The 111,035-nt window shown below is 46.2% G+C and overlaps 4 protein-coding genes across 11 annotated transcripts; 1 reads left to right on the plus strand and 3 right to left on the minus strand.

Moving 5' to 3' along the window:
* Positions 1-2,804: 2,804 nt before the first annotated feature.
* On the minus strand, positions 2,805-13,856 carry RPUSD1 (RNA pseudouridine synthase domain containing 1). 4 transcript variants are annotated; one of them, XM_050967289.1, is made up of 7 exons: positions 13,764-13,856; positions 11,837-12,078; positions 10,663-10,786; positions 10,140-10,358; positions 7,857-7,959; positions 7,633-7,734; positions 2,805-7,172 (listed from the first exon to the last, which is right to left on the minus strand). In XM_050967289.1, exons 2-7 carry the CDS (start codon positions 12,040-12,042, stop codon positions 6,772-6,774), a joined length of 1,155 nt encoding a protein of 384 aa, XP_050823246.1. In that variant the 5' UTR covers positions 12,043-12,078; positions 13,764-13,856; the 3' UTR covers positions 2,805-6,771. The 4 variants fall into 4 exon arrangements, with proteins under 4 accessions (XP_050823246.1, XP_050823245.1, XP_050823247.1 ...); XM_050967288.1 differs by lacking the exon at positions 13,764-13,856 and adding an exon at positions 13,161-13,671; XM_050967290.1 differs by lacking the exon at positions 13,764-13,856 and adding an exon at positions 13,161-13,644 and having other exon boundaries at positions 10,245-10,358.
* Positions 13,857-13,958: 102 nt separating this feature from the next.
* Positions 13,959-56,521, plus strand: CHTF18 (chromosome transmission fidelity factor 18). Of its 5 annotated transcripts, none has more exons than XM_050967255.1 (23): positions 13,959-14,120; positions 14,798-15,070; positions 15,652-15,805; positions 16,554-16,752; positions 16,893-16,982; positions 18,417-18,469; positions 20,334-20,478; positions 21,206-21,418; positions 23,306-23,403; positions 23,511-23,634; positions 26,808-26,953; positions 28,343-28,436; positions 28,532-28,630; positions 29,043-29,173; positions 29,596-29,764; positions 30,106-30,330; positions 30,754-30,903; positions 34,034-34,164; positions 44,717-44,861; positions 49,179-49,307; positions 49,696-49,745; positions 55,281-55,338; positions 56,229-56,521. In XM_050967255.1, exons 1-23 carry the CDS (start codon positions 14,036-14,038, stop codon positions 56,430-56,432), a joined length of 3,165 nt encoding a protein of 1,054 aa, XP_050823212.1. In that variant the 5' UTR covers positions 13,959-14,035; the 3' UTR covers positions 56,433-56,521. The 5 variants fall into 5 exon arrangements, with proteins under 5 accessions (XP_050823212.1, XP_050823213.1, XP_050823214.1 ...); XM_050967256.1 differs by having other exon boundaries at positions 15,652-15,796; XM_050967257.1 differs by lacking the exon at positions 49,696-49,745.
* Positions 56,522-56,805: 284 nt separating this feature from the next.
* Positions 56,806-68,039, minus strand: GNG13 (G protein subunit gamma 13). Its single transcript, XM_050967327.1, has 3 exons — positions 67,874-68,039; positions 62,317-62,457; positions 56,806-57,156 (listed from the first exon to the last, which is right to left on the minus strand). Exons 2-3 carry the CDS (start codon positions 62,412-62,414, stop codon positions 57,051-57,053), a joined length of 204 nt encoding a protein of 67 aa, XP_050823284.1. The 5' UTR covers positions 62,415-62,457; positions 67,874-68,039; the 3' UTR covers positions 56,806-57,050.
* A 14,251-nt stretch (positions 68,040-82,290) lies between these two features.
* On the minus strand, positions 82,291-110,768 carry LOC127058516 (uncharacterized). Its single transcript, XM_050968643.1, has 21 exons — positions 110,294-110,768; positions 108,843-108,972; positions 108,298-108,391; positions 106,907-107,057; positions 106,616-106,778; positions 105,976-106,101; positions 105,309-105,371; positions 103,569-103,691; positions 102,168-102,323; positions 98,364-98,417; positions 95,893-96,153; positions 95,274-95,326; positions 94,659-94,735; positions 90,631-90,741; positions 89,668-89,754; positions 88,091-88,198; positions 87,752-87,873; positions 86,637-86,759; positions 84,358-84,397; positions 83,331-83,404; positions 82,291-83,119 (listed from the first exon to the last, which is right to left on the minus strand). The coding sequence occupies exons 1-21, from the start codon at positions 110,397-110,399 to the stop codon at positions 83,107-83,109; spliced, it is 2,235 nt and encodes a 744-aa protein (XP_050824600.1). The 5' UTR covers positions 110,400-110,768; the 3' UTR covers positions 82,291-83,106.
* Between the last annotated feature and the right edge of the window lie 267 nt (positions 110,769-111,035).

The following is a 111,035-nucleotide window of genomic DNA, read 5'->3' on the forward strand; positions in this document are numbered from 1 at the left end:
TTTGATAGCTTCACAGAGGCATTGTGAGGCTTAACTCAATAGTGTTATAAAATGCTGTGTACGTGCAAAGTATTCAGAAACATAGGCAGTGGCATCTCTGAGCACAGGACACAGGAGTTCTGGGCTCCCAGGCCTAGGCTCTGAGTCTAGGGAGACAAACACCTCCTCCTCCTGGAATTCACAGTCACATTTCTTGTTAAAATACTGCATCAAAAAGATTCTCATGTTTTTTTGCTTCCCTGTGAAAAATGTCACCAACCCCTCCACTGATAACATATGGTCTATAAGGTAAAGATTCCATGAAACCAACTAGTGGAAAGTTCCACACGTGGCCCTCAAAGGAACTGGTAGCAGGATGTGAGGCCTTTCACGGATAGGTGTCTGGTTCCACCCCCAAACACGGCTCCAAGTTGTTTATAAGAACCTGCTACCAGCCTGTGTGAAACGAGCTGGGGAAGTCTCAGTCCAATTTCCAAGGGACATGTTGCCAGGTTACTAAAAGCCCCATTGTCATTTGTCCCCCATGCTGACAGAATCAGCAAAGAGGCCCAGGCCTGATTAGCTCTGAAGAGTGATCCATTCCCAACCCTTACCCCCACTTCTCAATTTTAAAAAAGAGCCATTTTTTAAAGGCAGCTGCAGATGGGAGATTCGATCATCATCTAGTGACTGGGGGGCATTAATACAGCCCTGTGCACATACAAAATCTGAACCTGAATCCGTCCCCAATCCACAAACATGGTCCACAGAGATCGGCAGATTTGCAGGGCTCTAGGCATTAAGGGTCTGAACGGTATTGTAAGCATGAGGTACAATGCAAATCGGTCCAAGAAACCAAAAATCACAGGTGGCATCTTTGCACCCAGTGCTTCCCATCTGGTGGGGTGGTGGGAAAGCAATGCACTGGAATCTTCTCGTTAAATGCTTAGGGTCATTTTTCACCTTCCTGAGTGCCTTGCCTGGCTTTTTCTCATCGTGATTTGCTAAAAGCTCTTTAACGATGAAGCCCCTTTGTCCACCTTCCGTGCTCCAGTCACTGCTGACCAGGAGAGCCTTCAAAAGCTTAGCACTGGCAGCTGCTATTGGTGGAATTTCCCTTGAGTGAGTGGTCTGAACTAAAGCCTGTGTTTTCATAGCAGGTTTGCCAGGTTGGCGTGAGCAGGTGGGAGAGTCAAGATATTCCAGCCTGGCCAGTATGTGCTCATTCCTCATTCCTCCTTAAAGCCCCTCCTGGCTTGTCTGGACTTCCTTGATACTTCAAACAATTGCTCTGCCTTCCACGGTCACTATGCTGCACACAGCCCTGCAGCCGGTTGCACGGGACTTGCGCCGTGTGTGTGAGAGAGACTCTCCTGTCACTTAGTATTGTAACCCCACTGGCATCAAAGCCAGCTTCTAAACCACTCAAAGGTACCTTGCTTTGAACGTGCTTCGGCTGCTCAGTGTAGAGGGGATCAATGTAGATGGGATCAAACGTCATTTGGAAATTTCAAAGCCAAACCAGTTATAGATTGGTTAAAGCGAATGCAGGCCAAGCTCCAGTGTGGAGAGGGCCAGAGAACTAGGAGGGACCTGCTGTTGCAAGGAGGACGACGAGGTCAGGCTCGGATTGCTGAGGTCACATTTCAGGCATTCTGAGGGTTAGGAGCGGCCTGGGCAATGCAATGCAAAGGGGGTGGTGTGCAGAGAGCGAGAACATTCCTGCTGCCTCCTCACTCTGAGCAAGGGGCTGATGCTCTGCTCTGACGCATGAAAATAACATCCTAGATGCACAGTGACTCATCCAAGCTCGTGTCTGAACAAGGAGACATGAAGTTTGATGAACTAGACTCACCCTCCAGCTCCACCTCCAAAGAAGCCATGAAGCTCAAGAGCAGGTCAGGGAGAGCATGTTCCTTCCCTGCCTGTCGCTGGCCTGAGTCTAGGGGACCGGGTTAGGCAAATCACAAAGACGGTCAAAAGTCTCGCTCTGTGTACATGATATGGAGGTATCTGGTTTCAGCTAGTGTGCGTGTGTGTGTGTGGAGGGGATGTGGGAGGAGGGTCGATCTAGGCCATGAATACAGGTAAAAGAATAACTAGGGAAGGTTATCAAGTATCAGGGGGTAGCCATATTAGTCTGTATCCACAAAAACAATAAGGAGTCCGGTAGCACCTTAAAGATTAACAAATGTATTTGGGCATAAGCTTTTTTTCTTTACCCACGAAAGCTTATGCCCAAATAAATCTGTTAGTCTTTAAGGTGCTACCGGCCTCCTTGTTGTTTTTTTAGGGAAGATTATGGAGACAGTAACTGGGCTGCAATGAACAAAGCACCCCTTTAAACCATGCTTCATTCTTACTTTTCCCTCCAAGATCACTATGGAGGGAATGGTTTATCTCCGAGGCCCTTATCTGACCCTCATCACTGGAGGCCTCCCAATTTTAATGAATGCATCCTCACAGCTCCCCTGTAAGGAAGGGTAGCACTGCTACTATCACTCAGGTGGGCAATTGAGTCACAGAGCGACAACATGACTCGTCCCAAGTTCACACAGGCAACCAGTGGGGGAGCATGGAATTGAACCTACCCACGGGACCCTCCTTGGTGTTCCACAGAGTCTGTTCCTTTAGCAAAGAAAAGGAAACGGGCCTAGTAGCATTTGTAGAATGGAGATAATTCCTCGTCAGGATACCAGGAGGAGCAGTGCAGAAAGCTTTGCCTTTATTTAAGGGGCTAAAGACACCGGCTATTTATTTTTTTTATATGGCAGCATTCTTTCCATGCAACACCCTGTCTGTGTGAATTAAACAGGCCATTGGTATAAACACAATGCACACTTAGTGGTTTATTACAGGAATGTTCACAAATGCATTAACAATAAACAACCAGGATTATTCTGAGGTTTACAACATGTCACAAAACACTCCCACAAAAGCTACCCACACCACATTATAAATATATAAATAGATCAACTTAAGGCTCCTAGCAAATTACCCAAGGGAAGGAACTGTCAAATCTCTACCACACGATAAACACAGCGGAGGATCTAAAGAAGAGCAAACACTGTACAACAGGGTTCCAAGATGGAAGCTGTGTGAAAGTGTTACTGCAAAATATATTTCTCAATCCACAATTCATAAAATTTCAGGAAAAAAAATATTCATCTCTGATTCCTGCAACACTGGATAAAAGTGCAATATATAAAGTCTAAACCCTCTTGGGTATGCAGAGCAGTCAGGGGATGCTGTGGTCTGTGCACCAACATTTGGTCCACAGGGTTTTGGATGGAATGTTTTCAAGACTTTAAACATTTGGGACAAGTTTCGTCCGTCAACCGGCGAACAAACACTAGGCTGCGTTCACCTAACCAGTGAGGTTGCCTGTACAATGGCTTAATTTCCTCTTTGCATGTATGTGTGTGGGTTTGAGTGTGAATGTGAGTGTATGTATGTGTGTGAGTTCTGGGTCATCATAGCGAAGACAAATTGAAATCTTCATGGCCAACAGGCAGCCATGCTCCAATGTGAGCCAAATGGCGATGCTGAGGTGGTAGGATCTATGCTGAACATATCTCAGCTGGAAGACACTTTCTAAATCTCTTACAGGGCACAATTCACCCCAGCGTATGTGCCCTGCACAAGGCCCTGCGTGAAGAGCATAAAGTGTTGCCGAGGACTTTGCGTGTGATCTCTCCACCACAGTGAATTTCACCTTCGCACACTGATCAGAGAAGTCACTTACTCAGTATACTGGTGCTCATCACTGGCTTAGAGTTGAAGGAATCTCATCAGGCTACTTCCCAACAGGCTCCACTCCCTATGTTTCTCCCTTCACTGTGCATGTGTGTGACAAAGGTAGGAGAGACTAGGACCTTTGGTGCAGACATTATTGATAACAGTCTTGGAGGTTTTGTCCACAGAGCTTCTTATCCCTGGTCCTCTACTTCCACAAATATTCTGTCCACCTCCAAATGGGCAGCTAACATTAGCCTGCATAGCAGCAGTGTGTAACCTCCAGCCAGTAATGCTGATAATCAGGACTGCCCTGAGCCAATGCTAATGCTACTCTGTGAATTGCTTCTCAAGATCATGACTCCTATGATCTTGCTTCAGCCAACTGATGCAAGTCATGTCCTTTGACTAACACAATCTCCAGCAGTCTCTGGAGCCAGAGATACGTTCTCTACCAGATGAGACTCTGCCTGCCCGGCAAAATAGCAGCAGCTGAATTAGGATACTCAATGGGGAGGTTCAGATACTAAAGCAAACCAAGCTAGAGTCTTTGCTTCCTGTAGCTACTAAAATTTGCTGAACGTTTTGCTCCTAATGACTGTCCCTCAGGATCAATTCACATTCATCGATCAGCGGATCACTGCTTCAGATATGAGTGGGAATAGTGTCGGGAAGAACTATGAAAAATAATGACCCACCAGGTATTATCTGGCCCTAACTGCCTGCGACACACGCACAAAATATCAAGCAATAAAGTGCCAAAGAGGAAGATTCTCCTAATAATGCATCAAAAGCTCTGATGATGAACTGTTATCTCGAAGACCCATTTCATGGCAATTCCATACAGTTACTGGAAGCTGCAGACACATATGTGCATCCACTGGTGCAATGAGAGGTAATTCTATAATACACAAATCCTCCTCCCGATGGGTGTGTCAGTCTGAGCTACACGTGCTCCAGAAGGGGAACATCTCAGCTACACTGCCGGAAACAAGCAAGCCTGCCTGCATTACATTGGCAGCTGAGACTATACTGAGGATGTATCCAATGGCATTCCATGGAATTAGGCGGCTAGAGCCATTCTGAGGGGCAAAACCCAAGCATGAGCTAAGTGACCCAGCAGAATGTTTATGTTCCCATGTCCCGGGGAGAGCGGCGAAGTTCTTTTCATCTCCCAGTAGATGTATTTGTCATCTGGGGGAACAGACAAGGTGGCTGAGGTAATATCTTCTACTCTGACCTTGAGAAAAGCTCTGTAGCTCAAAAGCTTGTCTCTTTCGGAAGCTGGTCCAATGAAAGATATTCCCTCACCCCCTTTGCCTCGCTAATATCCTAGGATGGGCATGGCTATAACCACACTGGAACAGATGCACAATAGGCTGGGGATTAAGGGATCCTAAAGGCATGCACTGATGTGAAAGCTCAGTGCTTAGATACGAAGGTGACTGGTGCGATATACATAGCTAAGATACACAGGTCACAATAGATTTGAATGGGCTATCGTGGTTTATTGTCCCAACAATCTATGGACTGTCTCACAGAATTCCATGACAGTTTTATTCCAATATTTTAAAACTACCGTTAAAAGGAGAAAATTAAAACACAAAAATGGCAAGCACAGCAGCACTGAAGGTTTGAATGAGATTTTCAAAGAGAGGAAATTCTCGGTTAAGGCTTCTCTTCAACTCTTGACTCTCCCAAAACAGGGCCATTGAGTCCAAGCCTTCCTTGCTATGGTTTGTGTGCACCAGCCCCTTAACATTGCTTTAGTTTTTGTGTTTTTCCTCTAGTCTCACTGCTGAAGTCCTAAAACAATTTAAACAAATGGTCTGTGATACCTGAGACTGCCTTTGGCACGATCTAGTGGTGAAAGCTAGGCAGTGCCCTGTCACAGACATTACGAGAACAAGGTGAGTCTCATGAATTTACTTAGGATTGTGTTCTCCTGCTGAGAACTGCCTGAAAAGCACATTTTCAGTCGTAGATGGAGTGACGTGCATCTCCAGGCAAGAGCAGGCTCTTAGAAAAGGAGCATATAAGTAAAGGGTGTAATAAAATCTCACCATCCCTAGGAAAAAGTTTTGAGGTGCTGGATATTTTTAATTTGCTACTGGTGCCAACGTACTAGACGTGTGATGTCACAAACATCTGAGACCGACAGCATGCAGAACTGCTAAAGGACTGTATTCCGTGTCAAATTTCCTTAGAAAGTTTAAAATTCATTAGTATTCATCAATTAAAAACCTTTTAAAAATACAAATGGTCTAAATGCAGATTTGGGAAAGGTAGTGAGTCCTACGCTTCAATTAGAGGACCCTCCCAGCAACTCTGTTTAACTGGGGTTTACCCACATAGGGATTTATTGGCAAAGCACATGGCTGGTTGGCATGACTCTCATCCTTTCAGTCGGATCAATGAAAAATGCTGCATGATACTTCTTCATGCCCTGCACTGGAAGACAGCAATAGCTAAAAGGACTCAGTGAGTGGACATGATCACTCAGTAGGCGGGAATGGGGAAGTGAAAGCAGATCCAAAGATTCCACCCAGAAAGGCTTAAGGTCCACACCTTCTCTCCTCCATGACTGATTCTCTTTAAATTGATTGTATCTTGGCAATGTTTTACTTCTACAGGTTTGAAAGGAGCTCCACCGTTCTCTGCATGAATGTCATAAATGGATCAGCTCTGCTGATGCCCACCCAGCAGTTTAGCACTAATACAAAGGTGCAGTCCAGCGGGGCTTCTGCCTCATTTCTGACATGGTGCATGACATTCAAATCCCATAGCTGAGTTGCAGAACAAGGAAAAGTGCATCCAGTGGTGGGGTGGAGCTTGACTCATGAAAAACAAAATCCTACTTGATGCTAAAATAAGTCACATTTCAGACCCGGAAAAGGACCCTCGGAGGATTCATTCTAAGATAGCTTGGCATAAAAAAGTGCTGACGTGGAGGTGGCGTTGGGTCCTTGGGGGGTGGGGGAGGGGAGGGGTTTTCTGTCATGTCCCACAGTGAGCAAATGGAATATTGAATTTGAAATGCACTGCAACAGCAGCATCTCATGCCAAAGCCCACTCTGCCAACCACTGCTCACACTTGGCTCGTTCTTCCTCTCTCTTCAGGGTCTTGGTTTTGCTCGGCATCTCCTCTCCTCCACTACTAAACAATGCTTCCTGGTTCCTCTCCTCTTCCTCTGCCCAGATAGTCTTGTCCTTCAGTTCCTGGATCATCTCATCCAGTTGGTGCACAACATGGTGAGAGACCCAGTTGCTATCCAGAGACGTCAGAAAGGGGTCCGGGGCACTCACCTCGATCAGTTCCTTCCTGGTAGGGATCCGCAGGTAGTAGGCATGCAGCATCATTCTGTACGGGTTACTGTCCTTCTTAAAGCTGTACGTGAAGTCTCCCACTATGGGGTGTCCAGCAGCACTGCAGTGAACCCGGAGCTGGTGCGTCCGGCCTAAATGGAACATGGGAATGAAAGCGTAAAGGACACAGAATTCAAATACTGCCACTGAATCCCTGGCTCTTGACACCCGTGCTGTTGGGAGAGAATGCATCATGCTCTTTGACCTTTGGAGACCCGGGCTCAAGACCCAATATAGGTCATGATTGACAATGAGTTTGACTTTCACTTCATCCTAGCCCCTAAATGCTTCTGGTCCACACTGCACAACCAAATCACAACAGTGGAGAAAAGGCCCAGGACTGCAAATGTCAGATGACTAGAGTTTCTCCCTGCAGGATATCCTGCTCCTTCTCTCTAGCTCTCTTATTTTAGCTGATGTGACCCCCCCAGCACCATTGCCAAGGTGAGTCAGCAGAAAAGCTCTGTATCCTACTCAAGGCCCTACGGCCTGGCTTTCCCTAACATAAGAAACAGTGCCATGGTGGGGTTGCCTCAGCCCTCTAGCACTTACCCGTCAGTGGCTGTAGAAGTACTTTAGTTACCGGGTCCCCACTGTATGAACCATGCTCAAGGACGCTTAGCTCTGACTGGCAAGGCTTTGGATTTTCACAGCCTAAAACAAGGTGGGAAATAGGAGTTCAGCCATATCCGTCATAGCTGCCAGTCTCGTGAGACAAACAATCATGATAACAGTGCAAGGAAAGGACACTGGGTCTGATCTATGAGCAGGCTTACCTTCTGTCCCTTCAATACACATCATGTGGGTCATGCCCTCTGTTGTGTTCTTGCCTATGGCATAACAGATTGTCATTCTGCTTTCGCTCACGTGGCCCCTGACCTGCAGCACAGAAGAGTTAGTTAGTTAATGGGACCAACCAACCCCTGAAACTCAGATCAGAACAATTCCAGGTCACTGAAAAACACAAAACCCAGTAATAAATTGCAATTTAACAAACTTGGAACCTCTTCTGGGCCATCGACTCTGGGCACAACTGTTCCCCCAAGAAAACGGAAACTTGACACAAAAATCATGCTCACATAGAAGAAGGCAAAGTCCCAGCCCCAAAGAGCTTATGATCTAAGGTTTCGATCCTGGAACTGACAGTGCGCACGCAGACCACTGCATCTCCGTAGAGCCCATTGGACTCCAATGAAGGTACTGTGTGCTGTCACTTTCAGATTCAGAACCTGAGTACCCGATTCTACATGTCAATGGCTGCAGCATCCGTCTGTTAATACGACACAGAAAATACAGTTCAGACATGATTCACACAAAGAATACCCACTCTGAAAGCAATACTAACATAGCCACGTATATACACACTCACATATATACAGTATATATAAAATCTTGGGTGGGTTATCATAGAGACTGTTGATCCAGTGCTTCCTAACACCAGCAACATTAACAGTGAGTATCAATAATTATCTCCAGAAGCACCAACAGTGCTTCCTAAGATGCCTCTGTGAGGAAATGTTTGACATCCCTCAGTTCTGCTGGACAAATTGATTCGGTCTCAGAAGCAACGCCAAGTGACATTTACTCAACATATGTTCGTTTTCTCCTGCGACACCATCCAAATGTCACTGATAATAAGCCATTTGTCTGCAATTGGCTCTGAATTAAGGACTCAGTCAGATTGCTAGGCAGATAATTCCCCTCAGCTCATAGCTATAAACACAAAACCATATTCACACAACGGTTGTCTTTGAAACATCTGGGGCTAACAACAGTCAACAGTGGGAAAGGATTTTCTTGCTCAGTATGAAAAAGGGACATTGCATATTGGAGCACTGGAGCTGATCCTTGGCATTTCTTTCACTCCTGTCTCCTTAGTGTCTATTTTAAGCATATGGTTAAATCACACAGACTTCAAAGTTAGACATGTGCTTAAATGCTTTGGTGAGTCAGGATGTAAGAACCAATTACCATCTTTTTTCAACTGTGCTCGCTGTTGTTATTAAAAAGCAGAGATTAGAAACATCTCATGAAAACCGAAGTTCAAAAGAGAATAACACACAAGAGCACAGGCAATCACACATGATTATCCTCAGCTACTAAGACGAAGGAATCCTTGTATTTAAGGAATTCAATAATCTTGGCGTATTCCCCCCACTCTAACCCAGCTGCCTTCACTCAAGATTGCTTCAGAATCAAATTGTTCTGATGTCTGCAGCACCACATCTCCTCATGGAAAGCCCTCTTCAGGACCAGCATCATGTGCCTCCACTTATGTAGAAACACACAATATAGAAAAAGAGCACAGCTCATGGTCCATTTTGCTTGCCACCTAGAGAGCTGGTGCCACAGTGCATGCTTGGAAAATTCACACTGGGAGGGTCAACATGAACTTTGTACAACAAGAAATAATGGCCTGCCTGCTGGAAATCGCACCTCAACCAAAAGCCAGCAGGGATTTTATTTGACCAAGCTAGGCATTAGCTCTGCAAAGGACAGAATACTAGGCATTCGACAGCAAGGTCTAGGATCCTCCAGGTATAGAGACTTGGAACACCCAAGAAGGAACCCTAGTGACATGATCAGTGACAGATTAAAAAAAAACCTCTCCCAAATCTAAAGCTCCTGGGCACAATTGGCCTCGGGGTCAGGAGATTAATGCAGACAGGTCACAGGGAAACCATCATGATACACAGCCCAGAGAAAAGCTGAGCGTGGGCAGCCCCGAGCTGCACTGTGGGCCTGTCTTTTTGGCTGAGATTCCTCAGGGCTGATGCCGGTCAGGTTCGGAGAACACTTCCCCTTCGTGTGCGACAGGCATTGCTCTGAGCATGCTCAGGGATGTAAACCTGACGTTGTTAAATGCATAGCCGGATAGCAGGGGTGAAGGCAGGGAGAGGTTTTCCTCTGTGCTAGCCACGGCAGCAGCAGAAATCATCATGTTAAGAGAGATGGAGGGATGATGACAGACCGTGGGCAGAGGATCCATGGCCAAAATCGAAGGAAAGGACAGACCCATTGTAACAACTAGTTCCGTTCTCCAATAAACCCGTGCTGACCTGCACAGCGCAAACAGCTGCAGAGACAAAAAGTTCCATTAACTCAAGACATGAACCATGTAGCCTGGTCAGACTCTGATTGGCAAGTACGGAGCTAGGATCAACCTCTGCACTGGTTTTTGCTTTCTGAGACCCTTCGTCCAGAAATACTGCTCTTGATGGGGCGATTCCACAGCCCCTAGAAGGAAGGGTCAGAGAAACCAGTGTGGGCCCTGAAACCTGGAGCAAATAGGAAGGGGGAGGATTAGAATGTTTAAAAATTAAGTCAGTCCCCGGTCTTACTCTGAGGTGTTAGCCGAGCCTTCTGGTTTAGTTCCAGCACCTCATCACCGGTGCTGCTGCTGAACAGCTGTGAGCCAGATGTGCCTTCAGAATCCCAACCTTCATCAAAAATGGCTGAGGACACAACATCGGTTTATACGCCTCGGAGAGTAACACTGCCATTAAAAGGGCAGGATGCAATGAATGGTGGCCGAGAAGACATGGACCATGACAGAGCCCACGTAGAGGGGGCTATGCTTACCAGAGCGAGGTAGGCCTTGGTCACCATCCGTTCCTTAAAACACTTGTACGCGCTACCGGCAGCTGCTTTATTGAGAGCAACGCAGAGGGCCCCACTGGTGGAAAAGTCTAGCTGGTGGCAAAACCTAGGAGAGACAGATAGTGCAAGGGAGGGTCAGAAATGCCCTCCATGGGATTCTGAAAAGCCACAGCTGGCTCTTTCACCCATACAGCAGGAGTCTGGTGTAACGGTTTAGATGTGGGACATTGAGTTTGGGTGCCTAACTCCCACAGGCTACTTTGAAAATCCCACCATAAAAAGCTAACCTATGGTGCTCAGGTACCTCTAAGTACATGCTGGATCTTGACCCAAGCCCAGGCCCACACCAAGAGCTCTGAAGATGCAATGCCTTATGTAAGTACTCAGCATATTATCAAGACAACCCATTCTTAAAGGGACACTGGCAATTTGAATTTGCTTTTACTGGAATAGTTACAGTTAATCCTCATTGCTGATAGAGCACCAATTCAATGGCATGTCTTGTACTTTATTTATCTATATTAACTGTGAGTGCTTTTAATTCTCAGTTCGTTTTTTCTGTAGTGCCCATTATCTCAGTATCTAGGGCAAGCTGCTCAGAGGATGGAGGCTTTCCCCTGAGATGGAGCCCCGCTAAAGTCAAAGGGATTCCGAATGGCCCAGTAGTCAGCCCACCTGGAGCAGTACTTAGGCCTTCATCCTCAAACGTGCATAACGTCTAATGATTTCAATGGGAGTTAGGCACCTAAATACCATTGAGGATCTGGGCTCCAGTGGATAATTTAGATCCACCAAGCACTGACTGTGCGCGATGGGATTCCGCTCTTTGCCGGTCCCAGGTTTCAGGAGCGGTTCTAGCTTTACCTTCTCCCTCTTTCCCCTTCTCTTTGCTTTCTTGGCTCCTGTTACAGTGGTACACAGTAGTATCTTGGAGCATGTTCTGAAGTTGGCCAGGTTTTGGTTCAGAAGAATCAGCTCTGGTAGCTCATTTCAAAGTCGACTGCCCCGGCCTGTGAACGTTTCATCCCAGGCTCTCTAGGTCCTAGTCTTGCAAGCTGCATGTTCCTGGGACATCACAGCTGTCTCGGAGAGGACGTGTACTGGGATAACATCTCTGCTGAGCTGAGATGAACGGTGCCCTTCTGTGCTCACTTACCTGAAGCCATAATACGTGTCTGGGTCAGCCAGCTCTGGGAAACGGTACTTCAGCTGGCTCTGCAGGGTCAGCTTCTCATACCACATCTTGCTGTCAATGCGAACATCCCAGTGCTTGTTGACCACAATGAAGTCAGAGCTCTGGTAGAGGATAGACAAATTATCAATGCTGCCCGGCTCCATGGCCCTTTGAAGGGAAGTAAGCATTCCACCTCGGGAGTGTGCTCTTTCGTTTATAAAAGCCTTAAAAACAAAACAAAACAAAGCATCAGAATTGATCAAACATACACTGGACTGCTGGGATGCGGTGCAGAAGCACTGCCTCACTCCAGCTGTTGAAAGCTTCACACCTCCCTTCGTCCACCCTCTTCGACTGTTTGTTACACCCACCTGATGTGTCTTCTCATAGAAAGAGAGCAAGCTCCTAGGTGCAGAGACCGTCTTTTATTGTGTTAATACAGCAACAATGACTGATTGGAGCACTATCGCAACACAGGTAATTAATAATAGTGAGTGCACCCACCCGTTGTGGGATGTACAGTGATGTGGTGATGTTAATAGATTCCCCACTTCCAGCTGTGTACAAAGGGCAGTGAACCCTCTCACATTTACTCTCTATGCAACATTTGGGAGTCACAATATGGTTGTACAGCACCTAGCACAATGGGGTCCTTGTCCTTGGCTGGGGCTCCTAGGTGTACCACAATACAAATCATTTATAATAATGAGTGCACGCATCTGACGTGGGATTTACAACTAACACACTCTGGGGGGCAGATACACTGCACTTGCTGAACTTCAGACAGGCTTTTCCACTGGCCATGATTGAAAGGATGCTGTCAACTCAGACTAGACCCAAAATTTAGACGGTGTAAAGCAAAGCTTCTACAAAACCCAACAGAAATGTTACTGTGTCATTAAAAATGTATAATTCATGTGAAAAAGTGATTCAGAAATATATATGTGCCGATCTATTTACATCTCTATATTGGCTGAAACTGAAAAACTGAAGCCCTAAAAACAGAAGTGAAAGTCACTTCATCGATCAATTCAAAATGTAAACAAAAACCATCCCGAGTGAAAGGTTTTAAAATCCTTTCAGTTATTACAACCTAAGGCTACCTCTTTGCACTGCAGAAAAGAACTGCTGGCACCTGATTCAGTGTTGTCAGTAATATAAGCAGAGAATGGTTTGTTTACAACAGATGATTTTAAATTGGACGGTGTGCATTTAACATCAGAAACCAGCGCGATGGGCACACAACACGCGTTGTGCTCCTTCACCTCCGCATCACGTATTGATTTTTAGATAAAAAATAAATCACCTGCTGTTCAGGCTGAATGACTGGAAATGGAAAAGATTCCACCCGCTAACCCATCCATCGCCCGCAGGGCACAACACAAGATTGTCCCCTATACAGTATACTCTCCTGGATAGTTTGAGCGCCTGTCACTAACAAGGCTTGCTTTGGTAGCAGTCAGCATCCAGTGATGTACAGCAGCAGAAGAGAAGGATGCAGGCCCCAGCTGTTGTTGGTACCCACATCCCGTTGTGGCCCACAGGTAACAACCCCCTTCATCCACCGCTGCTTGTCACTGACCCCTCGCAACGGCAGACGCGCCAGCGGGGGGGGGTGGGGTTATTAATTGATGATGAGGCCGATTTAAGGATAACGTGCCAGCGACAGCCCTTAGTTTAGTCCGTGCGTCCTCCTGCCGCGCACAGCTGGACTTCTGAGCAACTTCTTCTTGAGACAGCTGCTCCAGCTGCAAAAACAGCGCAAGCAAAGGGGTGACGGTCCCTGCAGGGGACAGAAGGGAGGGAAATCGTGCAGCCGCCCCCCGCTTTGCGCGGGCCCGGGGGGGTTCCCCAGCAGCGAAAACCTGCTTCCAGCCCCCACCCCCGAAATGCACCGAGCGCCACCGACCTGCCGCTGCTGCCCTGCGCCCGGGGCTGGCGGAAAGGCGCCGCGGCTACATTGTTTCCAGCCGGGAGCGGCACGAGCCAGGGCCGCGGCGCGTGAGGGCCGAGGCAGCCAATCAGCGGCTCGCGAGGCGGCGGGATGGAACGTTACCCGGAAGGGCATGCGCGGCGCGCGCCCGGCTGCCAGCTGCAAGGGCAGCGCGGGCTGGCGGCGGTGCAAGGCTGGTGCGTGGGGTGCAGGGCGCCGGGAGGGGAGCGGAGCTCGCGGCCCGTCTCATGGAGGAGCCGGAGCTGTATGGCATTGAAGATGAGTTCGATCAGCAGTTTGCAGACGAGCTGGAGGTGCTGGCAGAGATGGAAGGTGGGTGGCGCTGTGTGTGTGTGTGTCCAAAAGCAGCGGCTGGTTTGTTTGCAATGTGTTGCAGTCATGCTTGCGCGGGGGGGTGGGAGAGGGACACCCCCCCCTCCGGTCTCTGGCAGAGCTGAGTTCAGGATGTATCAGTCCTGGTGTATCAGGAAATTCAGCCTTGATCCATCAGCCACTTGCCCCAGGAAGGGGTTTCTCATGTTGTGGCGGTTACTTAATGTCCTCGTACAAGGTGTTGGTCCTGGATGTTGACTATGCTCCCTGCAGGCTTTAAACTTGAGGAACAATGAATCTTACCTGAGAGTTTTACATGCTAATAATGTGCGTGGTACATTTCTCCATACAGTCACCAATACTGCGGTTCCATCTCTCTGGGGCAAGCAACCATGTCCAAACGTGCTTGTAGCTGGACTGACCTGGAAGGTGGCTTGCCTTGCAAATGTCGATGGAACCCAGCTGGATTTTAAAAGAAACCTGTTGAAGCTCAGTTGGGCTAAAGGACCAGCTGCTTTAGTTCTATGCCTGCTGGCTGGCCGGTGTTGCTGGCTGGCCGGTGTTGTTGTCTGGTTTGGCATCTCCTCAGCTAAAACAAGGCTTATTCATGGCCACTTCCCCCATGCAGATGGGGATCACATCATCGTATTGTCATTTTTAAAAAATATCTTTTTCAGATGTCCCATCTCAGCCATCAGCCCCCAAAGTCTCCCAGCTCCGAAGCAGAAAACAGACATTTGAAGAAGCTCTCACAGCCGGGGATGTGGTTAAGGACTCTGCTGCTCTAAACTGCGAGCCAGGCCAGGAAAAGGACTCTCAACACCAGACAAATGTCGTGGAGAGCCCTGGAGCTAACTCTAAGAAGCGGCATCTAGAGCGTATTCTGCATGAATCTGAGGAGGAGGAGTGTGCGGAGAGCTTGCCCCCTCACCAACCTCCTGCTGTTCTCAGTATGTGTTGGAAATGCTCGGGTTATGTGTAGGCCAAGGCCCTTTTGTGCCTCCCTTTGACTCCACTTGATGGTGTACCTTAAATGCTCTTCTTAGCTGCTGATCCCCTTTGCAGCTCAGGCTATTGACGTGATGCTGCATTGGCCAGTTTGTCATGTTTGTTCTACTCTAGAGGGTAAAGCAGATGCCTGCCCCCCCCCCCAAGCCCATGTTCCTCTTTGAGGCAACTGACATTCATTTCTCAGGATGTCCCAAAGGTGGGCGCTGAGCAGGCCATTTCACTGAAAAAATTGCTGTATGGAATTTCTCTAATTCAGGAAATATTAGTGTGTGTCCTAGCAGAACGATCTTGAAACTTGGACTTTCAGCTTCTGTTCCTGTCTCTGTTGTTGATTCTTTGGGCAAGTCAGTTTGCCTCACTGTGCCTCACTTGCCTGTCTGCTAAAAGGGGATATGAAGCTCTATTCACTATTGCTTGTAAAGTGCTTTGAGATCCTTGGATGAAAAGAGTTGTATTAGCTCTCAGTAAATACCCTGCTTTGATCGACATTCCCTCCCCCATTTCCCTGTGTGTCAAACAGCTCCTAAGCCAAAGCGACGAAGACTTGAAGCCGTTAAGAAGCTGAACTTTGGTGCGGAGGACAAATTGGCCTCTCCTGATTTCCCCCAGGATAACATTACCCTGCCTCCTTCCCCTGGGGACTGCTCCAGACCGCAGAGTGCCAGGTTAACCGGGTTTGAATCCCTTTCTCATTATTTTGTCATCATTGTGAGGAAGGCCCTTGACAGTCAGTAATTTTAAATCTTGGCGCTAAATTTATGCGTAAACTAAAGGTCTTTGGAAGCTTGGGGTCAGATGTCTGTTTAGGTTACAAGGGAAAACTAATTGGGTGGCTTTATCCTAGTGTCTTTTTGTGTCCGCTTCACAGAACTAACAGCACAGGCAGTTTCTGCTCAGGAGAGACCCGTCGCTGTCTAAACCTTTATACCATACTCATTGCAGTGATATCTGAGTGCCTTACGTGGGCATGTCAGGAGCACGAGGTCAGGTTCAGGGGCTTTGATAGGGAAGGAAGAGAAGGACTGGACTAACAGGAGATGAGGGGAGTCACGGTTGAGGGTCAGCAGAGTGGTGTATGGAGGGGACTGTAATATCAGGACAGAAACTGTGCCGGTGACTAGACTACAAAGTGCTGCAGACCAGCGTGTAGGTACATTGGCAGAGCTGTGTGGAGGGTGCCCAGTACTAGAATAGTTGCCTGGCAGGCTTTGTGTGGATGACAGAGCGTGGTTGGGGGGAAGTTTGCACAGCATTTTCCTGCTTGTATTTATTGCCACTTTCTGGTGACATAGGCCCATGAAATCTGTTTTTGAGCGTATTAGATTATAATGTTTTGGTTTTGAAGTAAGTTTTGGTATGTTGAGTTTAGCCTGCTGGGAATGTGATTTCATGGGCACTTTCTCTTGTGTCCCTGTGTTGAAGGAGTCCAAAGTTCCTGAGCCCAGATAGCCTGGAAGTGAGCGACATGGTTCTGCTACGCATGACACCACCCCTTGAAAAGGACCCGAAACGGGTTCTCAAGCGCCCACCCATCCTGGAGGACTATGTCAATGTGACTTCTACTGATGGCACCAGAGTCTTCATGGTTCTGAAGGAAGATCACTCCAGAATTGGAGTGGAGGTAAGATCTGGCAACTGGAGACTGGGTGGTTCTGTGGCCTCCAGCATAGTGATGGAAGCTGAGTACTCCAGCGTCTCTTGCTAAGGATGAAATGTGAACCTGTGCTTTGTAAATACTAGTGAAGTCTCTGATCTTTACAGCTCCCCAACTCTCTGGGCTGGAACTCACAAAGACCACTTCATTTACTGGGGGTTCCTTTTTCCTACCTAAAGCAGCAAGTGTCTGAAGAGGTATGGTACCCGATTCCTATTTCTAGCTCTTCCTCTCAGCTCGCAATTGATATTTCTAGGGTCAGGCATCAACGATCTGAATTCTCAAGTGTTTGTTAATTCTAGGTGCCTCGATCTTTAGTTTCGATACAGCTTCAGCTCCTGCAGTTCTGACTGTAGTTTGTGAAACGTGTGAAAGAATTAAGCTATCGGTGTGTCAAGTTGGGTACCTAGAATTAGCAGACACGCCTGAAAATCAAGGTTCCAGATGTTCTGAAGTATCGCCAGCAGCTGCATTTTGCTGATCTGCTGCTTGCTTCCCATTTGATAGTAGAAGTTAGAGATGGAAAAAGACTGGGGTAACATTTCCAAAAGAACGTGAGTGACTTAGAGCCAAAGTCCCGTTGGCTTTCAATGAGGATTAGTCTCCTGAATTCCTAAGTCACTTTTCACAATGGAATGTAGTCACTTACATGCTTTTGAAAATGTCACCCCTAGTAAATTTATTCCCGGCACTATGTTCTTAAGTGCTTTGCCCTCTTAACATGAATCAAATAATGTGTGAGATGGCTTCTCCCACTTCCTTTTGAGTCTGTTCTGTTGGACAAACCCTTCTCCCTCCTTTCCCATATGAAATGTTTGGTTTCCAGGCATGGCTCCATATAGATTACCATCAAGAAAGCAGATCTTTAAGGGGTGTGGTCTCTAGGCAGAACGAGCACCATGCAAATCGACCTCTAGCTAGGTTTTTAAGATGGTCTGGCTGGATGTCCAGTCTCTGTCCATCACTGGTGATCCAAGGTTTCATTGGTCACTTTCACCTCAGCGGCAGAAAAGCTCTTGGCCGTTTCAGCTACCAAGACAATTGACCAGATTGTTGCAGGTGCTCCCACTTCAGCGTAAACACTCTCAGGATGTGAACTCGCCAGCCCCAGAGGGACCATATAGATTATATCCAGCAACAAATTTACATGATTCATTTTTCTTACTTGTGTGGATAGAACACTGAGATCAAAATGAGCTAGGAGAGGGTAGCACTCTTTAAATTAGCTTTTTTTGTATATGGTAGATCGAAAAACCTGATTCTTCAGAATTGGCCAGACGGCCTTGAGGAACATGCAGTGTATGAGAGCACAGCCTCATTCATACCTGCACCAAAGGACCCATCAGGTGCACACAGATTGTTTTATTGCAAGCACAGACAGAGACTCGTTGAAAATATAGCCTTAAATATTGTGTCCCTGAACAGCCAGGTCTGGAGAATGCCTACCAGGGGAAGTGACGTATTTTAATATATGGATTTTAATTCTTGGAATAAAGCAAAATAACGTTATCTCAGCATAACCTCCTTGCCCCCCTGCCAGGCAAAGAGCATTAATTATGAAATCCTTGCTAAGTTACCAGCCATGTATTAGAGCAATTCTGAACCCCATCGCACCCCTGTTTGTTTTTAAGCGTCGGAGGCGGGTTTTGGAGGCATCGCAGCAGCTGACCGAAATATTAAACAGGTGGGTCATTTTGGCAATTCTCCTCCTGTCCTTGTAGCATCTACTGCCAGGGTTCTCACACGTCGCTCTCTGGTACCGTTTCCATCACCACAAGGAGGCTTCTGTTGGGATTGAACCACTGACGCTGCCTGCTCATTGGAGCCTGCTCCAGGGTGTTTCTTTAAGTCGAAGAATGGCCTTGTGGTCCAGGGCGTGAACTGGAAGTCTGGAGATCTGGGTACAATTCCCAGCTCTGCCACAGATTTCCTTGGGCAAGTCACTTAATCATGCCATACGTCTGTTCCCCATATGTAACACAATAATCCTTTTTCACCGGTGGTTTGCCTCTCATGTCTATGTAGACTGTGAGCTCTTGGAGGCAGGGACGGTCTCTTACTAAGTATAAGTACAGCAGATAGCGCAGTGGGACCCTGATCTCAGATGAGGCCTCTAGGTGTTACTGTAATAATGTTACCAATGGGATCCAGCAGGATGTATTCTTGGCCCGATGCTATTCAAGATTTTTATTAATGACCTGGAAGGAAACATAAAATCGTCACAGATAACTGCAGATGACACACAAATTGGGAGTGTGGTAAATAATGAAGAAGGTAAGTCATTGATACAAAGCGATCCGGATCGCTTAGTAAGCTGAGCGCATGCAACAATATGCATTTTAGTATTGCTGTATGTAAATGAATCCACCTAGGAACAAAGAACGTAGACAATACCTGCAGGATGGGGGACTGTCTCCAGGGCAGCAGTGACTCTGAAAATAATTTGGGGGCGAGGGTGGATAATCAGCTGAACATGAGCTCCCAGTGCGATGCTGTGACCAAAAGAACTAATGTGATCCTGGGGTGCATCAACAGGGGAATCTCCAGTAAGAGTAGAGAGGTTTTTTACCTCTGTATTTGGCAGTGGTGTACCACTGCTGGAATCCAGTGCTACAAACGTGCCATGCAAATGTTTATTCTCACTTTCTGGTAACGCTGTGAGTAAGAAGAAGGCAGCATTATCCCCTGTAACTGTAAACAAACTTGTTTGTCTTAACAATTGGCTGAACAAGAAGTAGGACTGAGTGGACTTGTAGGCTCTGAAGTTTTACATTGTTTTGTTTTTGAATGCACTTATGTAACAAACAAATCTACATTTGAAAGTTGCACTTTCACGACAAAGCGATTGCACTATAGTACTTGTATGAGGTGAATTGAAAAATATTATTTCCTGTGTTTCTCATTTTTACAGGGCAAATATTTATAATAAAAAATAATATACACTTTGATTTCCTTTACAACACAGAATACAATATATATGAAAAAGTAGACATCCAAAATACTTAATAAATTTTGGTTGGTATTCTATTGTTTTACAGTGTGATTAATCGTAATTAATTTTTTTGAGTTAATTGTGTGAGTTAACTGCGATTAATGGACAGCCCTAAAAAATACCCACAACCCCATTACCTCTATTTATCCAGTGCAGTCTGCGATCTTTTGAAAAACCTCAACACTGGCTAGGCAGCAGTTGCTCAGTGGTCTAGTATGGACCTGCCATGACCTGGGGCAGTAAGAGGAATGTGGTGAAGGGAGAGCTAACTGCTCAGGTGCCTGGATTAAGATATCTGGGTTTAGGATCTCTTCATAGAATCATAGAACCTCAGGGTTGGAAAGGACCTCAGGAGATCATCTAGTCTAACCCTCTGCTCAAAGCAGGACCAATCCCCAATCTTCTGTCCTTTGAGTGTTAGATGATTTGAACCTAGGCTAGTGTTTCTATTTCTATGATAATTATTGCCTGATCTTTCCTTTAACTCTAGTACAGGCTCTCATGGGGTGGGCACTTTGTGCTCTGAGGTTTTTAATCTCTGCCTTGTTTCTTGCAGTCACCTCCATGGAGAGGCTGAAAATGAAACTTCTGAGCCTAACGAGGAAACAGACGGTGCTGATGATGAGGACGAATCTGTGCTGCACTGCCTGTGGGTCGACAGATTTACTCCTAGACACTACACGGAGCTGCTCAGTGATGATGTAAGATCCCTATATAAAGATGGGGTTTTTTGATGATAGTTCTTTAATCCTGGGGGTTTCCGGTGCCAAATTGTGTTATAGCAGCTCCTGGAAACCCCAGCTGAGATCAGGGCTCCATTGTGCTAGATGCCATTCATAGACATAGTGAGAGATGGTCTCTGCCCCAAAGAACCTAGCATTTAAGTGGCCAAGTGAGGCAATGCGGGGGAAGGAAAACAGGCAGAGAGGTGGAAAGGGACACGCCTAGGGTAACCCAGCAGGCCAGTGACAGAGTTGCACATACAACACAGGTCTCCTGATTCCTAATCCAGTGCTGGGCCCACTAGATGGTGCTTGCATCTCCAAACCCAGATGGCATCTTCCGTTCAAGAAGATTACAGTGTCATATGCCTGAGTTAGTTAATTATATCCATGTAGTGGGACACACAGAGAGAGTGTATGTGTATTGGGGGGGTCAAGGTTGGGGAGGGGAGAAATCCCTACGGCCTCCTGAAGGCTCGAGTCTGATCTGCTCAACTCTGGTTGTTTCATGTGCACACAGAAAAGAACCTCCAATGAGATCTGTGCGGTCCATAAACAGTAGCTTTTTAAGCTACGAAGGAGGATGCTTTCAGCTCAGACATGTGCAAGAGAGACTCCCATGTTCAGTTTCTCATTTTCTGCTCAGGCAGATCCTTCAAGCGCCATTGATTATTTATCCTGCCTCCTTTCCCCCTCTGTCGTTCAGTACACAAATCGCTGCCTTCTGAAATGGCTGAAGCTGTGGGACGTGGTGGTTTTCGGGAAGGAAAAACCCGTGAAAAAAGCAAAACCGAGTGCTGACGCCCACCCTCCATTCAAACAGCCCAAGGAGCAGCAGAACAAATGGAGAAGTAAGGCACAATTCACAGAAGAGATTCTGGAAGCTGACCTGGATCAACACAAGAGACCCAAATACAAGGTGCGGGTTGATCCCTCCTCTTCCAGCACAACCCTGAGAAATTTGGATTTACTTTTTAGAATTTAAGTGAATTCTTGGGGTTTTCCTGTCAACTGTTGCTTGCTCTTGCATTTTGCAAGTTTAAAAAGTGGGATCGCAGCTGGTGTGAAAGGAGATTGTTCCAAGCACAGGCAGATTAAATGTGCTAGCTGCAACTCGGCACATACTTGTGCTTGTCCTGTAGTTCATTCTTGTCTTCTGAAAATCACCTTCACTAGAGGGTGACATTATATACACTTAAGGTTGCCACAGGACACTCTAAAAGCAGCAAAGAATCCTGTGGCACTTTATAGACTAACAGCCGTTTTGGAGCATGAGCTTTCGTGGGTGAATACCCACTTCCTCAGATGCATGTAGTGGAAATTTCCCGGGGCAGGTATATATATGCTAGCAAGCAAGCTAGAGATAACGAGGTCAGTTCAATCAGTGAGGATGAGGCCCTGTTCTAGCAGTTGAGGTGTGAAAACCAAGAGAGGAGAAACTGGTTCTGTAATTGGCAAGCCATTCACAGTCTTTGTTCAATCCTGAGCTGATGGTGTCAAATTTGCAGATGAACTGAAGCTCACAGGACACTCTGCTGCTTTTCCAGATCCAGACTAACACAGCTGCCCCTCTGATACTTAAGCAGGCATGATTCCTTCCAGCAGAGGGCAGTGTGGCACAAATGCATCATAGAAGGATGAAATCATACGCTGATTTTATCAGCTTAGCTCTGTCCCGTTAATGGATTTAAAGGGAAAATAAGAATAGATACTCAACAGCAGAATAGCACTGCATGCATCTCCTCTGTTGGATTAAACAGCAAGTTAAGGGATATAAATTAAGGTTATGGCAAAGATTGTTTCAAGTCAGAGGTCAGCAACTTTCAGAAGTGCTGTGCCGATTTTAACGTTTCTAGAAGTTCTCTTTCTATAAGTCTATAATATATAACTAAACTATTGTTGTATGTAAAGTAAATAAGGTTTTTTAAATGTTTAAGAAGCTTCATTTAAAATTAAATTAAAATGCTGAGCTCCCCAGAGTGGTGGCCAGGACCAGTGCTAGTGCCACTGAAAATCAGCTTGGGTGGTGCCTTCAGCACACATGCCATAGGTTGCCTGTTTTAAGTAAATACATTGCTGGGATCTTAACTACTTATGCAGAATGTGTCACCTTGAAGGAATCCCAAAGCACTCTACAAATTTAAATATACCATCATACATATTGCTGGCACTGGTGCCTATAGTTCAGGTTGCCTATGTTTTCCATTAATGGATTCTCCCATCGCTTCAATGAATGAGTGAACTGTTTCCATTTGCTTTTATAACTTGGCCAGACTTGGGTATGTAAAATACATAGATATAGCAATCCATGCGGTCACTTCTAGGGTGGACCGAGGCTGATGTTTAATAGTAGTACCACAGGATCATTTAGGGCAGGAAGTGAAGAAGAATTTCATTGAAATGGCAGGAGTTAAACAGGCAAGGTTACAATGACCCAAACTGAGCTTTGATCAGGCTACTGGGCTAGTGTTGCTGTATAAAGCACCATAGGATCTTAATGCTAAGAAGTTCCCGGAGCCTTGGGAGGTAGAAGATGGAGCAGCTTTAAAGACAGAGCAGTTTTCAAGGTGTGGATCTTTGACCCTTGGAAAATAGACCTTGTTTGATGTTGAGCGACTGTCTCCTGTGCTTAGGGTGACCAGATGTCCCGATTTTATAGGGACAGTCCTGATTTTTGGTCCTTTTTCTTATATAGGCTCCTATTACCCTCCCACCCCGTCTCGATTTTTCACATTTGCTGTCTGGTCACCCTACCGGTGCTGGACACATGGTGTGCATTGCTCTGTATTCCCACTCTCTGCTGCAGGTGGCGCTGCTATGTGGCCCACCAGGTTTGGGGAAGACCACGCTGGCCCACGTGATTGCCAAGCATGCAGGATACAATGCAGTTGAAATGAACGCCAGGTGAGTCGGTTCTCCTGCCTGGCCTTCCGGTCTGTCCTGGCAAGATATCTTCAAGGCACAATAAACGCAAGAGGGATATAAACGGCTCCAAACGGCTTTTGTTTCAGTGACGACCGCAGCCCGGACATATTCAAAACGCGGATTGAAGCTGCTACTCAGATGAAGTCCGTGCTGGGGGCTGGTGAGAAGCCCAACTGCCTGATCATTGATGAGATAGACGGTGCGCCAACTGTAAGCCCTGTGACTTGTGAGGGGGGCCCAACCTTGGGTTTCGTAGCTTGGGAGATCCTACCATTTCCTCGTCACTTGCTCTTCTGTGTTGGGGGAGCAGGGAAGTGACCGAGACACTTAAAGCCAGATTTTGAAAATCCTCCCACTAGACGCTTTAATACCTTTAAAAATCTGGCCCATGGTGGTTTGCTTCAGGCGTGTTTAGTTGTCATCACTCTGGTTTGCAAGTCCAAACTGGTCAGAAACTTTCTGAGAGAGGAGAACTTAGCCTGGCTTCTCCCTTGGCTGGGCCCAATGAGAGATGGCAAAGCCTGATGCCTAGTGGTGGCGACTCATGTCTGCAGTGTGTGCCGCGTGTAATGGGGAAGAGGTCGAGAGGGTTCTAAGCAAGTCGGAAATGGGAGAGAGAGAGTTCAGTTGTAGAATGGAGTGAAGTCTTTAACTGGGCTGTGTGCTTGTGGGCTTCCTTCCAAGAAAAGCATTTGGTACACTTGGACGTTTTGGGGAGAGGATACGTACAGGTCTGTAGAGCTCCATGGGCAGGAGTTGTAGGCCAAACTGGATGAGCAAGCAACTCAGAGAGGGGATTAGACAAAAGCAGAAAGCTTACAGGGAGTGGAAGGAAGGCAGGATCAGTAAGGAAAGCTACCTTGGTGAGATCAGAACATGTAGGGATAAAGTGAGGAAGGCTAAAAGCCACATTGAACTGGAACTTGCAAAGGGAATCAAAACCAATAGTAAAAGGTTCTACAGCCACATAAATAAGAAGAAAACAAAGAAAGAAGAAGTGGGGCCGCTATACACTGAGGATGGTATGGAGGTTAAGGATAACCTAGGCATGGCCCAACATCTAAACAAGTACTTTGCCTCAGTTTTTAATAAGACTAGTGAGGAACCTTGCGATGATGGAGGGATGATAAACGGGAATGTGGATATGGAAGTGGATATTACCGCAACTGAGATAGAGGCCGTACTTGAACAGCTCGATGGGACAAAGTCGGAGGGCCCGGACAATCTCCATCCAAGGATATTAAAGGAACTGGCACGTGAAATTGCGAGCCCGTTAGCGAGAATTTTTAAGCAATCGATAAACTCGGGGGTTGTGCCATATGACTGGAGGATTGCTAATGTAGTTCCTATTTTTAAGAAAGGGAATAAGAGTGATCCGGGTAATTATAGGCCTGTTAGCTTGACATCTGTAGTATGTAAGGTCTTGGAAAAAATTTTAAGGGAGAAAGTAGTTAAGGACATAGAGGTCAGTGGTAATTGTGACGAATTGCAACACGGATTTACTAAAGGTAGATCGTGCCAAACCAATCTGATCTCCTTCTTTGAGAAGGTGACGGATTACTTAGATAAAGGAAATGCGGTAGATATAATTTACCTAGATTTCAGTAAGGCGTTCGACACGGTTCCGCACAGGGAGCTGTTAGTTAAATTGGAAAAGCTGGGAGTGAATATGAAAGTTGTAAGGTGGATAAGGAACTGGTTAAAGGGGAGACTCCAGAGGGTCGTATTGAAAGGTGAACTGTCGGACTGGAAGGAGGTCACCAGTGGAGTCCCTCAAGGATCGGTTTTGGGACTGATCTTATTTAACCTTTTTATTACTGACCTTGGCACAAAGAGCGGGAATGTGCTAATAAAGTTTGCGGATGACACAAAGCTGGGGGGTATTGCTAACACGGAGACGGACAGGGATACTATTCAGGAAGATCTGAACCACCTTGTAAACTGGAGTAATAGAAATAGGATGAAATACAATAGTGAAAAGTGCAAGGTCATGCATTTAGGAATTAATAATAAGAATTTTGGATATACGTTGGGGGCACATCAGTTGGAAACGACGGAGGAGGAGAAGGACCTTGGGGTACTGGTTGATAGCAGGATGACTATGAGTCGCCAATGTGATACGGCTGTTAAAAAAGCAAATGCGATTTTGGGATGCATCAGGCGGGGTATTTCCTGCAAGGATAAGGATGTGTTAGTACCGTTATATAAGGCGTTGGTGAGACCCCATCTGGAATACTGTGTGCAGTTCTGGTGTCCCATGTTCAAGAAGGATGAATTCAAACTGGAACAGGTTCAGAGACGGGCTACGAGGATGATCCGAGGAATGGAAAAACTGCCTTATGAAAGGAGACTCAAAGAGCTTGGCTTGTTTAGCCTGGCCAAAAGAAGGCTGAGGGGGGATATGCTTGCTCTATATAAATATATCAGGGGGGTTAACGTTAGGGAGGGAGAGGAATTATTTAAGTTTAGTACTAATGTAGACACGAGGACAAATGGGTATGAACTGGATATTAGGAAGTTTAGACTTGAAATTAGACGAAAGTTTCTGACCATTAGGGGAGTGAAGTTCTGGAATAGCCTTCCGAGGGAAGTAGTAGGGGCAAAATACTTTCCTGGCTTTAAGACAAAGCTTGATAAGTATATGGAGGGGATGTTATGATAGGATCGTTAATTTGGGCAATTGATCTTGAATTACCACCAGACAGGTCTGCTCAATGGTCTGCGGGGAGATGTTGGATGCGATGGGTACTGAGTTGCTGCAGAGAATTCCTTCTTGGATGCTAGCTGGTGACTCTTGCCCACATGCTCAGGGTTTAGCTGATCGCCATATTTGGGGTCGGGAAGGAATTTTCCTCCAGGGCGGATTGGCAGGTACCCTGGAGGTTTTTCGCCTTCCCCTGCAGCGTGGGGCACGGGTCGCTTGCTGGTGGTTTCTCTGCAGCTTGAGGTCTTCAAACCATTTTTGAGGATTTCAATAACTCGGTCCTGGGATAGGGATTGTTATAAAATTGGATGGGTGGGGTTCTGTGGCCTGCCTTGTGCAGGAGGTCAGACTAGATGATCAGATTGGTCCCTTCTGACCTATGAGTCTATGAGCTCAGAGATTGGATCGCGGCACCCGCCTCCCGGCCAGGCCAGCATAGAGCCCCCCAGTAATGGACAGATCTCGTGCTAACATCAGTTCTGTGCTTGATCTGGGGCAGAAGACCCTGAGGAAGAGAGAGCCAGCTGATGAGTGCCCCACCCAGCGACACTGGAGTCCAGCATCCTGACCCACCCCCCAGCTCTCCCCATAGCGGAGAATTAGCTCAGTCGTATTAAGTCTTTCCTGCATCCCTCAGTAACTGACGTTCACTCTTTTTTCCCCCACCCAATTCTTCAAGGCTTCTATCAACGTGTTGCTAAGCATCATCCACCGTAAGGACACGGAGACTGAGCAGGCAGCTAACCCTGGCGGAGCAGGTGGCAGAAAAAGGAGACGGGAAGGTGGCATCTTATTAAGGCCAATCATCTGCATTTGCAATGACCAGTTAGTATCTTTTTCATTTGAGGCCTTTCACTCTAAGACCTTGGCTACACTGGCGCTTTACAGCGCTGAAACTTTCTCGCTCAGGGGTGTGAAAAAACACCCCCCTGAGCGCAGCAAGATACAGCGCTGTAAAGCGCCAGTGTAAACAGTGCCCCAGCCCTGGGAGCTAATCCTCTCAGGGAGGTGGAGTACCTGCAGCACTGGGAGAGCTCTCTCCTAGCGCTGGCACCGCGACCGCACTCCCGAGGCAGCGCTTTGGAGTTTCGAGCGTAGCCAAGCCCTGGGTCAGGACATTGAAGGTAGGATCAGGCATAAAACCAGAACCAACCAGCAGAGGGTTGCTGGCTGGCTGCTCCGTGAGCTGGGGCTAGAATAAAGAATGGGGCTGTTTCATTTTACTTCTGAATGCTTTGCTTTGCTTCCTTCTGTGCAGACCACACTGAGTACATGGTTTGTGTGATGTGACTGTGAAGACCAGTGGTCCCCATACTTTTGAGGGTCCCCCCTTGTCCACGCACCCCTGCCAGGCCGGGAAGGGGCTGGCTGGAAGGGGCTGGCAGGTGGATGGGGTAAGGGAGCAGAAGCTGGAATTGCAGCTGTGGGTGGGCCGTGGGTGGGAGTGGAGCTGCAGCTGGGCTGTGGTGGGGGCCGGCAGCCGGGCCCGTGGCCAGGTGTGGCTCCACTCCCGGCCTTGCCCCCAGCCTCAGCCCCGAGCCAGGAACGGAGCCACACCAGGGATGGGGATGGCACCAGGCACGAGCTGGGGGGCGCAGCTGGGGGCCGGGAGGGGCTGAGTGGTGCTCCATCCCCTCCCCCATGGGGGCTGGCCCAGGCCCTGCCACGCACCCCAGGATGTTCCTCTATGCCCCCTTTGGGGGATGCACTCCACACTTTGGGACCTATGGTGAAGACACTGTGTGATTCATGATGTGAAAGCAATTCCTCCCGCTTCGCTCTCGCGCTCTCTCTCTCTCTCATCATTCAACTGTTTCTTTCGCCTCCAGCTAAATTACAATTGTAGCACGGGTCGGGAGAGATGCTGGCACATTTCTGGTCCCACCACGTTCTCATGAGCAGCATCTGCCCACCACAGCATTCCCAAGGCAACTTAGTGACTTATCAAACCTCCCCAGAGAAGGCGCCTTTTAAAACTCATTCTTAGTAGCCTTTCTTAAATCACAAAGTCCTCTGTTTGTGTGCTTTACAAACCCTCACCTACCCAGTACGTGTAAATGTGTGCTAGGATCTGCAATAGAGAGCTCCCTATGGACCATACTTTCACAGAAGAAAGGAGTTAGGCCTGGCCTGTAGCTATAGGCTCATTATTTTGGTTGGTTTCCCTCCTCCGTACGGGTTATCCTTAAAGGCCTCTGTGTTCCCCTTTGGCAGGTATGTCCCCTCTCTGAGGCAGCTGAGACAGCAAGCGTTCCTCTTAAATTTTCCTCAGACTGCCCCCTCCCGGCTGGTGCAGAGACTGTACGAGGTTGGTATACACTTAAAGTGCCCTTCTGCCCAGGATTATTTCTCTGTGAGGGCTGTGTCACACGGGAGCTAATGCACTAACTCCCTTTTCTGTAGATTGCCATCAAGCAGGGCATGAAAGCAGATACAGGGGCACTCACGGTGTTGTGCGAGAAGACAGAGAATGACATCCGCTCATGTATAAACACCTTGCAGGTACGGCAGAGCTGGCACTTCCCACAGGCCCGTGGGTGGTATAGACTGTGGCTCTCGATACGGGGCTGGGATCCAGCTGGCAGTTTAGAGGAAAAGCTCTGTACCCCATCACTGGGCCTTTGAAACGTCCATCCAGTCTGCTCCACTTAATTTCTTTAAGCTCTCCTGTTAAGCAGATTTCCCCCTTTCTGGGATCACAACTTAGCATCACCCTGTAGACAGAGTATGTGAAATCAGATTCAGGTGCCATTAACTGCCATTTTTATCAGCATAAGCTTGGAAGGATGAATGATCAAATGCCACTAAAAGCCTCTTTCTGCCTTGCCCCTAATTGCCTTCCTCTTCAGCAGAGACCCTCCCTCACGTTCTTCATGGCATTACCCATAATCAGACTGCTTGGTTGTGTTTCCAGTTCCTCCATGGCCGAGGCAAGAAAGAACTCAGCATGAGGATGGTGCAGACAATGAAGATTGGCTTGAAGGACCAGAACAAGGGGCTCTTCTCCATCTGGCAGGAGATCTTCCAGCTTCCAAAGGTTCAGAGGTAAAGGGAGTGCTGGTTATGTCTCTACCATGGAGAGAGCAGGGTAGCACAGGAAACACTCTCGTTTGTTCAGTACATGGGAGATGGGGGTTTCAGGTACTACTAAGGCTGCAGAAACGGGTAGCTATGTGCATTTGTTTGCAATAGAGAAATCTGAAATCTCCATTACAATGCATAGGTCATAATTCATATCCTGCGGCATGGAGGGCTTCATTTAAGCAGCTCTTGGGTATCTCGTATTCTTGTGTTCTCTTTTGCCATCTCCAGTGTGGGTTGTAACTTGGATGGAGGGCAATGCTAAAGCCATTCTGAACAGCCTGAGAGTGTTCTGCTCATCTCTTTGTCTTTGGACCTCACCACCCTTTCTTCAGTGAGGATTGGGTTTATTATTCACCCACGCTCCCTCCTTTGTCTCTCCCCAGACAGAGGATTGGAATGGACCCTTCCTTGCCAAATCAGATCCTCCTGGGAGGTGATGCTGACCTGTTAAACATATCGGGGGGAAGAGCTGGTCTTAACGCATCCACTCAAAGGTTCCATCACATCCTTCACCTCACCACCTCTTCTGGAGAGCAAGAGAAGCTCACTCAGGTACAGCAGTTTCAGCAGGAAAGCCAGGTGCAGTTGCCTCCACCCGCCCAGGTTATTTTCCACCTAGGTTATGAGGCAGAGATCTGGCTAACACCAGCTACAGCTGGCATCGCACCAGGGAGGTCACGCAGTTTTAGTCTATAGGACGACATCTGTTGCCAGCTAACCACTCTAAAATAAGACCAAGCCAGAGGCTGCAGAATGGAATAGTGCAGGAGGTTGATACGCAGTAATTGAACTACGTATTAGTGGGAAGCTTGAAACCGTGACTCCCAGCTATGAAGGTGACAGGCTGTCTAGTCAGGATCAATGTAACCGTCGCTCTGCTCTGTTCCTTCCAGGGCCTGTACGACAACTTTCTGAACATGAAATTAAAGGATTCCAGTTTCAGCGCGGTGTGTCTGGCTCTGGAGTGGCTGGGCTTCTCCGACATAGTCAGCAGCACCGTGATGCACCACCAGAACTTCCAGCTGATGAGATACCTGCCCTTCCTCCCTGTTGCTTTTCATCTGCTCTTTGCTGCTTCCAGCATCCCCAGACTAGCCTATCCCAACAGCCAGTACGAGGCAAGTACTGAGGACTAACAGGCCCAGCTGGTGCTTTGGAGCCTACGAGGGAGGGTTATTGGCTTCCTGTTTGTAGGTGAGATGGGTACAGCTGTGTTGCTGGAAGGAAGCAGCCGTTGGAGCAGGGGAGCTTGACTTGGACGCCTGGGTTCCTAGGTGATTTGCCTTTGGATGTAGTGGGGGAGGGATAGCTCAGTGGTTTGAGCATCGGCCTGCTAAACCCAGGGTTGTGAATTCAATCCTTGAGGGGGCCATTTAGGGAACTGGGGTAAAAATCTGTCTGGGGATTGGTCCTGCTTTGAGCAAGGGGTTGGACTAGATGACCGTCTGAGGTCCCTTCCAACCCTAATCTTCCATGATTCTACATAAGTGTGTTTGCAAAAACACAGTGGCTCACAGGTTTCCTGCTCTGTCTTAAACCAGGCTCTGACCAAACTGAACCAGATGCAGAATCTCGTGGCGTCCATGATATCGGGGATCGCGCCCAGCTCTCGGAGCCGCGCGGGGCCGCAGTCTCTCATCCTGGAGGCACTCTGTCTGCTCTTAGATATCATCTCCCCAAAGCTCAGGCCGGTGAGTGACCCCTGGCAGGGCAGTGTCTGCACATGTCTCCACACCGGTGGCAAGTGCTCTATGCTTGTCCATGGGGCAGCGGGAAAGTGTCCCTCGTACAAACTGGGTCCCAGAATGCTCTGAATAATTCTGAGCAGCAGACAGGGATGGGATATGAATTGCAGAGACTAGAAATGGTCTGGGCCCGCCGCCCCAGAGCCTAGTGCCCCAAACTTTGGGTTAGCTTTAAAGTAGGGCTGCTGTGATAGGACATCCCAGTCTCAATGCTGGACATTTGGGGTCTGTGGGGTAGTGCTGAGTACCTACTGCTGAAGTCAGAAGAAACTGCAAGAACTTGGCACCTCTGGTAATCAGCCCCTTGGGGAGAGGGGTGTTCACACACACGTCAGTTCTTATGCACTTGGGTGTCAGTTCCCACTTCCATAGGTGGGACATAAGCAGTCCTGGTAAGTCCCTGGTGCCTAAAGAATTAGGGTTTCTGTGGAGTCAGATCAAGGCAATTAGGCCCGCAATGCTGGGAAGGGAGCAGAGGCGTACAGGCAGCTGGCCAGTGAGGGGGAGAGACAGGTAGCCAGAGCTGAAGGAAGAACTCTTGTACCAGCAGAGAGTACAGAGATGGCTGGAGCAGAAGCAGGGTGCAGAGCAAGATTTGGTCTGTGAGTGCAGCCGGAAAACACGCTGTTGTGTTAGGACGGGATCAAAGCACCCCCAGTTGATTCTGGCACACTAGTGTTTTCCTCTCCGATCCCTCTTACAGGCCCTAGTGGCTGCGGAGGCTGGGTCTGACTTGGGTCAGCAAATGCTGCTCTTTTGCACTGGCACCGGAGAGCAAGGGGCTCTGTCCCTACCAGCCAGGGGGAAAGTGACACAACCCTGTTTGGCGTCTCTCACTCCAACCCACATGGACATTGCTCTGGTGCAGGCCTGTACATTGCAGTCGCTGAGGAGTGAAGGCCGCTTTCTCCCTGGATGACGCATCTCTATTCAGCAGCTCTTGTTTTGCACAGGGATTGCTGGTTTCAGTTACCTGGGCACTCAGTTAGATGTCATGGTGGATTTTCCTTTTGGCCTGCTGAGAAGGCTCCCCGTTTCATCAAGTACATTGTGTCCCTAATAGGAAACTCTTCCCCCTCCCCTCTCACTGCTTTAATCCTGCTGGGTATTAACTGTCCTCCTTGTATCAGGGAAAAAATCTACTTCATGTTGTTTTTGTGTTTAAAGGTTTTACAGATTAATTGAGCTCGTCCCTCGGTTAACCTGACCTGTGTTCCAGGTGCATCCCCCATGGTCGAGAAGCTAAGGCTGGGTTGTTCGGTGAAGGTCTTGTAACTGGTATTGCTAGGATGCCGTGCTCTTTGCTTGTATTTCAGCTACGCAGTGACAGAAGGCCCAGTCCTGCGAGGTGGAGGTTGTTCCTTTATGCTCTCTTGTTGAGCAGATCTTCCCCTTTCTGGGGGGCTCCTCACTCCCAGCTACACCAGATTAGGATCATCCTGTGGACAGAGCACCTGAAGTCAAGAGTTAAAAGCTCTCAGGGATGCTCGTTGCGACCCAGAGTTAGCAGCGCTAAGGCTGGGTCCCTGTAAATTGCTGGCACATTCTGTCCTTTGCACGTCTGATGGCTGGCTTCGACCATTCACCCAGAGGAAGAAGGAGGGGACTGGTCTAGTGGATACGGGGTTAGGTTGGCACACTGGAGAGCCAGGTTCAATTCCTGGCTCTGCCACAAACTTCCTATGTGTCCTTGGGCAAATCACTTAGTCTCTCTGGGCCTCGCTTCCCCATCTGTAAAATGGGAATCACAGCCCCGCTCTGCTCAAAGGAGAGGTGTGAGGCTTAATGCAGTAAAGGTGCCGAGGCCACCAGTTACCATTAATGGCGGATGGGGCACCGAAGTACCAAAGGGATGTAGATTGTCCCTTAGTGGCCACAGATGAGTCTGGGGAACAGCCTGCCCGTTCTGCAATGGATGGACTGGGTGTGGCTTCCAATCCCCACGCAAACCTCTCCCAGCCAGGTTTTCCCAGCCTCGTTGTCACTGGGTCGAAGCAAACAGGAGTTTGGTCTCTTCCTCACTCTTCCCCTGACTGCTGCAAAGTGGGCGTGTGTCTTGCTCTTCATCATGCAACAGGCAGCTAATTGCAAAGGGGAAGGCCCTGAATGGGAGCCCTGGTGCCTGGTCCCAGAGAGTCCGGCTGCAGGAACTAGGCGATAGGAGCCACATTCAGTCCTGGTGCAAGCCAGTGCACCTCCGCTGAGTTCAGTGGCGCTGCAGGTGCTTACAGGTAGTGGGCTCAGGTCAGCCTTCCTGTCTTTGCCTAGGGAGCAGTTCTCAGCCAGCAGGGGCAAGCTCAAATTGAGCCCCATTCCTAGAGCTCTGCAGCCCTCGATGGCAAGCGAGACTGGGCCGTGCTCCCTGGTGCTCCTTTAGGAACCTGGGGGAAATGCATGGCCAGAGGGGAGCAGTCGGGCTGGAAGGGGGAGAAGCAGGCTGCTGAAACAGAATCCCAGACCCAGCCGTGGGGCTGGCTTTCTCAAGCCCTCCCGCATGGCTGATCCCTTTGTGCCAGCCGGTGGGGGTGTCCATGGCAAACCCTGGCGTGTTCTGCGTTAGTGATCTGGTGCCGCAGGTTACCTGTGCTGAGTGAGACCCCCCCCGCACCGTCCTTTCACTGTCGCTTCTGTCGCCCTGCTGAAATCCCCCCTGGCTGGGGGTCATGATGGAAGAGGAAGGGGAGGGTCTTTCTTTAGCATGTATAATCTGGCAAACTTCTGCCTAATTGAAGCCTAGATCACAAAAGAATTTGACTGACCTGGAACCCTCTCTGTTGTTCCTCTGTGAAGCTGTGAGAGGTGTTTACATACAGAGCAGGCATGAGTGAGATGGCAGTTGTGAGTGTAGGAGCCCAGGGTTCCAGGCCCTGCTGTTTCACAGACTTCCTGTGTGACCGTGGGTAAGTCACTTAGCCTCTCCCTTCCTCAGTTTCCCCATGTCTTCGGTGAGGATAATGCTGCTCAGAAGATTAGAGGTGCTCAGATACTTTGGTAGTGGGGGCCAGATAGGTACCTTAGAGTGACAGGTAGCTAGGTCTTGTGTGAGGAGGTCTCAGTTTGGGTTATTTCTTTACAGGTGAACACGCAGCTGTACAGTCTCAAGGAAAAGCAACAGCTGGCTGACCTGATCAGTACAATGCTGGCCTATAACCTGACCTACCACCAGCAGCGCACTCCCGAGGGGCAGTATGTCTACAAATTGGAGCCGTGAGTATGCGTTGAGTAATCGCATGCGATAAAAGGCCTTTGTGACACAAACACTTGATTGCGATCGCCCGGGGTCAGTAGGTGAAATGGAAAGGCAGCCGATTCGAAAGGGATAAAAGGAAATAGTTCTTCTCTCACATGCAATTAGCCTGTGGTACTCATTGCCACAAGAGATTGGTGAGGTGAAAGATCTTGGCAGGATTCAACATGGTATTAGACATTTCAGTGGCAATAGAAATACCCAGAGTGAGAACAGCAGCTGTGAAAAGTAAATTCTTGTTTATTTTTCATGTTTGAGGGCATAAGGCAGCCTTCTGACTACTGGAGGTCATGTTTCCGTGGGGGAAGCTTATGCCATAACTGTAAAAGAAACCTTCCTCAGAAGCAGCTGGTGCTAGCCATGGGTGCAGACAAAATACTGACTGGATTCTCTGAGCCAATCTGGCAATTCATTTTTAATAACATTTCAGTTGAATGCATTGTCCTCAGAGTTGGTCCAAAAGATTTCCCTGTTTTAGCACGGAAGCTGCATTAGATCATCCAAAAGTTTAAAAGCTCCCCCAGAAAAATGCAGCTAAACATACTCAAGAGGCTTCACTATTTACAGCTTTGGACATTTCCGCAATCAGCGAGCGCTTGGATCTTTTCTTTGCTGCCTTCCCTCTCTCTGTGTACAATACAAAACATTTCCAGCTTTAAAAATGCTCGGCAATGTCCCCTCAAGATTCAGAACAGAAATTGCAAGAGTCAGAACAGTGACAGAGGACATCCCAGATCTGCTCGGTTATGTAATGAACGCAAGAAAGCTCTAGCACTGGGCGAAGCTCTCACTCCTGGCTGCAGTCTTTGGGAAAAGCAGGTATTTCAGAGGTTAGGAGCAGATGGCAAACTGGCAAAAATATCACATTCATTTCTCTGCCTGTTGACTTTAAACACAACCCTGCCCCCACAATATTCGTGCTCTTCTACCCCCTCACTTCCCTCCCACTTGCTAATCAGACTTTGTTTCATCCTCCTTAACTTTCACCAATCTGTCTTGTCTCTGGCTTTTTTTTTTTTTCATTTCTGTAGAAGGTTCTTCCATGAGTATTTTGGGGTCATGCCCTCTCTGCTTTACAGCAGGCTTCTAAATCTGGCGGCTGATGCTTTGCAGTTAACTCTTTAATAGGCGGGAGAGTGTGAACATCTGCTTGTATCTAATCCCTGTAAACAGAAACCCAACTTTGGTTAGCAGATGATTAATGAGTGTCATCTCACTGTCCAGAGTGGATATTCCATTCTAGTTGTCATTTGTTAGACATCATTGGTTTTTAACTGCAGTAAGAAGGAATTGCTTGCATTATGATGGACAGATCAGAGCAGATGTTGATATAAGCTCATGGGAAGAATATGGTCACTGGGAAAGGTGTGGGTCTGAAAACTTTTAATTCCTTTATCAAGCTGTATAAAAAACCCCGTGCGTAGGCTGGAAAGGATTCGATGGAAACCATTAGTCAGTGGTAAATGTCTTTTCCCCCATCGATGTGTGTGTCAAGTGAAATCGACAACTATTGATGTTAGTCTGTGAGGGCAGCCTCCCCTGCACGAAACATCTGCAGGAATCCGGTACCCCGGCCTTGGCCATGCAGGGAGCCCCCTGCAAACCCACCCACTCACTTCAGGAACTGTCCGGCAGCAGAGCGGTCTCTCCCGCAGCCAGGAGCTCGTCATTCTTGTTGTGGTTCTAGGGCTGCCCGGAGGAGCTCTGCTCTGCTGGGCCAGGACCTCAGCCTTCCCCACACCTTGTGTCAGGTATCTCAGGCCCCTTGGCCATGCAGGGAGCCTCCTGCAGTCCCGCTGTCAACATCTACTGTCTTTAAATAATTGCCTGATTTCCACCATCACCCCTTAATGTCCCACAACTGTGAAGATTCAAATTGATAAAATCCAAAATTTCACATAACTTATAAAAACGAAAATTGATAAAAATGAAAACATGCTTAAAAATACAACCCAATATTATCCATCGAAATTGCAACCAAAGCAAAATCCAATTCTGCCACCCTTGCCCATAAGGCAGTCGTTGTCTTAGCGGCACGTGACCAGGATTCAACACCATAGAATATCAGGGTTGGAAGGGACCTCAGGAGGTATCTACTCCAACCCCCTGCTCAGGGCAGGACCAACCCCAACAAAATCATCCCAGCCAGGGCTTTGTCAAGCTGGGCTTTAAAAACCTTAAGGAAGGAGATTCCACCACCTCCCCAGATAACCCAGTCCAGTGCTTCACCACCCTCCTAGTGAAATGGTGTTTCCTAATATCCAGCCCAGACCTCCCCCACTGCAACTTGAGACCGTTGCTTCTTGTTCTGTCATCTGCCACTGCCAAGTTCCATCATCTTTGGAACCCCCCTTCAGGTAGTTGAAGGCTGCTACCAAATCCCCCCTCACTCTTCTCTTCTGCAGATTAAATAAGCCCAGTTCCCTCAGCCTCTCCTCGAGTCATGTGACCCAGCCCCCTAATCATTTTCATTGCCCTCCGCTGGACTCCCCCAATTTGTCCACATCTTTCCTGTGCTGGGGGACCCAAAACTGGATGTAATACTCCAGATGTGGCCTCACTGGTGCCGAATAGAGGGGAATAATCAATTCCCTAGACCTGCTGGCAATGCTTCTTAATGCAACCCAATACGCCGTTAGCCTTCTTGGCAACAGGGGCACACTGTTGACTGATATCCAGCTTCTCATCCTCTGTAATTTCCAGGTCCTTTTCTGCAGAAGTGCTGCTTAGCCAGTCGGTCCCAGCCTGTAGCAGTGCATGGGATTCTTCCATCCTAAGTGCAGGATTCTACACTTGTCCTTGTTGAACCCCATCAGATTTATTTTGGCCCAATCCTCTAATTGGTCTAGGTCACTCTGGACCCTGTCCCTACCCTCCAGTGTATCTCCCTCTCCTCCCAGCTTAGTGTGATCCGCAAACCTGCTGAGGGTGCAGTCCATCCCGTCATCCAGATCATTAATGAAGGTGTTGAACAAAACAGTACCCAGGACCGACCACTGGGGCACTTCGCTTGATACCGGCTGCCAACTAGACATGGAGCCATTGATCACTACCCGTTGAGCCTGACGTTCTAGACAGCTTTCTGTCCACCTTATAGTCCATTCACCCAGTCCATACTTTTTTTAAATTGCTGGCAAGAATACTGTGGGAGACCGTGTCAAAAGCTTTGCTAAAGTCAAGGTAATGCTTAATGATGAAGAAGTGATAGTCTATTACGAGTCCTGTCTAGTCTCCCAAAAAAACTTGCCATTTCAGAGCAACGGAATGTAAATAAATGGTGGCAAACCTTGGAAGGTTCAGGAGAAGCAAAGGTTCAGGTTAGAACTGGTTGCTAAATGCAAAAGCTTTTTGCAAAAGTTTTTCTTCACTTTTCCCCCCTCTCCCATTGAAAAATTGAATTTTGGAAAACTTTGACAAGTTCTAGTTCATCTGCTCAACCCTACCTTCTAGAGCTTTTCATCCAGGCTACCAACATGTATCCAACTTATATCATATTTCTGCTTCCAGTCGTGGCCGAAAATGGGAAGCACAGCGACTGATTAAGATTAAATACATCTGCTCTCTGAGATGCAGAGTTTGGTACACGCTAGAAATCTCTTAGCCTTTTCTAGAATGCTGGCTGCAGTTTGTAAGCTGCATTTAGCAGAGAAGAACCCTGTTCGTGCTGATGCTTCTTGGCTACGTTCACATTTTTTTTATCAGACTTTACATGGATTCCATTTATAAAACAATTAGTAGATGTTATAAGCATCTAACAGATACGAGTAGCTTTTTATAGCTGGTTATAAGCACATCAATAGAAGGTGTTATATTTCAAACAAGAATTAATTCTGGGAATCCTATGACTTGTGTCATTTAGAGGTCAGACTGGATGATCATAGTGTTGCCTTCTGGTCTTATCTATCCCCAGTTCTGCCACTGACTGATCTGTGGGTGGGATCAAGTCCTTATAGCCAGTTCTGCGTAAAATGGAAGTAACACAAATGCTCTGTAAATCGCTTTCAGATGCTCTGATAAGAAGTACTAAAAAAATCCAATTAACACATTTTTGTTTATATAGTGTGTTAATTAATCCTCACACCCCCAGTGAGGTAGGAAAATGTTATTCCCATTTTACAGGTGGGGAAATTGAGGCACAGCAAGATTAAAAGATTTGCCCACGGTCACAAAGTAGGTCATTGGTGGAACCAGGGATAGACCCTAGGTCCTCTGCTCTGACTCCGAGCTAAAATTCCTTTCATTTGGAATTGTGCAGAACTCCCCTAGGAGCATGGACCAGGATTTCACAGGGAAAGAAAATGGCTCAAGAAGGCTAATTTAAATATTTGAATTAATTATAGAAGTTGGGTGAAATTTACATGCTGATGCGCTTCCTGTGCTGTCAACTTTGATCATTTTAATAATAATAATTTTTAAAAACTGCAAACCATACATAGCAGCAGTACTTGTGATTTACAAATGTGTGGCGGGAATGGCTGAAAGTGAGCAATAAAGATTTTCTGAAGCACCTGATGAATACAGGAGCTGATGGCCCTTGGAAAGGACTTGTACTACTTTATCTCTTATCTCTCGCTTTCATTCAAGAAATCTTTTTGCAGCGCTCCTCCAAGGTTAATTCTGCTGAAATGTCCTGTCGTTCCAAATGTCTTATGTATCTAAGGGGCTTAGTGGTGTGTTTTCAATATAACCCCCCTCTTTTTTGTTGATGGTGGGTCTTACTCTCTTTCTGCATCACTGAGCCATCTCTTTCCAGGAATCTATTAAAGTGTCACAAATCCCCCATTTTCTCCACATGACGTCTCGGTTTTTTCTTCCCTCTTGAGAACAGCAGAAAGGGAGAGTGGGCAACTCTGATGCATTTTTTTTTTCTCCCACCACCTGTCTGAAGTTTGCAAGTTTCCGCTCTCTCCCTGGGAATCCACAGGATCAAATGCTGGAGTGAGATTATTTGCTTTAATCGGATTAAAGGAGGGGAAACAGCTGCCTTTCGGCTTTTAACAGAGAAGCGTGAAGAACCGGCAGAGAGAAAAACCAAAGATGCCCGTGGCTCTTCTTTTGTCCAAGGAACAATAGAATGCGGCACGAACTTCTGCTCCTATGTTCCAGGCTCGCTGCCATGAGACTTGGTTCATCACGGATTGGGGAGTGCCGCTGGTGATTGCGCTGCTCCTTCTCGGGTTGATCTATCTGTTCATTTACCTGCCCGCCACGCTCCAGCAATCCACCAGCGATGAGACCGTGAGCAACTTAACAGAGAAGTATCGTTACAATGGCCTGAACTTCGCCAAACAGTGACTGACTCCTTGCTCTTGCTCCCTGTAGGTGAGTGACTGGTTTGACAAGAGACAGGTCTGCTCCACCTCTTGTTCGCTGAGATGGGATGGAAGCAACTGGTGTGAATGGAGAGAGAGTTTTGATTTATTAGCCATGGAATGATCTGAAAAGGAGAACTCGATACAGCAAACTGCTTGAGAGCGGCTTTCCCAGGACAGGATTTTGTGTACTGTGCTCTGAGATTCTGCGTAGCTCTCTTCGGTCATCTCCAGCTTGCACTGTTCTGAGCAGGAACAATGCAGGATTGTCCGCCCTGAATCGTATTCTGTGCAGTGTGATTTTTAAACCTGGCTTCTCAATAAAAACAAGTTTTGTCCAAAGACAAGTTAATATCATCTTGCCAGCGTGAAGCAAATGGAAGGGGATCCAGCACTTGGAAACATCAACACTGCAAACAGAGAACTCAACCCACGGGCAATGATTGACTTTCAGTGTGAACTTTGTGTCGGGTTAAATGTTGGGGGTGCGTCTGGAAGTTGAGGCTGGTTTTGGTGAGAGAGGGGGGCAGTAGTTTTGAAGATGGTTCTGCTCAAGGCAAAAGGTTTTCTGCTTTGTCAGAGATCCATAGCTTTAAAAACAAGGGATGTAGCTAATAACCTGGAGATTTCTGTCTGCATCAGGGCCATTCCCCATTTAAATTCTTGTCCACAAAATGCAAAACCATAGGAGAATAGCATCATTCCGGTTGCCAGAAACGTGTGTCAAGTTCCATAGGCTAATATGGAATAACTAGGGGTTACAGCAGAGGTCTCCAGAAAAAATGATGTGTAGCTATGACTGGAATTTTTGAACTGTACAGTGTCTTTAGCTTTGCAGCTCGTGTAGGTGGAATTCAATTTATAGATTTCAGTTGCCAGAAACCGAGAGGGTTATTGTTAATATGTGACTGACATCTCTGTTCATGTGCACGCAGGAGATCAGATTCTACCTGATTGCACCAGGAGTAAAGCCAGTCATTTTTTGCACCAAAAATATGCTGCTGATTCACAGCCTTACCTAAGATTTGAGTTCTGTCCACCTTGGTTTGTGTTACTACTTGATGTAACCTCACTGATGTCAGTGGGGTTGCACCAGGAATGAATGGGTCCCCTTGTTTTTATTTGCTGATTATTAGTAATAATGGTATTTGGTTACCAGGCTACAGGCCTAATAATTTTTAAATATTCTGCTTTAAGTATGTATAGTACAGTTCACACATCCAGGGTGTTGGGAATACTTTGCAGCTTAACAACATAAGACTCAGACTATAGCTCAGACTTGTGCTAATGTAGTCTCCCAAGTTAATATATAGAGAGAGAGATCCAGAGTTTTAAGTCATACACTGTATTTAATTATAACGAAACCTTTTTCAAGCGACAACCCAAAAGACTGGAAAAATTTGAATTGGCCTTGTAATAAAGGAGAAGCTTAATGGAGATGGATCTTCTACCAATGGTGGACTAGAATTGTACTTGGCATATGTGAGGATATTTTGTGTGATCTTTTAAGACAGCAGTTGGACGAACATTTTGCAGAGATTTCACTCTGTGCATCTTATTGCTGGCAGTTAGACTATGCGATAGGTATGTAGATTTGTTTGAAGTGATTCCTTCACCTTTCTTGAAGCTGCACATGTAGATTTCACAACATGCATATGGAAACAATGTAGAACTGACTTAATACACTCAGGTTGTAGTGAAATGGTATCCTCTCCCTCATTGTCCCTGGTTTTGGCTTCTAATTGAAAATGTTGCAGTGTGTGGAAACCACATGACATTAAAAGCACCGTTTGGTGCAGGCATGTGCTAGGATGATATATGATCTTAAGTTTTGAGCTGGGCTTTGTTTTCTTTTGCTGGCATTTTCTGCAATGTCCTGTAATAGTTACTGTAACAATCTGAAAATGCATGAAGGTGTGTTATGTCCTGTTTGCACTTTTGGCTGTGTGACAGTGGGTTGCTGAGAAGACAAGACTGACCAATGCAGCTGTTTCTCAAAAGTGCTATAGTGGCCATTCTAATTTCAAATAGTAAAATCTCTCTACATCTCATTTTAAGCCATAGACACTTTTAAATGAGAGGAATAGTTGAAATGACAAGCACAACGTTTTAAAGCAAAGCTCTTTGTTAGACGTCCTTATTTTTCCTACAGTTACCGAGTCACTCAGATGTCTGGCTTACGACTTTGTTGCCTGTTTCTGAAGACAGCAGAGAGGCAATGGGAAGAATGGAAGAAGGATGCTTTTTCAAATAGCAAATTGGGCAGGAAGCTGGTCTCTAAATCACTGAGAATTCTTCTGGTGCATGGGTTTTTTTTGTTCTTTCTCACGAGAAATATTATCAAGTGCAAATAAGACAAAAACTATTTATAATTGTTATACAAGGAGGTTAATCTGGTTTCTAAGAAATTCTGTCTGTGTTCTTGTTTTAACTGCTCTGGAAAAGGCCTTCCCTTCTAGTCCTGCGCTCAAATCCTGTTAGAATAAAACTGCTTTGCTTAGCCAAAATGACTGTTTATAGCCTAGCTTGATAAAATAAACACTGGGAGTTGGTTGTATTCTTTTTCTCTCCTTTGTTGCATTCAGTCCTGGATAGGAAATTGGGGCAGGAGGTTTCCCATGCAGTTGATGTGAAGGATGCATAATTAAACACATTCAAGTGGAGTGGGTAGAGATACTTTGATACAGTAGGCAGGGTGGTTGTTTTTTAATAAAGAAAAAGACGTTCAGTACAACGGGAAATGCTCCGTCAGGTTGCTGTAGCTTGGAATGCTTTATCTTCCGCAGACAGACAGATCATTTGCCAGTGGGCTGATTTATTGGGGAACTCTGTCAGCCAAGATGAAGAAATGGTCTCTCTGAAATTGAATTCTCTTTCATGTTGCAGTGTGACACTGGGGAGTTAATTCTAAATACATCTGTTGTTCAGATCCATTGAAAGTTGTTGGACTTATCTGCGAGTGTGTAGATGTGCTCCTGGGTTTATTAAATCCCGAAACGTTACTTGTGCTACATGTTTTAGGCCTAGGATCCAAAATCCTTTGAAATGGATGGTCAACCTCATTGACCTCCCTGAGCTTTGGATCAGGTACTAAAAGCTCAATGAGGGATCCAAGAGGAAACTCCAGCAAAGACCAAACTTCTCTTCTTGTAGCTGATTCTTACCTTGTCTGGGATTAGATGGCCACCCTTTGTTTTGCAGGATTGGGTAAGAAGTGTAGTAAATAGGCAAATGTCTGACATATTGGTTGTAGAAGTTAGAGTCTTGTGACCAAGTTGCAATATATGCAATAAAATCTGTCTCACATGTTATTACGTTGTCTGTTTCCTTGTCTAGTACATCCCTCCCCCTATATTTCCTTAATCCTTTTAATCCAGGATTTCTCACTGAATAATCTTCAGCAAATATTTTAAACCCAGACGACCTGCTTTATTTTAGCTTCTGCAACTCAGTGGGCAGAGCACTGGAACTAGACAGAACAAAGCTGAGCGAGCTTGTTCTGATGTTGAATAATTGACATTTCTATCAGGGAGACAAGGCACGTGAAGCAAGTATCTTTTAGTGGATCAACTTTTGGTGGTGAAAGAGACAAGCTTTTGAATTACACAGAGCTCTTCTTCAGGTAGCTTTCACCACCAAAAGTTGATGCAATAAAAGATACCCACCCGCTCTTGCCTTTCTAATATCCTGTGATCCACGCGACTACAACAACACTGCAAACAACAATGGAAGATTTCTATCAGAGGCATTTGCTATAGATACTGGCCTTGTGCATCTCAGGTGTCAGAGCCCTTCCAAATTTTGCTCTGTTTGGTACGGCTGTATATGTGGGAGCTTGAGAATGAGAGATAGTGGTAACTGAGGTTGACAGGGGGACTTGATCATTGGAAATAACTTCCACTCATGCAGGCACTTACCAGTTACTAAAGGGCTCTGTAATTAGACAGACGAAAGTCTGATGGCTTGACAAATTCAGACTAGAAATAACAGCGAGGTGATCAACCATTGGATCAGGTCATCACAGGATGTGGTGGATTCTCCATCATTTGACGTCTTCGAATCAGAATCAGCTGGCTTTCGAAAAGATACGTCGTGGATCAACCCCAATTTATCATGCTCAGTACAGGCATTACTGGGTCACTGTTATGTACAGACCAGACCAGAAGAGCGTAATGGCCCCTGCTGACCGTGCATGGCTGGGTATCTGTTTGAAGATAGACCTGCACAGTGGAGATTTGGTGGGTTGGGAGTGGTAACCGAGTGCAGTGCTTTGACTGTCCAGGTCACTGGGCTGCATGCTGCCCAGGGTCAGTGGTCTCTGTGGGTCAGCCTCTTAGACCAGTTCCTACTGGACAATACAGTTGATACTAACTGGCGTCCGTGACGGCACCGGTGGCAAACAGAACGAGGACTGGATTGACCATGGCAACTGCTACCCTGACTAGTAGAGGTCGCTCTTTCTGAGCTGCTGTGGAAGTGTGTTGACAGAACAATGGGCAAAGGGTCCTTTCACTGCTGCTGCTTGTGCAGTGGCTAAGCAAAGCTCCGATAGGGCAGGGCTGTCAGTGTGGCTTCTCGGGCAAGCATTGCATTCGCTGCGTTCACATTAAAACAAATGGGAAGAAGGATGTGACTTGAATGAACTTCTCCCTGGTTTGGAATCCATTGACATGACCCTGCTCTGCACTTCTGGCACGTTTCACCAAGTGGTTTCAAAGTGTTTCTCAGACCTCAGCATGACCGTGGGAGGCTAGTAAGTATTTAAAGTTGGGGAAACTGAGGTACAAGGAGACAGTTACTTACCCAAAGTTTCACACACAGAAAGTTACAATGTTGAGGCTAGAACCCAGGTATCTCGACTTACCCTGTGGCCCACGAAGCAATGCTTCCTCCCAATAAATAAAGGTTTATTCTGAAAGGAAAGATAATAGAAAAGCAAGTACTGAATTTTGAATGAGACTGGGATGATACAAAACCCACTTCCACAAACCTGCAGGTCAGTTTAAATGAACCTTTGACCCTAGATTTCGAGGGTAAGATTTTCAAAGACACAAATGGGAGCTGGCTATCCAGCTGCACTCTGTACCTTTCTAAAAATCTCCCTCTTAACAGCAGCCAAAGGCAGTCAGTCAGTACCAGCCAATATTAACTGGCTGCGTTTCATTTATTCCCCTAAATCTGTTCTTTTAAAACCCCCTAGAAATGTGGAAGACGTATGTAGATTCCCAGACCTACCGGCTCGGAAACCGTTGACGTACCAGGCCAAGCAGCTCATTGCAAGAGAAATTGAACTCGAGAAGATGAGGAGGACGGAAGCAGTGCTACAGGCCCAGAACACCAGCCAGGTAGGAATGGGGCGCTGATAATGGGAGACGGCCCGAAGCTTAAGGGGAGCAAACGTCACAGATTCATCAAGCCCCCTGCGTGGCCCAGGCATAGCTAAAGAGGGACAGAGTGCCATGTTGAGTAGGGGTAGGTTACACAAATTATAGGGGCAGTGTGAGCGTCAGCAGTGTACTCTGTCCTGTGCGCAGAGGCCAAGACTAATGATTCTGGCTGGCTCGTTATACAGGTGTGCAAGCCCTAACGGAGGGAGAGACTCGGAGGGAGAGTGCTCAGCAGTGACTGGAAACCAGCTCCCTTTGTAGTGACTCCACTTGGAAAGTCTTAGCTTCAGTTGCTGCTCTCTTGTGTTATTAAAACTCCAGTTGCCTCTGCTCGGATCCTCAGCTCTGGCCTCTCAGTGGGATTAGCTGTGTCTGCCCCATGGTGGCAGTGGGTAGGGGGAAAGCTTTGCCTGGCAACTTTCCTCTGAAGCCAAGTGCAATGTGAAAACTTTCCTTCTGCAAGTGAAAATCCCAGATTAAAACCTCCCTCCACCATCAATGATGTGTATGTCGTGCTCCAGCAGCTTTAAGGCTGTCCTTGGCTTGCACCATGTAAAATGTGTAACATTAGCATTGGGTCTGACTGAGCCAAACAGCTCATCTTTCTGCAGGGACCCTGGTAATAAATACTGAAATTTAAAGTGCTGAAAAGTGATTCTGCAACAATGGCTGAGGTCATTCTGATTGTATCCCATCTCCTTGCAGTTCGCATGTTTCAGTGAAGCAGCTGCCCATGTAGAGAGATGCTCTGGCATCTACTTGCTGGTAGATAGTCAATTATGTTATTTATTATTGGTCCTGTCTGTTTCACCTTTCTCCCAAAGATCCCAAAGCACGCCAGGATCATGAGGTCATTTCATCTCTCACTGCAACAGCTTCCTCTGCAGCTAGCAATGATCCCCTGGCAGCGCACGTGTGCTTGAGGGCCTGCTGCATCCTGGGCAGTCCTCTCCCCCTTCCTCTCTGAAACCGAGAGCAGCTCCCAACGTCAGCCAGGAGAGGGACCCGGGTTAAATCCACAATTGGGCCTGACACGTTCCACGCAGTAGAGGGCAGCAGTATGTGCGCACACAGACAGATTGTCGCTATTGCTAATGTGTCTTTAGCAAAAGGTCGCATTGATTTGGAGGGGAGGGAGAGAGGTGAAGTGAGGCACAGCTGAGGCGGATATTAAGTGCCAACAGCGCTTTGAGCGCAGCAGAGAACACAGAGGAAGGCATGGTCCTTGCCCCAAGATGCATAAAGCCTAAATAACTGTCGGCCCCAGGAATTGGTTTGCTGCGCTGACTGCTGTTCCCTTCTGTAATGCCAGCGTTCTGCGCAGCACATTGGTTTTCCCTGCCTTGCGAGCGACACAAAGGCTCCAGCTGAGGCCATGGGTGCTGTGCTCTCCTGCCAATGAACAACTGCTCTACCTGTCAATTTCTGCTCTTGCTGCATTCGGGGCCATTAGCGCCACTGCAGAATTCTGACGGGGAGTCGCCGCCTTCGCAAGAGCTGTGGGTCGTGTGTATGGAGCGACGAGGGAGGGAGGGATGGGGAGAGGAGAAGGCTTGGAAATGGCATCATTGGGGCTCATGTGATTCCGATTGCCTCCCTTGGTGCAGCTCGGCGAGATAATTAATCCTTCAGAGCCGGCGACTCGCAGCAGAGGGTGTTTTTCGGGGAATGCAAGTGGGGAAAAGCGATGGTGTAAAAATCTCTGGAGGATTCTTGTTTACATGATGCCATCAGGGAAATGCATGCGCCAGTGATCGAGAGGCCGAGCCAGGCTGAAACGTTCAGAGTTCTTAAAATGATAGCAAATAATTGCCAGGGTACTAGGATGTTGTGGTTTTTTTAAAATTGTCCTTTTTTTTTATTACACATATTTATTACAGCAGTGCCTAAGGGCCAACCATCATGGGGCTGCACCGTGCTAGGAGCTGCCCGGACACAGTTTCAAAGAGCTTACAGTCTAAACAGACAAACCAGAAACTGTGTTCTGAGCTCTTTGAGAGGAAGACAGGGGGTCCCAGGCTAGCTCCACTGAACTTTGATTCCCAGAGAGTGGAGTGAAAAAAGTCTGGCAACCAGCAGAGAAAATGCCACTTGCATGAGCAGGATGGGACTGACCCTAAAGTCCTGCTTTGAGCTATGTCTACACTGCACACTAAACATGGGTTATGACTCTGGTTTGAGCCCAACCCCGCTTTTGTCCACACACACACAACAGTCTGACTGGGGTCAGCAAGCACTCAAGTCCCAGGCCCAAAGACCGTGCTAGGGGTTGGGTCAGAGCCTGGGTCTAGGCCCTGTTGTTTTGCAGTGTGGACGTAGCTCAAGCCACAGACCCGAGCCAGAAGGTCTGGATGTGTTAGCACGGCTGTAAGCCCCAGGTCCAGCAATTGTAAGCAGGGCTCAAGCATGGGCTCGAAAACACGGAGTCCACGAGCCTGTGTCCCAGAGACAGTGCAGTGTAGACGTGCCCTTAAAAGGAAGCTTCCAAAGGCACAAGGGGCTGTTAGACATCCACTGACTTTCAGTGGAAATTGGGCACCTACCTGCCCTTTCTGCTTTTGGAAGACCCCTGGGAACAAATAGGAAGGAGGCAGAATTGGAAATGGTCAACAAGGCTGTGACCCAGACTCCACTGGGCCCTGAAGCGGTTAACGAGCCTGTGTTTTAGGCCGGTTCTGAAGGGGGTGTCACGGTGAGGAGCCGGAATGCCTGTTTTGTCAGCCATGCTTAGCGGGAGGAGAACTGGAGCTTGGAGCGCTGTAACGCAGGTGGGCAAGGGCAGCTGTGGCCATAGGTTTGCCTGCTGCCTTCATAAGGCTGGACTGGATAGCAAAGAGCTATTGGAAAGGGGAAAAAACTGAGGTGTCCTGGCCAGACTGCTCTTAAGGAGGGATATAGCTGTTACGTGCTCAGATGCCACGGTAACAAACACGGAGTCTTGGTGAGAGTTCAAGGTGCCCCCGCTCCTTTGACAGGTCTCCTCTCATTCTAATTCTGTCCTCCAGTCAGGAGAAAAGAGAGAGATGCTTACGGAAAAACGCCAGTGTACCTTGTAGATCTGTAGGTAATTGGAGGCTTATCCTCTGGGGCAATGCGTTCTTCCTCCACTATAGACCCTTGTGTCGTGCTGACAATAGGCCACACTAAAAACAACTGGCCTACCTGAGCCCTGTTTCATGTGAAAACTGCTTGGCAACTTCTCTTATCTCACTTCTCAAGGAAGGATAAACCCATTGAAATCTCTCTCCATGGTGGTTTGTCATCTTCAGTCTGTGACATTTCTTAGGTCCCTGAGCATGTATGTTAGCTCAACAGCCAGACATGAAAAAAAAAAAACTAAAATTAGATCTTTAGAAGCTTGTTGTAACCTCACATATATTGCAAAAGCACCTAAAATTCCCAACTTGGCTCTGGGTCCCATTGTGCTAGGTGCTTGCACGTACTCAGAGTGAGAGACTGTCGAGACCCTAAAGAACTCCCAATCTAAATAGGCAAAACAGGGAAAGGGTAGGCAGGAGAAGACAGGCACAGAAAGATGAAGTAATTGGCCGCAGGTCAACACAACAGAGCAATGCCAGAGCTGGGACTAGAACTAGGGTCTCTTGACAACTAGTTCAGTGCCCCAACCACGAAACTGCACTGACTTCTCATTGTAGTTGCACCTACAGCCCACCCAAGAGCTGCGTCCCCACAGCACAGCTGGTTGGCTGACTTGGGGCCTGTGAAAGGGTGATACTGCGAAGCAATTAGCACTGCAGTGTTCCCAGGCAGAGGCTTCCCAGAGCAAGTCCCCTGTGAAAGGTGATGTGCATTGCTGAGTTAGACCCTTGAGGGAGGGATAGCTCAGTGATTTTAGCATTGGCCTGCTAAACCCAGGGTTAAGGTGTCTTGTGTTGTAATGGAGGGGGGGCAGGGTTGTGAGTTCAATCCTTGAGGGGGCCATTTAGGGATCTGGGCATAAATCTGCCTGGGGATTGGTCCTGCTTTGAGCAGGGGTTGGACTAGATGACCTCCTGAGGTCTCTTCCAACCCTGCGATTCTGTGATTTTAATAACTGGATTTGTAACAGAGGATGTTTCTTAACCTGCTGTTGCACTTCCCAAAGAGTATCCTGGTCATTCCACACTGAATTTTATGAAATGAAGAAGGAAGAGGTTGCTCCTGGAGAGCAACTTTTACCTTGACAGGATCAATGGTTTGTCTCCAAGAGAACAATTGAGAAGGAGGAACTGTAAATACAATGTGGCTTGTCCAAGTAAACCTCTCTCATTGCAGGTGTCTGAAGAAAGCCTCGATAAAAAAGAAGATAAACCAAGTGCAAAGCCGGGGATACCCAAGTCCAACATCCGCAACCATGAGCAGCGTCTGGAGCACATCATAAGAAAAGCCGCTTTTGATGAGAAGGTGAGATGGAAGCCCTTCCGTAGGGGAGATAAATTAAAGAGGGTTGGCTGGCCGAGGGCTTGGGGCAATGACGCAGGTTGCTGCTCCCACGCTGAAGTCAGTGGTTCAAATCTGGCCCAGGTAAAAGTTGTTCTTCTCTGGCAGCTGCTTGTTGGCTGTGATGAAATGAATCGTTGGGTTGCAGTCATCACAGGCTCTGAAGAGGTGCTTGCAATAGCTTTCAAAGGCCTGGTCTACACCTAAAATTTATGTCAACCAAGCTCCGTCACTCAGGCTCTGAAAAATTTCACACCCTGTGAGATGTAGTTCGGTTAACCTAACCCCCAGGGTAGATGGAGCTAGTTTGACAGAAGAACTTTTCCTCTGACCTAACTACTGCCTCTCACAGGGTTGGATTAACTACAGCAACAGAAAAACTCCTTCCATGGCTACCGCAGCGTAAGTGTAGACACCCCCTAACTGGACTGTCGTTTTTCATGGCATTTAAGTGACTGTATTTGCCTCTTATTTGTAAAATTACCAATCTCGGCATGTTCTTTGATATCAAGGCAACCACTTTCCCCACTGTTGCCCACCTGGTGACTTGCTCCTTTCCCCTCGGTAGGACTTTGGCACGGGCTCTGTAGCATAGGCACTGAGTTTCTAATCTGCTGGAGGGTGCTCCCCCCAGCTTTGCCCAGGCCCTTCCCCCAGGCTCCACCCCCACCCTGCTTCTTCCCGCCCCCCACCCCGTCCCTTCCCCAGCCAGTTCTGCCCCCTCCCCTGAGCATGCTGCGCCCTCACTCCCGCCCCCTCCGGCACCTCCTGACACTGCAAAGCAGATGATCCACAGCAGGCAGGAGGCGCTGGGAGGAAGGGGGAGGTGCTGATCAGCAGGGGGAGGTTCTCATAGAAGGGCTGCTGTTGGGTGCTCAGCACCCACCATCTTTTTCCTATGGGTGCTCCAACCCCAGAGCACCCACGGAGTCGGCGCCTATGCTCTGTAGCATAGCTAGAGAGACTTCTAGAGGAAACACTAAACCAAGATCCCGTGCGTGAGCGGGAAATAACCCTCCCACGATATGTGCGCAAGCTATTATGGAGCTCAGAATGGCTCCTGCAGCTTCTTCCTAGCTGATCGTCACTTTGCACCGAGCTTTAGGATGGTAAAATACCACAGAGATGGGGGCCTTAGAGAAGCCTACTGGATCACACTAAATTCGATTCAAATTCTGTTTTGTTTTTCAGCACTGATGGGTAAGATCTTTAGCTGCTATAAATCGGCCTAGCTCAGTTGGCTTTAGTGGAACTAGGCAGATTTACACTAGCTGTGGGTCCGGCTCCTGTATTTATAATGCATATAAATGTTTTTGGTGGAACGAAGACGGCGTGCTCCATGCACAACCCATCTCTCTGTGGTCAGAGCACTGGAGGGTTTATCTCAAGGCGCCGGGTTTCAGAGGAGGTGTAGCTTAGTAACCTTGTGTCTGTTACCTCTGCCAAATATGCTTTGGGATTTTAACGTCCTGGGAGCCAGGGGAAAAAAACATCTTCCAAGAGACCAGGAGGCTGTTGCTACTGCTGTGACCCAACTGAAGCCCCACCTCCCGAGAGGGCAGGCAGCGTTGCTGGAGTGCCAGTGCCTCTGATGCAGGTTGCATAACCACATATTAAACTGCAGCACAGGCTGCTCCACACTCAAACTGCTTTCTCCTCCACTACACTCAGGCTTCTGCAGCAACGAGGGCATTTGGCTTCATACCCTAATGCTGCCGGTATTGGGGAGGAGGGAGGGAATCAACTGCTGCATGTAGTGAATAGACCGTTCACAAAGGCATTGCGGGACAGGGGGAGGTCGATAGTGGATATTTATAAACCTCTCTGCAAAAACAAAGAGATTCAATACCATGCTTCCCTTAAATGCATCAATGATTTTTATAGTGCATAGAGCAGTATAATTAAATATTGATGGCAGAATTAGCCAAATGCTAGGCACAAGCAAAGCAGCAGCTGCACCATTAGCAATGTTTATGAGCCTGCGTCAAAGTCCTCAGGGTCAGATCCTCGCCTGGTGTAAATCATTGAGGCTCCATCGAATGCTAGGGAGTTCTGCCAATTTGGGCCCTAATCTTTCAGGGCAAGGCTAAACGTGGGAAACCCTGCCGCTGGCTTGAGGGGTGTGGGACTTCCAAAAGAGATGGTTGGAGGCTTTGGGAGGCTGGGTGGGTGACCTTGGGAAGCTTACCCTGAAGTGCAGAGTAGCGCAGCTCCCTGCTCAGATCAGCACAGTATCTGATGCTGAGGCTCCCAAGAAGGGGGCCCTGTCAGCATCAGACTCTGTAACGCGAACCCACGTGACATTGTGGGGCTCACCCACAGCCATTAGGGGTTCTCTCTGCCTGTCTTATAACTTCGGGTGCCTTCATGCTGTGCTGCTTGGCTCAGGGCTCTGGCACCAGCAGCCAGCCGACAGGTGTAAGGTTTCACCCTGCCTTCCACCAGCCTAGTGACCCCTTGCAGCATGACCCAACAGCCAGTTCCAGGCCCGAGTCTCCCCAGATCTGTCTCCCTAAGTTCTGAACTCCCAGACGCTTGGACTTCTCCCTTCTGGGCCATCACCTCCGAAAGGATGAAACCTGCCACCAGTTAGTTCACTTTGGGACACCAGGATTGCCAATCCCAAATGTTCAAAACCCATGAGTCAGGCTCACCAAAACAAACCACGAGATTGGCTTTAAAATCATAAGATTGTGTAAAAATAATAGATTTGATGTTCTTTTTATTTGCCTTCTGCTTTGAGCCTTCAGGGTGCACTGGGGTCACATTTTGAAGCTTTCTCCACCTCCATGAGGGCTAGAAACTTACTTTTTCTTTAAGACCGAAGGCTGAAATCATCATGTATCCACTTTACTCCAGGAGCTGGGGCTTTAAGGAAACCAATAATCATCATGAGACTCATGACAAAATCATAACAATTAGCAGCACTAGGACGTAGTCCACCCAGTTTGCACACCACAGACCTGCTGGGGGTAAAAATAAAGAGCAAGTTTATTTGACGGGAAAATCGTAGGTTCAGAGGTGAACTGGTGAGGAAAAGCAACATGCAGGTTACGCAGAAAATCAGCATAAAGATGCAACCTCAGGCTTTACACTCCTGTGTCTGCTAAACTCCCTTTTCTCGTACAAGTTATCTGTTGCTGCTGGACGGCTTCCAGCATGTCCTCTGCCTAGTGGGGATCTATTGTGTCACAGGCAGCAGCACCCTACTTCAATGCTGGCCCTCTGTTTCTGGCTCCCCTGCACTTTAGCCCCTCTTCCCTTTTCACAGGGGTTACTGTTTTCTTTCTCTCTCTGATTATGATAATACCTGATTACCCAGAGGGGGGGAACTCCCTCCTTCCTTGGTTTTTTTGGAGTTTTAATGTCTTTCCATTAACTTTTGTGGTCCACCATTGTCTTTCCCTGGGTTGTACACTGGTCGGTGCCTGGAGTTAGTTTTGTGTAAACAGCTAGTCTGGGAGGTGTCCCTCCTTGCCTGTTGGCTTCGCTCCCTGTTGTGAGGCGATGCTGTAGTTGCACCACGGCTGCAATTACAACTTTCTACGCAAAGATACAGGCATACATGCAGACCTCTAACCTGGATACAGTCTCCTAATGACCACCAAGTTCAGAACATGGCAAGCTTCCATCAAAGACATTGCCTGGTGTGTATTTATACACCATAATCTTGTATACAACCCGTTGATTCACTTGTTTATTCTTTGGGGTTCAGATCCCCTGTTCTTCCATTGGGGTGTCTGGGGGTATGGACACTGCTGCTGAGGCTTCCAGTAAGACAGCCACTTAGCATCAGTCAGCGTAATGTGAACCTCTGTCTGCTAGGCGCTGAGCTGTGACCTCTGCCCCAACTCATTTCACCCAAGTCATCAAACAGCCACTGAGGCTTCCACCTTTTTGTCTTGAGCCAGGTTGGCTTTGAATCGATGGCTATTTAGGAGAGGCTCTATATCCATCTACCAATCTCCTGAGCCATCCAGTTTCCGTCCTGCAGTGCCATTGGGTACGTAACAGGGAGTGCAAAGCTTCCAGTGCAGCAGCAATGCCCAGAATGTGTGGCTGTTACCAACCGGAGAAATGCTTGGAGTTATTTCTAATCCAGTAGATCGTTATACGCCAGTAATCTCATCCAAGGGGAAATCAAGTTAATGGCCGATAGAGCGTATAAGCCATAGGAAAGATACGCTCTGTGGCTTTGAGGATGTGAAATAAAACCAAGAACCAAAGACCACATTTTAAAAATAACAAATAAATACATTCAGAACCATCTTGGTTTGTGGAATCATTTTCCTTTTTAGTCTTCTGACCTTGTAGGCTATTATGGGAGGACCTGGCTAATTCCCACTAAGCACAGGGAGACCTGTCATCAACTGGATCTAGCTAGAAACAGCAAGCCACCAATTTGACGGCTTGCCTAAATGTGGTCAGTCTAATCCAGCAAGTTGTTACCATCCATGATAAAACTGACTTTCCATTTTGGAACGTCCCACTTCCCTTCATCTTCTGCTCAGCCTGACTAACTCATCCCATCCCTGCCTGGCCAGAGTGTGCCCTCTTCTGAAAGCTGGCCTCTGTCCTGCAACATGGCTGAACCGTGAACCTTTTGGGTCCAATCCCAAGGTGTTAGCTCCATCAGCTGTTGAGGGGATGTTGAAGGCACCTCAGCACCTTGCCATGGACTGGGCACCCGCTCCGCCTTTCTGTCCCTCCCGGCAGATGGAAGCAGCTGTAAATAACGCAGTGGCTACCTTCAGCCAGTGAAGCCAAAGGAATTCCTTCCCCTCTCCTGGGGCAGTGGCACTGAAAGAGATGGGAAGGCCGGAGCTGTGTGTGACTCCCTAACACACCACAGGGTCCTTCCCTCTCTTTCCATTCTGCGGAGATATGATAGCGTAAGCTACTGCTTGTAACAAAGCCAGTCGTGCATTCACATACCTGGACTGGAATGACCCCCCCCAATGACCGTGAAGAAGCGAGAACAATAAAACACAGAATGTGTTTCCCGCTGGATCCTAGAACACGTGCTCATGTCTGTTCTTTATTGTGCTGAACTTTGTTAATCTTCATCTGCAAGTAACGGGCGGGCTGTTGAACTGCTGTGTGGGGCATGTGTTAACTGGCATTGGTGGTCCAGCATGCATAAAATATCCGACCGGTGCTCCTCAGCTGCACGTACTATAGTGTGGCCCGTATAAGGTTACATAGGTAAACTAACTTGACTGATGCAATCCGAGATCCATTGAACTCAATAGCAAAATTCCCATTGAGTTCAGTGGAGCCAGGATTTCACCCGATTATATCTGGGTGTTTTATCCTGTCTGCATTTCACAGTGAAATCAGACCAGTCACTTTCACGCTTTGTTTCTAATCATTTGCATTCTAGTTCCCATGCACACTTGGGTTTCTGGACCTGTGCAGGCTATTTGAATGGCTAAAGGGAACTGAAATTTAGAGTGATCTAAGTATACTTAATCTGACCTCAGTTCAAGGAAATGGTCTAGATCAGTGCTTCTCAAAGTGGTGGTCCGTGGACCGGTGCCGGTCTGCAAGCCATCGACTGCAGGTCCATGGCGAGTTTCCTCATAAGAGTATTGAATAGGATAATAATATGGCACGGGTCCCTGGCACGTTGGAAAAAAAAAATTGCCGGTCCCCCACATCAGATAGCTTGAGAAGCACTGGTCTAGATGACCTCTCCAGGTCCCTTCCAGCCCGACATTTCTGTGCTTGTATAACAAAAGGAAACATTTGTACTGATAAATTGTGTAATTTTTTTTCTTAATGAAGTCACGTTTTGGGTTTGTAACTAGATAAAAATCCCATCTGATGTTGAACTAGGCTGGGCTGGCACGATTCTCTTTAAATACTATAACCAATATGTACCCAGAGATCTGCCGAGGAAGAGTGTATTAAAACTGTTTTGATTTCTTTTCACAGCCAGAAATGGACTTCTTTGGGCGCCAGCTTGTTAAGAAACAAATATCTCCATCAGCAGGTATGTGCAGAAAAGGCAAGATATTGGTCAGGAGAGATGGAAGGAAACAAAACATATGTTGTAGTAGAAAGCTTTGCAATATCTTCTGTGGTTCCATAATGCTGAAATCAAACTGACTGTGGTTCATCGAAAGGGTGGATGGAGCTGGGGAGCAATTTCCATAGTGTGTTTTGCAACTGTCTGACAATATTTTTGTATAAGGGTGGATTGGAAAAAAACTTGGGGCATAAAGCCAGTCCAGTCCCCTACATGGAGCAGCTATGGTAGGACATTTCATTATGGAAGCACCCAAAGGCCCAGTTAATAGGTAATAAAGATGGCTGCTGTTCTGCTCCTGCAAATGTTTTAAGCAATAATTATACTTAGGGAATATCTATGCAACAGCTGTGGTGCACTGATAGAGGGACTTTTCCTGCAGCTGTAGTTCATCCATCTGTCAGAGAGACACGAGCTAGGTTGATGGAACAGTTCTTCCGTTCATCTAACTGCGTCTGTGCCAGGGGTTAGGTCAACCGAACTCTTGTGGTCAGGGCGTGACATTTTTCACACCTCTGAGCGACAGAGCCAAGTCGATCTACTTTTGAAATGTAGACCCGACCTTAGCAAAGTTACGCAAGATGCTTATGTGTGTGTAGGATCAGTGGCTTTTGAATGTAAGAACCTAGTTTTGAATGCACTTAATGTGGTGTACTGAATTGACGATGGAACCACTCGTAGTAAGAACTATGCCCAGCAGTAATGTTTGCAGGTGCTGTCCTTTTCAGTGTCTTACTGATACTTGCTTGACAGTCTGATGCCTAAACTTTGACTTTCCCATTTTAAGTCCCTTGATTTAATTGTATTATCGTATCTTCTCTCCCCACCCACCAACCTTCTCTGGTTACCATCAGCTAATCAAACGTCCGAGCACGACTCTGTTGAAAAACAAATCGGAAAGGCCGTTGGAAAGAGCGACGTTTGGTTCCGATTTAATGAAGGGGTTTCGAATGCCGTCAGGCGGAATATTTACATTAAGGATTTGCTCTAGTGATGATTTTAAAGAAATAAAACTGAAGAATACAGAACAGAAAGAAAAATTTGACTCAGCCTTCTAAAGAACACACATGGTTCATGAGAACTTTCCTGCTTTTATTTTCTATTCAGCTGTTTGTAAAATAAAGAAGCAAAATAATTTTTTTTTAAACTTTGTGATGTATTGCTTTGTTTATTTCATTTATAAACCCTTAGTTCTCATATTTCGCTGGCTTTGCTGCAAAACGGTATATTCTACAATATACAAAAGAGTATTGAAACTTTTTTTTATAAAAGTGTTTTTTCTTTTACAAGTTCAAAAAGGCTTTGTAAGAATCACAGAAGCATAGTTAAGCGCAAGCTTAATTGAAAACTACAGGATTAATCAAGAGAACCCTTTGGCCTGTTGTTTGACATTGCTTTTCAAGTCCCCATTCTGATGCTGCTAATCAGCTAGTCTCCAATACATTGCATCTCTTACCAATTTACTCTTTTATGGCCTGTGCTTTGTCAGTATAAAAAAGAATCACTTCTACTAATAAAAATAATAAGACAAGATGAGGATCATGTTTGTACAATTAGTCATATTAGGAAACTAATAAAAAAAATTTACATTCAGAGTTAATGCAAAATTGAATATCTCAGGAGGAAGCCATTTTGTCAGCCACAGCCGCTTGGGAGCAAAGTTGGATTTAGGGGCATTAGAGTACTGTACATTTTCCTCTTTCCACCCAAGGGTTGCTTTTCATCAGCTCTGGATTCAGAAATGGGTCTTCTGGAATGCTATCTTCTATCCACTTCATCAACCTACAGAGAAGAGGGGAGAGGCGGGGTGGTTAAATGGCTCTGGGCGTTTCTCATTTGTCTTATTCTGGCTGAAGTGGAGCTAGAAGATTTCTTTTCATTGTTACACAGTAATGAGATTTAGCGTTTCCATGGCATCGCCCAGCCATCCCATCCTGTCAGGTAGGTAAAATAATAGCATCCTCAAAAGACAAGGGGGCCAAGCAATTGCCCAAGGCTACATGTAGTCAGGAGTGCGACTGAAGAGAACCCAGCAGTCCCACCATCTCTAACGCTAAACCCTCAACGTCCAGACTCTGGGTTTCCCAGTGCTGTGGGGTTGCAGCCATCGGAGTGAGCTACATTGGCTGCAGGGCACAGCATTGTTCAGAGTGGTGACGAAGCCCGATGAGCTGTTCTGTGGTGAGGGGAGCAGGACGACTAGCAGGGGAGCAGTGGCTCCTGCATTTATTTGGCTCTTTAATTTTGTCCGTCCCTCGCACCTAGTCTCAGCAGGCCACCTTTGGGATGGCTGAGTGGGTGAGAAGCCACCGGGTTCAGCCCACTTGCCACTCGCTCTCCTTTCTTTTGTCCAGCCTTCTCACTACTCTTCTCTCACTTTTCGGTGTATTTTCCCTTTCATGTGTCTTGCTGACTATTCCCCATCCCTCTCCTTATTCCCCCCCACTTACTCAAAGCGTGTAGACGGTTGGAGGCAGAGGACAGAGACATGAGCCTGGGCATCTGAGCTGTTTCCAGAGCCAGATCTGAGGGATCACAGGGAGGGAAGGTGGGTGGCTTCCACCCCTTTATTGACAGAAGCAGCAGCGTATCTGCTGTGTGTTTGTGTATGGCTTCCTCCACCCGCAGGGATCAGGCACATGCGTGATGCACACACACTCTGTGCTGATCTGGTGCCTTCATGACTGGAGAAACTGGCATAGCTGCATATGCTACTGGCATAAAAGGTTCTGTTATGCGTTTTACAGGGTTAGCTACCTAGGTACATTATTTGCCTGAGGTCACACATCATCCTGAATGGGCGGCAGGGACAGGCTGTTACAACTGTATATGTTTTTCATGTATAAAGAGCCTTGCATCCCAAAAGATCCTAGAGAGCTTTGCAGCTTTAAACTCGTTGCAGCACCAACATAACTTGCCATACAAATAATAATGCTACCTGATGTATGGCCTATACAAAATCTGAATATTTTTAAAAATCGGCTCCCTCCTCTCAGCTGCTGACTTCATCCTTTTTTTGTCTCTTTAAAAGTTGCTACCTTGAGCAGACTGATTTGGGGAGTCATCTTAAGTTGTGGTGGTGTCCCTGACGTCCTACCAGGAGACCCTGGTCACGGGTAACTGGAGAAGACAAATGAGCAGCTAATTTTTCAGCTACTTTGTTTCCAGATGGAGAGTCCTCAACTACATCACAGCGTGGGTCACATTTTAATAACGTGATTGTCTCTCGGACATCTCATTCCCTTTCATGATTGCGTGGACCTACGTTCCCCTGCCATTCACGATCACCTCACAACTCCAGGCTACAGTGATTATATGGGAAAATAACAGCAGTGAAGCATTTAAGGTCCTCCAAATTTCTGCTAATGTGAATTAGCAGCAGAAAATGAGGAGTCAACATCATGTGGCCTGTCGACCTTCTGCAGACCACAGCTTGAGAACCTCTGTTTTAAAACTCCTTAGCTTTGCACTGTGTCCATTCACACAGGCAATCGGTTACCCATCCAGGAGGTTAATTTTTTTTTAATACGAGCAGGTGTATTCTAAAGCTTGGAAGGTCACTGCCCAGAGTGTGAAACACAAAGGTTAAGCATACAGCACAGATTGGGGCTGAATGTCTTTATCACCAAGATGTGGAGGAGCTTTTAACACCACAATGCATTTTAATGAGCATCTCTCTTATTTCTTTTATCCCGCAGGAAACCGCTGGCCTCTGCTAGATTTGCCATCCTCCTCCCAGAATGCATCATTTGGTGACGCCATTGTTACCAGAACCATCAGTTTCACCTGATATTCATGACCGTCTGGAATGCTGCATTCTGGAGCACAGTTGGAAGGTTTTAGAGACTAATCAAACTACTAATCAGAGTATTTCTGGAATCTGTATTTCTCCCTCCACAGCCTGGTGAGGAAAAGTATTCAGTACACAGGGCTGGGCTCGCTTCAGATTTTGCCACGGCTTTGTAGCTCACGTTTGAAAGCAGCTATTGTTAAACTTGTGAGCACTGTCTCTGCAGCCATTAGGCAGTGATTATCCCATGGCCAGCACCCCCGGCACGGAATGTTGCAGTCAGAACGGGGCCCGGTGTGCGAGTTTGGATTGCAGCCCTTTGTCTTTAAACATGTGCTGGCGATACCAATTTGAGCAGGGCCCGGTAAGCATGCACCGTCCATGAACCCGCTGCTGCATCTCTTCCAGTGCATCTCTCCCTTTTGTTCCAGACCTGCCCCCTGCACAAACATCCAGCAAAGCACCTGAATTCTAACTTCCAGCCCCCACTGTTATTCCAGGCCTGAGACAGACAGTTATGTGCTGTTACAGCCACTTCTGGGGTGGGGATTTGGGGCCTACACCAGCCAACTCGCATTCGGAGGTGAGCGAGTGTTTGACATTAGTACCTCACTCACCATCCCTGTATTCTTGTGGAAACAACACTCTGGGCTCCACGTGCAATAGCCATTCTCAGAAACAAGCACTTTAAAGGGCCCCAAAGTTTCTACGACAAATTTATTCATCCCACAAAGACCAGGCTTCGCTTTTTTCTTTTGCAGATGAGTTTCTAGGGTAGGTTTCACTATATTCTTAAATTGATTGTTAATGTGTATTGTGCTAGTGCTGAGGAGCGCCAGTCCAAGGACCATGTGCTAGGTGCTGTACAAACACAACATAAAAGACGGTCCCTGCCCCAGATAACTTAGTCTAAGACGAGAAAACAGATGGCTGCAGACAGGTGGGGGAGTACGAGGAAACCGTGAGACAATATTGGTCAATGTGATGGGCAGTGAGCGCAAAACACCGGTTGCCTAACGACTGTAACATCCATTGTATGCTTCACAGCAGAGAAGAGTTTTAAGGGGGGAGCTGAAGGACAGTGAGATGGCTTGGTGACTGGAGAACTGGAAGGATTGTGGTGTCAGAAGCACGTAGGAAGTGAGTAACCAGGCAAGATTATGATTGTGTGGACTTTCAAATCCCTGCTAACAATTTAGTCCCCGCCCCCTCTACACTTCAGCTAGAGGTTGCAGTGTTGCCGGCTCTCGATATTTGGTATTCTGTTTTTAAAGCCCCCCAGACTCAGGTGATTATGTGCGAATTACAGCTTTCAATAAACACACAACCCCCATAGTAGTTCAGAAACCTGATGGCAAATAAAAAGAGCCCAGCGTTTATTATTTTTCTCATTTTTTGGGCAGGCTTCATGTTTGAGGACTTGGAGCTGCTGATGTTACAGATGAGAGATTTCTCAGCATCCCTCTGTGGGGAGCAATCTCAAAGCCCGAAGGGGTGGGAGCTTTCTGTGGGGCAGAGGATGAGGCAAAGGCAGCTGCATCTGATGCTATGGGAACATCAATCTGGGAGCAGTCAGGAGAGGGGGATAGGTCAGTGGTTTGAGCATTAGCCTGCTAAACCCAGGATGGTTAGTTCAATCCTTGAGGGGGCCACTTAGGGGTCTGGGGTAAAATCATCAATCCTTGGTCCTGCTAGTAAAGGTAGGGGGCTGGACTCAACTCAATGACCTTTCAGGGTACCTTCCAGTTCTATGAGATAGGTATATCTCCATATATTTATATTTATTTATTACTTCTGTTATCTAGATAGGTCTTGGATTGGATTTTTAGAGCTCCCAGGGATTAAATGAACAGTGCACAGCTCCTTTCTCAAGAGAATTTGCACAACACTACTCCAAAGATTTAAACTTAACAAAGTCATTCAGTCATATGAATTTTTCCAGAAGCCGGGAGAAGTGCCTAGAATAGAATAGGTCCTGCCGCGTGCGCTATGGAGTTGTCCCCAATGCACTCAGTTTGCACCTGAAGGTGCAGATTTTCAAAGGTAGATGCAAGTTCAGTGGCAGCTCCCTCACCCTCGCCTTGCACCAGCAGACGCCTGCCTTTACACACGTATTTGGCACAAGTGTTGCCAAGCGACTCTGTTGTACATGCACTGATCCAGGCTGTGGGTGCGGAGAGGGGAAGTGATGTTACTAGGTGCACCTCCAGCGTGGATCTGCAGCCCCACTGAGTGGTGTGGGGTGCATGACCATCATTAAATATGGACTAAAGCAGGAACCCTGCAAGCTACCACCACCTCAAGGGCAGGTCACCGAAGGGGAAGGGTCCTTTCCTTTCTAACCCGGGAGGAAGAACTGAGAAACAGCTGATCCAACCCAATCATGCCTAAAACAGAGCTAAATTAAAGTTAGGTGCAGACACATGTTCACCTAGTGTTACCCTTATCCTGGGCAAATCTTTCCTGCTGGCCTGGAACCCCAGTGCTTAGGTTTCCTGGAAGACTGGACACACAGCCCACTTCTCTCTATGTATCAGTGCTTAGATCCTATGACAATAAAGGGTGCTGGAGAAAACTGGCCATGCTGAATGCTTTTGGCTCTGCGGTCCTCCCTCAGTATCGGTGGTGCTGCTGGTTGTATAGCCAAGGTTAGGAATTTAAGCCTAGATTCTCTGAGGTAATTAGGTGCTTAACGGCAATTGCTTTCAAAGGTCCTAAGTACTTTGGAGAATCTGGGCCCAAGTATTCTTGATGCTGATTTATTTCTGGCAAAGGGCGCTGGAGACGAGACCCTAGAATCTGCCGTCCTATTCAGGGCCAGCAGCAGGGCCCACGTCTCACAGGGCCTGGCAATGCACCTCACTCCTCCCAATCATGCGAAGCACCTAGAGGGGTTTTCCTGTCTCAATAGCTATCTCATCCTCAGCCTTTCTGCTGAGGCTGCTGACAAAAAAGCAAGATCCCGAGCTGGTGCATATCAGCCTGGCTCCATTGACCTGACCAGTTTATATCCATGTGGTCCAAACTGCCTGTTAGTGGCCTGTTTGAGATGAGGGCGTATAGCCCCTAGGCCTTGGTCTGCGATCCACCACTTCATTCCATGTGGGCTACTGAACAGCCACCAGAAGCGGCCGGGGAAAACATTGACTCACTCAGGTATTGTTTTAGAAGACATTTCCCTCTTGTAAGCCAGTTGGTATTTCAGGCTGTCTACTTCCTTCTTCCACTGTGGGAGGTCCCATTCATCCATGGTGGCAGGTCTTAGCGAACGTCCTTCTTAATATGGAAGCAACCTGGATTGAAAAACAAAGACAAGTTTGCGCTCGTTAACACTCCCAAAGCCCGTTCCTCCTCAGGTGCGTTTGTTGTAGCTCATTCCCTTCCGCTCTAGCCCTTCCTGACTGAACACGTCAGTGTTGGATGGCCTTTGGAAATAAGCTTTCCTGCAGGCGTCTCTCTTCACTGGAAAAGAGTGAAAAGACCCCTGGCATTCGCAGATCAAGTGACTTGTCGAGAACGCGTCAAGGCTCTTGGTGCAGCCCACCCCTTTGCCTGGGGCCTGTTGGGTGTAATGGGCATGACGGTTACCCGGTGATGGTGGCTCCACACGTAGCCCTGCCATAAGAGTTCGAACAAAATGAACTCACAGCCTGGGACTTAGGATCTGCTGATGCAGAATCCCCACTTCTGCATATTCACTGTGCGTGTGCCACGGACTCGGGCTGTCATCACCAGTGGGGGTTGCAAATGGTCAGCAAGGTCATGCCAAGAAGCTGAGCTTTGGCTACCCTTCATCGTGGTCCCTGGCACTGACCCCAAATCTGCTCCTGCCATAGCTGTTAGATGTCCTTTACCAGGGGCTTATTGTTTGCAGTTCCTTCACTGCCACCCACCCCCGCACCAAACGTGGGAGAAGACCGCCTCATAGGCCAGAGTCACACCATAGTTTGATCGCTGTTGCCCTTCGCTCTTCTTTCTGTGATGCAACTGCGTCCTACTAGGGGTCCCTCCTGGGCATCAAGGGTCCTTCCCATGGCTGCTGCTCAGTCTGAGGCTACCGCTAAGGAACTAGGTCTGGCTGGTGTGTTCATCTGAAAGTAGTTCTCCCCTGTGTTGTTCCCCCTCCCCTCTGCAATTTGCATAGTGCATCATACAGCATTATCATTTGACTAACAAATCCTTTTGAGTGCTTCATGGGGCGGGAGAGCCGGCAGCTGTTCCTGAACGATGGAAATGAAGGATTTAGCCTTGATGTAAATATCTGCCTTTGAGGAGGAGTCTAACAGTGGGCTAAGCTCCAAAGTGGGTCGAACCCATGGTACTTGCTAACCACAGCCCTTTTGTTCCAAATCCTGCCTTCCCTGTGTGAAACCAGGCCCAGATCCTGCTGACTGAGAATCTCCTGGCATGGCGTGTCTCAAGGTCAGAGAAGATCCAAGTGTACTTGTCTCAGGCATTAGCACAACACTTACAAGTGGCATGTGAATATAAGCAGCCTGGGATTCAGATGGGGAGAGGCGAAGGGTTCACGAAAAGAGATGCAACAAGTGACTTCTAAGGGAGACAAACCAAACACAATTCTTACTGAATGATCCTGGGGAAGGTTTCTTTTTGAACACCTGAGAGAGACCCACTAATGTTCTGATTTGGACAAGTTGCTGGTGCCACATATGTAGATACCTGTTAAGTCTGGATATGAGAGGGAAGACAACCTTCATGTGAGGGGCTTTCAGACAGCTGGGGAGAGGCCCTGGGTCAGAGGAAAGAATGCTGGCTCAATCTTCAAGCCAAGATTGAGATTCCCTTTGCACAGGGCTTATCTGCCAGTGGACACAGAGGAGGTCCAACCACCAGCGACAGCATAAGCCATTCTAACAGCTGGGTGTTGGCAAACACAGCTGAGCACAGCTTCCTATTGTCTAATCTCTAACCAAGCAGGTAGGCTGGAGGAAGGATAGTCCCATGGATAGGGGGTTAGGCCGGGGCTTATGCCTTGTTCTGCCTCAGAGTTCCTGTGTCACTTTGGCCCAGGCCCTCAAAGGTATTTGAACACGTATCACCCATTAATTTCAATGGGAGTGGGGGCTCTTAAATACCTTCCTGGATCTGGGTCCTTGTCTCTCGGGGGCCTGATTCCAATACGGAGGCGGAACCATCGAGTTTGTTGCTCTAAACCATAGCGGGTGGGTTAGTTTGCTGTCTGCCTCACCTAGAGTTCTCCTGCTGTGTCACAAGCCCTGAGGCCCTTTCGAAGCCTCAGAGGGGAAAAAGCATTGCTTTCCTGCAGCGCACGCAAGGGATAGATAGTTCAGAGCTTCCTCCTGGATCTAACAGGACTTTAAGGGCCAGATTCTGGTATCCTTAGCCTGAACCAAACAGCCTCACTGAAGTCAGTGGGACTTCTGATGGAGTAAGGTGCTATTCAGCACAAGTAAGGATAGTGGAATCTGGCCTGCTGTTGCAAAGAGAGAGAGAGAGAGTGTGTGTGTTCTGATACAAATCAAATCCTTCCAAGCCAATACCAAACAGCCACCAGCTGAGAACAACTTTGTCTAACACTAGCCAAGCCTGAGTCCCAGCCAGTGAACTAAAAGTCCCTTAACAAATACCAATTTCCTGAGTCATCTTGTTCACGCTCCCCCTCACCAGCTCGTTCCAAATCCAGTTCCCATTTCCTCCTTCCACCTCGAAATGAAAGGTTCCAGAAGCTGCTGGGGAATCCAGACTCCGGGATACCTGTAGAGGCACAATTTCGGGGGACTGAGGCCCAGCCTCCCCGTTCACAGGTGCAATCTGTGCCTGCAGCATTGAACGCGCAGGCACTAAATGGAATATTTGCCCTTCTCCCTGCAGTGGGTAGAGGTGCAGACAACCAGAGCTGCTCCTGCAAGTCAATTCTAAATACAACATTGCAGGTACAAAGTGCACCTGCCTGGGAAGACGCTGCCCTTCTCACAATCCGGCCCTTACTGTAAAGAGCGTCTGTCCCACTGCCCGCTGGCTATTGCATTTGTCTCCGCATCGCAATAGCAGCCCCACACCTACCTTTGCACAGGTCCTAATCCACCGAAGTCAGAGCTAAGCAGTGGCATAAATAACACAACAGCTGCTCATTTTATAGTGTGGGCTAGCAGGTTTTGTGCTTTGCATACACTGCCAGAGGCATTAGCTTTCAAATAAGTAACCGGGAGAAGCAGGTCAGCTTTGATTGCGATTTAGATTCTGTGATGCCCTTAGGTGGAGCGTGGCACACAACCACTTGGACACTCTAAACGCAGCATGTTTGAGGGCCGGGGAATACATTATCTGTGCTGAAAGGTTGTCACAAGGGTGAGCAGATGGGACACAGTGCCTGAGACAACGTTTGCCTTCACTAAGAAGTCATTGACCCTTGCACAACATGGGGGCGGGGGAGAGGGGGAGAAGGGCGGAGATCAAGCCAACACCCATGAAGACAATGAATTACTCCTGTTTTACACAGATGTAAGAGAGATCGGAGTCAGGGCTGTGGTTTGGTTTGGGGTTGATATATATTGAGGGTTCCCTGCAGGCTCTTGCAGTTGGGTTCACAGGCTTGACAGGGCCTGGCAGGATTGTCCCCCACTGAGCAGCATAGTGACCTGTCTCAGGGTGATCCCTGCCACCTGAACATCCAGCGCTGGTCAGGTTTCAAACATCTACTGCCCCTTGCCAGCCAACACCAATTGACATGTGCTTAATGGTGGGCAGTGATAGATTGGAGAGGCTAAGCAAATGGGAAGGACGGCGAAGAGGAAGATAATTTAAAGGAGAGGGAGGAAGGGAAACAATCACCGAAAATAGAAACGGGGGGGGGAAGGAAGAAACATCAGAGCTGAAAGCCAAAGGAAATGTACACTGCACTGTCTGGCTCTGCTCGCATGCTGCAGCTGGCACCTCTAGCTCTTTGAGGAAGGAAGTAATATCCTCCCTATTTCACAGCGGGGGAAACCGAGGCACGGAGCATTGACATGGCCTAAGGTTACACAGCAAATCCATAACAGAGTCCAGTTGAGACCCTGGAAGTCCTGGCGCCAAATGCCACAATGAGTCCATGATAAGCAAAGCTGTTTCACGTCTGAGGAAGGGGCCAGAAGACGTGAAAGCTGCTAACTTTTCTTTGGGGAAGGCCCCTCTGTCTAACACCTCAGCCCCAATGGCTGGTTGTCCCTAGAGGGTCCCTGCTGCACTTTGCTGTCAAACCGAGCTGCACTGGTCAAGGGCGGGGGCAGGGTGGTACCCGTCCAGTTCGATCTCCCCTCGTCTTGATGTGTCTTTCTGGGCAGCCTCCAGCAGTGCGTGGAAAGCAGCATGTAATGCAGAACCAGGCAGCACTGCAAGAAACCATTCATGCTGCTAGAGCAGGCGGGCACTTGGGCAGCAAAGCCTCCGACGCCAGTTCCAATAATCCATTTCGGGGGGAATTGCGGAGATCTCACACACACCCTGGGGCTAAGAGAGTGTTGGGATGCAGGCACCTTAAAGGCGAGTGAGCCGCTGGCCTGCGAGGTGGTAGCGGGCAGGAAGGACTTCATCAGAGCGGGGTTTTGGAGGTAGTCAGACCCATCAGCTCCATTCCGCTCCTCCTCTAACCCGAGGCAGCCCTGGTGCCCAGTCATATTTGTGCATCGGCCTCTGGTCTGCTTTGAAACCCAGCCACTTGTATGTGGCACTTGGCCCCAAAGACCTAAAGCAACCTAAAGCACAGAGGCTACCTTCCTTGTCACACTGTTCAGCCCACCCACTGCATTCTCTAGGGGGGCAGCCATGGCCTTTGGGAGTGGGGTCGTCAGTCTTAGTTGGGCTGCATGGATGCAGTGGCATGAGGTGTGCGCTTATCCCGTGTGTGTGAGAGAGAGAGAGAGAGAGAGAGACACACACACACACACGCACACACACTCTTACTTTCTCCCCACATCTATCTGCCAGCTGCCCCTGACCGCTCAACGCCACACACGCTCACCCCGTACAGCCAGAAGGTGAGCGCAGCAATGAACTTAGCCTCAGAGTCTCACTTATAATATTTGACGGCTGTTTTGGCCCTGAGACTGACTTTGATGCACAAGACAAGGTGGGTGAGGTAACCACTTTTATTGGACCAACTTCTGTGGGCAAGCGACACAAGCTTTTGGGCGTACACAGCTCTTCTCGCTGATCACGTTCATCTACCGTGCCAGCAAACGCCAACAGTCCCTTCAAAAACATCCACCAGCCTCAGGGATCCCAGCAGAGCTTCACCAAGAGGCCGCACACAGCTAACTTTAAACACACACCCCCCTCATCCCATCCCCCAAACGAGCTTCCCCGGCTAAATGGCGAGAAGGCCCCTGCTTTTTAAAAAAAAATGGCAATGCAGCGTGACCGAGACTGAGACGCTAGCCCCAGACAGCAGCTGCAAGGGGCCGCTTGTGCGTGGCGATTCCCATCTCCCTAGACATTTTCCTCAAGCTGCAGCCGCAAGCTCCCCTCAGGTGCCAGCGAGCAGGCGATGTGTGTCTCTGCTGTTGTTACAAAGAGATGCAGGCAAATCCATAGCAAGGCGGCTTTGATTTAATCTCTCACCCAGCTTCCCCTGGAGGGAGTGTGTGTGTGTGTGGGGGGGGGGGGGGAATAATTCCTCCCCATCTTCCCTCCCCTGCCAAAGCCTTTGTAGTTTGCTTTTCAAATAAACACATCAAATCAGCCACCTACCTTGTAAGAAAATGCGTAACCAGGAGGGGAAAAAGTACAGGTCCCTCCTGGAGGATGCGTCCTCCGCTGGCTCGGCGAGACTCAGTGGCCTTTTACCAGAACGGATCCAGCTAAAGCTCTCTTCCCTGTTAACAATCGCAAATCCTCAGCATAATCTATTAATGTACAGCCAGGCCAGCTGCCTCAGACACAGCGCCGAGCGGGATAATGAGACTGTCTTTTCCCCACCCCACCCCACCCCAGAGGATTTGGCTGGCTAACGGTTTGGTACTGAGCTAAGCTGAGCGTGAGCAAGTCTGTGTCCCTGGCGCCCGTTCTGATCACTCCAATGCCCTCTGTGCGGGATAACGGGTTCTGCAGAAAGGCCTTGGATGCTGCTGGCTCATTAGTTCTTGACCAGGCTTTTTTCTACTGACAGTAACCGCTAATGGTTGGATACCATAGTTACCTTTGCCTAAAGACTGGTGCCTTAATTGTCTCCCTAAGGGAGCAGAGAACCCAAGAGCTGCTTGAGAGAATAACATGGTGTAATATAGGCGGGACTGTAGCGCTCAGACACAGTGATCATTCCTCAGGCTTTGCTGGAGACGTTGCACAAGATTTCCTGGTTAGTATTTGCTGAGTTATTAAACAAAAAATAATCTAGTCCCACTGCCAGCTTTTCCACGGTGCCCTTCACGCAACTGGTGCAAGAGATGTCGTTCTGGCTCAGCAGCAGGTCTGTGCTTATTGCTGGCACCACCGTGAAGCCGAGTGGGCCACAGTGCCAGCAGAATGAAATGGCTACACTACATGTTTTAAACCTATTAAAATGAGACGCGGATTAAAAATATTAAAAAAATATGCAACCCTCCTCTGAAAATCCCGGTAGCTAAACTGCTAAGAATTAAAGTAACTAACATGGCCACTGTTTTAATTACCGTGAAACAAAAATTGAAATAATCCCATCCAGCTAAATGGAGCAGCACAGTCATGTAAGAAGTGTGAATGTCTGGTATTGATGCGCTAGGCCAGGGGTGGCCAACCTGAGCCGGAGAAGGAGCCAGAATGTACCAATGTACATTGCCGAAGAGCCACAGTGCTAGATCAGCAGCGCCCCCCGCCCATCAGATCCCCCCCTGCCCCCCCGCTCCCAGCGCCTTCCACCCACTGATCAGCTGTTTTGTGGCATGCAGGAGGCCCTGGGGGGAGGGGGAAGACCGAGGGCACAGCAGGCTCAGGGGAGGGGGCAGGAAAGGTGGAGTGGGGGTAGGGCCTGGGGCAGAACCAGGGGTTGAGCAGTGAGCACCACCCGGCATACTGGAAAGTTGGCACCTGTAGCTCCAGCCCCAGAGTTGGTGCCTATACAAGGCAGGGCCGGCTCTAACTTTTTTGCCGCCCCAAGTAAAAAAGAAGAGCGCCACCGTCGTACCCCCCCTGCGAGTGCCACCGAACCCCCCCGTCCCCGAGCACCACAGTGCCTGAAGCCCTGCCCCTGAGTGCTGTGCAAGCCCCCCAGAGCACCACACTGCCCGAAGCCCCACCCGTGAGTGCTGTGCAAGCCCCCCCGAGCACCACACTGCCCGAAGCCCTGCCCCTGAGTGCTGTGCAAGCCCCCCCGAGCACCACACTGCCCGAAGCCCCGCCCCTGAGTGCTGTGCAAGCCCCCCCGAGCACCACACTGCCAGAAGCCCCCCCGAGTGCTGCGCAAGCCCCCACCCCCCCCAAGCGCCGTGCTGCCCGAAGCCCTCACCCCTCTGAGCACCATGCTGCCCAAGCACTGCCCTGCCCAAAGACCCCGCCCCTCCAAACGCCACTCCGTGCAAGCCCCCCCAGCACTGCGCTGCCCGAAGCCCCCACCCCCTACTCCAAGCACATTGCCATGCAAGCCCCCGCTCCCCCAAGCACCATGCTGCCTGAAGCCCCCACCCCCTACTCCAAGCACCGTGCCATGCAAGCCCCCACTCCCCTGAGCACCATGCTGCCTGAAGCCCCCACCCCCTACTCCAAGCACCATACCATGCAAGCCCCCGCTCCCCCAAGCACCATGCTGCCCGAAGCCCCCACCACCTACTCCGAGCACCGTGCCATGCAAGCCCCTGCCCCCCCAAGCACCATGCTGCCCGAAGCCCCCACCACCTACTCCGAGCACCGTGCCATGCAAGCCCCTGCCCCCCCTGAGCACCATGCTGCCCGAAGCCCCCACCACCTACTCCGAGCGCCGTGCCATGCAAGCCCCCGCTCCCCCAAGCACCATGCTGCCCGAAGCCCCCACCCTCTACTTCGAGCGCCGTGCCATGCAAGCCCCCGCTCCCCTGAGCACCGTGCTGCCCGAAACCCCCGCTCCCCCGAGCGCCACGCTGCCCTAAGCCCCTGCCCTCCCTCCAAGTGCCACACTGCCCAAAGCACCACCCCCCTGAGCGCCACGCCGCTGAAACAAAAAAAACCCTCTAGCACTGCCCCAAAGAAGAAAAACCAAAAAACCAAGCGCCGCCCACCCCAAAGGTGCCGCCCCAAGCACATGCTTGGTCGGCTGATGCTTGGAGCTGGCCCTGATACAAGGAGCTGCATATTAACTTCTGAAGAGCCACATGTGGCTCTGGAGCCACCGACTGGCCACCCCTGCACGATGGTCTAGAATAGATGACTGGGATTTGAGCCTTCTGGGTTCGCTGCTGCGTGCTGGAAGAGAGTCCAGGCTAGTAGCTAGCACTAGGGTGTCCTCTTTACCCCAGTGCAGGTCACTTCCCCTCTTCAGGTTCCCAGCTGTAAAGCAGGGCTCTTTACCAACCTCCCAGGGGTGTTACAAGTCATAATTCACTCAGGGGGTTGTTTGTTTGTTTACACGCTTGGAGATTTTTGGGTGTAAGTTGCAGTAGAGCCGATAACATTAATGACATTGAAAGCCTGGGCTGAAAGCTGCTCCACCAGGGCCCCGTATCATATGACGCTAGTGTCGTTCTTTCGCTCCCTTTCCGTGCTATGACAGCGGCCTGAGTTCTCAGGACACCAGCTGAGCTCACGAGTGTGTTTTTGGCTAGACTCAGTAGCGTTTTCACAGTTACCGTCTGGGCCATCTCACCACTGTGGCCAGTGGCCAGGCCCAGGCAGTGAGCAAGCCAGCGGCTAGGAGCAGATTAAAACATTCATTATCATGCAGTTAGCGCACACCTGCTTCATTAGACACACAAACTGCATTCAGCTGCAACATAACAGTGGTCATGAACCAAGCACAAAATACATCCCGGCATGTACACATTCAGTACCCTACTCCTAGCACATAGTACATACGGTAAGTGTATGATTATAGGGAATTACCCCTTGTCTCAGCCATTTGTATTATGGGCCAGGCTGGCAGCTGCTGCTTGTTAGTAAGGTTGCCTGATATGACCTGTTACACCACCATGTTTTCAGTTACTTAAAACGTTGCCAAATTTTACCAGTTTGGGAGGAAATGTTGTCATGCTGGCTGGCCTGGGTTTCTGCCTCAGGCTGAATTGTTTTGCAAAAGTTCAGCCCAAATGGTCCAGATGTTTCCAGGATGGAGGCAAGTGAAAAACACATCGTTTTGCCCCTGTTTAAAAAAAAAAATCCTTTGAAAAGTTCTAGTGCACCCATGCTGTGGCACAAGGACTACTTAGTTGTAACTTAACAGAGCTTCGCAGCTAAACACAGAAGATTCGGTCCGGGGCTGAGCAGGACTTTCCCGGCCTTTGCAGCGCTGGGTGGCTGTGGGCCAAGCCAAGGTTGGGCACCGAACTGGAGAGCAGGGCCTGTGTCGCTGACGTGCACTGGGCTTCCCTCTGCTGACGCCCAGCGTGTTCAGGAGAAAGCTGCCTGATTTGCACACAGAGCCAGTCGGCAAGGGCGACGGGGCGGAATGCGATTGTAACAGGGAGCCTGGGGTGGGCTGCAGGGGAAGACTGCACTCTCATTAATGGCTCTGGACTGTTTTCCAGCAGCCCGTGCTTTCTCGTCAAGGGCGAACCATTTCCAGCTCCAAATCAATATGAGCGCCAGGGTAGCTGCTGCTGGCAGGTACTACATGTCCGTTATTGACAAAGTCCTTTCTGGGCTCCAGCCGCTGCATGGCAAAGCAGAAGGACTTTAGGTGAGTGCCTGAGGAGTTGCTGCTTGTTTGACTAGTGCAGGCTCAGCTGATGGGAACCAAAGTCTGCCTACAAACCGCAGTACAAACTGTGTTTTTATACAGGGCAAAACCGTGGCTCAGCTCTCAGAAAAAACAGGCTACGCGCCTTAGACTGGATCAGTTTGGCATTGACGGTCAATGCACACAACGAAAGGGCGAGCCGAGAGGGGCTAGAAAGCCTGCTGTTGTAAGAACTGAAGCCAGCAGTCCAGCCAGCAGATTTCACGCTATTATATTGCCCTGGCAAGTCAGGCTTGTGCTGCTGCTGTGAGGACTGGGGCTTCTCAGATGGGGCTGGCTGGAAAAGATCCGGGGGGGTTCTTGCTCCGTCATGGGGCTCAGGCTGTGTTATCATCCTGCCTCTCACTACACACACAATTGCTGCTGGGGGGTCTCACTGGTGCTCTTTTCTCTGGCCTAACAGTGACACCTCCTGTGGAAATCTCTGCTTTAGGCCCCGAGGAAGGTTCTCAGTCTGGTGCTCAGCATCCCGAACTTAATTTCCAAGAACATTTTCGCTGGAAAGCCTGACTTTTTTTTAATTGATGTTCAAAATTTCCACAAAAAGTTTGAGCAATGATAACGTTCAGAAACAGCTGGCCTGTGCCTCACTTGGACCGTTCTTTTCATGCCACAGCGGGAAAGGCACCACGTGCACGATCTTTGCTGGGGCAGAGATGGAGTCCAAAAGGGACAATATTGGGCCAATCTGTGCTGTTCATTGGAATTGTTCATTGGATGCTCCTTTCCAGCCATAGCATCTGCCTCTTTGGGCACCATGTCCCCTGGGACTTGAAAAGGACTTGTATGCTGACTAATTCACCTTTTATAAGGCCATCAGGGCTTGCCCACACTGGTTCCAGGACCATCTTCTAGGCACCCCTCCTCTGCTCGTCCCAAGTCCTTTCTTGCTCACGTTTTGATGAGCCACCTATTTTCTAGTGCCAGCCTGGAGCTCCAGTGCTTCTGACAGGGGTGCAATGCTGGGGGGAGAGGGCAAGGGGCCCAAGCTCGCCTGGCCAGCTCTGAGGGAAGACCCAGAAACCTGCATCATCTCTCCTGGTCATGCCCAATGCAGCAGCCCTGCAGCCAGGGACCCACTGCCCACTCAGGAGGTTACAGACTGGAGCTTGGGACTGGGGAAATGTTGGGGCCTCCCCTTCCCAGCCTGCAGCACTGGAGGGGCGCCCCCATATGCAGGGCATGCAGGTGCCCCAGCCTGTTACCTTCTGTGCGAGAGGCCGGCTCGTGCTGCTGTCTCAGGAGTGGCCGGGATGGGAGGCGGTGGCTGCCGGGTCTCTGCTCAGAGCTGGCCAAGGGAGGGGGAACTAGACTCCCCACTTCATTGCTCCTCATCCCCCCACGAGCAGTACCATAGGTCCTTTACGTTTGCACAGGCCTGGCAGGAGGAGAGGGACCCCTTGCTTCTCTGCTTTTGCTGCCCACTAGTGAGTCAACCCAGACTAGAGACCGCAGGGTACCAACGGAAGCACTCCGGAACCTCTTTCTTTGGGGCACCAGTACCAGGCTGCTGCTACCCATCGCCTCACAGCTGAGCACCTGCCAGGTAAAAACAATAGCAACAGCCCTAGTGGAGGCCAAAGTCTCTGGCATATTCTTTGTAGCCAACTCGGAGCTTCCGGTGCTTTTCTCTCTTCAGGGTAAAAACTCTCAGGGAGCAGGGGTGAGTTTCTTTCTTTAGTTAGTTGGTTGATTTGTTTATTTGGGGCGGGGGGAATTGGAGGGGGTCTCACTAGACCAACATAACTAAGCAATGCTTTCTCTTAAAGAGAGTTGATTCATTTTTATTGTGCCATCAACACTGGGTTTTTCTTTCAGACTGTAAATCCATGATGTCGGGTTCCTATTTAGCAGCCTCTTGGGGTTTCTCCCTCTCTATGGTGCGCTGTGTTTTCTAAACACCACCACATGTCGCTTAAAGAGGTCAGCGAGATGGGATTCAGAAATACCAGCTTACTGAGCCGTTGACATCAATCATAAGCTCCTCGTGCCGCCTCTCCAAACAGTTATGGGACGGGATTGGGGGTTTAAGGACAAAATGACGCTGAACGTGGGTTATTGGATTTTCTTGGCTTTTCAGGCATCTGACTGTAGTGATAGCTAAATAGGGCTACGCACCTCTGCAGCAGAGCCCGGGAAGCCCCCCGTAGAGAAGAGCTTTGTTATGGATGACGTCATTCGCTTTGCACTTGCCTGGGGGGCTGGCTTTGTTTAACCTCGCACTTCGAAGGAACTGGGAATCAAGGGTGCTGCAGCACCAGTGGCGCCCATTGCACTGAGCATCCCCTCCGACAGGTCTCCCAGCACGTTCAGTGTGTGACGGGGCTGACAGTGCGGGAAGTTCAGCTCTTCTGTGTAGACTTTCCAGAGAAGCAGCAGGGGCCACTGGCCAGGGACTCAGGAGCCATGAGCCTGGCTCTGACCCAGGCCTGTTTGTTAGCTGACTCTGGGCAAGTCACTTCACGTCTTTGCTCCTCTGTTTCTCCCAGCCATAAAATGAAGATAGTGCTGCCGCCCGCCTCTGCAAAACGCATTGAGCTCAGTGGCTGAAAACAGCCATGCGGCAGCTGAGCATTAATAAATCACAGCATCCGTCGCGCTGTACCTTGAATCAAGACTGGTACGTAGTGGAACTTCCGCTTCCCATCAGACTAAACAGCCCTCCCTTAGGGGACTTTGGAGGAGCATCATGCACAATGGCCATGCACCTGTTGGCCTGGCCCTAGCACACGGATCTGTCCACCTGCTCACTTTGAACTATCAGTTTTAGAGAGGAATGTCCCCAGCTGGGGGGCATCACCCCAGCAAATGCTTCTGGGCCAGGCCAGACAGATTGCAGTCCCAGCTTTATAGATTAGGGAATTATGAACTCCTAAAGTTTTGTAATATTAATGATTGTAGGCCATCTGTTAATCTGGCAGCCAGCAACGAGCTGCTGCTTAGCTGCTTAGTCCAATTGATTAAAAAATAATTGTTGTGGCAGGCAGCTGGAAGGAAGACTCCGATGTGTGCCTCTAGTTCATTGAGCGAGTGTTTAACTAACAACACCCTAACTGTATAAGGATTACAGAGTTGCACACAGAGCCTCCCTGCGATTACAGCCCTTTTGGACGACGTGCCGTACAGAATGAGGCAGGCCCGTCCCTGAAAAGCTCACAGCCTAAACAGAAAAGGCAGAGAGAAATGAGCTATTATCATTTTACACTGGGGGAACTGAGGACCAGACTGAGTGACTTGCCCACAGTTGTTGGACCCAGGTATTCCCTGGCAGAGCTGGGAAATGAACCCAGATCACTTGGGTCCCAGCCTAATGCCTTCATTCACTGTCCAATTTTAAAGCTTCGTTTTTGACATTCCCATGCATTCCAGATTCAGATTCCCTTCTCCACCTCATCTTCTGAACCCAGCCTTGATAACCAGCCATGTAAGGAACTAGCCTCACATTGCACCTGTAGAGGACAGCAGCTCCTGCAGACTGTCACAAATGCACCTGTCCAATGCTTGAATCTGTTCATTCATTAGCCCGGTGAATGGCAGCATGCAATATGAATATGGTGTTCCTTCTACTGGAGAGTTGGGCGCGCCTAACCACACGTTTGGAGGTGAATATATGTACACTTCAACCTAGAGATTGCCAGTGTGTTTAGCAACTCATTACCTAGATGCCATCTCAACACCAGCTACCTGCCCGGAAATTTGATGTGTCATGCTGCAGTAACGCATTGGAGCTACTTAGAACTTTCCAGCCGATCAGCAGTTCTTCCACTGAAGCCATGATGCGGGCTGCAACCACAGGCTCTTGCCTGAAAACTACTGAGTCCTCTGACAGCTCGCTCCACCTGGAAAAAGTAAGTGACCTCCACAAGGCAGGACCTGTGAAAAGTGTTGCATCCAGTGGAAACCAAATTCTCTACCACTGCACTTACATGCCTGTTCGATAGCCACCAAAACACACCCAACCAAAGCCAGAACAAGCTCATTATGCTGCAGCCCTTGGAAGCACTGAAATATGGAGCGTCTAGAAGACGATATCTATTATGCTCCAATCCACCCTACTGCTCTAGCTGCTGATCTACTCACCTTCCTTAATTCCTCATGCAGCATGATGGAGTCATTTTTGTTGGGGCTTTGATCTAATGTCAGATCTGACTCTTTTCTCAGTGAAGACCCGGGTGTTTTTGCCATTAGCATCAGTGGTTGCAGGATCAGGGCTGTAAACTCTAAGGGCCAAATTTCCAAAGACCTCCAGTGTTCGGTGCCTAGAGACACAGGAAGGGACACAGGTGCATGCTGTAGAACACCTCTCACATTGTCATTCGCCGATTTGTGTCTTATTTTGCATTCTTACCGCTATGTTTGGGGGACACGGTGGGGCAGAGAATATCCTTTACTGAGAACTGAGTTGGTTGCACGCAGGCTGCTGGCCTCAGCGTTCTCTGTCTTTGTAAATCCTCTCCTACACTCACTGAGCCAGAGAACCTTGAGGCCAGTAAGGTGAAGTGGCCTGTTCACAACACAGCATGCCATGTGAGGACAATGGCATCCAGGGCCGGCTCTAACTTTCTTGCCGCCCCCCAAGCAAAAAAAAAATATAGGCGCCACCCTGCCGTAACAATCCCCTCCGAGCGCCACCCTGACGAAACAAAAACACATCCCCCGGAGTGCCACTCTGCCAAAACAAAAAAAACCCTGAGCACCGCCCCACCTTGCCTGCCAAAGCAAAAAAAAAACAACCCCAAGTGCTACCCCTCTGAAACATCTCCCCCATCCCACACAGCCCCACCGAAACAGGAAAAAAAACCCTGAGCGCCACCCCGCTGAAACAAAACAAACAAACAAAAAACATTCCACAGCGCCACCCCTTACAAGGTGCCACCCCAAGCACATGCTTGGTCAGCTGGTGCCTGGAGCCGGCCCTGATGGCATCGCAGCAGAAATGAACTCACCCAGCTTCCCACAAAAAAACCATAGAGCAAGCACAGCCTCATTAGACGGAGGTCACCCAAAACATTGATGGTGCCCTCAGAGCAGGCAGCTAATTATGGATCTCTTTTGAATGGTATTTTAGCTAATTTAGCTTTCTGGTGCATGCTCAGAAGTGATAATCTCATTTAGCAGGTTAATTAGTGTCCTCTGTAGAAATAGTTTATCAGTGACTGTCCTATCCTGCTCAGCAGAGATAGTTTAAAGATATAGTATTGAAGGTCTGGACTGCAGGAAAAGTCAGAGACCTTCAGTGTTGACCACATATGGCACCACATCTTGCTCTTATTTCGATTGGGTAGTTGACTGCCCCCGTTGCTTAGGCCCCCATTGTATCAGGTGCTGTACACACACACACAAACCCTGCCTCAAAAGCTCTTGCTCTAACTAGAAACACAAAGCAAAGAGTGAAAGTAATGAACAGTAAGTGAGGCTGGGGAAGTAAGTGGATTATACAAGTGGATGATTTAGAGACGTATAATATCAGAAGGCATTGATCATGCAAGATTAGCAGCAAGGACTGGTGAAATCATTTTCCTAATGGATCTAAAATGAGCTGGAAATAAGCAGACACAAATGTTATGTGAAAAACATGGTATAAAATATATAGCGTACGGCAAATCTTTTAGCCTTCCCCCTTCAAAAGGGCGACAGAGCACCTGCCGTGCTGCTACTGGTGTAGGAGTCCAACTCCTGGTAACCAACATTTCCTCAAGCCAAGGTCATACAGTGCAGGATTAGATATTATTTTATTAGCAACCTTAACTGGAGCCTCACAATGACTCTGCCTCAAAGACAACTGACGAATCTTGTGAAGTAGCTTCCTTTTTAATCTTTCTTTGCAAACTGGCTTGATGCTGCTAAAAAGTCAGGAGCAACATCCTGCTGAGCAGGAGCGAGCAGCCCATTGCTGCAGAAGTCAACAAGACTTGAGACTATTCAGTCCATCAGGCCCAGGTTGCATCTGACCTGAGGGATGGATGCAGCAGCTCTTCTCTTGCACAGACTAGATTGTTTTTGGAGAAGGAGAAGTTACACAGAGTGTTAGTATCTTACATTCTAACTATGGACAAGACCCGATATCAACCCTGGGATAGCTGCAGCTGTGCAAACCCTTAAGGTAGGCAGACAAAGCCGTAATTTCAACTGCCCCATTCCAAGCAGTGGTAAACACTCATGTTGGAAATGGGGCTTGGCATAGCTGTGCTTGTAGTTTGCAGGTGGTTACACCAAGGCTTAGAATTGGGGCTAATTCCAAGTGAAGACAAAGCTTTAGCCTCCTAGCACCCATCTGCAAAGCTGCAAAAAGGATAGAAGAGAGGTCTTACAGTCCAGGGGCCAAGGCACGTGTCTTCTATACCTGCCTTAGACACTGATCTGCTGTGATATCCTGGGCGGACGACTTCCTCTTCTGTGCTTTAGTTCCCTACTCCCGGCTCCTGTGTGTGTCTTGTAATAGCTTTAGGGCAGGGACTGAGTTTTACTAAACTTGCCATGCAGCACTTAGCGCAACAGGGACTCTGCTACTGGAAAAAAGAATCCCTGGCTCTTAATACAGTGCTGCTCCCGTACGGATCTCAAAGCACTTTGTCAGAGGTGGTCGGTAGCATTGTCCCCCTTTTATAGATGCAAATACCACCTCATTCAGTGGAGTTATAAGGATCAATCAGTGCTTGTAAAGTGCTCAAAGATCCTTGGACAAAAGGTGCTGTCTAAATACAAATCAGTATTATCCAAACGGAATTCTGTTTCTTTCACACTCCAGCTCCTACCCCCAGCATCAAACAGCACCAACATCTGTTAGCAGTCTTTAGGATATACACTATATTAGGCAAACTTTGTTCCCCCGCATCCATCTTCAGAATTTTAAAGACAGTCATTACTGTGGCTTATAGCAATCTCCTGTTAGGTTAGGAACGGAACAGTGTATTTTGACGCTTTGGCCATATTTTTGTTCCCACATTATCTCCTCTCCTGGACACCAAGAGGTAGCTGGAAATAACCTTAAATCTGATTTGGCTGAGGTCAAGAAGGTATCCCCTAAGGTTGTCTTCTCATGACCCTTGTAATACCTTAGAACAGTGTACAGCTCATTTCTCTGCTGAGGGCATCATGTGTCAGTATTTCTCTGTCTGAATTAGAATGTAAAATTAAGATTACAATTAGCTTTTAATATAGCTCTGGATGACTTAAGAAAGAACAGGCTTCTTCTGCATACCTCAAAAAAAGCCAAGCTGAGATTTCTTGAACCTGATACAGGAATCTTCCATAATTGGTAATGAAACCTGTCACACGTCATATTAAGATAGGAGTAGGTGAATCTTCAGAAATGTTTTGTTCTTCAACTCCAGCTTCCATTGACTCTTCCTCATACTGGCCATATTTAGGGCAGATTATTTCACAGCATCACATACATAGGTGATCTTAGGAGACAACCCTGCTTAACTTTTGATCTTAAGGTTTTATTTACAGCAAAATATAAGTTGAATATCCCCCCAAAGAGTGACAGGGTACATGCCAAAGACTGCTAATGGTCACTGAACCTGTTTGACAATGGAGTAGTGAATAATGCCTATCAGGGAGTAGGAACAGATGTTCAGATTGTAGAGTTTACTATTCATTCTTCTATCAGGCACTGCACAGGTCAAATTTAAGCTGATTGCAAAAGCTAGGAACATTACTTAAGAATTGACAGGCAGGCCAGCTGTCACGAGAAGAGTACAGACACAAGGTGGGTGAAGCAATATCTTTTACTGGACCAACTTCTGTTGGTGAGACACAAGCTTTCGAGCTCACACAGAGTTCAGCAACAGGTTTGAAAACTTACTCAGGTGGTCCCAACTAAATACAAGGTGAAAGATTGTTTAGCATAAGTGGTTAACACATTTCAAGGGACTAGTCAAGGTGAAGCGGCTTGTTAACACTGCATAATTCCTAAATATTTACATCTAAGGAAGATTACCTCCACCACACTGGATGCTGAGAATTTATCATCACACATTTCTAAAGCCCCCAAACCCTTAGCACCAGAGTGCTTAGTAATAATACTTCCTACTTAGCCGTGCTTTTCATCAGAGGATCAGCTCAATTTTACTCAAATTCAGTAAGTTTATCCTTACTGGCCAGGTAGAGTATGGAAGTACTATCCTGTTACTGATGAAGAAACGGAGGCAAGAGGTGGCTTGTGTGACTTGCCCACGGTAACACCAGAGTCGTGAGGCAAAGGCAGGAACAGAACCCTGGTTTCCGACACTCAGTTTTGTGCTACAGTCACAAGACCATCTTTCGGCCTTGTCACAAACTAGCCCTTTGTTAGTCATTCATTCAGAAGGCCGCGGCAATGGAATTATGAAACATGGTTCTTTAATTGCCAAGGTTACATGACCCCACCGCCATCTCCAGATGTAAATAAGTGGTGCCACTTCCTTGAATCTCTATATTAGAACTGAGCTAATTTTCAGATGAAATTTGACTTCGCATGCAGACATATTTGCATTTTTTGGGCAGTACTGGCTGTATAATGGTGTCTGTTAAAGGAACATCCCAGTTTAGATAATCAGGAAATTTGGATCAGAGAAATACTAGCAAAAAACCTCAACCATTTTTGATCATAAAGAACTTTTTACATCCGAAATGAGACTCTGCTTATCTTGATTATATACGCATTAAACCCGATTGGTTTTCAGCCTGACACCCACCCTGACCACCAGACTTAAGCCTTTGAGGTTATGTTGATGCTAGTCTCACAGGAAGGCTGGGAAGAGATTTTCAACTTCTGTTGATTATCCAAATCTGGATAAACAGCTATAAAGAAACATTGGTCTTCAGAGAAAGCCAGTTCTTTATACACATCAGCTTATACCATTATCTATAACACAATCCTCTCTGTAGAATTTGGCTAATCATCATAATTCATTAAAATGCAAGAGGAGATAAATAATGAATAGGCATGTCATTTACGCATTCAAATTCAAGGATTTCCCTAGTTCTCCTTTTGATGATTTATTCAGCCTCAATGCGTCTCAGGAAACACACACATCCTTGAGCCATCCTGTCAATGCAATTGCACCCACAGTCCAGGCATTATTTTGTTTGAGATGCAGAGCTGGATTGCTTGGTTTCAGGGGTTTCAAGAGTGCTAAGGCACCAACCAGAGGCTATAGGGGTTGGTGGGATAACAGTGCCCTTAGAGAGGCAGCGAGGAAGGCAACCAGAAGAGTAGAGTACTAACTGGTATGATGGGTAAATCCCCCTGGCTTTCCAGGAGCAAAGGCCCTCTCCTTGCTCAAAGACTCCTTCAGTGGTGACTGGCCCAGTGGTCTTACATTTCAGGGGGATTCAGTTTGAGGAAGTTTGGGTAGTGGGGTTTGACAGGGTTCATTTAAATGAGGGAAGTACTTCTGAGCCTCATTTTAAAAAAATCTACAGTTTTGCATTTCTGATGTCAGGATATGATTCACACTGCAGTCACTTTGTTAAGGGGTGAACAGGGAGTGAAATAGTCAAATGCGAAGGCTAAAAACTTTTCTCCGTTTTTCCCCCAACATAAGACAGCCATTCCAAATTCCTCTAGAAAGGAACCAATATATCACAGGCTGAAATAAATGTAATCTATTAAAGATACACTTATCTGATGAGTTGGGAAGTGTTAAATGAGAAAGGACTTGGGGAGGTGTGATGACCTGCCCCCCCCGACACTGGATTTAGTTTACAGCTGAAGTGATGGGTGATGTGAGTTGTAAGAACATAGACTTTATGAGACGCCAAGTCAGCAGTCTCTGCTGCAGGTCAGGACCCATGTGCATTTGGGGGAGAGGAAACTTGAATAGCCTCTGCTTCTAATAATTTGCAATTTGATGCCTATTCACTTAAGTAAACTTGGAAGGATTAGATTGTTACTAGTAAACATCAATTTCATTGCACACACAAACCAATGAAAAATATTTCCATCAATAATTGAAACTGACAGATAAGCAGCATTTCTTGCTTTGCCTGAGAGCTCAGAGCTGGATTCAAGGATACTTAGTTTGTATATTTTGACATGTGACGCTGACAATGTGTGTTTGAGCTGTTTATAAAGCTAACTTGTTGAAATTCAGCATCTGCTCTCATTGTCTGACCCACTCCGCATAATTTCCTACAATTGAAAATTTAAATAAATACAAAAATGTTTAAAGAAAAGATACCCAGTGAAAGAATAAAAAATAAAATTCTGCCCAGCCTACTACTAAGCACCTACCATAATTTTACTTGAACTAAACAGATGCACAGCAGAGGAGAGTACTACAATAGTTACCATTTATTTAACGCTTTATACAAGGGGTTTAGATCCACATTTTCACTTTTTTTTAAAAAAGACAAAACTTCAATAAAAAAGTGGTTTTTGTAAAGAAAATAATTTAGCTGAACTTGGCACAAAGAAGCAGTAAAAAGCCAGTATAAGCCTTAAATGTGCAAAATAAAATACATGGACATGTCAACATTTCTTCCCCTTCACTCCCAACATGGAAAGATGTCAAAGAGATTGTAGTCAGACTGTACTTTCTACTGAATTATATTTCTCTAGTTCTACATCCAGTTTTAAAGTCAATTGTTAAACTACAATTATGAGAGCAATTCAAGTAACTCAGACGCGTTAGCACCCGTCAAATAGCCATCAACTGCAATACATCAAAAACCAGCTGAGTCTGACACACCTGAAAGTTAAAATTTCTCTTTACAAATTAGCTATTAATTTACAGCATTAGAATCATTTCTAGTTTCTGTATGAGCACTTGGTATTGGAGAAATCCAGGAAAATGGAGAGTGGAGGTGCTAATCAAAACAAGTGGTTCACACACATAATTAGATGCCACATACAGGAGGGATCCCAAAGGGCGCACACTATCATCATAAATTTTTGCAGGACCATGAATGAACAGTTACCTTTATCCAGGAGCTGTTTGCTCCCTCAGAAAGTCCTCTGCTGCTGACATCACAGATCAGCATGCCTGTGTCATGGTACAGAACATGTCTGTTGCTTTCTCAGCACTTTCATAAAATAAGCAGCCCTGTAGGTATGTTAAGTTATATTCCATGAAAGCCAGATTGCAGAGAACTGCTAGAGCATGCGCCTGCAAGAAGGAAGAAAGCATTAAGCACATTTCGGCTTAAACACCTCCTCCATTCAACACACAAGTCTAGGGTTGGATGGGATTTTTAAAAATGTTTGTAAATCAGTTCGTAGGCTGAATATTTTTAGTGAGGGGAAATAACAAAAGGCAATCAATTGGAAGGTGTTATACAGCAGGTTAGAGAATTCTTGAGACCCTCTAAGAGCATTACAATTTTTCCAAAACAGCTATGAACTTGGCAACTTCACGATCAGTCTTGGTACCAAGAGGCAGCTTCCGTAATCCCTGCACAGGGAAAAGAGGTGGTTAGAAGTTTTTATTGAAAAGATTTTTTTTTTTTTAAATTCTATAAAAAGAGAGACATCCACTTGCTAAAGCCATCTCCTATGCAGGGGACAGCCAGCCTTACGTCTCCCAAAATACCTCCCTTCCAGAATCCCTGACTACCTGCTGGATTAACTGCTCCCTTTGTGCCCTCCTCTCACTCAAACCTGTGTGCTTTCTTCTACCTGGTCCCATACACATGAATCCCTCCTCTCTCCCTCCACAGCCCACTTTGCCAGTCTATTCTTTCCTCAAGATTACTTCTTCTGAAAGACCTACAAAACTGGAACTCCATGGAGAGATGTGTTCAACTAGATAGGACCAGGACCATCTTTCTCTACAAAAAACAAACCTTTTAGAAATTAAAAAAAAAGAAAGCCCATCATTAACAAGACGGGCACTAAACTTCATAATTCAGTTTGCTTTCTGTTCCTCTCCAGTCTGCTTTGGGGGATTGTCTGTTTAGGCTGTTAGTTTACATACTGCCATCTGTCTAAGGCATGAAGCGCGTTGAGCTTCAAACCCAGCCTGTGTGTGAGAGCACTAGCAACACTATTCGTTTGGCAGAGGGGAAAACAGTCCATCTACCTTGGTGTGTAATGCTATTCTGATCAAGCACTAGGAAATGCGACACATTGCAACCCTGCAGCCCAAGGAAAAGTCACCACCATGGCAATTCCCTCAGCATTAGAACCAACAGCCTTAAATCCAATCTATGGAAAGAAAGATGGACAAGAAACCTCTTAAGGTTTCCAAGATTTATTAAGACCCACTAATTCCTTTGTATTGTTGCTAGCTTCAACCTAACTATTTTATTTCTTCCATTTGCTTACAGAGAATTTAACATGTGATGACAAATTTAACATTTGAGAACCACTGCTGGGGTCAGCAACCTGAGGTGCAAAGACACTTACTGTGTTCAGGAAGTTGCAAAGATGCTTCGCCCATGGACACCTGAAAACAGATTTAGATTCTTAATCCACTTTCCACATATGGACAGCCTTCTTCCTCATTTCAGCAACTTCATAATTAATGGAAACTTACCCTGAGAGCGTGACATTCCCAATATTTTGTTACACTTGCTAGTCAAATGCTCAAACTTTATGTCCCAAAATGTGGGAGAGGTCACCATTGAAGTCACCTTGACATTGGAGTACAACTTTGAACTTGAGCACATGTTGACACATAGTACGTAAGAGCTAAATAAACTGCTCTGCAAGCTTATGGAATTCAATAAATATAGCAAGCTTGACAAAAAAAGGTGTATCCAGACCTCCCTCGTGCACACATCATCTACATCATCAAGCTCATGAAAGCCAGTGATTAGTCACCCCATGTACAGTGGAAAAAAAGCAAACAAGAAGCTCTTTAAGAAGCTGATAACTTAAGTGTCCCTGATTTTCTCTCAGAACAAGATTACAGGAAGTGCAATTGGAACGTTATGCTGCAGTCGTCTGCTACATGTTTTGCCTGTGAATTAAAAATTAAAAATCTGGAGCAGGAAACCTTTGTGTCTTCAGATACACAAACATTTAGCTACATTGTTTCAGGATTATTCAATTCTTAATGCCTAGTATGCCAAGGCGCAAAAAAAAAAAACCAAAAAACAAAAAACCCACATTCTAAAACCTTGAATGCTTTACTGCCAAATCTAGAAATAAAATATTGCAATCATATCAGACAAGGCTTATGCTTACCTGTGAAACCACTTTCTCTCTGTAACACATCTGAAGCATTTATAGCAATAACTTTATTCTCAAAGTACTGTTACTATTTCAGAAACCCTTCCCTCCACACCTAGTCACAGAGCAGATGATTGTCTCCAAATTTTATACACAACTTGAGGCTCCACCTAGTTTGCCTAAAATGGGACAGATCAAGCACTGGTGCACCTTTAGCTCCCACTAGAAGCACCTCTATATTAAGGATGCAAGACTCCACACCCAGTCCAAGTGGATGAGCTATTTGAATGAAGTGAGTCTTGCATGTTGTACTCTCTAGTTTCTGTGAGCCACACTTCCTTAGAAAGGTGCTGGGCCTTACTTCAGCGTTTCATTGAAACATGCAAAAACCCCTGATTGTGCTCCATACTGTTGCAATTGTTGTGACTATTAGTAACCATCACTTTTCATTAAAATGACCAGATGGCCTTCCAGGGTCCATAGCTGCATAGAAACTGCCCCAGGCCAGGGACCCCATGTCTTCTGCACTTCTGGGCCAACTGGCTCCTCAGGCTGCCTGACCCCCATAGCCTGGGAAGCCAACACAGGGAGTCAGCTGGCCCAGGCACCTAGCAGTCCCTGGCCCAGGGGCAATTGCCATGGGGAAACTGTACTGGAGCCACAAAACCTGGAAGCTGCTGACTGAAATCGACATGATTTTTGTCAGTTTCACAGCTGAATAGTAGCTGTGCCTATTTCCTTTCAAAAACACATTTGCATTTCTCATATAAAAAAATTAACCCTCCACCCCCCCCCCAAAAAAAAAAACAAAAAAAAAAAGCCACCACAAACACAGAATTTTCAAGTTTTGGCCATTTTAAAAAAGTTTCCATCTACTGCCCATGAAGTTGGAAAGTGCCTTGGACTTCAGTGTAGTGGTAATGTCTTTGGTCTGAAGACTTTATACAAGCGTGGTACAAAACAGAGCGCTACGCTATTTGGGGGACAGGTTTCCAGCTATGTTTTAAGAAAATTTGCATGTTCTGTTAACTAAACATTTGTGCAGTATTAAGCCTTCTTAGAAACCCAGTGACGTGATTTAATAAGCTTTTCCTAAATGTATTTAGCTAATCAAAAATGGCTTCCACAGAGGATAAGCGGTGTCTACTAGTGGAAGGAACACCCACCTGTTTTCCCAAGACAAACAGAAAACTAGTGAATATTATCCTGGTCATTGGTCATGTTCCCAAAAACAGACTACAGACTTCTTTGACAATAGATGCTAGTGGGAATGCAAAAAAGCCAGAGGGGCCCATCAGGTAACAGGGCTTGCCACTGAAATATTGACATCAGAATAATTTTAAACCCACCAAATTTTTTAACCTCATTAGTAGCTGTAACAGCAAGGATAAAATTGTGCAAAAAATCTATAGCAAGCCTGTGTGAATGCTGCTCGGAATTCCATTAACTCGTCAGTGTAATCTGCATTGCTATAATCAGCCTGGTATTTGACTCCAAATACTCATACTTACCTATACAGGTTCTCGCTAATTAAATGGATGATGAAGATGCCAATGGACTGCATCTTTCTATTTCTGCAAGTCAGGTACAGGCAGAGCAGTTCGCCTACATATTGAGGACCAAGTTTTTTCCACCTGAACAATAAAGAAAATTGGAGTAGCAGGTGATGGCTCTTGTATCTAGTTCTAAAAGCGTTTGTGGCAGCATACATAATTTGGCTCGTTTGTTTTGTAGACGATTTCCTCTCTTCCCACAGAGTCTTGGATCAAAGACCATGGAAAGAGGAGTCTATCGAGTAAAGCAGCTCAACTGCAGAGCCAGTATAACTTACATGGTGTCCTTGCCTGACTCTCATACAGCCACTGGTTGGAATACATTTTTCCCCAGTCTTAAAACTACTTCCCCATGATTGAGAACCACTTTGAAAGTGAAATCTTCACCCCACATGCACTAGAAGAACACGTATCCAGTATAAGTCACTTGGCAATGCTTTAGGAGAGCCCTGTGCAAATACAGACTGTATATCTGCGGATGCGGATATCCGTGGAGTTGCAGGGCTCTAACAACTATGAGCGAGACCAGCAGGGCCATGACCAGCAACCGGGAAGAGGAACCGCAGTAGCAAAAGTAGCAGCATGTCAGGCCACCACTTGGGGAAGGGACACCTGTCTGGGAGTGTGCGAGCTGCTTGCACACACTAGTATGACCAGTGACAGCTGCCGGTGAGTCTTGTGCCCGCCCCAGTGGGTGGGGCAAGGGGCGGTACAGCCATGCTGGAGGAGCTGCCTGGGCTGGGCGCTGGCCCAACATGCTGCTACTTTCACCGCTGCAGTTCCTGGCCTGATTGCTGGCCATGGCCCTGCTGGTCTTGCTCGTTGTTGCGAGAGCCCTGCAACTCCGCAGATATAAATTTTGTATCAGCGCAGGGCTCTACTCTTCAGGGTAGCTTTTAATAAAAAAAGTTTGGTCATGTCTTACTGACAATTAGCTGGTTGTCTATATCCCCCCCCTCCCACCCCACACACACACGTTACATCTCTGGGGGAGGAGGGGGGGAACCCCACAGCCTTGGCATTTAACTTTTTCCACAGATAAATGATCAGACCTCAACAAAACGTTTACTCACAGATGCAACATTGTTGCCTTCTGAAAATTCAGATCTCTCAGAAGCAAGTTAATAGTGCCATGGAGAATGTGTTCTTCACAGGAAAGGCCATTTAATAACAACCTCAGAGCCCAGAAGTTATTCTAGTAGGTAAAGAGAGGAATAAGCTAGTGAAGGAATTCTATGCTACAGTACCTCATTTTAGTGAAAATCCCTCAAAAATAAAACTAGTAAAGTTAAAATATAAAGAAAACAAAATATAAAACTTGACAAAAGGTGCATAAAATTCAATATGCTGTTAATTGCATTTTAAGCATTGTTTGTTTTAATTTACTAGAGTTGGAGATTCCTAGGACTTACCCCGAAAGCCAGTGTTATTTCCAGAAAGGAACTCAAATATGTAAGGTCATTTAGAAGCATCTGCTGCACTGCTTGCACTGTGAGGATAAGATAAGCCTCAAGCTGTAACTGAAGGAATCAGAAAAGATGTTAAGAAATATTTAAGGCCTGATTCTCCATGGCCTTGTACCCTGCGTTGTCATTGATAGCTGCTCACATCAGGTGTAAATTGCTGCCATTCTGATCTAGTAGACTTTGCACAGATGTTAATGACAACATATAGTGCAAGACAGGAGAATCTCAGTTCACATTGGGCACTATCAATACAAGGTGAACTTGCTAAGAGCCTCTGGACAGACTGACTGCAGAATAGATGGTTACAAAAGTCAAAGAAACAGAAGAGATCTAGTGACAGGCAATAAGACTTGCACGTGGGAAGGGAGATCAGAATGCTTTGCACTTCGGTGGCATTCTTTACCAAAGGTTCTCAAACTGCCTTACAAACTCTAAAGCTCACAGCATCACTGTTACGTAGGACAAGTGTTGTTACATGGACCAAGAAAATCCTGACATTTGAGTTATACAATTAGAAAAGTTAAATGTAATTTCCTCTGAGGAAATAAAAGGAGCAGCGTTAACCAGTTTGCTTAGGTAAATGAACATATCCTAATTATTGATAACTTTCATCATGTTCACAATAAAATCAGGTACCATATACAACTCTCTGCTTTCTGATTATTAAATTATGGACAGCCAGGTTTTCAAATTATAATAGATTTTACTTATTACCAATCTATAAGTTGCCATCAAAAAGTTGCCTTATCCAGCAGCAGCCAGTTGAGTGGAAGGCAGGTTTGTGAGGCTACAGTCAGGGACGGAAGCACTGGGACATACCTTCCCTGGCTGCAACCCCGCAAGCCTGAAGCTGGGGCCTTTCTTCCAAAGGAAGGTTCTCAATAAGTGGCATGCCTGTTGCCAATATCTGAATCCTATTAACATTATAATCAGTGGGATTGGATTGGTTCCCAGACAAATGTTGCTATTAACCAGAAGTTAAAAATCAGGGTTGCCATTAAGCTGCAGGCACTGTATCTAACTTTGGATCAGTTAGTTTGAAGATAGTCCATCCTGCTTAAATTCATGGTCAAAATGCACAGAAACCCAGATTTTTTTTTTGACAAAAATTCCTAATGGATCTGAAATAGAAGATGTTGACTTCTGCTGAGGCAAACATCTGCTGATTCTCAGTGTAAAGGGTAGTGTCCACTTTGATTCAAGCCACACTTGCCTCTCTGGTCAACTGATCCGAATACAGAAATTGAAGTCTGTTTATCCCCCATTTGTAGCTGGGGGATATTGGGTGGAGAGAGGAGATAGCTGTCGAAGGTCACAGAGCAGCAGGAATAGATCCTGGGAGTCTCAGCTTCAACCACTAGACTGTGCTAGGAATTCCTATGCCACTTCCTAAAGATTCTCATCCTCTCTCAAAAGCATTTAAATACATTTGAATTGAAAGACAGCAATTTTCAAACCTAATAGTGCAATCAAAATCCACTATTCAAAACAATCACCTCCTTCATTAACCATTACATACTTACAGGACCAGAAAAAACATTTGATGGCAGAGAAACATTGACTTTTGTCTTCAGTTCATTTAGAAGAACGCACGATACAGACACCACCATCTGCAACAGGAAGTTATGACAGTCATAAGCAGAGCAAGAAAGAGCCCAAGTATTCAACAAATGTCAAACAGTGTCCCAGACTAAATTCTTTGGCATAGTGTGTTTTAATGTTTTCAGTCCCATTTCTGCTTGCTAGGAGGTTGGTTATTAGATCTATGAGGAATGCTGCAATTGTATGGTCCATCCTCAGCAGTCCCCATAAATGTGCTTGTGTTACTGGAACTGTGCTTTAGGTTTACTGTGTTTAGAAAATATTCTGTTATACAAATATTGACCTTGTGTTATCCCTAAGGCACCTCCTTGAAGACTAAATCCCTCCCTCCCTCCTGGTTTTATAATTATTCAATGCACTTCACAGCTAAAAGATCTGGAATCAGCACCAAGAAAAGTTAATTCACTATGGCATTTAAGTGCTATAGCCGTGTTGGTCAGGATGTTAGAGAGACAAAGCGGGTGAGGTAATATCTTTTATTGCAGCAACTTCGGTTGGTGAGAAAGTCTTTGAGCTTACACAGAGCTCTTCTTCAGATCTGTGTAAACTCGAAAGCATGTCTCTCTCGCCAACATAAGCTAGTCCAATAAAAGATATTACCTCGACCATCTTGTCTCTCTAATGGGGAACTAACTCACTCCTATGCAATTACCAGATGGGACACAAATAGTGTATCGGACTAAGTCCAAAACACACTGGCATTTCCATATGAAAAGGTTAAGACTTGGCATGCAATGTGTTCTTTTGGCATGTGCCAAATTAAATTGATGGTGTAATATAACGTGGATCCATTCCCAAGACTCCAAAATGAGTTAATCCCCAAACTGAAGAAAATAATTAAACACAAGGCAAAAGCTTCTCCATCACAAAGTGGCATCAGTTACCTCTTGGAAATCATGTGGTGGCTCTTTCAATGAGACAGCATTTAGATGCCCATTTTTCTCCAGAGTAGCGCTACTACCCAAAACCATGATGAGGGAGCTCCAGCATTTTGGCTGAAACAGAGTAAAACCTTTCAATTAACAAAACCATAAACTTTCGTGAAGCTTGCTGAATCAGTCTTTAGATCTAAAGAAAAACTGAACAAGGTAAATATTACATTTTCAAGTAAAGACCAAAATACATAATATTTGGGATAAAAAATGGTTTCCGGCATGGTACACACCACAAAATTGCAAAAAAAACAAACAAACAACAAAAAAAAAACCAAAAACACCCACTCTCTGTTTTACGTACCATAAACCAGAGTGAGACAGACAGAATGGAGAGGTTTCTTCCTGCGTGACTCTAGTGCTGACAGTGAAATGGTAATATCTGGCCTGTTAGCAAGATGTCACTAAGGCAGGAGGAGCACAGATATTTGCAACAGGGTGCCCAAGATACTAGTTTCAGAGTCACTGTGCTGACCAAACTCTGGAGTTATACATTGGAGTATACGGGGGTTTGCTTCAAGTGAGGCACAATGGGAAAAAGACAAGGCCGCCTCCCCCTCCCACACACACACCTATCACACTACAACAAAAGGCTTCAAAGGCAGACCTTCAGCTGATGCAATTGCCAAGGCTTCATTGATCGCAGTGTCATGGATTATACCATGGATTTCTACCCGCTGATGATCTGCCCATCAGAGACTGTTTAGTTTAAAAATTTTCAACCATGGTAAGTTTTATTTGCTTTGTTCTAGGTCAGGACACTGTGGTAAAGGTGGTCAACTTGACTTAGATTGCTTTTCCCTTTTACACAGTGTCAGAGGTGTCTGCAATTCTTCACCACTCCATCCAGCCCACGGCTCAGGTTCAAAGGTCCTGGAGTTCCAGTCTTTTTCTCTTCAAATTTCTCTTAACACAGTCTTCCCATCACATCCTCAGTCTTCCACGTTTTCTCACTGTCCTCTGCCACTCGTGTGTTCTTTGGTGGTCGTCATTCTCCTATTCTTATTACATGTCCAGCCCACCTCAAATGTGCACTCTCCAGTCCAGAGTCCCAAGTTCATCTTCCCCCTAATTTCTTCCATGCACACGGTCCACCCTCCACTGTGCATTGTCTGACAATCTTCTCAGTATATTATTTTCTATGACCTGTATCTTGTTATCTTCTATCTCCATGAGACCCACTGTTTCCAAACCATACATCAGGGAGGGAAAACACACAGCACAGACTTCTCTTTTCAAATTTGTTACTTAACTGCCTGTCCCACAGTACTCCTACCGCCCAAACACTGGGTGGTTCTTTTCAGTTTGAGATCTTTCTTGATGGCACTGAGCATACTTCCCAAGTACACAAGCCTTCTCTTTTGATTCTGTTTCTCTCCTGAAATGTCAGCCAACAGCTCTTCTTCCACCTTCCTTCGTTTTCTGTGTTTACTTTCAAACCATGATCTTCAAACACAGATGCCCACTCCAATACCATATTTGCCAAAAGGGCTGGACTGTCAGCATACATTCATTTCCTCTGTCTCTCCACAGGCTTGGTTCTCCTACTAATTAACTCTAAAATCTAGGATGAGGAGAAGTGGATTCACAGCACAGTGCTTTCCCTCAAGCCCATCGTCACCTCAAAACTCCAATATTGTTACCACTTAACCCTCAATACAGCTCCTCTATCTTCTCCACATCTTGAATTCCCCCTCCCATTCATCTCCATACTCCAAACACCAGCTTCCACTGTATGAAGTCATATGCTTTGTCAAGATCAGTAACTGCTATAACGCCCTCCATTTATCATTCTTTCAAGCGTCTGTCTCATTGCAAATAATGCATTTACAGTGCTCCTTCCCTTTCTAAAGGTACATTATTCCTCCTATGTTTCCCTCCACCTTGCACTTCAACCTTGTCCCCAAAACCCTCTCAAGGCCTTTAAAGGGTTGACGTAACATTGTCACGCCCTGCTCGGTATTTGAATCATTTGCACCATCCTCACCCTTCCAGAGAGGCACAATCAATCCTGTTCTCCAGTCATCTGGTAGCCAAGTTACTCCACTACCTCCAATTGCCTTGATCATATCCACTGTTCTCTCCTTCACCAGCTGCTTTATCATTCTTCATGTTATTCAGAGTTTCTTCTACCTCCTCTACAGAGATGGATACCTTTTTAGAGACTTTCCTACAGTTGTCAGCAGTGCTTGAATTTGCAGTTTTCTTCTCATTTAATGGCCTTCAGAAATATTTTTTCCCATACCTCTACCACTTCTTTAGTGTTAGTCACTACACAGCTCCCATTCATCACACAAAGATTTTTTTCCATATTTTGTTTCTCTTTCCTCAAGCCAAAAGCCAAAATTTCCTGCTACTATCTTTCTGTGCAATTCCTCTTTAGCCTCCATTCTTGCCTTAGCAACTGACTTTTTAAGCTTGTTTGTATGCATTTTAAAAAAGTGTCATTATCACGATTCCTCAAAACTCTGAATATTTTTTTTTTAATTTGTTTGTACAGACTTCCATCATCATCTTATTCTCCTAAAGCACCCCCATCACTTACCACTAATCATGTTACCTCCACTGTCTTAATGAAACATTCTCTAAACTTCCTCCATTCTTCCTTCAATGACTTCATTGCCATTGGCAAAGGATGAAAACAAGCCTTCCTTTACTTTTTGGCAGAATTCTTCCTTACCACCCTGCTTTCTCCTTTACATAACCACCAATACAATTTCATCTTCTTTCATGTCAACTCACTGAAAACTGGACTATAAGGTGTTTTTGTCAAATATCCAACTGATGAGGGTCTAGTTCAACCAACCAACACTTTGCGCCATCTTGCTTTTTACAGCTTCACGGTGATCTCTGCTTTGTCACTGGACCCTGCTGTACCTCCAACAGACTGATCTCAAGGCTAAGAGCCAGGAACCCCCAAGTCTGACATTGATTAGTATGTGGTCTTGGGTAAACTGCAGCTTCTTTGCCTCAGTTTCCCCAACTGTGGAAAGGAGCTAATGCCTGCCGAGGTATTGAAAGGATTATCTTTTTGCAAATGTTTTGAAAATATAAGTACATCATTAAAGTTTGGGGGAAAATCTGGCATAAAGTCAGAAAAAAAAAGGCTGCTTGTCATAAACAGATAGTTAAGGGTTAATGCCTCTTTTACCTGCAAAGGGTTAAGAAGTTTACCTAGCCTAGCTGACACCTGATCAGAGGAACCAATGGGGGAACAAGATGTTTCAAAAGGAAGGAGGGAAGTTTTCATTTGCTGAGAATTTCAGTTTCAGCCAGAGTGAAAAAGATCAAGGAAGGAGCCTCTTATCAGAGTAGTACGTTTTAGAAAGGGATAAATAGGTTTATGTTTAATTTTCTTTGTAACTTGTCTTGGTACCATTAAGGGAATTATCAAAATTGGGTATGTGTGTATTTTTTTTGTGTAACTAAATTTGTGCCCAGGGGAACATCCTCTGTGCTTTAAATCTGTTGTCTGTGAGAGTAGCTGGTATGCTAATCTCTCCGAGAGGGTTTTCTTTTACCTTTCTTTTCTTTAATTAAAAGCCTTTTTCTTAATACCTGATTGATTTTTCCTTGTTTTTAGATCCAAGGGGGTTGATCTGGATCCACCAGGAGTTGGTGGGAGAAAGGAGGGGGGATGGTTAATTTCTCCTTGTTTTAAGATCCAAGGGGTTTGGGTCTGTGTTCACCAGGGACTTGGGGAAGCTTCTCAAGACCACCCTGGGAGGGGAAGGTTTTGGGAGGAAAGGGAGTGTTCTAGATGGAGGATCTGGATGGTGGCAGCGATACTAGATCTAAGCTGATAATTAAGCTTAGAAGTGTCCATGCAGGTCCCCACATCTGTACCCTAAAGTTCAGAGTGGAGAAGAAACCTTGACACTGCTCAATAGTGTATTCTTGTATTAGACAAACAGCGGCTATACAGAACAGAACTGTATAGAAACTTACAGCAGAAGCATAAGATTAATACAAACACTCACATTTCTGTATAATGACAGATTGCAGTAAAGGAGTTTGAGTGCATGCTTAATTAGAACGGAGTTCTTCACAGGAGAACCTAAGGGAGGAAAAAAGTAGACAACTCCTTAAAGCTGATAAAAATGAAGGAAATGAAATGCATATTCAAAAAACCAAGAGGCAGATTTAATTAAGTACAGTAATGTTTTTACACATTTAATGTTAAGTTTTTTGTCACGGTTATTTTTAGTGACAGGTCACAGGCAATAAACAAAAATTCAGAGGAGCCAGTGACCCGTCTGTGACATTACTAAAAATAACCAGGGGGCAGGGCTGGGGGCGGGGGAGGGAGGAGAGAGAGGGGGACAACTGACAGCATGAAGCTGAAGAAGTTACAGAGGTCTGGTAAAGTCACAGAATCGGTGACTGCCGAGACCTCGTATGTGTAAGGATACAATTCAAACACCAGTAAAGCAAAGAGAGGATAGAAACGAGATGTGTCCACACTACTTTACAATATTTCATGCCACAATTCTAGGTTCCAGTTATCAGTTGTAATATGCTCCCCTAAAGTCCTTAAGGATATGTACAAGCAATTAAAGAGACTAAACCATATCACATGGAATAAATCCTCTCACCAGCTACAGAATGTTTACAGGACATGACTATTGTGCTTAAATATCCCATGCTCCTACAAATATCACCAACTAATAGCTACTAAGTGGACTTGTGTGAAATAAGCTTGTGATATCAGACTCATTCCTGTGGGGCAAGTCTGTGTGTACCAAGGTCTATTATCACAATAATCTCAGCAGAAACCCTCTAATAAACCACAATCTATACATTGCCCACATTATCTTGATATATCAGCCTTGACCTTGAGCAAATGCCTTTAGTGAAATGGGTCTCAGTGTCTCCATGGTCTGGTAACTCATTTGCTCAAGGCACACACATCATGACAGTGTGGGTAATATATACTTCTATGAAAGGGTTTAATACTCAGCACTTTTTAAACAAAGCAGCCCTTTAGAAAAAACAAAAAGGATCTGAATAGCTGACAAGGGTTAGCATCTGTGTAAGTTAGAGCATGGTAAAACAACAAAGTAATTTCTGCTCGAGTCTAAAACTTAAATAGCATTGTTCCTCACTAACTTGTGTACCATGCTTTAACCCAGATAATTTATGGCTGAGTTGGAAGTCCTATAAATCTCATGTTAGATTTAATCCAAAACTGACAACCACAGTTAAGTGGGGTACCAAATGGATAGAAGCAAGAAGCATTTCAACGAATAATACTTGCCAATTGAAGTCCACTCTCCAGGGTCATGAAAATTATTTCCACAGGGAACACTCCCAGTTCTGAACATCTTTAGGTAGATCTCAAACTGGAAAGGGGTTATCCGGCAGGCGGTACAGCATGCAAGGTTATTGAAGGGAAGCAACAATGAATGTACAGCACTAACGAAGTCTCCACTTTTGCACAAGTAGAATGGAATTTTATCTCTAAGCTTTCTTAACCTGGATACAAGAAAGGATTGCAGATTTGATTTTTGTGGATGCCATTAACAACATGGAAGCATTACCGGGATTTCCTTTGAGACCTCTTTCCACTTGGCTTCCAAAGAATTCAGTTTGTCTCCAGACTTCGTCACACAGGCATCTTTATTTGGCATACAGCAACGCTCCACTGCGTTGATTAGACTTGAATGAAGGGTGTAGGGTACATCACAGAGCCAAGGTTACAGAGAAACCATCTTCCTTTATGTAGATTTACACATTTCATTACATTTACTATACGCTGCGCTACACATTTTGGGATTGGCTTGGTTACTTTGTAGGAACCAATTCCTTTACAGAATGCCTTGCCTACGCACCATCCATGTCCGATCTACTCTTTACAATCCCAACTTATCTTGTTTGTTGTTATTTTACTCGTTGTAAATGGTTCCCTGGTTGCTCCTGTGACACTCTGCACCCCATATTCACCATAGGGATATCATTATGACAGGATTACAACATGATGCATCTTCTACAAAACGTGTCATGTGATGTGACAATGGAAAAGTTAAGGTTTGCTGAATGATTATCTTCTTGTACGCATGTATCATTTTTACATCTGAAGTTACTAATAATGACTATGCATCTGTATTTCAAACGTATTTGCTCCTGGGTAACACCCACAGAGTAGCTTACATCCAGCACACTGTGAATCAACTATTTAAGGTAATGGCCCATCAACAAAAACGGCCACAGGAAAAGCTTAGTCTCACCTAATAAGCTTCCCTGTAGAAACTTCAGCCAAAATATGGGTAATGGATGCCATGACTCATCGAAGCATGCAAGGGCATATAGCTAAATCATGCGATATTGGGCTCCATTTTGGTGCCTATACTTTTCCACAAACTGTGCTGGGGGCTTGTTTGGGACAATGAAATTTACTCCACATGAAAAAAGCTTTAAAAAGGGGGAAGTGACATCACTTGGCTTTACTCCCTCTACAACAACACAACACCTGAGGAACAAAGACTGAACTGGGGAAGGAGGTCCGAGGTGGGAAAGAAGAAAGCCTGCCTATGTATGGAAACTTGGTGGACTGTTTGTACTATTTAACATGGTACTCTGCTTGATTCAAATCCTGTCTAGTTTGTAAAACTTAGATTACCTAAGAAATAAAACAAAATGCAATCTGCTTTGATCTGTATGTTCACTACTTATAAATCACTTAATCTTTCTGTAGTTAATAAATTTGTTTTATATTTTACACCTAAAACAGTGCATTTTGCTAGAAGTGTTTGGGGGATCTGCTCAGGAACAAAAACTGGTGCATTCTCCTCTCCACACCGAGGAAGGGGCAGACTGGGTAATAAACTTATACTGGCCAGGCTTTTGACCAGGGCAAGATGGCAGAGTCCAGGGGTGCAAAGCTAGAGAGCTGTGAGGAGTTGGCTGCAGCCTCTCTATTGTTGAAAGAACAGGAGTACTTGTGTCACCTTAGAGAGGCTCAAATAAATTTGTTAGTAAGCTTTCATGGGCAACAGCCCACTTCATCGGACACATAGAATGGAACACATAGTGAGTAGATATATATACACATATAGAGAACATGAAAAGATGGGAGGTGCCCAACCAACTTTAAGACACTAGTTAATTAAGATAGTTCATGAGTGGCTGAGGAGAAGCATTCATGTAACTGCGGCTGGGTGTGTCCCTGCCTGTGTAAAGGTTTGCGAGAGTGCATGACCAAAAAGAGCCGTCTGCAACGTGCCACAGTGTTAGAGGAAACCCAAATTGGTATGCAAGAGGGCTCAGCGGTATCCCAGTTCCAGGGTGCACCCCGGGGAAGTCTGTCTCAGTTCCTTCCCCTTATCTTAGCTAGTTCAAACATTCTATTTTAGCTCACTGACCCTTTTACCTATCTTAGTTAGCACAAACATTCTGTTTTCAGCCTGCTGATCTATTTATCTTCCTAATTTGGTTTTCCAAGAAACATGCCTCCCCTATGCTTAATTATTCATGTCAACCTAGGCCTAAAAATGTTATTTAAAAAAAATCAAATCTGGATCATACTATGTTTACCAGCTAATATTTGTTAGCAATGCAAATGTTGCGTTCAGTAACTAAAAAAGTCTGCCAACCAGAATCATTTCTTTTTAAGGTGATTTTACTGAAGATTAGACACACATAGGGAAATCTTTAAAGCAAAGATAAAAACTAAAAAAGCCACTTACCCTAGAATGTCATTGCATTTCACAGCTTTCAAGTAGCGAACTATTTCCTTATAACTGAGGGACAAGAGGAGGCATTAAATTTTGAGCAGATGAATGAGGAATACTGATGACAATTAATGAGACAAAGCAATAGCTCCCACGTAGAAGACATATGTACAGAGAAAACAAAGGCCTGTATAAAACTGCTGGTATCTCATTGTTTTCTGATAAACCCCAAACTACTGAAGTCCCTGGATAAATTTAAAAAAAAGGCAGCACCCACCAATACAGAATTATTCAATATTTAAATCTAGGAAAATGTCACTACTGTGGTACCAGCTGTGGAAACACCAGCTGTGTAATCAGTAGGAATTTGCCTTCTCTCTATACCAGGGGTGGCCAAACTGCGGCTCTTTCATAGTTAAAGTGCAGCTCCCAGAGGGCCCCCCCCCGCATTCTCTGCCTACCAGACTCAGGGGCGGGTAGGGGAGCTTGGGGCTTCTGCCCCATGGCAAAGTGTTGGGGCTAGGGGCTTCTGCCACAGATGACTGGTGCCTGCTGAGGGGGTAGGAGGTGGGCAATTTAAAGGTTCAGCCCCCCCAGTAGCTTGAGTCATACCCCCCAAGCACACACACCCCTTTCCCTCAGTGGCCCCTCGCGTCAGCTCCCAGGTGTTAGCTATGCGTGCAGATGCAGCAGCAAAAGCAGCGGCTCTCCCTGAAGCTCCCAGCTGTTTGTCACTGCCTCTACCTAAGGTACAGCTCTCAGCTTGCCAGCTCCAGCAGCTGCTACCAAGGACGGGGCCTGGCAGCACCATGTGACCAAGTGAGGCCAGCAAATGCTGGCAAAACTTTGGGAGGGCACGTGACCCCATGTGTTCCTCCTCACATCACCTCTGGCTTCAGTGCAGCAGGGAGGAGGGTGTCAGGGCTTCAGCCCAGCGAGGAGGGTGGTCTTGGGGCTGAAGTCCCAAGCCCTGGTAGGTGCATCCCAGCTCTCGAACTTCTGAAAATTGTCGTAAGCAGCTCTGAGGGTCAGTAAGTTTGGCCACCCCTGCACTATACCAAGAAGCGTTGAAGAAACTGAAAGCATTCGAAATTGTATACATCCCCGATCTAACACCCCCTACATGAACCTTCAAACCTGGTCCTGTACTTAAGCTCAATTGCCAAGCTAGCCAAGCTACATGGGGCTAATGTGATTTGGAAACTGCAAAGATTACTCCATATGCAACACCCACTGAAAAACAGGAATTAAGATGATACGTGTGCACGCACATTGTTATAATGGAGAGAGAGACAATTACTAGTTTTAATAGCACCTATGCCAGGGGTGGCCAGCCTGAGCTTGAGAAGGAGCCAGAATTTACCAAAGAGCCACAGTAATATGTCAGCAGCCCTCCCCCCACATTGGTTCCCCCTCTTCCCCACTCCCAGCACCTCCCACCCACTGGCAGCCCCGCTAATCAGCTGTTTTGTGGCATGGAGGAGGCTCGGGGGAGGGGGGAAGAGCGAGGGCATAGCAGGCTCAGGGGAGGGGCGGGAAGGGGTGGAGTGGGGGTAGGGCCTGTGGCAGAGTCAGGGGTTGAACAGTGAGCACCTCCAGGCACACTGGAAAGTTGGCACCTGTAACTCCACCCCGGAGTCGGTGCCTATACAAGGAGCTGCATATTAACTTTTGAAGAGCTGCATGTGGCTCCAGACCCACAGGCTGGCCACTCCTGACCTATGCTATGCTTCCCCAATGGACTTCCCAGTGGGGCAAATTCCAAAGGAAGAAACCACTAACAGAGAAGCCAGACAATGAGGGTTGAAATCTCGGTTCTGGTAGCAAGTGCTGTGGCGGTATATCAAATGAGGGGGTTGACTCACATGATTGGGGCCCCAAACCATTCAGATCTTTAATTGGACCACTAAGATTTGTTTAGACAACCATGAATTGTCCTTAACATTCAAACTGGATATGAATATAAAAAAGAGGAACAGAGTTTTCTTACAAAAATGGTTATAAAGTTTTGAATGAACCCAATTAACATTTAATTGGAAAAAGCTTCCATTCTATCCCCAATGGCAGCTGCTATTACAGGAGCTAACCTTTAGAAAAAGGTATAGTTAGTACAGATAGCAATTTACCCAGCAAGAAAATTTATCTTTATACAGTGTTTGAAAGAGTCATTTGCACAGGTCCCAAATGTATTAATTGTATGTTCATAGACCTATCGAGCTTTTATCCATGTTGTAAGAAGTTTCAGAGACAAAACCAAAGAGATACTGTTAACATTACTACTTATGGCCTTACAGGAAGCAGATCAAGAATCTCTCTAATAATTCACTAACTTTCTACAGTGCCTTTCATCCAGTGATCTCAAAATGCTCCGTAAACATCAATTCAGTCTCACAACACCCTTGGGAGATAGGTATTATCCCCATTTTACAGATGGGTAGAGACAGAGGTCACAATCTGTGAAAGAAACAGGAACAGCTCCCAGAGTCCTAATTTCTAGTTCTTTGCTCTAGCCCAGTGGTCACCAACCTAGAGGATCTCCCACTCCATCTCAATCTCGCATTGGCCCCTTCTGGGTGTGGTGTGGGGCCAGGGTAGGCAGGGAGCCTGCCTTAGCAGCAGCCACGCTGTGCCATGGACCACAAGCAACTGGAGGTCAGTGCTGCCCGGCTGGAGGCCACACCCCAGCCCTCTCCCACAGCCAGCACTCCATACTCCCTCCTGCAACCCAAACCCCAGCCTTGAGCCTCCTCCCAGAGCCAGCAGCCCAAGCCCCAGTCCTGATCCACCTCCCAGAGCCAACCTCCTACCCTCTCCTGCACTCCAACCCCCTGCCCCAGCAGTGACCCCTCTCCTGCACCCAAACTCCCTTCAAGCCCACACCCCAACACTGCCCCAGCACAGGGCTCCCTCCCCACACTGCAAACTCCACAGTCTCAGCCCAGAGCCCGTATCCCCTCCCAAACCCCTACCCCAGCCCAATGGAAGTGAGTGAGAGAGTGGGAGAGAGCAGGCCACGGAGATTGGGTGGGGGGGGAGGGAGAAGGGAGTGAGGAGGGTGGGACTTCGGAGAAGGAGCGGGATAGATGCTGGATTGCCCTTAAATTCAAAAGTGGGCTTGGGCGTAAAAAAAGTTGGAGACCACTGCTCTAGCCAGTAGAGCACAGTGCGCAAGAGAGTCTCATATCACTGTACCCCGATTAGAATGTCACATTCCTACCAACAGTTTTTATCTTAAATGCCAGCATCTCGCTGAGAACCACAGTTGCCAGCTTTCATGCAGTAAATAAGCACCCTGACTTTCACAATAAGCCAAAACTCAAGATAATCCCATTTCAAAACAAGGCCAAAACAAGCCAATCCCTAAGAACCCCAACACTCTGTGACTGGATCCCCCCGGCATGCAGTGCACCCCTAACTCTCACCCCCTTGCCCCTGCTTGCCGATCCAAAAAAAGGAACAAAGCTACAACATGCAAGCTACAAGCCAAACAAGCAACAAGCCAAAAACTAGCCAACAATCAACTCACAAGCCAATTAAGCCAAAAACAAGTCCTATTTCTGCATTTTTCCCCATGGGTTTGGCATGTCTGCTGAGAACTACTGGGTATTAAGGAGACAAAAAAGGAGCGGAGAAAATAAGCAGCAAGCTTCTTTGTGAGTTGTACATTTTAAGACCAATAAGGGTGTGTGTGTGTCTCTCTCTCTCACACACACACACACACACACACACACTGCAATTTTAGGTGTTTGAAAGACATCATGCTCTATAAAGCTGATATGATGCAGAATGCAAGTCCTCAAAAGATGGATAAGAACTTACTGTCCCTGGTTTTCCATTTTTTCTACTCGAGCTTGTATGACAGGAAGTACTTCCCACAGAAATACTTTCTTTCCTTTCTGTGTTCTTTGACCAGTGATGTTCTGGCCTTTTAAGACAGTTGTCAGTAATCCATGATCCCATGGCACCACATTTAGGCTGAAAATTAAAGTTAAAGAATATTTTTCTAAAAACTATTGCAAGGTACTACAAGAATTCACAAAACAGAGAAAAAAGTGAAACCCATATCACTGCAATACCACAACTTTTTTTTTTTTATATTATGTTAAGGTTTGGTGCAACATGGACTGCTATAAAATATTTCTAAAGGTTATGACTCATTTCAGAAAATTAACTTGATGGATCCCACGTTAGTCATGGCAGCAGAATGAAGCTACTAGTACCAACATAAAGTAGTGATGCTACTGGCACTAAGCTAGTTACTGGCAGCAGTCCTTGGTGCAATACATCACTAATATTCAGGACAATTATCTGTTAGAAGAAAATTGTGTTGGAATAGATATTTGTGTGGGTTGCTACAGAGATTGTATTGATCGTGCCAGACTAATCCTTCTCGCTAAGTCATCATAACGCTCACAGTATATTTGACTCAGTAAATCTTGAGTTTGCTAAGCTAAAAACCACCTAAGAACCTAGACCACATAACCATTGCATCTAAAAATGGCTGTTTGCCACCCAAGTGCTGACAGTTCTAATTTAAATGTCCACAAACCACACACGCGTGACACCATGTAGACTTTTCCAAGAAACTTCAATCATTTTGTTTGGAAGTACCAGAATATTAGCCAGACAATATTTTGACAATGTGTGTGTTATGAAGATATGAGATATCATAATGAATGCTTACATAATTATTACAAACAACTTGTGACCATCTTCTGCAGTGACTTCTAAAGGCAAATAAAAGTAAGCCTGATGTAGCCCTACTGTTTAAGCTTCCACTTCCCAGACTGCCAGTGAAAGAAATACACCTCTACTCCGATATAACACAACCCAATATGACATGAATTTGGATATAACGCGGTAAAGCAGCACCCTGGGGGTGGGGGGGGGGGAGAGAGGGGGTTGTGCACTCTGGCTGATCAAAGTAAATTCGATATAACATGGTTTCACCTATAACGCAGTAAGGTTTTTTGGCTCCTGAGAACAGCGTTATATCAGGGCAGAGGTGTATTTAGTAGGAAACTAACTAGTTTCTATTAAACCACATGCCAGGCTTTGCCTCTGGACAGATTTCAAGAGTTCAGGTTGTTGGCCACAGTCTGTTGTAGCAACACATTAGAAACCTCAATGTATTTAAACATGTAAATACTCCCTTTCACACTTGAGTACATTCAAGTCTACCGAGTAATAACATTTAGTCAATAGAAGCAAAGAACATACCTATTTGAGAAGGCATAGCAGTGACAGGGAAGTGAGATAGCCTGGAAAAAACTAATGAATTTTTCATATAAAACTTTTGGAAATTCACACAGCACGAGCATCCTCTGAAGTTGTGTTGTAATCCTGCATTTACAAAAATAAACTAGTTTTAAAAGTCAGCGATGTGAGTAAAATCTTTTGAAGCCAGCTGAATTGTTCACTAGGTCAGTTTCCTTTTCTGATTAGGAACAAGTCTATAGTGTTTTATAAAAAATTTCAAATGGACACTTTTTAGACAAAATCCATATTTTAATCCAAACAATTGTACAAGATTTACTGTGACACTACACCCCGTATTCATCATGGGGATACGATGATGACATAATTATGATGCAATTTGTACAAGATGAGTCATGTGAGGGGTCACTGGAAAAAAGTTAAGATTTGCCTGTGTGAATGCTGGTGGAAGTTAGGACCAGGAGCGGGTCTATTACTTCTCTCAGCAATGTAGTGCTAAGAGGGAGCCCAGACCGGTGAGTCAGAGGGCTCAGTGGTACCCCAGTTCCAGGTGGCACATGTGGGATGGGGCAAACAGCCATCACACTTACACTGGTTGTAAGTTTTCTGTTTTTAAAAGTCAAGTATTTATTGTGTTGTTTTTTTTTTAAATCAAAGATCCTCATGCATTGTTCATGACATAAACCCTACAGCATCATGCCAGTGTATATCAAATTAGATAGATCACTTGTAGTCAAATTTCAAAAACAAAACAGAACAGTAGTGGTTAAAAAAATCAATTCGATTTAAAATTTGAGATTTTTTTTTTTTTACAGTAAAATATTTTAAATGGACACTGTCCTTTTAAATAAGTAACTTCAAATGCCATTACAAAACATTTAATAGGTACGTAGCAGTGAGTAGCAAGTCCATTCTGACATCAACCATTGATATTGCAAGAGTGGTGGTGAAAATACACTTGATTTCACTGTTGCTTACTCAAGTGGGAGTTCCAAAACAAGCCAAGGAAAATTGGGGGGCGAATCCTATTTCATGTTCCTTCAAGATCATGTTTTTATTCTCTTGAAGCCCTAGTCACAGCCAGGGCCCCTGGGGCTACGTGCTATACAAAACACAGAACAAGATTATGGTCCCTGTCACATACAGTATACAATGTGAATGATAAGGCATTACCTTTGTAAAGAATTATTTCTCTAATGTAAAAAGCAGTCATTTAAACTGATGACAAATGTAGGCTGCACCTGGCCATTGTTTAAATTAGGGAAACAGTGGGAGGGAAAGGATTTAAGTCTTCTCAAAAATCAGTTCTTATCTTTGTGGCTGGTGGATTTACTGTTAAAAGTAAACTGAAAAGCTAAAGTAAGAATTGAGTTAAGCAAAGAAATTTGTGTTATATGTCCCCATTCCTCAGGCTTTGGAAGAAATTTAGTAGAGTGGTAAGTTTTAACTAACCTTTTCTACTGATATATCCTGGTTTATATAATATAATATAATTAATTGTGTAACATTATGGATACAGTTAGTATTACTTACTGTTCAAGCTATACAATTCACCTTTAAGGAATTCTAGATGAGAAAATTTAGATTTTGAGCACCAAAGCCATTTTAAACCCTTCAGTAACTGAAGATGGCCTTTGAGGATCTGATGTGTTAATGTACTTTGTAACACAACTGCAGAAACTTTGCAGCCAGCCACCATCCCATTGACATCTGAATCTCACACGATACGAACCGAAGTCTTACCTTTCCATTAGACAAGGTACAGCCATCCTCAAAGATTCAGAGACACCAAGATTTTGCAAGTTCCTAACACAAATGCATTAGTTCAGTGCTTACATATTCTTCCTAGGATTGGTTTTAAAGCAATCAAATTGACAAGAGAAACAAGTGAAAAACAGTTTCCATAAACAGATTGCATTCTGCCCCATTGAACTTTATTAGAAAATATTCCAAAGTATTTGCAGAGTTATAATAAACTCAATGCATTGAGTACTTTCTACAATATCATCTGTATTACCATAGCGCTTAAAGCCCTGACTGAAGTGAGCGCATCTATTGTGCTAGACACTGTACAAATATATAGCAAGAGATAGCTCTTCAAGGCAGGGGTTTACAAGCTCAACACACAAAACAGAGATGGGAAATTATTCCTCATTTTAAAGATGGGGAACTGAAACAGAGAGATAGAGTGACTGGCCCAAGCTCATAAAAGAAGTCCAGATAGCACAAGTTGCAATCTAATTAACTATTAAACCATCCTCCCGCTTTGTTTGGGATTTCCAACTTCTCTCTCATTTTGATTTAAAATTATTTTAAGCTCTGCCATTATTCAGTAATAAATCATCTGGGGCGAATGGCCACAGCTATAGCAAAGGGGCTTGGGGATTAGATGGTGAACTGGAATACTTACTGAGCAGGGTCCTTATGAAGTGCTATTTCTTTGGCTGCTCCCAGGAGCATGACAGCAGCAGCTTTAGGATTCTCTTTTTCTGCCTGATTTAAAAATGTTGTCACCAGTGCAAAAACGCCAGAATATCTAGGAGAATTAAAAGTCCTTACAGTGAAGTATATCTGCACTGAACTGGTCTGTCAGCATGAAAAGCGTTGGCACAAAATACTATAGTTAGCATTTAAATTGACTAGTCATGACACTTCAGATTCTTTCAAGAGAAAGACAAGTCGTTTAAAGTAAAACAGCAACATTTAAAAGGAATGTATTGGGATTGATATTGGACTCTCCACCCCATTAAAAAAAGAATCTAGTCAGGAAGCAGAATTTAAATTTTAAACTTCCACGAATTATAAACAGTGAGGAAAAATTGTTCAATATTTGGTCACACAAGGACAGAAGGTAAAGCTTAGGGGTTCATTTGAATTGGATCCTGGTCTGACCTAACTGGGGAAGGGGGGGAAAAAGTGAGTTTTCTATGCATGGTTTAGTTATTAACCTTAGGTTGTGATGAGTCTAACTGTGCTTTATCTTCTGGAAAGCAAATCCCTGTGAATTAAACAATATTCCTTGGAAATTCACTGAACCCTCTCAGAGTTACCTGTATATAAGCTCCACATGGCGCTGTCTGCAGATATTACATTTCCCAGGTCCCCGCTTTGGGTGACAGAAACATTCATGTGAATTGGGAGACACTCTCTCACCAACCAGATATGTGTTATATTCCACTGAAAGTTCATGAATAAACTTTATCAGAAGGTTTCCTGGGGGATTGAGGAGGAAAGAGTGTTGAAATATATTTTCTTCTAGAAGTGTTATGCTCATAAAAAGTCCTATATATTATATAATAAACCTCGCTGATTTTGAGACAGCGCAAAAGCATAATGCTTACCACCATGTCGAAGGTCTGCATCTATATCTGTGAGCTCCAAGTTGAACATCACGAGAACACCAGCCAAGGCCAAACCACGCTGGTCTCTCCAGAATGCGCTTTTGTTATGTGCATTGCAGTGACAGTGAGAAGGAGCTGTCCAGTTTTGGCACTGTGTTTTAAGAGGGGAAGAGGGGAAAGGAAGAGGAAAAATTGCATTTAAGTTAACCAAAAGAAAAATTAGCTATGATCTCTCGCTCAGCGAGGTCAACATTGCAACCATATTGGTAGGTATCTTTTATACTAAGCTACTGCATATTCATATGCAAATGTTAGCTGATTTTACAAACTGTAAAGTAACATATCTGTGCCTGGAAAGGCATAATCTACACTATAAACCTCCTGGATAAATCTACTATGTCAAAATTACATAGTACTTCTCTCACATCACCAGACCTAGACTAAAGAATATAAAACAGCCACTGTCTCATTGGTTGTGAGCACGGAGATTTTAGTTTTATTTACTCTTTAGGATATTTCTTTCAATTCCCAGTGTGCTCAAATTCCAAATTTAAGATACTGAAGGGTGCATATTTCCAGTTGTTGGTTGATACTATTACAGGAGAGGAATTACATGAAAAGCAGACTGATTTAGAAAGAGTGGGAACTGGATCTTCAAAAGATTAAGCCTTTGTACTTGTGTAACTAACTCACAGGGATGTTGTGAGGCTCAATTATTTAGTATCCATAAAGCGCTGTCATTCCTGGAGGAAAGGTATACAGTTTAAACCCGCTAAGTTTAGTGAATATAGAAAAAAAACCTGACAATATTTTAAGCCACGTTTGAGCTAATGAACCATTTTCTATAGAACACTTGGCTCCATGTTCAAAACTTCCCTAAAATCTGGGTAAAGAGCTGGAATATTTTGATGAATTGCACATTTTTTTTTAAATTTTAGCCTTTTTTTTAACCTGTCTGCAATAAAAAAATGGAGAAATCTGAATATTTTTGATATAAAGCTAATCCGGGGAGGGGGGGGTGGGGGGGGAGAGAGAGAATCAGAGGTTACTTCCACAGAAACCACAATGCAAGCCACCACCATTGCGTCCAAAACAAACAAGAGCTACACCAACTGAGGATCTGGCCCCATAAGTTTACAGAAATTGCTTCTAGTAAGCTGTTTTAGTAGCAATTTGAAGAGACAATTATTTGATGTTTAGGAAACTATGTTAAAATACTCAATGTTATATTATTTATTGTTTTAATTAGATCCTGTATAAGAGGACAGGATACTGGGCTTGATGGACCTTTGGTCTGACCCAGTATGGCCATTCTTATGGTTCCTATTATATAATTCACTTTGGACAACTCAAGTCTGTGTTTCATAACTACACCTCAAGCCCTTCCTTACCTCAGAAGCTAGCTTATCACAAATGTAGCAGTAGCACTGATCACAGATATTGGCATTGTTCTCAAGGGGTGAACGTGTTTCACTCTCTGCTCGCCTGTAAGTTGATAAAGCAGAAAATTATTTATAGAATATACTAAATAACTGTTCTGTTCCTCTTCTACTTCATGACAGTTTTTCTGATTATTAAAACCCTGCCACAATTATTTAACACAATCAGCTAATAAACTTACACCGGTAACACTTAATATATAGCACTAAGGCACACACACACAAAAACAAAAACACCACAATATTTGAGAATAGCATGTGGCCCAGCAGGAAAGTTGAGACATTGATCTGTGCCCTGATTGCAATTATATGATTTAAATTTTCTAGACCAAAAAAAAAAAAAAAAAAAGATGTCACTGATATGGGGCTTTTTCAGACTCTTCTACTGAAATTTAGTACAAATTAAATAAATGTACACAAAATATCAATAAAAAAAATCTGGTATTATTCCCTATAAAAGAGGAAACCCATAGTAGACACTATGCTACTGAACATACTCAAATGGGTGTGTCATACAGTCATATCTTCCATGAGGCATCACTTTCCCTTGTTTACAGAAAGTAACTACTAGTTCACATTCCTCATCCACAATTTCTTCAGCTTTCTTGTCTTCCAGAATAGGTTTTTCTGTAAAAAGGGAAATACATTGTGATTTATTTCAGATTTAGTTAAAACCAAAACTAGCTATTGGCTTTTATTCATTAAGCATGTTGGGGCAAAGATTGTCTTTGTTCAGTGTTTGAACAGAGACAAGCACAATCGGGTCCCAGTCTATGACTGGCACTACCATAACAGAAATTAAAGAGGTTATTCACATTGATACAGGACAGGCACTGGAAATCCTACTGGTACTTTGATACACAAACCAGCCGCATTTAAGGAAACTTGTTAACAACTTAAAACTACTTAGTGCTTTAAAAAAAAAAAAAAGTTAACATTTCTGGAGATCTTAAGTTGAATTTTTTTTAAAAAGATGTGAAATACTGGGAGAACCTTGTGCTTTCTCTCTGTTTTTGAAAAAAATCTCATTTTCTAGCAGCATAAGCACTAATATCACACAGCTCGTCCTTGTATTAGTGACCCTCCTGATTCTCCCCAGTTTGTTCACCTACTACAGTATGATAGTTTCTGCTGCTAAAGCCTGAAGATTTCCTGCATTTCAACTACTTCTCCGCATTTTAAACTTAACAAAATGAAGGATCATTAAATGGCAAAAGATGACTAAAATTTGTTTTATATTTGTCTGGCTTAGCTCACTTTCCACGGGGAGAGGGACCAGATGACCTAACATGCTATTTCCATTTCTAGTTTCATGCAGATAGGATTCACTAAGTTGAGTGGTAAAGGACAGGCAAGTTATTGCTATTTAGGAGACTTCAAAACAAAAAACAAAAAAGCAAAAACCCACCATACGCCAAACAAAAAACCCCAAGAACTACTCAAGGATGTGTTCTCTCTCTCCCCTGAGAGAAAAGGCTCCACTTTTTCTGATGAACATTTAGATTCTGGGGAAACAGTTACCAAATCCACTTAAAATACCTTTCCTTAAGTACTCTTTGCACTTTAAGGTAATTAAATGTAATAGACACCAATTTGAGAGAGACAGTCCACTTACAAAATTCATCTTTTTTTTTTTAAATGTGTATTTTGTACCTGCTTTTGTAACTTGCTACAGCAAATATTGCTATAACAGAGAAAGGAAATTCTTATTTTCCTAGTTTGTTTACTAAGTGCATTTACAAACATTTTGTTTGTACCCTGTTTTATTTTTGCTGCCCCGGGTTAGTCAATTTTCTTTTTTGTTTTTGTGGTGTTTATACACTGCAACAACACAGAGGAAACACCCTCACACTTTGATTATTTTAGAAGTACAAACACTGGCAAACAAATCTGAACTTAAAAAAGTCTCTTTGCAGAGACTTACATAAGGCAAAAGCACAACACTTACGCAATGGTTCAACTAACAGGACTGAGTTCCCGAGAGGACTCTCAGCTTCATCATCACTTATCAGGATGACATTTTCCTCCTGTGCAACTCCTTGCTCTGGACCCATGATACCTGATCTCAAAAAGAAAAAGCAATTCGGGACTAGAGGAGAGAAATAAACTTTGCACTTTGCTAAAATACATTGCTCATAATATAGAGCTTTTCAGCAAAACACTTCAAAGTGCTTTACAATGCAGGTGAGTGTCATTATCCGCATTTTACAAATGAGGAAACTGAGGCTCACAGAGGGGACATGGGTGCTCACAGTTGCCCAGCAGGCCAGTGGCACAGCTAGGAACAAAACGCAGGTTTCCAGAGCCTTAGTGCAATGCTCCATCACCTAGGCCACCCTGCTCATCTCAACAGCCTTTAAACGGCACCGATGCTTTGGCTGGCAGCTCTGGAAGTCTCATACAAACACCACTCAGCACCGAGAGCTCCACATTCCGGTAGCCAGAAAGTTTTTAAAGAAAATATTTGGACTTCCGACTGGTGATTTAAACTGCTCCTGCAGAACTAGCCCAGGAAAACCAGGACCGGGCTGAGGAGACCACTCCCTTCCCCCCCACCCCGCAGACCTCCCCCACTGCCCCGGAACCGCAGACCCCCCCTCCCCCCACTGTCCCCGACCCTCCCCTCCCCCACCACACCCTCACACAGCGCCCACCCCGCCACTGCCCTTCTGCCGCCAACAGCGCCCGCC

The sequence above is a fragment of the Gopherus flavomarginatus genome, chromosome 9, assembly GCF_025201925.1.
Source record: "Gopherus flavomarginatus isolate rGopFla2 chromosome 9, rGopFla2.mat.asm, whole genome shotgun sequence".
NCBI classification, from domain to species: Eukaryota; Metazoa; Chordata; order Testudines; family Testudinidae; genus Gopherus; species Gopherus flavomarginatus.

Bases quoted from the DNA above. Each gene is read 5' to 3' on its own strand.
- RPUSD1 (XM_050967289.1), bottom strand. From the start codon at position 12,042: ATGCTTACTTCCCTTCAAAGGGCCATGGAGCCGGGCAGCATTGATAAT. The intron at 7,735-7,856 runs GTAAGCCTGCTC...ACCTTGTTTTAG, and splicing joins GTGTATTGAAGGGACAGAAG to GCTGTGAAAATCCAAAGCCT. The intron at 7,173-7,632 runs GTAAGTGCTAGA...TGTTCCATTTAG, and splicing joins ACTTCTACAGCCACTGACGG to GCCGGACGCACCAGCTCCGG.
- CHTF18 (XM_050967255.1), top strand. From the start codon at position 14,036: ATGGAGGAGCCGGAGCTGTATGGCATTGAAGATGAGTTCGATCAGCAG. The intron at 16,753-16,892 runs GTAAGATCTGGC...TGATCTTTACAG, and splicing joins ACTCCAGAATTGGAGTGGAG to CTCCCCAACTCTCTGGGCTG. The intron at 28,437-28,531 runs GTTGGTATACAC...CCTTTTCTGTAG, and splicing joins TGGTGCAGAGACTGTACGAG to ATTGCCATCAAGCAGGGCAT.
- GNG13 (XM_050967327.1), bottom strand. From the start codon at position 62,414: ATGGATGAATGGGACCTCCCACAGTGGAAGAAGGAAGTAGACAGCCTG. The intron at 57,157-62,316 runs GTGAGTCAATGT...TCTTCTCTGTAG, and splicing joins TCTTCTAAAACAATACCTGA to GTTGATGAAGTGGATAGAAG.
- LOC127058516 (XM_050968643.1), bottom strand. From the start codon at position 110,399: ATGGGTCCAGAGCAAGGAGTTGCACAGGAGGAAAATGTCATCCTGATA. The intron at 107,058-108,297 runs GTAAGGAAGGGC...CTTAAAACACAG, and splicing joins GTGATAAGCTAGCTTCTGAG to TGCCAAAACTGGACAGCTCC. The intron at 84,398-86,636 runs GTAAGTATGAGT...ATCTGTTTTCAG, and splicing joins ATTAGCGAGAACCTGTATAG to GTGTCCATGGGCGAAGCATC.